Source organism: Stegodyphus dumicola, chromosome 1, assembly GCF_044657685.1.
Source record: "Stegodyphus dumicola isolate Sdum_Otavi_A_Nest chromosome 1, ASM4465768v1".
Taxonomy (NCBI): domain Eukaryota; kingdom Metazoa; phylum Arthropoda; class Arachnida; order Araneae; family Eresidae; genus Stegodyphus; species Stegodyphus dumicola.
The window spans coordinates 177,303,215-177,447,393 of NC_140768.1; the positions used below are offsets into that span (position 1 = coordinate 177,303,215).

Consider the following 144,179-nt stretch of genomic DNA (forward strand, 5'->3'; position numbering starts at 1 on the left):
GTTGCGGAAATCACACTAGTTACTTTACCTGGCTCTATCCAGTTCAGAGCCATTTTGTGTGGTTTAGACGTGGCTAAAACAAGCACGAGATCTCCGACCTTAAACCTTCTCGTAACAGTGTTGCGATCATACCAGAGTTTCCTTTTACTCTGACACCCTTTCATCCTCTCTACAGCCAGCTCCTGACATGACATTTCTTTAATCTGTCTATTAAGTCTAGAACATACTCAACCACAGTGGGGTCTGAACTTCCTTCCTCTAGCCAGTTTTCATACACAATCGTTTGAGGCATTCTCAAATTTTTTCCATGTACTAACTCGCAGGGACTAAAACCTGTGCTCTCATGGCTAACAGTTCTGAGGGCGAACAAAGCACATGGCAAACATTCTTCCCAGTCCTTCCCGCTTTCCAAGCACAAAGACTTCAATACCCTTTTCAAGGTGGAATGAACCTTTCAACAGAATTGCTTTGAGGGTGACACACAGAAGAATGATACACCTTAATTCCGAACTTGCTAAAAAACTCAGATATAAGTTCACTGGTAAACGATCTACCCAAATCACACTGAAATTCCTTAGGGTAACCTGATCTAGAAAAGATTTATATCGAGGCTTAAATCACACATTTAGAGTTTAAATTCTGTACAGGAATGGCATCTGGATATTTGGAAGCAACACAAATAGACGTAATTAAGTATTTATTTTCATGCGAACTAGGGATCAGAGGTCCTACTGCATCAATATTTAATCTGCTAAACACTTCTGATATAACAGGCACAATCTTCATAGGGGCTTTCTTTTTATCCTTATTGTGACCTACACGCTGACAAATATCGCACGTCCTCAAAAATTCTTCAATTTCCTGGTAGCAATTAGGCCAGAAATAGTGTGTCAAAACTCTATCCTTGGTTTTTGTTACCCCTAAATGACCAGAGATTTCCTCGTGGCATAACTTCAAGATCCCTTTCCTAAAAACGAGAAGCACACACAGCTGACGCTTATTTTCCCCTTTTTTAGAATCTGTCACTCTGAATAGTCTTTCCTTGAATATTATAAACTCTTTTTCATTTTCACTTTCCCCTTTCTTCCACAGGGTCGCTAAACTAGCGCAAGTTTTTGTGCTTCCAAGAATTCTGCTGGCGAAACATCCGCAAGGATAGACCTTTCTTCTAAACTGATGTCTGCAATTTTAATTGTCTCCTCCGTATTACTGGTTAAATTCCTTTCTTCCGAATGCTCATTAATGACGGCCCTTTCATTTTCTATCTCTTTCTTTTCTTCCGATCTGGAATCTAAGTCTTTTGCACTCGCTTTCTCTAAACTCCTGCGCGCATGCGCCTGACTACGAGTCTCCACAGCATTCAAGAGAACCGGTCGTTCCCTAATTTCCTCAATCAACTGTGCAGTTTTATTCCCTAACAAATAGTACTCTTTATCTAACTCTACCGGATTGGTTTGTGGTGACCGCAGCCTTTGTGGTGACCACACCAAAATCACCTTCAATGGTGACTTTCGCCAAAGGTAAACATTTACATTCTGTGTCCAAAGGCTGTTTCACCCATACAGTTTACCCTAATAAGTCATTAGTATTAATCCAAGTACTATTACACAGATCTATACCAGCTCCAATATCTCTCAGATATTCTCTCTCTATCCCATTAATTACTGCTTTCTTGAAATACGGCTCAAAACATTTTCCTAAACTCTCCGTTCCTAGATTATTCACCAGATTAGCCTTATTCTTTTCCAGCGATGGACAGTTAGGTCGGATATGTCCGTGCTTTCCACATTGGTAACACCTTATTTTCCGCTGTTTCTCGAAACCTGCTTCATTGAAAACTTGCTTTTTTTTAGAAGCCTCCACTTTTCTATACTCTTCTGATTTAATTCTTTGATGACCACTACTTTTCTGATTATAACTACAGTTAGAATTTATATACCGCTCTCTATCTTTCTCAAATGGTTTCTTTAATTCGCTCTCTGTTCTAACTTCCTCATATCTCTTCGCAAAGCCTCATACTTGTCGCATTTCTCTGCTAAAATGGAAGCTGTTTTAAATTCTTCCCAATTGTCTAAGTAGTGCTCTCTTATTTCTAGAGGGACTCGCCGCTTAATTTGCTCAGTGAGCATAAGTTCCTTAACACTTTCAAAATCTTGAACTTCTACTGAATCCAACCAATTCTCTAAATACACTCTCAATTCATACACTAAATCCACCCATAACATTCCGTTTTTTATAGAATGTTCTTCAATATTTGTTTTTAGTGCTCAAGAACTAAGCTTGAATCTCTGCATGAGTAATTTCTTAACCTGCTGATAATCATTCCCTTTATCCGCTGGTTCTTTCACTATTAACTGGGCTACATCGTAAGGTAATAAAGGAATTAATTGCGAGACCCAATCAATCTCATTAACATTCTCTTTTTGAGCTTGTTTCTCAAATAGCATAAAGAATAATGAAATATCTATATTACTCGGTTCAAAACGCGGTATTAGATCTTTCAAATTAACCTTTTTTTTTCTCTAGATTGTTCAACTTTCGAAACCGTGGATGCTAGGCTTTAGTCTGAACCACATTCATCAGTTTTAACCTTTCCAATTCAAAAACTCGCTCCCGTTCCCGTTCTGCTCTCTCTTGTTCGGCTATTCTTCTGCTTTTCTCTGCTCAGCCGCAGCCCAAATTCTTGCCGCATATTCTTTCGCAGCTTCTTCTTCATAGTCCTCGGCATTTAAAATAGCCTGCCTAATTTCTCTTACTCTATTTGCCTGAGACACATTTGTTTCAAACTTCTCCGCTAACTCCAATAGCAGAGCTTTAGTAAATTTCCTCATAAACTCACCCATTATGGAAAATTAAAGAAAAATAACCTACCCCGGAATACAATAACACAAAAACAACAACAACAGGTCTATCTCTCCAAAACTGAATAATTCCTTAACAATTCTGAGCACAAATTGCCTTACAACACTTAATGATAATACCTATGCCTACAAACAAAGCGTATATTAAAAAAATGCTAATTAAGAGGCAATCTTTTCCTACTCTATATCCAAAATAAGCCTAGTCTCGAATAACTGGCATAACCTCTCCAAAATCACAAAAATGGTACTCACCAATTTTGAAGACGCCTTCGATTGACTCTCCTGGCACTACTTAGATATTCTTTCGGGAAATTTCACTATTTTGCGGCACTAGATCACGCTTCCTCCGGCGTTCCCTTCTGACACACTGTCACTTGTCACTGAAGAGGCTTCACCACGCGAACTGGCCTTGCACGCAAAATTAGATCGTTCTTGAAGAGAAGAAAGTCTTTACTGTTCACATAAAACTCAAGTTCACAGGCGAAAACGTCCGTTCCTAAATTTACTCTCAGGAACAATCCCTAAAAGCTGCCACCAACTTTTAATATTTACTGCTGTGGTGTAGTGGCCGAAACCGCTATGCTAACCCTGGGTTGTGACATCAGTTTGAAAACGAAACACAGCATAATAAAATTTATTGAATGCTAAAAAAAATGGCTACATACAATTCTACAGAGAAAAACCTATCTATTTTAAAAATCAAATTCTATATATTTTACGTGCGAGAGCAATTCGTGGCTCTCGAGCTTGCGTTTTTAACATTGCCAACGATTTAATTATTTTAATAAAGACTATTTTAACAACTATTGAAAACGTGTTTGTAAGTTAAAAAATAATAATTTTCAGCTTATTCTCACGAGACATCCTTGTCCATATTAATCTTCAGTTTCTTCTTCTTTTATGTGACCTTATCACAAGGTCATCGAAAAAGTTGTTAAATGCGAACTAAATATTCTAAGATATAGGCCTTTTTCTCCCAATAGTTAATTATTCAGCTATAGTAAAAGTAAGGCTATAACAATATCTTATAAGGTGTTTCTCCCTCCTTTCTCAGTATGCCTTCGTGGTGTAATGGTCAGCACGCTCAGCGCGTATTCTAGAGGTCCGTGGTTCGATTCCCGGCAAGGGCGTTGCTCGTTTTTCATCACTCCTTCCAAAATACCTAAAGTTTCCACAATCTTATAAGGTATTTTCTCTCTTCTTTCCCTATGCCTTCGTGGCGCAACTGGAAGCACATTCGACGAGTACTCGTCGTCTATGGAGTCCGAATTTCGGCAAGTGCGTTGTTATTGTTTCGTCTGCAGCAACATAAAACCTAATGACTCTACAATGTATATAGTTTTCGTCTATATTTCGGAATGCACGAAAGTTTAAATATTGTTACCAAACGCCCAGCTGCGATAAGCTAGCTTCCCCGCGGGTTTAGAGCTACCAGAATGTGGCAAGGAAAGATAGGGTTGCCATATTTGGTGCGAAATCGCCCGTTTGGCTACAAAATTTGCGATATACCTCTCGGGAATGTTCTCGAACGCAGGTCAAAAGCTATATATAGACCCTGCTTATACGCGGAGTAGAAGAGTCTTAGAATGAGGACACGTTTATTAAGTTTCTAACCGCACGCTGCACAAGGATTTACAGATTGAGTCTGTTGACGATTTCCTTCACAGGATGAATGCTAATTTTTTGGTGCTACTTTGGTAAACGGTTGGACGGATTTTTGGCGATTTACGTTGGCGCAGTTTTTACAATCGTCAGCCATCTTGAAAAACGCTGTTTTTACGTATTTTAAGCATAGCAAAGTATTCGAAACTTTAAAAAAATAAATATTGTTAAAAATAATGGATTAATTTTTTGTTGAAAATGTCGTTTTTTAACATGGCAGGCAAATGCAAATAATAACATTTACTATGAGTATAAAATATTAAAGTTAGGTTAAATTATTACTTTCATATAGCAAAGAAATAGAATAAAAACACCACTATAAAAAATTGCGCCAACGTTTAATTGGATTAGAATATTACTTAAATTGAATATCGAATTAAAAACATCAAAGCAACGTTTAAAAGAATTAAAATATTACTTGAATTCAAATACTTTAAAATACGTTTTATAGGATATAATTATTTAGCATTAAAACATATGTGGCAATAAATATCTCGGCAATTTTTGAAAACAGCGCATTAATTTTTTTAATAAAAATTGAAGTATACAATTATAAAGCAAAAGAAAAATATGTACTAACATTTTTTTGAGTATTTAACCCGTTTTTGTGGTATTAAGTACCACAAAAAAATCATAATCATAAATTAGATATCAATGAAAAAATTTGGAAAATGTAATATAATTTTAAAAATGTAATCTAAGGAAAGACATTAGAAAAATTTGTAAAAAAATTTGAAAAATGTAATCTAAGGGATTCGAAGAGATGAATAATAAAATTTTAAAATGGCGCGGTAATGCACAAATACTTAGTAACCAATCAGGGAGCTGATTACAGCTCGTTAATGCGCACTTCACTTGTGACTCAAATTTCCGTACTTAATTACGATTATGCACTTATGAGTTTGTCTTCAATTAGTATAAACTTTTATTGCTTCTCTCAATTTTATACGTAAACCTTGTATTTTTATTGTATTTTAAGATTTTATTGCATCAATTGTCGCCCACATATGTTGTTATGTTATACTGTTTCATGACTAGTCTCTGTTATTTATGCACAACAAAGACCATGCACCTCAAATTTTTCCTCACTGCTCTGTTAGGTTGTTTTCGCTTCTCAGTTTTCGCTTTCTTCAGCTTTGTGATTCCTGGTCACCCCCGTTTTACCCATATTAGGCCTACTGTTCACTTCGTTGGGGATTTCCCAATGTCATGTACCCACTGGGCTTTGTTTTAAGAGCCGAACACGTTGCGCTGTGCGCGATATTTCGGCCATACTGGTACGGATACAAAGTAGGAGTAGGAGAGTATCTTGAGTAGTGTGTTGAGTTCAGTAGTAGTGTCTTGAGTTCAGCGATTAGCTTGAGAGCTTAACCGAACCGACTCGGGAGCTGTACTTTAGTGCTTTTCTGTGAAGCTGTCTTTACCGTTGTAGTAAAAAGGCTGTGTTGCTGATTATTTCAGTGTTTATAATAGTGGTTCGACGACTGTAAACGTGTCTTTGGAGAACTCTTATGTAATACTGACGAATAAATTGTGTTTTGATTCTTCGTCAAGTGTTGTCATCAATCACTCCAAATCCATGAACCCAAAGAACGCAACAATATTTTTTTTAAAATACATAATTGTAAATTGCGGTAAAATATCTCTTACTCTGTCTTTCTTTGCTTCAATCGGTAATGTGTGTATGAAAAGATATATGTATGGATATCTTTTCATACATACATGTAGAATTTGACTTAATTCACAGCATGAGAGCACGAAGTAATATTTAAATGGTTTATTTAATAGGAAGAAATAAAAGTAATTAAGAAAAGTATATAAAGATGAAGTTAACGGTATGCAGGATTAACATAATGATGTAGTCCTTTTACACCTAAAGGCATAACATCAAAAGCACAATCTAAGTTCATAAACTCTTGAAGACGTGTGAGCCGTCTGCTCACGTCTGCCCTCCGTTCTCGACCAGGTCTCAGCGCTGTCTGGGATGATTCTTACTGCGCTGGGTGATGCTATACTGATGACGTCATAATCCTGGTATTCTAATTCAGCATTGGACTCCCACAGCTTCGGCCAGCCCGAAGAGGCATCATCCTCGATGTCTGTTGAATGGACATCACTATCATGTACCTGCAAAGATAATAAAAAAAAACCAAAAAGGAAAAAAAAGAGTATCAGGTCCTTAGGCTTTGAGCTGATACCAACATCAAATCAATGACCATGGCTTCATATGGTCAGCCGCAGTAGATGTCAAATTTGGTCCTTCATGGCATCCTACTTTCTCGACTTCATATCTGTCATTTGGTCGAACAGCTATGATTTTATACGGTCCATGAAATTTAGGTCGTAGTTTCAAATCAGTCCCATATTGAGTTCTCTGAATGGCTACCAAGTCGCCAATCTTGTATAGTTTCGGTTTCTTACGTTTCTTGTTGAATTGTTTTCGATTCTCTTCTTGAATCTTCAAAATGTTGTTTTTCGCATCTTCTCTCATTTCATTACGTTCTTGTATCAATTGCTTTAGATATTCTTCATTCAATATTTCACTAATTCTCAAATCTTCTTTATTCTTCATTTTCGTGCCTATGAGAAGCTCAAACGGTGAATATTTCGTACTTCTCGTAGTTGTACTGTTGATTATTCTCTGAACATCTGGAACATACTTAAACCATTTCGTTGAATCTTCATGTGATAATTTTGACAAAACAGGAATCAAAATTCTATGAATTCGCTCACTTTGTCCGTTACCTCTTGGAATACCGGTAGTAATTTTGACATGTTCTATACCTTCTTCAGTACAATACGCTGAAAATTCTTTCGATGTAAAGGCACTACCTCGATCTGAAATGATTCTGGCTGGATTTCCAAATACAGTCTGTTGTTGCTTCAATTTTGAAATAACTTCTTGCGTAATTGGTGATTTCACTGGATAGAACCAAGTAAATTTCGTAAAAGCGTCGACAACAGTTAGAATGTGTTGGTATCTCTTGTTCGTTGATGGAAGAGGTCCAATAAAGTCGATATGATACGTACTCAAGGGAACGTTTTCTTTCGGTACAGGATGAAGAAATCCTTCTGCTTTTCCTTGCTTCTTGTTGTACAGTATACATTCTATACAGTTAGCAATTACTTTCTCAACTTTACATTTCAGTCTGGGAATATAGAATTCTTGCTCTACGGCATTCACAGTTTTATCTACAGCAAAGTGATCTTTTTTATGTACCTTCTGTATGATTTCATTCTGTAGGGATTCTGGCACTACTAGAAGATCTTTACCATTTTCAAATTTGTACAAAATATCATTTCTCACGAAGAATCCATTTTCTTCTCCCTTCTCAACTAAATTCTTGATTAATTTCACATGTTCATCTTCATTCTGTTGTTGCGCTAACCGAATCTTCTCAGTTACATCAGATGTGTATGATGTTAAAATTAGAGCGTTTCTACTTAGAGCATCAGCATGTTTCATTTGGCTTTCTGAACGATGTAAAATTTCGTAATCGAATTCTTCAATAAACATTGCCCATCTTGCGATTTTAGGAGTTAAATCTTTCTTATCTAAAGTTTTCTGAAAAGCACTACAATCAGTTACAATTTTGAATTTGGAGCCTAACAAATAGTTTCGAAATTTCTTCAGAGCTTCTATTACTGCAAGGGCTTCTAATTCGTAACTACAGAGTTTCTCTTGCTGCGGTGAAGTCTTCTTACTCATATACTGGATTGGGTGATAATTACCATCATCAGACAATTGGAGTAATACCGCACCAAAACCTTGACTACTAGCATCAGTATGAAGTTCTAATGGATATCCTTGCCTAAATATGTGTAGAACAGGTGCTTGAGAGAGAATTTCTTTTAATCTGCAAAACGCTTCCTGTTGTTTGGGATCGAACTTAAAACCAATACCTTTTCTAAGTAAGTCACTAAGAGGTTTAGCTATTTTAGCATACTGAGGAATGAATTTACGAAAATATCCCGTTAGTCCTAAAAAGCTTTGTAGTTATTTACAGTTACGCGGTTATGGAAAGTTTCGAACAGCAACAGTTTTTGAAGGCGATGGTCGAATAGTTCCGTTTTCAATTACATGTCCCAAAAATCCAATTTTGCGTTTTAAGAATTGGCACTTTTTGAAATTTATTTGTAACCCATACTCCGAAGCAGTTTTGAGTACTCTTTCTAATTTGTCTAAACATTCAACTTCATCATTAGCCGGTATGACTATATCATCCATATAAATAATTAGGACACCTTCATTTAACAAGTCACGGAATACAGAATAAATATACCTTTGAAAAACATTTGTACTAATACATAAACCAAAAGGAGCTTTAAGAAATTCGTAGATACCATTATGTGTTACAAATGCGGTATATTTGGTGCAATTTTCGTCTATGTCTACATGGAAAAAGCTATTTTTCAAATCTAGTGTCGTGAAGACTTTTGATTGTTCTAAGCGATCAAGTACTTCCGGAAATAAAGGCAGTGGAAATTTGTCTTTAATAATCTTCTTATTCAATTTCCGATAGTCCACTCATAAACGTTTCGAATTATCACGCTTGTTACACAAAACAATAGGCGCCGAATAATTAGAATTGCTAGGCTTTATTATGCCCTCTTTTAACCATTCCTTAATTTGATCGTCAACAACTTTTTGTTCCGCAAAAGACATGTATCTTCTATTTTGACAGACAGGAATATCATCACATAAATTTATTTGCATCTTGAAGTCAGATTGTCTATTTTTCCGAGGCTGGTACGAATTAATTAAATTACACAGTCTTTCTTTATGTTCTGCATTCGAAATATGCGATAAATCAATCTCGTTGACAGAAATAGCATTCACCAGATGTGAAAGGTAATTAAACGTCGCGCTACTTCCGCTTTCGGGACTTTTGTTTACATTAACAGAGACGCCAGACGATTGCGAAGGATCATAAACATTCTTCAATGAGATAGCAATATTCAAATTTCCCATAACGCAACAAACGTTAGAATTTCGATATGACTCAGCAGTTATCAAGTTTACATTACTTTTATTCCGATGAGAAATTATTTGAAGGCCATTCTCGGTAAAAGAGAAGTTAAACTGATTCAATACATCCAAACCTAATACAATTTGATTACATAATGACTTAACAACATAAATTTTCGTACGAAGTAAAAAACCATCAATTGAAATATCAGAAACGAAAAAGCCGATGGGGTACGTTTGCTTTGATTCAATTCCGTTTAATGTGATATCGCTACAATTTAAATTAGGAGAACCAATCTGCTTGTGTAACTCTACGCTGCATATCGTTACATCTGAACCAGTGTTAACTAGACTATCAACTAAATCATTATTTATTTCTACAGTCTTCATAATTCTATCCTTGTCACAAATTCGTTGAATTAAAGCTGCTTGTTTCTCGGGGGTCTGCTCTGGACAGTTCGTTGAATAATGCCCGAACTTCTTACATTTTATACATTTTACACCCTTTGATTTGTTTACACAATGCTTTGAATAATGCCCAAATTCCTGGCAATTAAAACATTTGACCTTATTAACGTTAGATTGATTTCGGTTTGATGACGAAAGCTTACTTTTATCTTTAACTTGAGTGTCTACTTTCGGTTTCGGATTTTTAAACTTATCATTGTCCGATCTCATTTTATCATAAATTTTAAGCCTTTGTTTAAATTCAGATATTGTTTCGCAACCATATAGTATAGTTTTCCTCACTACAGAATAGGGAATACCATCAATAACATATTTAATTAATGAAGCATCTTCAATGTTACCTCGCGAACACATTTCTTTCATTTTCAAAAAATACTCATCTAAAGATTCATTAGGCATTAATTTACGTTTACATAACATTTCATGCAACTCAGCAGAATTAAAAGCTTTACCATATTCAGATTTCAAAAGCTTTTTTAACTTACACCAGTCATTAACTTTAGGTTCACTCTGAATAAATAGTTTCGCTTTACCTTTTAATGATCTTTTAGCTGAATTGCTATTTTGAATTTTAGCTATCTTGAATTGGAAGCTGCATACTGTTATTTACTTGAGATTCGTTAAGACCAGGATTGTCTCTTTGATTATCATCAAGCATTACTTCAAAAATTTTATTAATAGTTTCATCTTCAATATCACTATTTTCTTCATGCAAAATATTTTCAAATAATACAGATAAATCACATAGGAAAGAGACAATTCGGGTTACTACTTCCGTTTTTGAACCATCTGAATTTATGCACAATACATTGCAAACTTTAGTTAACTCATTCAAAGTAAAACTATTCTGCACTGTATCTATTTTCTTATTAAATTCTTCAGAATCTGGTTTAAATATAAAGCCAGAAAATTCACGTAATCTTTTCCGGTTATTTCGATCTCCATTAGTATTAAAAATAAGCTTATGCAAACTTTTGATTTCAGAACTTTTACTGTTCTTTAAAGCTGCTTCCAATTCTGGAATTTCTACTAACTTCATATTGGAAAGAAAGTTTTGTACTCACCCGACAGATGATCGTCGTCAATTGGGTAATCCACACTTTATACGAGTAATCCAATAAATCGAATAACTTGTGAGAACAGTTCACTCAGTTCACAGTTCAAAGCACAGTTCTACTACTCGCACATTTTCCAAGTTCGAGCCGCACGGTAGGTCGCCATATTTTTTTGTAGAATTTGACTTAATTCACAGCATGAGAGCACGAAGTAATATTTAAATGGTTTATTTAATAGGAAGAAATAAAAGTAATTAAGAAAAGTATATAAAGATGAAGTTAACGGTATGCAGGATTAACATAATGATGTAGTCCTTTTACACCTAAAGGCATAAAATCAAAAGCACAATCTAAGTTCATAAACTCTTGAAGACGTGTGAGCCGTCTGCTCACGTCTGCCCTCCGTTCTCGACCAGGTCTCAGCGCTGTCTGGGATGATTCTTACTGCGCTCGGTGATGCTATACTGATGACGTCATAATCCTGGTATTCTAATTCAGCATTGGACGTTGATGACTCCCACATACATTACCTTAATTTATTCTTTTCATACACACATTCTTTTATGTTCCATCTTATGTAATGGAAAAGGTATGTGTATTGGAAATAATTATACTGTGTCACGATTTTGACAATCTCCTTCAAATGAAATCGCATTAGCTAATAAAAGATTTATTGAATTTAGTACACTAACAAAAACCGACGTTATGGAAAGAAAACTATAAAAGCAATTATAGTTCCAATCCTTCCTTAAGTTCCTTTCTTAAAAAGCAGCAAGTGTATCGCGGTTTTTATTTGTGTATTTTGTAAAATAAAAATTTTCTGTAGTGTACGGTCAAATGAATCAATAAACCATACATTAATGAAAATCATGTCTTACATCAGATTAAAAAAGGAATATTCTGAATCTAAGTGTTTATGCATATTTAGCACACAATGTGTTTAACTGCATTCTAAATTTAAGTTAAAAAATCCTTAAAACCGAACGTCGCCTTCAAATTGAGTAAAAATGTCAAGTATATGTATTGTTGCGTTTTTCTTTCTTCTGACACCAGTTGTTACGTTATTTTCTTCCTTCACGTTCGTACGGAATTTGTAGATTTGGAGTGAATAACGAAGACACTGGGTGAAGTATCGAAACACACTTTATTAGACCAATATTTAATGAGGACACCTCCAAAGCACTTTTACAGTCGTCGAATATCTACTATAAACACGATGGAATAATCAGGGACACAGTCTTCACACTGTCAGGCAATAACGGTGAAGACAGCTTCCTACAAAGCACCCGACTCTGCTTGGTCGTTCTCGAAACTCCACGTACTCTCGAGACTCTCCACGCTACAACTCGCGATGCACTCGACGACACACAGAGCACGGCTCCCGACTCTTCGGTTCAGTCGTTCCCGGAGCTCAACACGCTCTCTCGACGATGCACTAACCGCGCTACACTAACAGACTCCTGTGGACTCGACGACACACTCGGCACTCGCTGCCCGGCTGTCAACTCGATCGACTCCGCAGGGATTGACTCCCTAGACGAGACACACTCTCGATACTCACTAACTCGCCCTCTAGACGAGGCACTCTCACTCGCCCTCTCGACGAAGCACACTCTGAGACACTAACTGACTGCGGACCAGCAGGGTTTATGTAGCTTTCGGCTTGTGTTCGAGAACATTCTGGGCAAAAGCGGTAAGAATTTGTTCCAGAAGGTTCTCCATCCGTCCGTGGTATATCGCCAATTTTTGTCGCCAAATGGGCGATTTCTCGCCAAATGTCGCAACTCTGCATTCCTTTGCCTTTTTATGGCAACCCTAAAACTGCTTTGCGGGGAAGCTATCTCACCGCGCCTTTACATTTCGTAACAGTATGTACGTTTCTCGCATTGTGATAAAACAACGGTACCTAGAGCCCAAGGTCCGTACAGTGAAAAGGTTCGCGCATAAGAGGAAAACGCGTTGAATGATCAACCACATCGTGACGTCACAGGGAGACCTCTGTTGCTTTCTCTCATACTACGAGGGTAGAAACTACGGTAGGCGCTTGAAACGAATTTGCGCTTATTTGACTGTTCTTATTTGCTAGGTGTTTACATTAAAATGTTAAAGAAGAATATTAACTAAATCATAATTTAACATGTATAAATATCTAATAAACATTTTTTATCGACATGCATACGACTTTTGAAATATATATTTAAAACTAAACGTATCGAATAAATACGCAAATCAATGAATGAACACTAACCTGAAAAATAAATTTTCATTGTACATACCCTTATTTCTTTGACATATTTTATACTTGAGCGTATAATTTTTAAGACAGTATATAAAGATATCTTATAAAAATAAACTTTGAATAATTTAAACCGAGGGCAAATTAAGTTCAGAACCCAAATTATGTGCTGTAAATTGCATAAGTTTAGTGGCTATATTTATTAAATTCTAAACATAATCTAAGCTAATTCAAATATCATACTGAATAAGGAACTGGCACATGAATTCGCAAATGCTATTGTAAAAAAACAAAATAGATTTTTGTAGTTGCAGATTTTTTTATGTCACAATTCGCTTTTTCAGAATCAAAAATATTTTTATTTATTTATTTTACATTATGAAGATGTATTATATATATACATATAATATTTTACACTAAGATATATGCATTTATATATATATATAATATATACAAATATTATGAGATGAATGTTTAAAAAATATATATATATCAGATAATACGTAATACAAAATATATTTTTCTTTCCAAAAGTAACCAGGTATTTGCATCTAAAATTTAGTCTAGTTACGTAATTTGGATCAGTTCTGTTTAATAAAAAATATTTCTTTCAACAGATATGCTGGATACACCATTTTTTCCACAGCTAAGCTTTGCTTGAAGAAAAATTTTAAGTATTCCTTACAATGGTTAGGCTAAAAAAATAGCGCACCTAAGATAACAAAACAAAAGATAGCTCGATTTATATTCAGTTAAAGAAATAATTTTTTGATATTACGAAATTATTTTCTTCAATTTATTTTTTCTTTTCCGCGTTATGTCACAGTTTTCGTCGACTGAATTTAGTCTTCTTTTTTGTGCTTTCGAATATTTTTTATTAACTAATTTTTGATTTAAAGTCCTTAATCGTATGAAAGTTCGAATTCTAGCAAAGGACTTAAGTAAGTTTTCATCTGTGTCGGAAAACTGCTGTTTAAGGGTTTTGACAAAGTCCTTTATAATATTTTCTCCCTTTCTTAAAGTGGAACCGTTGAAAATTAAAAATTGTTCTTCCATTTTATGGACCTGCATTTTCCACTCTTCAGAGGGTTGAATTAGTCCTCCATGAGACAGATGTTGTATCCACGACGAAATACAATTTGGATCTTCTTTCAGTTTATACGCAGTAAAATGGGCAGAACATATCCTACAAGAATTTGCATTCCATTTATCTTCTCGACGGCAAAGATTTATCCACTTCCTTCTTAATGTAGGATCACTTGGAAATTTATGATAAACTATGCGCTCAGATAAATTTTTAGTTTTTTCTAAACTGTTGTTGCAAAGAGCAACGGCACATCGCATTCCAGGCATCTAGTAAAATTGAACAAAAGAAAGAATTTCAGAATCGTTTTTCTGCACTGTAAGCATTCCATAATATAATATAAAAATATTCAGTAAATATTTTAACCTTTTGATATAGAAAACTATGTTATATTACATTAATATGTATATATGTAACTTTTTAAACATTTTTTAAATACTTTTTTATAAACTTTTTAAAATTCTTTTTTGCATTTAAAGAATTATTTGAAATTTATTAATTACGAATTTCACCTTTTGGTCTTTGTGAAAAGTAAATTTCTTACTTTATGTCTTTACTGATAATTTTTTAACAACTAATGCGCAGAAATACTAGACATGTTTATATTTTGTTTTAAAAAAAAAAAATTGTAATTTCACATATATACACATTTTTGTAATCTTTATTCTGTAATTTAAGCTGTTTTGGCACAAATAGATATACAAAATTCGTCTATAAACAAGCTCTGAACTTAAGCTTGTTATTTTACAATTAGTATTGAAGATAAAATATTTGATAGTATAAAACAGAAGTGAATATTACGTAACATTAAAATAAAACAAAAGTACTGAAATTTTACTAACCTTGAAGAAAATATTCTCACTGACAGAGGACTTCACAGGAGTTCAGCATTCGAAAGCAATGACTTGGCGTTTCGTATATCACGTAGGCCTCGTCTGGTCGCCCTGTGACGTCATACGTTGAGACTTGACGCATGCGCTCTATGCCTCAGTTTCCGAATGCGCGAACCTTTTCACTGTACGGACCTTGCCTAGAGCCATCTTATTTTGAATATTGAACGTTTCCACCCGAATATGAGCATCTGGAAGCCAAAATTTGGAATTTGTTTTATTATCTATTTCATATTTTGTAACACTTTAACGAATATTTGATTAACAATCTCAACGATTTCAAAGTGAGCACAGTACCAAAAAAATTTTTTTTTTTAATCTTCAGCGCGAGAGACTGTATCAAAAATTCTAAAGCTTTGCTCATTTTAAAATTATTTTGCGATATTGCTTTGAATTGAAATTTATGGTTAAAATGCAAAGAACATGATATTTAATAAATAAAGGTAACACACAAAACGTCAAAGAAACGCCCCCTTTGGGCATAATGTAAAATCTGAAAGCTTTCATTTTTTTTAAATTTTATTTTATTTATTTATTTATTTAAATTAAGGAAAATTGTTGTATTATAAAATAGAATGGAACTGAAATACATTATGGCTGGATAGTGAATTAAGTACTGTATGAAATTTGATTAAACAGGTAAAATTTATTCTTAAAATTAAAAGAAAAAGCAATTCAAAAAAGGCATGTTAGAATTAAAAGTAAGGTGTTAAAATAAAATTTAAAGATATGCAACTGAATAAAATCACTAAACACTGGTAATCTGCATTTGAAAAACGGTAATTTGAGTACTGTACCGAAAAGTTGGTTTTAAGAATATCTTTGTACATTTGATGTAAATAATTGCTAATTCCCCTTAAAAATTTTCCATGAGTGTAGACACACACGTAACTAGCGCAGGAAAAAGGTGAAAATTAATACATTCAGTCCATCTAAAATCTGAAAAAAAAAAAAAAAAAAAAAAATGGTATAAAAGGTGTAAATTAATCTGAAATATTGAAATGTGATGTATATTAAATATCAGAAGTTGTAAAAAAGATTTCGGTATGAGTGGATAAAACCATAAATATAGTTATAAAATTAGAAATGAAAATTGTAATACACTTAAAGTTAATCGGGATTTAAAACTAAGCATAATGTTAGAAAATTTCGAAGACCTTAAAAATATATGAGAAATAAATACTCACATTCAGATGTAAGTGATATATTAAACTGTATCGTTAAAGCTGTGAAAGAAAATTTTTGAGTAAAACTATTATGTAGTTATGTAAAAGTATTATATAAAAGTGGATTAGAAATTTTCACATAAAAAAAAAGGAAAGGAAAAATAAAATCTGAAAGTTTCAGATTTTATATTACGCCCAAAGGGGCGTTTTCTAACGTTCTTTGTGTGTTACCTTTATTTATTAAATGTCATGTTCTTTGCACTTAAGCCATAAAACTCAAATCAACAATATCGCAAAATAATTTTAAAATGAGCATTTCTTTAGGATTTCCAGTACACAGTCTCGCGTGCTGGAGACAAAAATGTTTTTTTCATACACTGTTGCCAATGTGTATGAAAAAAACATTTTTATCTCCAGCACGCGAAATCGTTGAGTTTTTAATCAAAAATTCGTTAAGGTTTTACAAAATATGAATAATAAGACAAATTCAAAATTCGGGCTTCCAGATGCCCATATTCCAGTGGAGGACTGCTTTATTCAAAATTTAATGTCTCTAGGTACCGCTGTTTTTTCACAGTATGAGAATCATACATATATTCATGCAGATTTCTTCATTACTTAATTTCTTTCTATATAATGCAGGACTCTAATATTTGATGGCAACAATTTGAAAAGTTAAACGTCATTTATAATGAACCAATGAAAAATGCCAAAACGATATTCATAGCCCTTCTGTGCAAATTGTTCCTTTCGGCTAAAAAATTAATAAATAAAATATTAGGAAAAATCTGAAAGCTTTCATATTTTCTATTACGCCCAAGGGGTCTTTTTTTTAACGTTTTGTGTGCTATCTTTATTTATTAAATACCATGTTCTTCACACTTAGGCCATAAAATTCAATTCAACAGCAATATTGTAAAACAATTTAAAAAGAGCATATCTTTAGAATTTCCGATCACAGTCTCGTGCGACGGAGACAATTTTTTTTTTCGTATAATGTTACCATTGCTCGATTTGAAATTTTTTTAGTTTCTTTTTTTCTTTTTTTTTTTTTTTTTTCTTTTTTTTTTTTTTTTTTTTGTAAAATTAAATTTAATTTTAATTTTGTAAAACTTTAGCGAATCAAAAATTCGCTAAAGTTTTACAAAATTTTGTTTTATTAAATAGTTAATAAAACAAATTCCATTTTCGAGCTTCCAGATGACAACATTCTAGTGGAGGACTACGTTATTCAAAATTTACTGCCTCTAGGTACCGTTGTTTTTCACAGTGCGAGAAACATACATACATTTATGCAGATTCTTCATTATTTAATTTCTTTATATATAAGACAAGATGATAATATTTGGTGGCAACTTGAAAAGTGATTCACTTTTTAAAGTTTTCAACACAAAAATGCGTGAAACCTCTTTCGACAGCCTGATTTTTTAAACTTAAATTATGTAGTAAGTACATTGTTATTCACTTAATTAGGGTACTCTTACGGTGGCTTTTATTAAAAACGCCTTCAATCTGATCAACGTACGTTCGCTGAGGTCTACCCTCTTCCAACTCTCCCGTCCACACTTGTCTTCTATCTTCATTCCATTTATATGTCCATACCATCTTAACATACCTCTCACGTGATGTAGGTACAGCTAATGTAAACAAACAAGGTTGTTTTGCTGCGGTTGAAAGTTCGAAAATTTATTTTTAATTATTTATGAAATTTGCATTTCATCTTTAATCATTATTTCACCCTGTTTATTTACTTGGTTAATATAATTTTGGTAACTTAGATTTTAGTGTTGTTACTCTTTATTGATGCTTTACATGTGTTAGCAATCAATGTGTGAATTCTTTTCTTGATTTAACAGTTACTTCCATTATGATTTTTCTATCATAGTTTTATTATTTTTAGTTTGATTTCTAAATTGCTGTTTATATTTCCAGTTTCTGAGTGTTGACAATGCCTACTGCATGTAGTGTGTACGGTTTTTCAAATAACAATATCAAGAACGAATGTAAAGAAAATAGGATTTCCTTTCATTTGTTTCCTTAGAATGAAAATGTACGTAGAGAGTGGATTGCAAGAATTAAAAGGGAAAACTAAGCCAACTCCAATACTCGAATTCAACTCGCAGTGCTCGAAGTTACTTTTTAAAGTTACATAATTTGTCTGTAGAATTTTTTACTTTTAAAATTATATAGCTCAAAAAGATTTTCATGTGAGCTGATCTATCTTCTCTGGGACCTGTAGATGAAATAAATCGTACAAAAAGTGAAACTTGCGCTATGCCATTTATGTCATTATACTCATCAAGTGCTAGTGATAAAGCTGAAAAATTTAAGATCTTCGACTTGCTGGTTGGTTATATCAGGAGACATTTTGACTGTTCTAACTTTCACTGTTTTAGCACAAATTGGTAACTCTTTAATTTTTTTTTAGAATATCTGCTTTATTCTTAAAATCTTGAAATAGCTCTTCAGATGCATTTATAAAACATCATTTTGTGTATCTGCCGTTTGAATATGGATTCCCTCTTTTAGCAGTCTCTTGACTAATCACAAAACTTCCAACATTAACCTTATTGGAAGATTGCATCCATTAAATAAATACAGAACTTGATTTTTCTTTGACTCTTCTGAAGTTCCTCAACTGCTTTCTTCTTTGTATCACTGACAGGATATTTAGAACTAAATGACACGTGTTTAGTTGTGAAGTGTCTCTCTACATTTGATTTCTTGTTATTAACCAATTTTTCCTGACAAATAAGACATATCGGAAGGGCATTTTAGTTTTGAATAAACGCTTATTCTTTATAGCCATGTTGTTACGAGAAGGAATAATAGGGCCAGAAAGAGTGAAATGATTGAGAACCAACCAACAGCAGTTAAACAAGAAAACAATGCTATCCCAGGACACAAGGAAACAGTAAATGCGCATTTACATCCACGAATTCATTCTCCCCTTTTAATGCTTATTAAATAAAATGGGCAATCTCTTTCAAGGTGTTCTTGCTTTTCTGTACGCACACCCACATGTGCTATTTTGCGGAAAAGCCACACTCGAGGAACCAAACAGCCACAGTTTGCCAACCTCTAGCTGAGAACATTTTTAATCAGCCAGTCCAGGAACAAACTGTTAGAATAAATTACTGCCGCTTTTGCATAATGAAACTCGGCAACATCAAAAACAAATGATCGCCAAACGATATATTGAAATTAAATATTAAAAATAGGATTCTACCTATTTTTGATACGGAAATCTTAAAAAGATTTTGTACTTGTGCTTCATTTTTTTTTTTTTTCAGCATGTTACCTTCATTTTTTGGAATATACTCCTGATATTAATGCATAATAGGTAAGCCTGAAGTTATTTAAAACTTATGAGTCTTTTGCAAATCCTTTTTTTTTTTTTTTTTTTTTTTCGACACTTCAATTTAAATTTTTGTAAGGACTGTTAATTTTGATGTGTGTTCTATTTGAGTTAAGCAAACACTCTAACTTGTTAAATAAAGATTTCATAGTTTTTCTAACTTAGGATTCTTTAATAAAACTGTGCTAAATAGAGGATAGTGTACTTAAACGCCTTAAATGTGCTAAATGCAGGATACATCAAAGATTATGAGATTGAGTAATTTAACAAGCTTGAGAAGCTGCCTTTTTGGAAATGTTCTAAAAGTTGAAAATATAAAACTGAAATGATATATTGCTGTAGGATTCCAGGGGCATAAAATATTAACCCTCCCCCTTTTTTTCTGAAAATGTCAATTACAAAGTTTAAAATTATAACTGTAACAAATGTCTATTCTAAAAGAATCATACTACATAGGAAAGTTAACAGATGATAATTATTCAGTTTGGAAATTTAAAATAGTACAACTTCTACTAAAAAAAGGCTTAGCTAAAGTTGTGTTTGAAGAAAAACCAAGCATTTATTTAGATATATGTTAAAAAACAACCATAAATAACAGCTTTAATATGCCTAAACATTTTATATTCACAAATTATGCACATTTTACACAGTAAATGGGCTAAAGAAGTATGGGAGAAGTTAAAATTTGTTCACGGATCTGTAAATTTACTAATTAAATTGTTTCTTAGAAAATTATATTCTATTAAACATAATGAAAGTTCTAAAATGCAAGAACACATCAAGAGAGTATTAGAATTGGTTGAAAAGCTATGTAGTATAAGCAAAGAAATAAAAGAAAATAATCTAATAGCAATTTTACTATGGTATTTACTAACAACTCGTTAATAACCACAATAGAGGGTAAATCACAAACCGAATTGTCGCTAAAATATGTTAAAAATTAATTAATCGATGAGTACTGTAGAAGTGTGGAAACTAAGCAAATTCGAAAATGCGATTCACTTGTTTTAAAAGGAAAAAGCGAAGAGAAATCAAAATATAATGTTACCCGATATTGTACTTACTGTAAAAGAAATAATCCTACAAGAAACGATTGCTTGCATTTTAAATACAATGCAAGGACTTTCCCAAAAACAGATGTAGTGACAAAAACATCGGAGTGAGAAAATATTCTAAAAATTATCAAAGTAATGCATGTCAAATGGCAAACACTCAAAATGCAAAAAATATAAAAATCAATGTCTTAAGAAAAGTATGAAATGAACTAGTTTAATAAAGTTCTAAAGATGAAATATGAACACAAGAATGGGTTGTCGACTCAGGAGCCTAAACTCATACGACAAGTGTTAAGAGCTTTTCTTCTCAGTAATAACAAATCGTAACTATAGCAAATGGTACTAAATTGAATCTGTGTGGTGTTGGTAAAGGCTAATTTAAAATTTAAATGGTCAAATAACAAATAAAATTATAAAATGTATTGTATGTACCAGATTTAGATAGTAGCTTACCTTCTGTTTAATCGTGTGCGAACAAAGGTTGTATTGTTACATTTGATAGTAATAAGTGTACCCTTAAACCAAATAATCTGTTTATAGCCCATGGCAATGCACAACAAGCTCACTTATTTATAAACACTACTTATATAAATCGACCGCAAGCTCAATTGATGAGAAAACGTATTTAGCTAACGGTAATGCATGTTCTAATACAAAATGAATCAAAGGTTAGGGCCACAGAAATACAGATGCGATAAAAACACTTGAGAAAAATAATCTAGCAGAGGGTATTAAACTTAGCAAATGCACTCATAGTGTTGAACGTTTGACATGTATAAAAGCAATACTAACAAAAAAACCTCATCCAAAAGTTAGTTTTAGATGTAAGAATCTATTAAATTTAGTGCATACAGATATATATGGGTCAATGCAAGTTAACACGCAAGGAGGGAAAAGATAAACTTTCATTGGTGACTATTCTCATTATACTCAAATTTATTTTATTGCTTCAAAGATGAATGTTATAATAGATGGTATGTTGAATTAAAGGATTAACAAATGTAAATCAAATGAATTGCTTACTTAGTAAATCGCGTTGTGTAGCAATAACCCATAAATATTTACTCACGTGCAGATCAAAATGTGTGATCTAGAAGGAAATATGAAATCAAAGTACTTACCCCAAAGTATGACAACTGTATGTTACCAAATCAATTATATTTTATTCTTCATCTCTGATATTGTAATAAGCATTAATATAAATAAAATTATCAGCCAGTCAGATGAATAAATTTGAACATCAAGCACGAGTGATGCGCTTCACACAACATCGAAGGAACAGCAAAAAGAAGCAGGAAATTGGCACATCGCATCGGCCAGGGAGAGGACAGACAGAAGCCCGTTGTTCTTAAAATTTAACAACAAATTAAACGAATTTTTGTTCAAAATCCACTTACCTCACAAAGTGGAGTAATGTTTTACCTTCCATATGCATATTTGCGTTGTTAGAATACACTTAGAACAGTCACTATCTTCACTAGCTCTCCGGCTCGACGGACCAACAATAAATGGTCTTAAACTTAATATGTTTCACAAACAATAATCAATCAACAAATGGATTGTATTCCTACACTTTTATTTCATTACACTAATTATAAATAATATGTTAGCGATGCGAAATAATTGATACAAAATAAGTGAGCCATTCTACATGGCTGTCACAAACACAATTCTATCAATCAATTAACTTGTTGCCACACATAAAGTTCAAAACTAAAGGAAGAAAAATAAAAGGAATTTACGCTGTTTGCAACAATAAAATGAAGCAAACGATACTCACATAAACACCCGTCCTACACCCTCGAACGGCAGCAGCAGAAGAGCGAGAAACCGGTTGTTGCAATCTCTTTCGTTGTTGTCCTTGAGCGATTGCGATAGCACACCTGACGCTGAATAATGTGGAGGCTTGCCTGCATAATGAAGTATTAGATAAACAGTACGTTGCATTGGCAACAAATAAATTTAGAAAGAAAATAAAGGTTCTCAGATCTGACAATGGTATGGAATATTGTAATGAAACGATTGAAAATTACTTAAAGAAACTTAGTATTTTTCAAACTTCGGTTCCTTATTGCCCAGCAGCCAGCGTCGCCGAAAGAAACCTGTTCTGTTCTTTAACAGAAATGACAAAAGCTGGATTATTAAATTTAAAATTACCAAAAGGTTTCTGGGCTTAAGCAGCAGCTGCTGTCGCATATCTACAAAATAGGTTACCAACTAAAGGCACGGATAAAACGCTGTATGAATTATTGAATCGTAAAAAATCTAATTCAAGTCATTTCCAAGTATTTGGCTGTAAAGCATATTATTTCTGTAAGCAAACAAAAGCGGTGAAAATTACACAACAAAATGCAAGAACGCATATTTGTAGCATACGATTTACGAAGCAAAGAATACAGGATATATGCAGGTAAAGGGAAAATAATAGTCAACAGAACTGTTAAAAAAAATAGGCCTATATCTGACAAAAATAATAACAAAAATTAGAATTAATTCATTTTGATATCTCACAAAGTGCTGAAGAAACCAATGAAGAAACACTTCTTGCTGATGATTTTATAGAAGATTCAAAGGGATCTGAAGAATTAATTAAATGTGAAGAAGAAATTGTCGAAAGAAATGTTTCTAGTAGAACTAAGAGACCAGACAGATTCTCCTATGAAGCAGAACACGAAGAATCAACATTCACATTACCTCGAAATAAAGAACCAGAAAGTTTTTAAGAAATTTTAAGGTCACCAAAATGAAAACAAGAAGCTTGGATCAAGGTGATGGAAGAAGAAAAAAATCCTCTAAAAGAAAACAAAACACATCAACTCGCAGGCTTACTACCAGGAAAACATGCAGTAGGCAGTAAATAGGTGTTTAAAACAAAATATAATGAAACTGGTAAGATGATAAAACACAAAGCAAGATTAGTAGCCAAAGGATTTACTAAAAAATATGACAATGATTATGATGAAACATTTTCACCAGTAGTGAAACACACTACAATTAAAAGGGTTTTTTTTTTTTTTTTTTTTAGCATGGGCAACATATAGTAATGCAAAAGTTCATCAACTAGATGTAAAACATGGGTTTCTGCATGGCCCGTTAAATGAAGAAATATACATGGAACCATCAGACAGATTCGTAATTTCGAAAGAAAGAAATAAAGTTGTTAATTAAAAAAGCCAATTTATGGTCTCAAACAAGCAGCTAGGTGCTGGAATATATGTTCACCAAGCCGTCAGAAGTCTTTTGTACACTGCTCAAAAAAAAAAAAAAAAAAAAAAGAGGGGGGGGGACAGTTCTATATCTCCCGTTCTACTGGGCCGATTGACAAAATTCAAACTGCGTTCTTCATGTCTCGAAAGCGCGACTTAGGATATATATTAGATTTATATATAGCACTATTCTAGCATAGGTATTTTGACACAAAATCGGACTTTTTCTGAAATAACATACCAATTTTTTTACACTCAAATTACGCCTAAATATGAAATTTTGTAAAATTTGGAGCCAAATTTACGGAGAAATTCACAAATTTATGTTGGCACTTTTTTTTTTTTCAGTTTGGACAAGAATATTCACTTGGCGAACTTCTTAATATATGGCAACCTAGTTTCCTTTTCCGTAAGAGGAAAAAAAGTCACGATCCTTCCTTTTTTCCAAATAATATTCTTTATATTATATTTTTAATTATAACTTATTACTTTAACTAATTTTTTCTTTTTCGAATTTCATTTTAATTGTTTAAGTTGCATGTTTTTTTCTTCGAATAACTGTTTTAAAAATTTCTATTTACCTATTCGAACTGCGTAAATAAAGGTGCAACGTTTGTTTTTTTTCAAATAGTTTTCTTTATATATATATATTTTTTCATAGTTATTATTTTAGGTAATTTTTAAATTTTTATACTTTTATTTTAATTGTTTGTGTTGCATTGTTTCTTCAGATAATTGTTTTAAAATTTTCTATTTATTCCTTCGAACTGAGCATTTTAAATATATTTATTAATATAAATTTTCCAGAATTTGATTTATTTATTTGAATTGCGTTTCTTTCGGAAGAATACTTTGTAACCCAGACTACGATGCGTTTGAAAACTGCATATATTAAAAGAAAAAATACAGTAAAGCACAGTTAACACGCCTTTCAATGTTCCGTTCAGAAAAGATATATATAAATAAGAGAGATGTATAACCGACATTTTAACTTAGGATGACTTGCATACACTGCTTTAAACAGTTTTATCATTGTGCCCATTGCTTTACACAACTTTATCCTACATTTGGTTTCTTAAAATGTTATTCATATTTTAGTCAAATATTTTATTTTTGAAATCGCAAGAATTAAATATCATAAGATTAAAAAGTTTTAAATTAAAAAAAAAAAAAGTAGAAATACTAAATTTTACTCAAAAATTTATTTTTTCTTCTCTTTTTCTTCAAGCACTCTGCTTCATTCTTGCTCTTTTTCGTTAGGCATTCTGCAATTATATTAAAAAGCGTCCAACTTTTCGAAACATCTTGGTATTTCGAACAATCATTTTAAATAAAGTTAGCGCCTTCCATTTCATAAAGGCCCGGTAAACGGGCTGGTTGCGTGGGCGTTTTCGTGGATTTTCTCATGTGTAACGTGTATGCCAGCTGGTTTCCCTTAGAAAGTTCTTTACGAAGGCATACTTCCTTTTAGGCAGAAAGACCTGCTTTGCCGTAACTTAATAATCCAATTCAATCCATTTCATCAGTATTTGGTCAGAGCCTTTATCAATGTTTAGAGGCTAAACATTTTGAAGGTATGAGATGAAATGAAAGACTGGTTTATCAAGAGGTTTTAGTTTATATAATTATGACAAAGCACACTAGGGCTATCTGCCTAAGGGGAGGGTGCCTTCGTGGAGGACTTTCTAAGGAAAACTGGCTTGCAAACACGTTACACATGGGGAAAACCACGAAAACGCCCATGCAGCCAGCCCGTTCGCGGGATTCGAACCTCGGACCGAACTACCAGTGTTCAGCGACTGTACCGCTCGGCCGCTGTTTCATCAGGAGGGGGAAAAAACGCCTTTAGGTGACATCCATATACAATACTGGATAAACTCCTGAATCTTCAAATAATTCGACTGAGAAAATCATGGGATTCTCCATTTATGATACGATATGATGCTCTATAACGTAATTTAAATTTATACAACCATATAGTCTAAAACTAGTCGCTCTTCACTTTAATCTGCAATGATATCGTTTTTGTCTTTTCTGCTAACACAAGCTCAATTGACGGTATTTGCTGGTATACACGTCCAAGTGTTTTCTCTTTGAACGCCTAAATTCTTTGAAGTATCCTGAAAGTATATTCAAAAGCGTCCAACTTTTTGAAACATCTTGGTATGTCTGACGGCCAAATTTCCCTGCAAATGTTTGCTTACTTTTCTCCCTAATTTTCTTCTTTCCTTCTACAGTTATTTTCAGTGCTCACACAAGAAAATTAAGATTTTTCGATTGCTAGACTTCCATAAATTTTGCATTCTTGTCAATTTTTTAAAATATCAATTACATGAATTGCGTTTCAGCTGAAGACAGATTTTCATTTTCTAGTCATTTTAACTATAAATAAAGTTTAAAGCGAAGTCCAAAGGATAAATATTTTAATTAAAAGATTTTTGCTAAATGACAAAGAAATAAAACAGTCCAGCAGGGTTTATTCTGTACCACCGAGTGACCCGATTCTTATATCGGCTGAAACAATCTAAATCATATTAAAGATCATGTTTTTTATACAATCTATAACGCGTGAGAAAAATTAGCTTCTTAAAATATTCTTTCTAAGAGGATTAATATAAAAGATTATATTTTTATATATATTTTTAAAGCTGGGACTTGAACCAAACTGTCAAACTTTTAAAGTTTAATTTACATGATGGTTATAATTAAAGTTTCAATTTGAAATGGTCATAAAAGGAAAACTACCAGACCAAATGTTATCAAACTTGGGAACCGTGTAAAGGAGGCTATTGAAATTTATTTTCCGCGGGAAAAAAAAAAAAAAAAAAAAAAAAAAAAAAAAAAAAAAATTTCAAAAACTCACCACCAGGGGAAAAATGGCGCTGTATACAATACTGTTAAATGAAATAAGATACGAAAACATCTGTTTAAAATGTGTTTAATATTTTCCGAAACGTGTTACAAAGCATGTTCAATGTAGTGTCCAGCATTTTCCGAAAGCAAGTTAAATCCTGCTACTGCATTCTCAACAGCAGCTCTTAGCATATCAGGAGGAATGTTGCGGACATGTCAGTGTATCACATTTTTCATTTCTGCCAAATTGTTTAGATTATCACCATAAACAGTGCTTTTGAGATAACCCCATAGCCAAAAGTCACAGAGGTTGAGGTCTGGTGGGAAGAGGGGAAGTGTTGGCCTATAAGACGTTCATTCGTGAAATGTTGCCTAAGTAAATGTGTGACACACATGAGATGGGGCCCAGCCCTGCATAAAAATCGTAGTGTCTAAAATGCCACGTTACTGCAGTTCATGTATCACGAAACATTTTAACATTGACTCTAAGTGAGCTGCAATCACAGTGGTCCAGCTGTCGACTGCTCTTCAGAGAAAAATGGTTCAGTAATAAAACTAGCTGTCATTCCACACTAAACGGTGCGGAATGACTGCTATGCAATCGAATGCAATAGGAGAATGCAATGGAACTAAATAGATACCATGAGGGATTTCTTTGGCCCAAATCGATTAAAAGCGTTTTGAATCAGTATCTTCATGTTTTAGTGCCGAATTCAGGCTTCAAAAATTACAAATTAGCGATCTGTAAGAAAACGATTTCCAGATTGTACGCACTTGTGCGAGTGATTTGCGATCTCACATTTTCTAATCGCTAATTCGTGGTTTTCACGGACGAATTTCTCACTTACACGGATGGTGCACTCGACTTTTATCGAATTTAACGCTTTTAAACGGTAATTTGCCTACTTCAAAGTTTCTTAAGGATATACAACATATTAAACTCGTGTAACAAAAGGTTAAGTTAGATTCCGACCCATATTTCGTTTAACAATATTGCATACAGCGCCATTCCCCCCCTGGTGGTGAGGTTTCGAACTTCCTTTTTTTCGCGGAAAGTAAATTCCCATGACCTCCTTTACACGATTACCAAGTTTGATAACATTTGATCCAGTAGTTTTCCTTTTATGACCGTTTCAATGTGGAACTTTAATTATAACCACTCTGCATATTATTAAATCTTAATTTGAAGCTATGCGTTGTATGTATACCATGCGTAAATTTTTCGCTTTTATGGAAAAATAAAGAATCGAAGCAAATATACTTAGTATAATGGACCAAAACTGAGAACATTTCCCTTCCCTCCGAAAATAAAATATTGGAACTTCGACCTTGAATTTATTGGGTTATCGAAATATTTAATTTGACTTATCTTCCAAGTCCTAGTTCCGACAACAATTCGAATTACTTAAGCTGAAGTAAAAGATTTAGTGTATATTCACTGTATGTTAGTAAAGTAATCAGAGAGTAATAAAAATAGATTATAGAATTTACGCTGATGCAACTTTTTGTCTGACTGCACAACATGCAATGGAAGAGAAGGCTAGTAGAGATCTGTTTTTGACATGCCTCTAAAAGTAGATGTCATACTCCTTTTGTCTCTTCAATGTCAAAAAACTTTCCTTTCAGAGGCAACTTTAGTTTTTGGGTAAGAAAAAAATCACAAGAAGACAAATTTGAAGAACATGTAGGACGATTGAATATACATACTTATTTTCCGAACACAAGCGGTTCTCCGACTGGTTATTGAATAATGAAAAGATGCATTGTCATGCAATACAAAACATTTGGAATACATTTTCTGACTGAAAACGTAAGATTAAAAGTCATCTGCTTAATTCACAGCCATTTACAAGTCAACTACTCAGGCAATTGCAGAATCATTTTGATCCTGAGCTTGTAAGACAAACCTAATATCACTGGATTTAAACACTTCTTTAATCTTCCGAGAACGTTCCTTCTTTAGCTCATATTCCAAGAATATTAAGTGAATACAATTATTGCAAAAGGAATTGAATATTCATTTGCACTACGGCTTGGTAGTTTACTAACGAGTTAACAAAACTTAAATTCTGCTTTTTGTGACTAAGAATACAATATTTTAAATATTTACAAATAAAATACTAAATTGGAGCCTCATCAGTTGCCTAGCATTTGAAGATTGTTAAATACTAATTGTTTGTTGCGAAGTCTAACCCAGGCTTGCATGGTTGGTTTTCGTAGTTTTCTAGGTTCTCTTTACAAAGGTTCTCTATGAAAGCATCTTAATCAAATAGCTCCCATGTTCTTTCTATGTTCAAATAACCAACTAATCTAGTTTAAGTGCGATTTTCAAGTGAAGTTACTAGCAAAACCCGAATACTCATTAAAAATCATGTAGCTTGCCAATCGGGAGTAACATGAAAGATACGGCGCCAATAATTGAATTGCTGTTACGGTACACTGTTTCTAAACTTAGATGGTCATTCCTTAATTAAATAGCCCACCAGCGGCCGAGCGGTAAAGACGCTGAACACTGGTAGTTCGGTCCGAGGTTCGATTCTCGCGAACGGACTGGCCGCATAGGTGTTTTCGTGTTTTTTCCCATAAGTTATATGTATACGAGCCAGTTTGCCTTAGAAAATCCTCCACGAAGTCATCCCTCCATTTAGGCAGATAGCCCTCGTGTGCTTTGCCATAATTAAATAATTCAATCCAATCCAATCCTTAATTAAATATAATTGATTTGTAACTTCTACTAGAACTGACGGTAAGAATTGAAGTGCAAATAAATAATATCGTGTGCAATCTTGATTAATATAAAATTAAAAATACAGTCAAAAGTCGTTAATCCGGACTCGTCGGGACTTCGGCGATTCCGGATTATCGATTTTTCCGGATTATAGATCATCAGTTTAAATCTCGTAAGATGGCATGCAGAAATTCTAAAATTAAAAATATGAAACCGTAATTTATGAAATAAAGAACAATTATGATCTAAAGGGTATCAAAATTTGCGAAAAGAAAAAGCTTAATATTTATTTGTTTACTTTATTAAACATTTCTTTCAATGTAAGTTGTTTAAGTTTTGCTTCGTTTCATGTGATAATACTTTCTCTTTAATTCTATTAAACAGACATAATTTCTTGTTCAGTTACAGAGTTCCGCTGTTCAAGTCCTATAATTGCTGTGTCGAGAACATCGACTAATTTGTCAATCGAAATTTTTTCGTTTTCAATAACCTCTGTTACTCTCTTCGCTATCGGAAGCGAATTATAATGACGAGGAACTTGTTTTAAATCATATCAAAGACGGAGCATATCGAGATGAAATACTACATTTGGTAAGGAATTATAAGCCAAATAAAATAAAAACATCTGCGCTGAAGATAAGGATAGTGCTGACAGATCAACTTCCAATTCATTACGCGCCCGCCGCTGCGTTCCCCCCGCCGAGCAGCGTGAAATTGATAAACAGATTTCGGATTTCAAAACATACTTTCGCTTTAGATCCTTACATATTAACAAATATATATCGGAAATTCTATTTGATATAATCAAAAGTTTAAGCTTACTTTTATAAAATTGCTCTTACAGTCTGCAAAAAATAATAAGCCGGATCCAATTCGAAAATTAAGGTACAACGCAATCATCAACATTAACTGAAATAGATAATTAGATAATTTTAGCTTATACGTCCATTATACATAAAACGCGCACGTGAAAACGTATTCTGCACTTGCGCACACTCATATTCGCAGTCGTAAAAGGTCTTACGCGCACGCGTAAACGCCTATGCGCATGTGTCAACGCGGCGCATGCGCAGAAAGTTTTTAATTTTGAGGTCCGGATTATAGATCATTCCGAATTACGGGTGTCCGAATTAACGACTTTTGACTGTATTTGCATTCAGACAGAAAGGTTTTTGCAATATTTGCAATTACTTTATAAGAAGGATTTATTAATAACCGTAATAATTACTTATTATATTACTGATGATTAGGATTCAGTTCTTGACAATTACATTCTAAGTTAGAATTTTAAGGATATAATGAAACTACGCTACGCACAAAAATACATTTTAGGATAAAAAATGAGTTGATTTTTTATGTTTTAAAACTTCTTAAGTTCATTTAATAAACATCGTATCCTCATCGTTAATTGAATCCAGAATGTTGGGTGTCATTTATATAATTATTCTTACTTGTCCACAGAATCTGCTGATTTATCCAGCCATTAAATAGCTGCAGCTCATTTCTACATAACAATTGAACTTCCATTAATTCAGTCTTTAGAGGGCTGTATGTTTATATCATAATTTGACTTTTATAAAAATGATTATTCTAAATCTTATATTTCTATAAAAATATGGATGATAGTATCAGCCGCTCTTTCAGCCACTTCAAAAGCAACAGTTTGTTTAGAAATAAATTATGCAGTTAATGTCATAAAATTCAAATAAACATCAAACGAAAATTCTCAGTTTTAGACAATTCAATTTAAACAAAGTAAAGTAGCAGACGATAAAACGCCGAAGGTAAAAATTTATTCTTACAAAAATTTACTCTTATTTAAAAAAAAAAAAAAAAAAAAAAAAAAAAGATAGAGAGAAATTTAAAAAATAGTTAAAAATTTGAATAATATCATCTACAATTTAAAAAAAATAGCTTTTCATATAGTATTAATAAATATTTATTACGTATCATTGAGGGAAAAAATGTCATGTAATTAATTCGCCGTAAAATTTTACTTGAAATTTAAGATTAAAAATAGCTGTGGCAATTCACTGTAACAAAATTCCATAGACCACATTTGGCATTATTATCGCTTAAACAAAAGATGCCAAATTTCAAAACGCGAAAGTACGTAAATTCGTGTATATCTTAGAAAATTTTGAATAAAAAAGTCTAATTTTTTGCAGATATGCTTAAAAATACACCTACTTTAAGATGATGGTAAAAATTTCATAGGTTATAATACAAAATTTTTTTCGAAAAATTTATAAAAATTATTTAAAAATAGAAATTTAAAAAATAAAACACAAAAAATGGGTAAATTTTATTTGAAATGAACCTAAATTTCGAAATGTGAGAGAAAAAATCAAAAAAGTTTAATAAAAAAAGAGATATTAATAAATATTTGCCAAATTCAATTAACATTGAGGAGCTAAAATTTTGAGAGCTAATATTTTAAAAACTACTCGTATGATTTTTACAAAACTTGGCATTCTGGCATAATTTGAGTCGTAGAATCGAAACGTGGAAAAAATTGGTATGTTAGTTCAGAAAAAGTCCAATTTTGTGTCAAAATACCTATGTTAGAATAGTGTTGTATATAAATCGAATATATATCCTAAGTCGCGCTTTCGAGACATGAAAAACGCAGTTTGAATTTTGTCAATCGGCCCAGTAGAATGAGAGATATAGCACTGTCCCCCCTTTTTTTTTTTTTACATAGTGTTTATCACAAGACCAAATATCACAACTTCAACTCGCATACTTTAGATTTAATAATAATACTTCTGCTATTATCCCATACTTTAGATATTAGCAGAAGATTTAATAATCAATCTCAAAAAGACTGGAATGCTATAAAAAGAGTCATTAGATGTTTGAATACAACAAAACATCTATCTCTAAATATTTTGTAGAGTAAAGAACCTAGTCTTACAGTTTATTCAGATGCTGAATGGGGACAAGATATTGAATACAGAAAATCCACATCAGGAAGTGTAATTTTATTAGACAGAAATTGTATTTCATGGTTTTTGAGATAACAAATGTGTGTCTCTTTACCCTCAGCAGAAGCTGAATAAATTGCTCTCTCACAAACCACACAAGAATCATTGTGGCTGTTAAAATTAACAGAAGATTTAAATCTACCTCAAATTTTACTGATAAACATTTTTTTAAGATAATCAATCAACAAAACAAAACCTGTGGAATCTAAAAAGTATAGTTCACATGCAAAACACATAGACACAAAATTTCATTATATATGCGGCTTGCATAACAAAAGAATCATAAAACTGACTTAGCTTTCAACAGAGCAAATGGTTGCTGATATTATGACTACCTATTCTTAAAGCTAAACTTCAATTTTGCAGGAATCAATTACAATTGGTATGAGTTTCATTGGCAATATCAGAATAAATTAGTGTCACTTTTGCATAATAAAACTTGACAACGTCAAAAACAAGTGCCAAAAGATATATCAGTAAGAGAGTATTCTATTTATTTCTTGACTGCAGAAGTTAAAAGATTTTATACTTGTGCATTCTTTTTCAGCATATTAACTTCATTTTTTGAATATATTCCTGTTTATTGTTAATTTTATAATTAACAATAAACAGTTAAAGAAGGCAATTAAAACTTATTTATAAGTTTTAATTGTAATCTCAAGTTCTTTTTTCAATACTTCAATTTAAATATTTTGTAAAGACTGCTAATTTTGATTTGTGTTCTATTTGAGCTAAGCCAACTCTCTAACTTGTTAAATAAAGATTTCATAGTTATTCTAACTTATGATTCTTTAATAAATCTGTGCTAAATAGACGATAGTGTATTTAAATGCTTTAACTATGCTAAACACATGACATAAAAAAAATCCTCTAATTCAAAGTGGCTGGAACAAACTGTATAAAATATAATTATAAAAATAAGAATGAAAAAATAAAAGCAGCAATAATGGTTAGAAGCTTGCAATTATATGGAAAATTGTTTGTAACCAAAAACATATGCATTTCTTCGAACCTTATTTAAAATTGACCAATGGAATTAAAATTAAAAAAATGTATAAGTAAATAATTACTTATACATTTTTTTTTCAAATCCAAAAATAAAATAATGTCAACATAAAAGCAGCTGAGGAAGAAATGGCATCTTGCTAAGCCAAATAAATCTAGTATTGCAATAAAAAAAAAAAAAAAAAAAAAAAAAAAAAAAAAAAAAAGAAAAAGAAAAACAGCACTATATATATATATATATATATATATATTAATTACAACCTTTGATTTGTTGTTTCAATGTCCTTTTTCTCCACTGTTTTGATAACAGTAGTCTCACTATAGCAATTGGATTTCACTTTACTGCCTAATAATTCATTGAAAATGAAGTATTTAAGATGCAGATGAATGAAATGCAGAATTACAAATCATTTTTGTCAAAGCCTCTGAATTCTGTGATGACACATTTAGAATTCTATTGCAGCAGAAGATGCAGGGAATATCGAATTTTCTTTACGAGAACAGTGCATTTATCACTAGGAGTATACATATTTAAAAGTGAAGTAACATGTTAATTTCAAAACTATAATTATAAGTTAATTACTAAATATTAGCTATTAAATTAGCATAATTATTTTACGTGAAATTACTTGAATTTATCAGACAATTTTTCACCAGATCTATTAACAGAAAATGCAACACAATTCTGAGATATATGCATTTTATTTACGAAACGAAAAATACAGCTAAATAGATCCAGACATCACTTTTCGCATTACAAGTGATAGGATTGTCTGAAAAGGATCTTTTACATAGCATTGATTTTGTAAGATTACATGGTATGTCTTCATATCTCGCATCCTATAAAAGACAAGAGCAGGTCATTTTTAATTATGTAATTTTCAAAATTTTATAATTTGAAAATGAATACTTATATAATAACCAACTGAACAAAAAAGACACAGAATCAAAATGAAAAAAAAAAAAAAAAAAAAAAAACTTGCAACTAAATATTTACAAAATACACTACAAATTTATGTTAAATCCCTGCCCACACCATAATGCTTCCACCACGAAATGCGTGATCTTCAGTGATGTTTTGTAATTGATTGCATGTTCGTTGTTCACGTCATATCCTTATACGCTTCTCATCTGGCTCCAGAGCAAATCTTGACTCATCAGTAAACATGACATTGCCCCAGTCAGACTCATTCCAATTGACATGTTCCCAGCACCACTGTATTTGTGCCCCTCTTGATTGGATGGATAAAGGAACACAAACTTGAGATACCCGGGCGTACAGTTCACTCATATGTAAACTTCGGCGTAAAGTAGCTGCAGATATCGCCTTACCAATGGACGCTGTGACCACAGATGTCACACATGCGGAGGTCGCTCTGCGATTCCGCTTGGCTACAATAGCAATATATCAATCTTCCGTGGGGTTGTAACCCTTGGGCAGCTACGGGCCTTCGGACAACTGTCTGTGTGGTTTGGAATTGTTTCCATAAACGTGAAATTACAGAATGATGAACGCCAAAGAAAAGACCAACATCTGTGATCGACTGTACTGCTTCAATGCACCCCACAGCATGCCAGAATCTTCCATTTGTCTTCTGGAAGTCATAGAAACATGCATGTCTTGAAAACAATTGTATGAAAGTTTTAAACACCTTCTATCAGCACTTACAATCAACTTCTGTAACCCTTCATAAAGCTGGCTTCTTATAAGACTGCCTTTTTTGCATATTTCTTGACATGAAAGCATGATTGGCTGTTACCTAACATATTTGCATACTTCCATCTACCTCTGCAGTCAATTGCATCCTCTTCAATTCCGATTGGCTTCCGGAAATTAGCATTTTCTTCTCCGTGCTTAACTTTTGGAAGTGAGTGTATTTGGTAACTAAGTAGATTCACATATCATGATGGGTGCAATAAGATTCACATATCATGATGGATGCAATATGCTCCCGCACAATTCTGAAGACTTACATTCTCTTAAAATAGAGACCAAGCAGAGTAGCAAAGCAACGTGTATAAGCAGCAGCAAGTGACGTAGTGAAAAAAGGGTATACAGTTAGCAGCACTAGGCATTTAAAGTAAAAATTTTGTTAATCTGATTGGAAAAGAGCTGTCACACTGCAACATAATTGCATAAGACATGAAATGTATTAATTTGGCACACTTTAGATTCATATATTGATATTTTTAAGACAGGATGAGGACACAGCCAAATTACAGTATTAAAGTTTCATATTATCAGAATATACCATGAAACATGGCAGAACCTGTTCACTTTAATGAAGAAGGAATCGAGGAATCCTTTATCTACAAGCACTTTTTTTTCTTTTATTAACAATTTAATTTCATACTAATGCTTTTAAAGCTGCTCCTGCGAACAATTTTTTTTGGGGGGGGCGGGGTTTCATAGTTGACTTTGCTACACTCTTGAATTGACGAACGTTTTCATAGTCATCAACGATTTTTTTATTTATTAGTCCAAAGGGGCTTTGTCCCTGAAGAACTATTGCTTTCATTTTGCAATTTGCATCAATTCACTATAAACGCTGAATCACTTTTCAAACTGTTACCACAAAGTATTATCGCCCCGTGTTTCGAATTTTAAATGACGTAATCCTCCTATGAATATGGGCATGTGGAAGATCAAATTTGGAATTTGTTTTATTATTGATTTCATATTTTGTCAAACTTTAACAAATTTTTGAGTAACATACTCAACAATTTAAAAGCGAGCAATGGCAACACTCTGCGGGGAAGGGAAAACCTTTTTATCTCCAGCATGCGGAACTGTGTATCAGAAATTCTAAAGATATGCTCATTTTAAAATTATTTTGCGACATTGCTATTGAACTGAATTTTATAGTTTAAGTGTAAAAAACATATTTAATAAAAAAAAGGTAACACACAAAATACTAAAAAAATGCCTCTTTGGACGTAATTTAAAATCTGAATCCTTTTGGATTTTTTTTTTTTTTTTTCTTTTTGTATTATTTTGGCTTATTTCTAAATCCATATAAGTCTAAATTACAATAATCAACAATCATTTCATGGTTAACATTATTTAAGACAATGGGATGTAATTTAATGGGAAAAACTGATTAAATAATTCTATTTATATGCACGCCTAAAGATAGTGATAACGATTTTTAGAATACAATTTAATAGATTTCTTTATTTAGGAAACCAAGCTTTTATATTAAATGATATAAAACTGTACATAAATTCTGTTAAGAAAATTAATTCAAGCTATTGTTCTGATTAAACTATATGATAAATTATTTTTTCCTTTTAGTTCATTAATTATTTTACGAGTTAAAACTTTTTTAATATTTTTTTATTTATATCTTTTTAGTTTCAAGGACACATTATCAATCAAATTATTCAAACAAGATATTATTTCTCAACAGTGACTAATCACTCTTACTTCCACAATTCTGTTACATGATATCGTTTTATAACAATTTTACCAAAAAAAATCTAAAAATTATTTTAAAATTTCATATGATCTTCATTTAAAAGATCCACCCCCCCTCTCAAATGCTACAAACATTAAAATTATGGGAATTTTAGTTGTTCATTAAACAAAGATATGTGCAAAAAAATCATTTCAACATTAAATCCTAAAACATCAAAATTAAATTTTGAAAATATCACTGTATTGTCATCGACAATTAATGTGTGTGCAAACTTTGAACTCTACAACTTGTCACAAAGCAGGATCATGGGATAAGACAGTGAACCTCCTTTAGTAAGACTGAGAGGAGATAGCACTACCCCCCCCCAAAAAAAATAATAATGTTTTGTGTATGGTGAGACAAAGAATGTATTGTGAATTGTTGCCACCATATCAAAAAGTAAACTATTTCGAAGCAGAAGTTTTAAAGACAGAAATCAAACCAAAGCACCCCAGAACTGACCAAATCCTCTTTCAGTACAATAATGCTCAGCCCCACATTCCAATAAATGTCAAAGACTTAAATGAGTATGGCTAGCATATTTTATGTTATCCCTCTTTTATTCACTACACTATTCGCTCTCAGATTTTTATCTCTTCAGTTTGCTTCAATTTACCATGAATGGCCTTTACTTCTTGGAGAATGCCAAATAACACCTATACAATTTTTTTACAAATAAACTTAACAACCCTTTTAACACCTTCTTGATCGGCATCGCATCTCCCACACCCAGGATTTTTGTGTCCGTAAGGTCGGTGTCGCATGCCATGTGACGAAGTGAAAAATTCCATCTTTGAAACTGAATTCATCGCTTTAAATTCCACAATCATTTTTTGTATTTCTGAATATTGCTAAAAGATAACATGACTAGTCTTAGTTCCTTCACAAGTTTCTCAGTGAGGTTTCCCACCTCGAATATCTGTTATTGAATATCCACACAATATCTGTTAGAAATTTCAAATAAAAAAACATTCAAACTATTTTATATTTATAGCCAATTTTTTTTGATACAGTTAAGCAAAAAAAAATTTTTTTAATTAAATAAATGAGTGTGACTAAATAAAGTTTTGTGATAAATGTGGTTTTTATGCTTTCAGGTCCAAGGCAGGCTGTAAAGCTGTTCTAAAACACTTTTTTACGTAATTTTAATAATTATTTTTATGTAAATATTTATATTAAATGCATTAAAACAATGGCATTAATAAATATAGTATCACATTGTATTTAAAAAAATTTTTTAATTTGGGTGCATTGCAGGGACAACAGGTAATCAGTGAACGGGATATCATACATTTGACCACCCATAGGTCCATCAAAAACTGCTTACTCTAAAAAATATTTTGCATTGCAAATTTAGGATAGAGCATATATTAATTTTCAGCAATTAAAAAATGCTTTCTTTGGGTCAAAAAAATTTTAAAAAAAAAAGTTCTGCAGCTTTTAGATGCTAAATACAAGTAAAGCAGTTCAAAAACATCACAAAATTTCATTGAATCACAAAAGAATCATTTTATTTCATGACTTCCATTCCTTTGGTTGCTGGAAAATTCCTTCTTTTACCTTTTTCTTACAAAAAAAAAAAAAAAAAAGAGAGAGAGAGAAATTTTTTTTTTTACAACAACTAGACCCCTAAGTCAATAGATCTTATAATAATGCAGTTTTAACAACTACAACAAATGAACTGATTTAGTTTCTAACAACTTGACTCCTAAGTCAATACATCTTATAATCACTTTCCTTGCATGTATACTCAAGGCATTTTATTTCTTTGCTTAAACAATCCACAAGCCTACATGAAACTCAAAATCACACTTGTCAATAAAGAGGTTAAACAAAGTAGCAAAACATATGATAAGAATATGATGTTTAGGTAGTTTAAAGATGGTACATAAAACATTTATACATAAAATTTGGGAAATTTTCCTTTCATTCATCGATTAGTTATTCCTCTGTAAGTTTTAGAAAGAAAAATTAGAAACTGATTAAGCATGCTGAATAACCCTTCATATTAGCACTTATAAAATATGTATGTTATAAGAAGGAATTTAGCAGGGAATTCTGGGATGCACTATAATGTAAACAGCATTAAAACATGAGTCAGTTATCACAAACTTTACTATTTATAATGCACCAATTTCAACTACGTAAAAGAATCATGTATTGCCATTTAATTTGTTATCATGCAGTAAGATTATTTCTTCCCTAGCTTGCTTTTTTGTTGTTCTATTTGCAATATTATTACACATGCTTAGAAAACATGTGCAATAATATTGTAAAATGTAGGGATGCTTACAAAGCAATCCCACATTCTGACAGTTTATGAAACATTCACATGCTAACTGGTAATGCTTAAGTTTTGAACACTAGTAGAATTCTACTGAACAATTTAGGAGACTAATTTGCAGTCATAATTTGAATATCCAAGAATAATTATTGCATTATTTGACATCATGGAAAAAATAGCATATTATAACTTAAAGAAATGTAATTGTACTTGTGCATATAAAATATATTCTATAAAGAAGAATACATACATTTCAACCTGTTGTACTTGAAATGGTTTAGAAGTTCGTGGTTTCTTTTGCTCTACTTCAAGCCTAAAAACAAAAATAAGCATATAACATTAATCAGGGATATTCAACAGATCAATATTTTCCCTTAAACTATAAGATATAATTGGTCTTTTAAATGTTAAGTTACCTCTCCTTTTCACGGCTCTCTAGGGAACACAGAGCATCTTTCATTGCATCATAATTTTCAAGAATAGTCTGTTTTTGCTTCAGATTATCATATTTTTCCTGTAGTAATCTTCTAGTGACAAGCGGTAAAGCTATAAATACAAAATGCACCATGGTACTTCAGCATGAACATAAATTAAAATATTTATCTTTAAATAATACAGATAAGCAATACGGAATACATATTCAATACTCTTTATAATGGTGGCCTATTATAGCAGTAGCTCCATTAAGGTTTGTACATTGTGCAAGGTTACTCACAGACCTTCACAAACTGTTACCAAATAGCCAGCAGTCCTAACCACAGCACTAACAGTCTTCCCATCATATTAACTCAGAGTACAGCTGCCACTTTGAAGCAGTCTATTAACAAGAGAGCTTTTGCTTGCATTGAAATAACACTGGCTATAATAATAAATAAATATCTGGGGTTCTTTCTCATCAGCTTGCAAAGTAATTGTAACAGGAGTCAACTGTGATCAATAAATTATCTATCAACTTACTTTAATTAAATATAAAATATCTTTTCACCAAAAATCATCTCTGAAATTAATTCATGGTAATTTTAATATTACTTTTTTCTATATGTTACAATTTTGTTTATATTATTTGCTCTTTATTTACTGAAAATGAGATAAAAAAATAGGTACTTCTGTCTTAGCTGAAATCATCAGATTTTCAAAATGCATCAAATTTGGGCACATAATTCGTCCAACAACCATGCAATAACATTTCTTAGTTTTAACACGCAATGTTTCCATTTTCAGATCCATTCTTTTCGTTTTATTACAAGCTCCAATGGTTTTTACTGAAAAATCATGGTATCTTTTGTCTTAAATTCAATTTCAAAATATGCACTGGCAAGACTTGTTTACAATGGAAGGAACTGCAGCAAAATTTCTACAAGACTACAGTATTTTGTCCTAAAATCTCTCAAAGGAACCTTTGACTTATTCTTAACCCCCCGAATAACATAACTGCCTTTATTCATCATGAGATCTTTTATCATTTCTGCTACATTAGATTATAATTTAAAATATTTTGCTTTCTTACTTTAAGAATTTGAATATCATCTTAATGAATGGAAGTTTATGAAAATAGAGACAAAAAAAAGCAATTAAAAAATTTAGCTAAAGCAATCATCACAAAACTTCACCAGAATAATATATATATAAATCAATTATATGTAATATTTATTACTTGATTTTTAAAATGACTACTTGGATACATGGAGTAATTTTTTTTTTTTTTTTCTTTTGTAAAGAACCATCATTTTGCAAAGAACTTAAGTGTGGCAAATCAATTGTACTAATATGGAAGTATTGAAAATTTTTTTTAAAAATTGAAGAAATTTTTCAAACATATCAATACAGTAACCTTAATATTTAGTTTGCGAGAATATCAATTTATGTAAAAAATTTACCTTATCTATCAAGCTATCTGCTTTTTTATACTGACTATTTAAAGCCTCTTCCTCTCTCTGAAAATTATTCAGACAGCAAAGCATTATGTCACCAAAATAGGAAATACATGATGCCACCAAAATGTATTTATGCTGTAACCCACATACACACACGTATGCACAGTAGACAAGGGCTGATTTCCATCTTTGATGGTCATTTTTCAGATTAGTCTTTATTTTTATTGCATTCGAGTACATATTTTTTTTCTCTTAAGGAATGAATCATAATGGGACTATGAGTTTTCTGGATGATAAAAAAGGTTTTCCCATCATCCATTTCATCAGAAATATGACATTTTGTTCAATAGTCTCTACTATTGAACAAATGCAAAACATTCTCATTCCACGAAACTGCAAGATCAAAATTTGTATGCTGATTTTGAATTTGAGCAAATCTCTGGTGTTTTTAAGTGAAAACAGATTGCTGTATACATGGGGAGAATCAACTTGTGCATGATGCTGAATTTCTGCAGTTTCTTCATGTTTCTTGAAAGTGAAACAGATCACTGTGTACATGGGAAAAAAAGTGCCCCAATCAAAAAAAAAGATAAGTGTTTTATTATGGATGTCTCTTGCATTTTAAAATTTTGTTAATTGGCTGTTGTTTTATGTAACTGTTGGACTGCAGGTACTTTTTAAATGGCTATTTTCTTTTGCAACCTAGTTTCGAGAAAAATTGATAGCAACTTTAAGGCAACTTTTCAGGAAGACGGTGAAGATATATGAAAACTGCTATTTTTTTAAGAATATAGAACTGAAACAAAATATGTTAAATGATGGTCAAAAATGCTTTCAATAGCATTAACTATCAGCATTACATTATGCTGACAATTATGTGAAGTAATGATAATAGACAACAAAATCTATAATTGAGTGATTAAAACAAAATATCATCATGGTATCCAAGAATATTAGTTTAGCATAACAATTAATGTTATTGTAGTCATTTCCTACATTCCCGTAACACTGCATTAAATATGCCTCAGAATTTAATACCATGTTTATTTGCCTCTTGTAAAAATAGGAAAATGACACAATGTTCTCTTGTAATAAAATTTTCTGCAAACTATGCTTAATAGTTTATCAGAGAAGAAATTAAAAAATAAACATTTATTAAATCTCCTTTTAGAATTCACTTAAACAGTATAAAAATTTACTAAATACTTGCATTCTTTCTGCATTTTCCTCCTAAGATTTTTTAAAGTTTTTTTTGAAGGACTTTTCTTTTCAGGTTCTACATCTAGTAACTTCTGATTAAAAATATTTGAGGAAATAGGAACATTTCGAAAAATATTGCTATTTACAGCATCAGCCTAAAAAATAGATAAATGATCACATTAGTAAACATACGAGTAATTTAATAATATTAAAAAAAAACTACTTCATTAAACATACATATAAATTAACATAATAATATAGTGATTATAAACAACCAGATTTACTATAGGTCACAATTAGGTATTTTTTTAGGAATTGTTCTAAATAGATATATAAATAGAAAAAACAGATACTTTTCAGTTAACAAACCACCATTTGTTATAAAACATAGATGTTGGTGCACAATCTAACTAGAAATAGGAATGGCAACCTTAACAATAAATACAGCTTCATGAAAAAAGTGGCTATTTTATTACATCCAAATTAACCCCCCCCCGGAAAAAAAAGACAAGCATAAAAATTTACATTGACAGTTGAAGGTCAATTCTATTAATATAAATTCTTGACACCAGAAGTAAATAAGCTAAATAGCTATCAAGATAAAGAATGCATGAACCTCTGAAACAGCAACCACTTTGTAAACCATTCTTTTCCAAGGTCATATTGGTGCTCCAGTGATAAGAAAATATAATTTCATTTTTCAGTTTTTCAAACAAAGGCCTTTCAGCATGGATGATACATTTGCCTCAGAATTTAATTACGACATTTTATCATTTAGTAAGTGCCAAATCACATAAATTTACGGGATCAATGTTCATAATTTCCACTTGCCCGATATCACTGCATAGTTACTCAACAAATGAAATAAAAAGGGTATCACATTTGACATATTAGTGTACAGTTATGATTGGTGCCCCATCAACCAAATAGTACCATAAGAAATATAGCCAAATTTTAAGACCACTACAATATTTCTGCTATTATGCAAATTTAATTTATTCAATTTAATTAAATTTACCATCCTATTTTTATCTTATTTAAAATATTATTATGCAAATTAAAAATATTTCATCCTTTTTAATTGCGAGATTTCAAACTGCATAACATTCAGCATATAAAACGAAGTTTAATAGGTTTTTTTTATTTTACCACTTTGGTGACCTTCTCAAGGCATCTCATAAAAATATCCATAATCATCCACGTTGTTTTACTTTCTTCTTAACGCAATGACAAGATTTTAACACTACTAAAACATCCTGCTCTTTGTGACTGTCCTAGGACTATCCTTTTCCATCAATATTTGCACGGAATAAAATAGAAAAATGATCTTTGCCTTTTTTGGCATATATACTGAATAGAATTAAAGGCCTAGCTTCTCAAAGACATGGATGAAGGACACATATTTAATCAATATTAAAAACATTTTTCAACTGATACCTATTGATTTCTTTTTATAAATTCTCAAAACAGCTTATAAAACAAACAAACAGGGATAGAAAATAAGTGAATGCTTCGGTTTGAGATGTATGCCAAGTAGATACTCAGCTACGGAGCCAAATTATTAATCTCACAAATTTATACTTACATGATTGTTTTCCATAACGAGGTACTTTATTTAGTGCCTAATTGAAATTAAGAATCCGAATTTTTAAGAACAAATCTTCACATGTTTTATTATAGAAGGTAAAATAAAATGCGCATGCGTAAAGCATTAATAAAAAAAATGTTTGTGGCTTTGAGGTCCAGATTTTAGATCATTAAGGATAATGGACATCCGGATTTTGGACTTTGTACTGTATAATCTTTCTTCTTTCTTCCCTATTGCTACTAATGAACTATTGACATCATAAATTTTACAGAACTTTTCTTTTGAAACTATTTTATGATTATCCGTAATCTTCGAATAATTTAATAAATTTGCTTTCATTTTTTTTTACATAAAAAATTCAATGTTAAGATTGATTCAGAGTTATATACAGGAAAAGAAACTACAGTCAAAAGTCTTTAATCCGGACGTCCATAATCCAGAATGATCTATAATCTGGACCTCAAAAATACAAACTTTCTGCGCAAGCGTTAACGCGTAACGGACGGTATAAGCTAAGCTAAACTTATCTAATTATCTATTTCAGTTAATGTTGCAGATTGCGTTGTTTCTTAATCTTCTAATTGGATCCGGCTTATTATTTTTTGCAGACTGTTAAAGCAATTTTATAAAAGTAAGCTTGAACTTTCGATTATGTCAAAAAGAATTTCCGATTCTGGAGCTACCAAAGGATCTACAAAGCGAAACCATGTTTTGATGTCCATCAAACAAAAAGTAGAATTGCTGCAAAAAATGGATAAAGGTATATCCTTTGTTTCTCTTACCATTCTGAAATCTGTTTATCAATTTCACGCTGCTCTGTGGGGTGGGGGGAAATGTCATGGCGCACAATGAACTGGAAGTTGATCTGTCAGCCAGTGACGTAAATAAGGGTATGCAAGGAATGCCGTCGCATAGGGGCCTGAAAGCTTAGGAGGCCCTTAAATGTCCTGCTGAACTGAAGCTTGATGTATTCCATTACATATATATAGAAGCTTTAATTCATTTTCCCTTGATGAGTTTGAAATTAGAATTTCAATAAAAGAAGATTAATTTTTTTTTTCTCTTTTGCTTTTTATTTTTATTTTTAGAATTTGTACTACTATAAATTCTTATTTTAATTTTGATATGTTTTGATTGTGTTAAACCCCTTTTACACAATTGTTAATATTAAAATAGTTGAGGAATAGCCTTGATTTGACTCCAATTTACTTTTAACTGCTTTAAGTATATGTAGATAATAGAATTCGTTTTCTTTAAGTTTTTAAGGGCCGCCTACCTATATGGTGCAGTAATGCAATTCTCTGTATGACGCAGATAGGAGGCCCTTGGAAGCCCCTGAAACAGCTAAATTCAAGTGTTTGCAAAAGTTAAAATTTCAGCATTTGACTATGAAATAATAACTTCATGACCTACCCCAGTTTAGGGATAGCAGTGAGCGGAAAATAGGAAAAGTTTCTTTGTATTCCTTAGTCTCAAACCTGAAACTTATTAAAGGCGACCCCTAAAGGAAAGGTTTCTCCTTCTGCAATCCCAAATCAAAAAGCGGTGGAAGTGGAAATGAATTGTAACTATTTATTTATAAAGTACTTATTTTACATATTAATTTGTTTCTGTATAATTCACATTATGATCGATTAATCAGTAGATATATTTTCTAAGTATAAATCAAAGAAGTAACTAGGCAGGATTCTGGTACTTTGGAATGAACTTTGCAAGTTAAGAGAAATCGTGGTATATTATTTGAAGTTCGTAATTTTCATAATATGTCATTCCAGTAGCGTTTAATTTTGTTCATATATTGAATCTCTTACTAGCTTTTCCATTAAACGCAAATCCAAAAATCAGTCCTAATATTCAATTTGAAATTGAATTTATCAATGTGAATGATTCTTAGAATTTAATATGACATGTATTTCGTTGGTTCGCTATAAACGGCATATAACTTTTCAAATTGTTGCCACCAAATAACCTCACCCTATATTAAATAAGGAAGGATCTGCATGTTTGAATGTATAGTTCTCACAATGTAAAAAACAATGGTACTCGCAACCTGTGCAGTCGCACCAAGGGGCAAGGTAAGCGACAGAAACATTTTGGATTTTAGAAGCACGATTGACATTACAAAATGGCAAAGTTAAAGGCAGATCGATTTTTTTCTCTCTTTTTTTACACTAATAAGCTGGAGGGAGGGAATCATTCGTAAGTATTAAATGCTAACTCCAGAATACATGCTTTTCTTTCTTAAAGATACAAAATCATTGACGTAAGTTGAGCAGTTGTGGCATAAAAGGACTTTGCCCCACCCCATGTCGAAATGCAGTTCTAGTCCAGAAAACGCAAAGAATTTATGGCACCACATTTGGAAAGGAGAGATTTCCCGTTCGACTTAGGGATCTTTGAATGAATTCAAGGTCCGAAAAAAAGCGGGGGACAGGCTACGAACACAGATGCTCAAACATTAAGCGACTAAACATTTCAGTTAATTTCCGGCATATATTTAATGAAATTTGTTTCATTAAATTTATCGAAATTCATTACTTTTTCACTCATGGGGGTAGGAAATGGAATGGATGAATATTTTTACTTGAAATAATGAGTAAATAAATATTTATCCAATTTTTCATATCAAAATTTTCAAAATATTTTCACATTGCAGATAAAATGCAGGTCAAGGATTCTTTAAAATCCCAAATCGAGAATTAAATCTGAAAGCACAGAACTCGTTTGAGGATTTACTTGATTTGCTTTAGAAAAGAGAAGAGCTGTAGTGTTTCTTAACTTGTAAATTACCCATCTACCAAAAATTCACACTTATCTGCAAAGATAATTCTGAAGACATTACATTTGTTTTGAAAGTAATATATTAATCTCTCTTCGTTTGAAAAAAATATAATAAATTACAATTTTTTTTAACGTGAAACATTTAAGCGTATAATTGAGTAGTGCGCAATAATCTATACGTTATTTAAACGGAATTGAATTGAATTATTATATAATAATAAAGCACTCGAGGACTATTTGCCTAAGGGGAAGAACGCCTTCATTGTCGTTATTTGAAAAGAAATTTTACATTTACTTTACTTTTGCTTTTAATTTACTTTCCACAGCATTTAGTACATGAAATCATCTATAATAGTATATTAATGATAATAAAAATGGCATCACACAACTAAAAGTATATACTACTTCATAAATTTCGATAAATTAATTACTGAAAATATTAAACATATCAATGGCAGTGCTGCCCTAATAGTTTTCAGTTGCATTTCAACATCTGAAAACGCAAATTACATTGCTATTTTTACTACACAAACAAATGGAATATTTCAGAAAAGAATTCTCCCCCGTTAATGCAATATTTCAATAATTTTTGCAAATTAAAAAATTTAATTAATATGTTTTAATAGTAAATGATGCGATTTTCACTCATAAAATCCCTTTGTACATTATTCTCTTTCATTTCGGCATCACTGCATAACTTTTCTAAGGCATAATAATAGCTTCCGTTAATATATGTTCCCATACATTATATTTTATTTTTTATATTTTCGTCATTAATAAATTAATGATTAAGATAAAAAAATTGATACTGCTTAATTTATAAGCAATGTAAAGACTGGAAATCTGAGGTCGTTAATTTCTGAGACATAAATAGCTTTCTAAGACACAAATAAAACATAACAATAATCATAAATATTAATGCTCCAAAAATATATCTGCTTTTCCTAACTGATTTTTGCTTTCTGATCCATCTGCGGTACAACAAACCCATTTTCATAAATGAAGTTTTGCGCATTTCTCTACGAAGTACGCAAAACTTGTTTCATACAATTTTATTTTTACTAATTATGAAGAAACTTTATACCTGTTTCCTAAACAAGAAGTATTTATGTGTACTACTTTTAGAATCTATGCGACAAGAGCGTGAGTACTCATCTTCAAATATATGTTAGTATCAATAAGCTTAACTCTAAATTATTAAACATTTCTGGGACCTTGAAACTTGGAAGGGAATCGTCATATTTTGCTACAGTGGCTATTTAAATTTAGATAAATCCTCTTACCATTATTTTTTGTTTAATTTTAAAATTTCCATTTCATATTACACAATCATTTTCAAAGCTCTTTGGATATATATCAATAAAATTTGTTTCTACCTGTTTATGATTTCATCGTAAACTTGTGAAGAATTTCCTAAAAATATTCGAATATCCATAATTTTTACTGTTAAATATTTAATAATTATACATTAACTGAAATGCATTTATAGTAGAGAGGAAATGTAGAAAGATATTGCAGGTGATTTATTATGTATCATTGAAATATGACAATAATAATAGTACAATTTGACTGAAGAGAAAAAGATAAGGAAAAAAAAAAACAAAAAAAAAAACAGATGTTTTAGTATTTTAAAAGGGAAATGGACAATGGGCATCTTTACAGTAAGTAAAGTCTTGGATGAAAGTTTTACTGTGACTCAACTTGGGGAGACACTGAAAATTTATATAGTGGAGGCAGGGTCCCTTTCTTCGTTACAAAGCTGCATAGAAGTGTGAAACCACTACCCCTCAAGTACACTTGTAAACTGGTTGATGATTCAGAACAGTAAACTGAACTTGCTCTTATTCTAATGCCATTTCTCTAGTCTATGGCAAGAACAAATAGAAGTTTTTCTTTAAAATTAAATTTCAAAGTGATCTTAAATATAATTCTTCATTATAAAGGTAAGTTATTGATTTGTAATATCTAAATTAATCATAAACTAAATTCTTATAATTTAAAACTTGCTAAAAATTCAATTCAGCTAAACTTTTAATCCATTTATCTGAAAAATCCAAAATTATCACCATTAACAATGCAAATGTCTACTAATATTAATAATGTATTGTTATATTAACATGAAATATTTTTATGATAAATATGAAATATAATCTATGTTTCCATACATTAAGAAACATCATAACAGGCCAAAATTAAAAACAAAATTTTTTAAACACGCCCTGCGCTATAGTGCAAGATCGACGGCTAGACAATCGAAAATCAATCGACTTGAATGGAGCATTCAACATCTAAAAAGCGTTTCTAGTAATATGCCATATATGAGAAACAAATCTGAAGACATTATGAAAGAAGCTGAGTTTATTGCAAATAAATGGAGCATAGAAACTAAATTTGAAAAATAAAAGAGAAATAAAGAACCTAAAACACTGTCATTGTTAACAAATATGCAAATTATTAATAATGTTTCAAAAATAAAGAAAACATACAAAGAAGACTTGCACTGGAAGTACAACTTTTATTATTTATAAATACTTTCAGAACAGAAATCCAAAATTTGAAATCCTTTAAGGATTTAGCTAAATTAGCAATGGTAAAATATTATGACATGACAAGCAGTTATTCGGGAGTGTGCAATTCACTTATATTGTATTTATCATTAACTGTAACCACAGCCACAAGTGAGAGGTCATTTCCACAACTGAAACTAATAAAAACATATTTAAGACACAGTATGATACAAGATTGGTTGTCAAACCTTTCACTATTGAGCGTTGAAGCTGAGATGGCTAAAAAAATTGACGTCCAAGTATTGATAAATAATTTTGTGGAAATGAAGGTTAGGAGGCGCAAATTTTAAAAGAAGGATTTTTTTTTTCTTTGTGATGAATTTTGGCCACCAATGTTATCATTACACTTATTGAGGGAGGAAAAATTAAAGAAGAGCAGTACGGACTGAGGAAAATTAATAGGAAACAGTTATGACAATAATAAGCATTCATATTTTTCATAAAAATCATGTATTCAAGTAGTTTAGTGTACCAAAAGGTTTTTTAAAAAGACAGAAAAAACTTTACCATACATATTTTCTACAAAAATTGTATGTTCAAATAGTTTTCTGTATGAAGTTTATGATAAATATGTTTTATATTTAACAAATGTATCATTTACATTATAAAAGTTCTTATTTATTACTTGTATAGTATTGCATAAATCATGTTCGTAAGCTGAGTAAATCACAGAGTACTATACATTAATGTAATAGCTTTTCTGTACATTTATCAATTATCTTGTCTGTCAGTTTATAATATAACTAATTATTTATAAGTTTGCTAACTTAAGCGAAAAAACTTAGGCGCAGATTTTATATAAAAATTTAAAACATTAGTATGTAAAACTTCTTGGATTTTATATAAAAATCTCTGCAGATCTAGGCTTTCTTCCTTTTCTTAATGCTATACGTTGACATGTTTCTTTTTTTATATAGACTTATTCATTTAGTATCAGTATGCAACTCAGTGAAAGGAGAGAAAAATCTGTCTCTCGCACTCACACAAAGAGTCTTAAGTAACTGAATTAAAATCACCTGACATCAAATACCCAGACTAAAGCAAATTTTCATTTCACCAGTTGGTCAAGAGAAATTATTTTCCTTTTTATTCTTTCTTCATGTTACGTACCTTTCAACTGGTTCCCTAAGAATGTGGTTTTATTTTTATTAATCCGAATGTGATAAAAATCATCATGAAAACATTGGCTCCTGGAATCCTTGACTTTTTTTATTATTATTATTTTTTTAATTTTTTATTTTTAAGCACATTAAATTTATTAGAAAAGGGTCGAAGTGTCGCAGAAAAATTTTTTGCATAAGAGCTCATAAGTTCTAGTTACGCCACTGCTGTCAGCACTATCCTTATGTTCAGAACAGATGTTTTTATTTTATTCGGCTTATACGAGGGTTGAAACTTTAATAGTGGCAACACAGCTGAAAAAACGCTACGCAACAAAACCAAAGAATATCGCGTATACCACACGTGAACTACATACCTACCTTACCTCTCAACGAAAAGACTTGTCCTGCCTACGTCACGCGCATGCGGAGTGACGCGAAGAACGGATCCTTGTATTAGCTCACGGTCTAAAGTAAGTGTTGTCAGGATGTTTTCAAAACAAGAACAACGATGTTGGATAAAAATTGAATGTGCCAGAGGTCGTACAGCACGACAGTGTCATCAAGGGCTTCAAGAGGCTTGCAGGGAATCTGCATTACCTTACAGAACCGTAGCAAGATGGGTGAAAGCATTCAATGAAGGACGCCAAAACGTGGCAGACATGCTGCGGCCAGGTCGTCTGAGTGTCAGCGATGCAGACGTGCAAGCTGTTGCCGCACTAATGGACAGTGATCGCCGTCAAACAATTCGTCAGCTGGCCGGACAAACAGGATTAGCGCATACGACTGTGCTGCACATTCTGAAGGAACGCCTGTCAGTGAGAAAAACTGCTTCACGATGGGTTCCACATCAACTGACAGAAATTCAGAAAATGGCTACGATACGATGCTGACCCAAACCCACCTGGAGCGCTATGAGCGCGAAGGAGATGCTTTTTTACACCGTATCATTACGCTGGATGAGAGTTGGGCCCGATCATACCAGCTAGAACTCCTCTCATTTTGCATGACAATGCTCGGCCACATGCAGCACAAGCTGTGACTGATTTGTTCAAGCAATGGGGCTGAGAAGTGCTTTACCATCCACCATACTCCCCAGATCTAAGCCCTTGTGACTATGACGTAATTCCTAAGATGAAGGAACCACTTCATGGCACTCGCTTCCAAACTGTTCCTGAGATTCTTGCGGCAGTAGACCGGTCCATTCAAACTATCAACAAAACAGTTGCTGCTAGAGGTATTCTGCGACTTTCACATTGTTGGAAACGGGTTGTGCACAATGCTGGTGACTATATTGAAGGACTGTAAAACATAGTGACATGAATCACTTTTGTATTCCTTGTAAATAAATAGTTGCCACTATTAAAGTTCCAACCCTCGTAATTCCTTACTAAATGTAGTATTCCATCTCGATGTACTCCGTTTTTGATATGATTTAAATCAAATTCCTCATCATTATAAATATCACGAATACACATCAAATAGCTTTCTGGTTGCAATTTTCTAATTTCGACTATGCGTAATGTATGCTTTAATAAAGTAAACAAATGAATATTAAGTTTTTTTTTTTTTTTTTTTTTGTAAATTTTGATACCCTTTAGATCATAAATTATGGTTTCATATTTTTAATTTTATAATTTCTGCATGCCATCTTACCAGATTTAAACTGATGATCTATAATCCGGAAAAACCGATAATCTGGAATCGCCGAAGTCCCGACGAGTCTGGATTAAAGACTTTTGACTGTATTATATTGCCAACCTTTGTAGCTTTCAAAATCCTTCCGTCACTGACTTTCACTTGAATAGGATCCTTCAAAGTGACTTTCTCTTTGAAATATTCATCACTGTTTATAATTTGGTCTGTGCATCTGCTATCCAGTAACCAATTGATTTCATTTTTATTCGTCACAGTATTCGCACTGGACCTTGACATGTTACTTCTCATAACAGTGGTGTGAAAACTATTTCCTTGATGACTGTTTATTCTGTGGTTAGAGTACGCTCCGCGTCCACAATGTCTACTAAAACCATGACTACATTCTTGATTGTTTGAAGCACTTCGACCACGATAATTAGTGGAACCATTACCCTGATAGTTCCCTTGATGGACATGCCAACAATTATTTTTAATGTGAACAGGTTTTCCACTATTATAACAGACATTCCCTTGCGGACCCGATTTGCTTGTTTCAATTTTGAACACAATTTGATTTTTCTGCTGGTGCACAATGATGAGCCAATTTTTCAATCATCGAAAAATATATTTACATCAAGATAATTCTTCAGTTTTACACATTCTAAGTTGTTTTGACAAACAATTTGTAGAGATGAAGTTTTTAAATACATTGCATGAAATTTCATAATTATATCAAATGCAGTCTCACACTTATAAATATATTCCAATTGCTTGTTTGTTATGGCGCCATAAATGTAATTTGTAGCTTGGATATCCTTTTCTTCTCATTTTTCCACGTCATCATTTTCACTGACTTTTCGCTTAACCACATCTTTACATTTTTTAAATTGGAGAAATTTCATCATACGCACTTTCCAATAAAAATAGTTTGAGCCATCAAATAGCAGTATACTGATATCACTGCATCTTGCACATGCCATTTTTACGCTAGTACCGGTAACTTTTAAAACAAATTATAAAAACTAAATTCTTCATTCATATTCACAAACCACGAGAACTCCTACTATGTTAAATAAACCGATATCATATCAAGAAGTAAATCGAAAATTAACAAACGTATCTTTTCACATTTTTTATTGAAACTTAACAACATGTGCACAACATTACACTAACCTCAAAAGCTTGCACGCAGTGAAGAAACTTAGTGTTGCCAACATGCAGGGCTTAATTTCTCAGATTAGAATTGCTGGAGCCCTATGAAAGACCGACAGCAAAGAGGAACAAGAGTAAATAAATAAATTAAATGACTATTAAACTCATTAATAATTTTATAATTAATAGCTATTTAATGTTTAAAAATTGTTATTTAATCAATAATTATTATATATTTAATTGATAATTTAGATAATTAATTTTTATTTATTGAAATAATTAAAGATTGAAGTAATTAAATAATTAAAATTAAATAAAATGTAAAGAGATAAATTGAAATTTAATAATTGATTTTTAATATAATTTTATTGTTAAAATAAAATTTGTGAGATAAAATTTCTACTGATATTGTTATTCAATTATATTAAAAAAGTGCCGCAGCCTTCTTATTCAGGGCTCCAGTGCGTTCCGGTTTGAATTATGATTTATTACAAAAATAAAGAAGCACCGGCGCAGAGATCCGGTGGGCCCAATTTAAACTCTGATCGTAGGGGGGTGGGAATTCTTTTATCATTACAAAAATTAAATGTTCTTAAAGTATACCGGCGAAACAGAATGGGGGTATGAGTGGATGGAAACAAAAAATGAGGGGAATCTTGGTGAGAAAGAACGTTCTCTTTGACCGCGGCTCTCTGCTGATATAATTATAGCAGCAAATGTATGTAAGGAGTAAAATGAGTGCTGAATATGACTCCTAAGGATGAATGTAAAGGTGTTGGTTACGCTCCCCCCTTCCCCCAATTAGTGGATACTGTGGGAAGGTGATGTATAGGACGTGCTTGAGCAGTTTATCTTAATACAGTCAAAAGTCGTTAATCCGGACTCGTCGGGACTTCGATTCTAGATTATCGATTTTTCCGGATTATAGATCATCAGTTTAAATCTCGTAAGATGGCATGCACAAATTCTAAAATTAAAAATATGAAACCGTATTTTAGGAAATAAAGAACAATTATGATCTAAAGGGTATCAAAATTTACAAAAAAAAAGAAGCTTAATATTTATTTGTTTACTTTATTAAACATTTCTTTCAATGAAAGTTGTTTCGTTTTATGTGATAATACTTTCTCTTTAATTCTATAAACAGACATAATTTCTTGTTCAGTTAAAAAACTCCACTGTTAAAGTCCCGTAATTGCTGTGCCACAAATACCGACTAACTTGTCAATCGAAATTTTTTCGTTTTCACTAACCTCTCTGTCACCTTCTTCATGTCTTTATCCATTTTTTGCAGCAATTCCACTTTTTGTTTGACGGACATCGAGACATACTTTCGTTTTGTAGATCCTTTGGGAGCTCCAGAATCGGAAATTGACATAATCGAAAGTTCAAGTTTACTTTTATAAAATTGCTCTTACAGTCTGCAAAAAATAATAAGCTGCATCCAATTCGAAGATTAAGGAATAACGCAAGCATCAACATTAACTGAAATAGATAATTGTATAATTTTAGCATATACCGTCCGTTACACGTTAAACGCGCACGCGAAAACGTATTCTGCACTTGTGCACACGCATATGCGTGTGCGCGTAAAGGTGTTACGCGCGCGCGTAAACGCCAATGCGCATGTGTCAACGCGGCGCGTGCACAGAAAGTTTTAGCAAGTTTGAGGTCCGGATTATGGGTGTCCGAATTAACGACTTTTGACTGTATTTCACTCTTATTGTACTCGCTGTCACTTAAAGCACATTTAAGAACACAAATTTTCCTTTTTGCGAGGATAACTAACTGTAAGCATCGATAACAATACACTAGATATGATGGCATAGTGAGAAATTTACGTGTTCCTAAACAAACAAATTTGGGTGCACAAAGTACACCCGAATTTATTGCCCTTCTTCAAGGGAAAGGTTTCCGCATGTGAGTGAGGGGACTTTACTTGAAGCACTGAAAACATGGTAAAGATAAATGTACCAACAATTATAATAGTTCCACATACTGTAAAGAATATTACTGACATTTTATTTATGTTTCACTAACAAGTAGCTTTATATTGATTCTTCTTTTCTATGTTTCATTTTGTCATGCACTCACTCAGTCCAGAGTTTTTAGTATCAGGTGACTTAGGTTAAAATGAGAACCGAAATCATAATCATAAGCAGCTGCTTACCACTCAGTCCAGAATAATTGATTAGACCACACCTCAATACCTGACATTTGCATGGTTAGTAAGAGTGAAAAGTTAGTTATGCTTTGTCTATCCGACCCAGTTAGCGTCGTAGCTTCATGTAAAGAAGCTGGAATTGTAACCCTGTTATTATACTGTAAGGTTTCAATATGCCCCTGAAGCATCAGAAATGATAAGTTGTTTTGTATTACAGTAAAAGCCTGACTATCTGGTATTCTACTAACCGGAAAGCTCAATCAACTGGAATATTTAAGAATTTCAGAAAAAAAAAAAAAAATTTCCCAGGAAAATTTAGTAAATGAGAGATTTGTAATGACATTATAAAGATAATAATATTTTAACACATATATATTGTTGCCAAACAGTGTGATTTAGTACCAATAATGGGTAAGCATGACACCACAACACAACCATAAGTAGTTAGGCTTGGTTTAATGTAAATTCGATAAATTCGCGGTCAGTGCGTTTAATTTTTGTAAAGAAGTTCAACATTTTCCTTGCATTTTGAAAGAATGGTTTATACGGTATTTCTCTCGCATTCTTACCATGCCTTTGTGGTGTAGTGGTTAGCACGCTCGACCCGAATTCGAGAGGTCCATGTTCCAAGTCCCAGCGAGCGCATTGCTTGTTTTTCACATCTCCTCCTTTGGAATGACCTAATGACTCTACAGAGGCACCCGACCACCAGGATTTGGCGATTGGGTCCCTAGTCACCCTTTAAAAGGGGGAATACATAAGATATTTCTCCCACCTTCTCAGCATACCTTTGTGGTATAGTAGTCAGCATGCTCGACACAAATTCGAGAGGTCTGTGGTTCAAGTCCCAATGAGGCAATTGCTTATTTTTCACTTCATCAGCTTTCAAAAAATACCTAATGTCTCTACAGACTAATATTTGGGACTGCATGGAATAAAGTATTTTCATATTTAAGTTACAAGATATGGGCATCAGCAAAAGGCCACAATATACCACTTTTTAAATGAATAAATACTAGCAATATAGCATGAAGAATTACAATAAGCAATTTAAGTTCTTTATACGCTATATCTACAATTTGTATCTCTTTATTATCTAACTAACTAAAGACTGATCTGTTTGTTTAAACTTCTATATGGGTGACTGGTGACATCCCCGAACTTTCATACATGGCAAGGTTTCACAATAATCGAAATACATTGGCTTTTATGACTGAAATGCATCCCCTTTAAATCTTAAACAATTTTAAATGAAGGTTTTTGATATTCAGATAGGTTACAAATAAAATGATTGTTTTTATAATTTTAGAGCCAAAATTTTTCAAACGTATTTGGCCTTTCGAACATGAATTCCATTTTTTATACTCAACTATCCACCCTTTAAAAGGTATTTCCCAAGCCTTCTGGATAGGCATGTTTTTACTGTATTTAAAGTCTCACTAGCTGAGAGGAATAAAGTTTAACATTATTTTTTTTTTTTTTTTTTTTTTTTTTTTTTTTGCCCCTTGTGTCCACAGTAAGGATTAAGAAAAGGCAAAACTCACCCTACTATGCAGAGACATTTATCATTCTTCTTAGAATCTTCTAAAGGAGAATGAAGCAAAGCTTGGGTAGTAACTGCCTTAGACAAAAATTGTCAATAAAACTTCAACATTGCCAAAAATCACTTTAATTCACAGATTATTACAGATTTAGGAAAGTTAAAAATCACTGCAATGTTTTCAGGAAAAGGCCGAACACATGAAAGGGTCATTAAACAGCCAAGAAATGATACTGATGACTTTCTCAGAACACACTTAGAAGGATGCCAGTTTTAACGCATATTTCTGTAATTTATCAAAAATCAAACTAAAGTGGCTCTTGCGCTCATCTTCATTTGCTGAAGCCACAAGCAAATCATCAGAGTAAGGAATACAAGTATCTTAGCCAGAAAATAAATCTTTGGAATGTTTGGCCTGTATTTTGCAAACCAAACGGTGTTTTAAGGAACTCGGATAATCAAAATGGGATAGTCACAGCTGTTTTAGGCATGTCCTCTAGGTTAACAGAGATTTGATGGTATGCCATAGGCAAATCAAGTGTTGAAAAATATCTTTAAAAAAAAAAATCCTTTTACAATACCGAGTTGCCACCAGCAGACTTTTTGCGGTTCCCCAAAGTGAAATCCTCCCTCAAAAGACACCATCATGCCACCCTATGTGCCATCAAAGAAGCTTTTATGCCTGCGCTCAAGAAGGTTCTGGAATCCGCCAACCAGACAGCTTTTGAGTTGTGGTAAAGCCACCAGCAAAAGTGTGTCATCATTCAAAAGATGAACTTTGAAGACTTTTGAGGTATTATAGTAATAATAATAAAATCTCAAATAAATATATTTTTCCCAACCTTTTCCCGATACTTTTTATACAAACCCTGTATGCAAAAGGTAACAGCCATTTTGGAAATGGCAGCACGATTCCAAGAAAGAGCAACAAATCAAAATAATTTAGAAAGCAACAAATATCCATAATAAAACACTGTTTTCAAGAAATCCTTAGACAATTTTTTCACTAGTCTTCTTTTCATGTACGTATCAATCTGTTTTTACTTAAAAAACATCAGAGAAATACACAAAGTCTACATCGTACATGCTGCTGTTCTTTTCATGTACACACTAATATGTTTGAACTTTAAATTCAGAGAATTGCACATATTTAAATTCTTTAAGAAGTATAACTTCATACAATGCAAATTTTTGCATTCTCCGCCATAAGGCAAAATTTTATATTTCTGAAGAAATGCAATGTTTTCTTTTTCATCAACTGGCAAACCCCATAGTCGCAATGCAATTCTTTGCAAGGAACAAAAATTACCCAATACGACAAAACCACACATAAAAATATACCATAGGATTTTTGAAAGTGGAATTCCACACTCATCTGCTGCACGTGTGCAAATACCAGAGCGGCCATATAAACACATTCTGGCATTGCTTATTTTACCAATATAGTGCACTGCCTCATAAATACCTTTCAGGGGCTAGATAATCAGAAAGACTAAATTAAAAATTCTTTAAAAAAAAAGTCTGAAAGGTTTCTGATTTTAAATTATGTCCAAAGGGGAGTTCTTTTAGCATTTCGTGTGTTACCTTTATTTATTAAATATCATGTTCTTTGCACTTAAGCCAAAAAAATCAGTTCAATAGCAATATCACAAAATAATTTTAAAATGAACATATCTATAGAATTTTCAATACACAGTTCCGCGCACTGGAGATAAAAAGTTTTTATTTTCCCCCGTAGGGTGTTGCCATTGCTCGCTTTTAAATCATCAAGTTTGTTAATCAAAAATTCGTTAAAGTTTTACAAAATATGAAATCGATAAGAAAACTAATTCCAAATTTTAAATTTGGGCTTTCAGATGCCCATATTCACAGCAGGATTACATCATTCAATATTGGATGACTCTACGTACCGTTGTTTTATCCCAATGCAAGACACAAGCATACATTTATGCAGATTAGTCATTTTTTAATTTTTTCAAATATAATACACGGCGATAGTATTTGGTGGCAACAATTTGAAAAGTGATATAGCCTTTTAACGTTTCCAACGCAAAACGAAAGCAATAGTCCATTGATACCAATACAGTATAAAGTCCGAGATCTGGACGTTAAATATCTGGAATGACCTAAAATCCAGACCTCACTTTTTTTAACATTTATTTATTTTTTTGTGTGTGTGCTCTATGCATGCACATTCGATTCCCCCCTTCCCGCATGTGGATTATTAATTTCACAACGGAAATAAATAAAATACAGTACAAAGTCCAAAATCTGGAATCGTCGGGACTCTGGGGATTCCAGATTTAGGATCTTTCCGAATAATAGATCATCAGTTTAAATCTAGTAAGATGGTATGTAAAGATTATAAAATTAAAAATATGAAATCGTGATTTACGAAATAATGAAGTATTTATGATCTAAAGAGTATCAAAATTTACAAAAGAAAAGCTTAATATTTATTTATTTACCTTATTAAACATTTCTTTCAACACAAGTTACTTCGCTTTTTGTGCTAATACTTTCTCTTTAATTCCGTAAACAGACATAATCTCTTGTTTAGTTACACTATTGAAGTCCTGTAACTGCTATTCCGAGAATTCCGACTAACCTGTCAATCGAAATTTTCTCTTTTTCAATAACTTCTCTGTCACTTTCTTAACTACTGGTAGTGGTTATTTCTGAATCGAGAACCATACTACAGATTTCGCCATCCATTAATTGATTGATGATTGAGAAGAATTGTCATCACAATGAAAAACTTCTTTTATATAATCTTCATTTATTAACACTTCTCCACATTTCTTTACAAAATCCGTTAATTGGAAAATTTCACCTTTGTTTTGCGATATCCGAAAACCTTTAAAATTAGTGGCTATCATCATCAAATTTAGCTATCCTTCACTATACATATTTGGCTATGCATCATGAGCTTGGCGACTATCGACAAGTTGTTCCGTTAAATTTTATCTTGCTTCTATCCGTACTGAGACAATTCAGCCCGAATTGTATTAGTTTAGTTATTTATTATATTTATGTCTATTTCTTGCCTAAGACTTATCAGAGTTCTGAATAAATAAATTACCTTATTGAGAGCTGGCACTAGATATCTTACTGCCTGATGCAGTCTCTGTGGGTCCTAAATTGACTCGATGCGACCACATGAGCTCTGGTGCTGGTTCTGGGTTTATGTGAATATAAAATCAGTTATTCTTAATTCAAACAGCCCTGAATGTAATCTTTGGGTCTATGAGTATCATCAACAGAAACTATTTTTAGCGGTTCTAGGAAAAAAGCACACAGGAATAATGCTCATAGGTATAAATGCTCACAGGAAAAAAGCCCACACAGAAGTATGCTCACATGGAAATAAGCCCACTGATAAATAATTCACATAGAAATATCCTTACATTAATGAATCAATAATTAATTTATTTGAACGTGGTACACCTACTTGAATTTTCTAAAGAAAAATTATTTAAATTACCAAAACATCTTTGGTATATATTTCAAAAACTTAATAACTTATGTTTAGATTCAGTTTCTATATAAGATTAACAAATGGGCCATTTTGAATTAAGAAAAGGAGAGGAGAAAGGAAATAAAAATGAAACAGAATTATATACAGTGAAAAATTATTACAATTTTAATTGTTAAAAAAATAATAAATATAAGTTACACACTTTATAATATAAACATTTAGAAGAATAATGAATGAGAATTTAGTGTGTCTGTGTGAGTGATTACGGCAAAGCCTCGAGGGCTATCTGCCTAAGTGGAAGGATGCCTTCGTGCAGGACTTTCTAAGGAAAACTGGCTCGTATACAAATTACACATGGGGAAAACCATGAAAACTCCCATGCAGCCAGCCCGTTCATGGGATTTGAACCTCGGATCGAACTACCAGTGTTCAGTGACTTTACTGCTCTGCCGCTGGTGGGCTGAATGAGAATTTAGAATGATTATTTTATTTAAATTACGAAAAATATTTAATTTTATCATTGATTTCATCATAGTTTCTTACATGACTCACGATTACCAAATGTAAGTTTTCATGTTTTCTTTTTTTTTACTTCAGTACATCCTGTATTTACATTAGCTAATAACAAATGTTGAGAAGCTAAATCTTTTTTCAGCCCGTAAATAAAATCCACAAACTGGGATGGCTAATTATCTTATTCTATAAGTATATTAAATAATGAATTTAGTGCGTTATGAGAGCCTTTGCAACAATTTGTGGTTTTAGATTTCTCGAAGGCTGCTTCATTATGTTTAACTGAGAGGTATCACCAAAGTGCCTAAAAATGTTAATTTTATTTCTAAAATTTTAAATTTCTGCAGAAATTTTACAACTTTTTTTTGCTGCAAATTTGAATAACTATATTTAAACATCAATTTCTATTGATACACATCAAAAGTATGCAAAAATAGAGTGAAGAAAGAAAAATTTATTATTGGCAGTTATGGGGAAAAAATGTCGTACTGGGGTAGTGGTATCAAATATTACAGTACATGCACAATTTTACTACAGTTTTCATGCTTTTATTTACAGCCCTTTCGCCCTATAAAAGGTTAATGTGAGCATTTGCTCATGTGAACATATTTCATGTGAGCACGTTTCTAAGAGAGCATTTTTCTGTGTGGGCATATTTCCTTGTGAGCTTTTATACCTGTAAGCATTATTCTGTGAACATATTTCCTTGGGCATTTTTCCAGTCACCATTTTTAGCATATGGAAAGAAAGTTTTGGTAAATTTTCCCTCATCAACATTTTTAACGCATTTAACTTAAATTTGTAATCATCGCCCGGCGTAATGTCAACATAAAAGGTTACCATACTCCTTTATTATTAATTACTAACATTAAAAAATTGTTTAGACATCGCTACACGAGTCATTACTCAGTTCATCATGTTTTGATACACATGCAGTGATGAAAGGAAAGTAAAATGAATAATGATTCGCCATGTTGGCATCAGATCAACGATGAATCTATGTGGAATGTTTGGGTTTGAGATGTACACCAAGCACATACATAGCAACGGAGCCAAATTACTAATCGTACAAATTTATGCTAAAATAATTGTTTCTTCAATAACAAGGTACTTTACTTAGTGTTGAAGTGAAATTAAGAATCGGAACTTTCCAGATGTTTTATTATGCACGGAGGGGGGAATCGAATGCACATGGGTAAAGCCTACGAGAAAATGTTGGTGGTTTTGAGGTCCGGATTTTAAATCATTTCGGATAAAGGACATCTGGATTTCGGGCTTTGTACTGTACCTCGTTACTAAAGAAACAATCATTTTAGCATAAATTCGTATGACAATAATTTGCTTTTGTAGCTGAGTATCAGCTTGGCATACATCTCAAATTGAAACATTCTACATAGATACATCGTTGATTTTACACCTACTAATATTTTATATCCCTGACGCCAACCTGGCGAATCATTATTTATGATATTTTGCTTTCATCAACGCATGTTTATAAACACATGACAACTCAAGTAGCGAAGCCTAAAGATTTTTTGGTACTTTTCTGTTTCGCCGGTGCAAATCTCGCCAAGCAGACTTTATTGGCGACAACACACACACACATAAAAAGTGTTAACAAATGTTAGTTCTAAGAAGTTTTTATTTTGAAGGTATGAACATTTTAATATGGCTTAAAATTTTGTAAAAAGACATTAATTTAAGAATTTGCTACGCTTTCACGGTACAACAAAAATCTAATTCTCTCAGTAATTATCTACATTAATTTCAAGTTATATCTTAATTTGGAATACAAGTTTAAATGCAAGAATTATTTCAATTTGTACGAATAGCTTACTCCGAAATTATGTAAAACCACAGTGCTTTACTTCGCTAGTGCATTCTCATTAGAATTGATGAATTTAACCCTTGACTTTGCCTTTTCTATATTTTCGCCTTCGGGTGAGTGGTGCGATTACATCCTAATTGACTTAATTGCCGCGAATAACCTTAGGGTATAAATTTGAACTATCTGGGTCAAAATTCTATGTAATTGTATACCAGTATTGAAAGAAACAATCAATCGATAAGAAATGGCTGCGAATTGTTTTGAAAATGAGGCGTAAAAGATTACCAGCGAGGATATTTCGTTTGGTATCGGTTGTATCATTTTTGGCGACTTCATCGCTTGCGCCAGCAAAATGGAAAAGTACCGATTTTTTTTATGTTAGTAATTGAATAGCAAAGAGTAACCTTTTATGCTGACATTATGCTTGGCAATGATTACAGATTCAAGTTTAATGCACTAAGAAATGTTGAGAGGGAAAATTTTAAAATTTCTTTCCAAATGCTACAAATAAATTTTGTTAATGATACTATTCATAGGCCAAAAGATTATATTTAGTGCTATTTAAATTAAGAATAACTGACTTGTTATTCACATAAACCCAGAACCAGTGCCAAAGCTCATATAACCCAGAGAGACTGTATCAGGCAGTACGATTTCTAGTACCGGCTCTCAATAAGCCTTAAGTATATGTGGAAATTTATTTATTCAAGACTCAGATAAGCCTTAAGCATGTGCAAGGAATAGGCGAAAGTATAATAAATAACTAAACTAATAGAATTTAGGCTTAATTGTCTCAGTGCGCGATAGAAGTAAGCTAAAATTCAGCAGAACAACTTGTCTTTAGTCGCCAATCTCATGATATATAGCCAAGTATGTATAGTAAACAATAGCTACATTTTATGATGATAGCCCCGAATCTGAAGATTTTTGAATATTGCAAACCAAAGATGAAATTTTCTAATTAATGGATTTTGTAAAGAAATGTGGAGAAGTGGTAATATAAATGAAGATGATATAAAAGAAGTTTTTATTGTAATAACAATGCTCCTCGATCATCAATCAATTAATGGATGGTGAAATCTTTAGTATGGTTCTAGATCTAGAAAATACTGCTACCAATAGTGAAGAAAGTTACAGAGAGGTTACTGTATGTTAAAAAATTTCGATTAACAAGTCAGTCAGAATTCTAGACACAGCAATTACAGGACTTCAACAATGGAACTTTGTAACTAAACAAGAAATTATGTCTGTCAATAGAATTAAAGAGAAAGTATTAGCACAAAAAAAAAAAAAAAAAAGAAAGAAAGAACCTTATACAACTTTGAAAGAAATGTTTAATAAAGTAAACAAATAAAGTAAATAAGTTTAATAAAGAAAACTTTTTTTCCTAAATTTTGATACCCTTTAGATCATAACTGCTTCATTATTTCATAAATCCCAATTTCATATTTTTAATTTTATTACTTCTACATGCCATCTTATTAGATTTAAACTGATGATCTAATAACTTCCAAATTTAGACTTAAAAAAAACTTCTTAAAATATTTTATTCCAAATAAATACCTTAAATTGCAAATTTTCAGATAATTTATTACTTGCATCTTCATTTCCAGACATAGGACATTTAATCATTAGTTTGGAATTACTAGAACGAAGATATCTTTTATGCTTGATTTTACCCATAATTTAAATATACAGTAGTAGCTAATGTTAGACTCCTGCAATAAAAAAAGAAAAAAATTAGTCATATTTCCAAGAATCTAATACAAATAAAAATGTCATGATAAACCAATATATAAAAGGGAAAAACTAATCTAGCTGAGACACAATGGTAAGAATTTTCATTTTTATAATCAGTGCTTAATTTAGTATCAAAGCCCTTTGGAATGACATTAGGAAAAGTAAAAATAACTAATTAACTTATTAAAATTAAATAAAATGCAAAGAGATAATTAAAAATTCATTAATTAACAGTAAATACATGGTGTTTCATATTAAATGGGACAAAAAGAATAACATAGTACAAATTCTGTAAATGATTTATTAAGCTGAAACAAATTAATTCTGAAACTACAATTACAGAAGTTTTTTCTAGAAAAAGTGAAAAACCTTCCAGTTATAAAGTTGCCACTACAGGCACTGTTAATCAAAAGGCACCATTCATGCAGAAAGCACACTGTGGTTTGAAATTGGAGAAACCGTACAGTGTTTTGGAATACACCTAAACATCATTTATGATTGTTCAAAGACATTTCCGCATAAAATTTGGCAGAGAACCACCGCATTGTCACAGCAGATGAAGCAGTTTCAGAACATTGGCTGCTTGTATAAGAAAACCGCCCAGGATGAACAGCAGCCAAAATTAAAGTGGTTGAAATAAGTCCTAAAACATTTTTATAAAGTCCCACAAAATCAATGCATCATACAAGTTCTGAACTCAATGCGCCTCATGTAAGGATTTGTTGTGTGTTATGGAAACATCTACAATTCCAATCATATCCCTTTTAAATGGTGCAGGCATTAAAAGCCTTCTGAGTAAGGCTTTCTGTGAGAATTTGCAAGATACACTAGAAGCAGATAGTTTTGCAAACAGGCTTGCATTTACTGATAAAGCCACTTCTCGCCTTTCTAGCAAAAAATAATTGTCATAACTTACAATTTGGATGCATGAAAAACCCACATGGTATAATACATGAGCAGGATTCTCCAAAGATGAACGCTTTCTGCACCATTTCCAGCAGTTGTGCTTTTTATCCTGTTTTTTTCATGATAAAATCAATTAGCATGTGCATTTACAAAGATATCTTAAGGTAGTCTGTAGTTAGGGGTACCCCTTGGATTATTGCCAAGAAGTTGTTTCATGGTAACCCGAGTATTTTATGGTGTATGTTTCGGAAGCTCTATCATGATGTGATTGCTTGTGTGATCCTGCTCATTTTGATTGGTGGAAGAATATTTCTTAGGGCTTATTCACAGTTCAGAAAATTTTTCATGTAATGAATTTAATATGGAGAATTAAAGTGAAACTTTTATGTCAACAAAAGAGTTAAAAGCACGCTATTCCATTATGATAAGGAAAACAACTGTGTACATTATAAGAAATATTGTTTTAACAGTGAATTAAAAGCATGATTTCAAATAATTTAGTTAAATTTTGACTATTTCGATTTTACATAAATTAACATCATTCCCATTTGAAATTTTGTATTTAATCATAATAATTATTATTTGTAAAATTTTTCAGGGAGTTGTAACATTTTGGACTTCCTGAAAATGTGTGCTCTTTAAGTGGACATTTGTCTTGTAGGCTTTTGTCATGTAGTTTTCTAACTGGCTGCTGGCTATTCAAGAAGGAACTATTTGTGTTACTTTTCTTTACTTTACTTTTACCTCAGCTGAGTCTTATGCAAGATCACCAATAATGAAAATCTGTATTCCAGGAAACCATTCTCAAATTTCACAATGGCATTTGTTGGTTGATCTTTACAATATGGTAACTGATAGTTTAGCGACATTTTGGAGGCGATAAAGGTTACTACCTGGGACTTTGGTAATAATGTGAGCAGTACTCAGTTCCGATTACGCATTATTTTGCGTGAGGGAAATGAGAGATCATGGGATACGTCATGTGATATTAATGGACGAATTACGATTCTTTAATCGGAAAAGGGGGGAAATCGGGAAAAAAATGTGGAAATTTTGTATTTAGCTTTATTCTGTGTTGTGTGAAACAGTGTTGTTTAATTTTTGGATCCCATGGCCCTAACTAAAGTGAATTCGAAATGGGTATTTAGGCATTGTGATAAAGAGAAGTTTGCTTTTTATTTAGCGGAGGAAGTATGGAGGAAAAATCCGCAGAAAAAATTTTTCAATAATTTTATTGAATGAATTAGAAAAGTGTGTCCGCCACGTAATCAAGATTCTGAAGAAGATTAGGTAAGTTAGTACTTTTAATTATTTAAGGATATTATTTTCATGCATTGTTCTAAATGTAAGGTGGAAAGGAATTTGGTATTATTGGGAAAATTGTTATTAGCAATGATTTGGTTTAAAGTAATTAGGATTGTAAGGTAATTTTTATGAATTTAATGTATGTGCTCATTTATATTTTAAGTAGTGTTTTTGAATTTAATTATATTTTAATGAAATGATAGTTATTTTGTGAATTTTATGTTTGTAGGAATTTGGTATACGTTCAAGTTGAAATAAACGTGCATGGAAATAATTTAAATATTTGATACTAAGTATTTGTAATGCTTGCGGTATGAATTCGTTGGTGACGTGTATAATGTAATAGATGATTTAGAGGTAAAAATTTTTGGATATTTTATTTATTTTATATGTGGAAATGTTCATATTTGTAAAGGGTAAATACTTTTTCGCGATCAGGTAATTTCATATATGTTCTTTTTACCGGGTTTAAAGATTGAGAAAATTGTCATGTATTTTCGTGAAATTTTTCTAATTTATGAGAAAAAAGCAGTGTACATGGATATAGTGAAGAGTGTGCGCAATGCCATTTTTGTGCAATTCTGGGATGTTTTTTTAAGTAAAAATAAGTCGGCGTGTACATGGTTTATGTGTATGTGTTATTTTGAAAAACGCGTAAGGAGTATGGTATTGTGCACTTTTTCCCAATTTTGCAGTGAATATTTGTCATGATTAAGCAGTTTTGCTTGATAAAATTTTTAGCATAAGTGTAATTCGGCTACTAGATTGTTGGAAGAAGTGTTCAGTAGATAAAAAGAAAAGAAACATGTCTTTATTTCATGAAGACAAAATGGCGGCGGGGAAAAAAATAGAGGGTTGCTGTAGGAGAGTTGGTTGCCAAATTTTCGATAAAAATCGCCAAGTTACCATAATGTAAAGATCAACCCATTTGTTTATACCCAATAAGAAAAAATTAACTATCCATTTCAATGCTGATATGCAGATATCATAATACAGACCATTAAATGTTCTTTGCAATGCACTGTAAGTAAAAAATTTAGTCAAATGCCCTTGTGAACACTAATCAATCAATCATCTATAAATAAAGGATGCAATCACTAGATATCTGCAAACTGGTGCAATTTTATCCAGTCTAGTTATAATTTTACAAATGCCAGTTACAGAAATATCGCCAAGTTTAAATACACTAGTAACGAATGTGATACGCACTTATGCAAATAAAGGAACATTGAAAATGGATAGTTTACTCACCTGATGTTCTTGAAACCTTATGTTTACAGAATTTCTTTACTGATGTGAAACCTGAGCAGTGAGCTCAGATCAACTATAATCCAGTACCTGATGGCTCAGCATTGGCTGAAGCCCAATTTAAAATCTTACGGTAGTTCTAAAATTCTAGATATAAAACTAGTTAAGCATCTGCTAAACTTAATAGAGCACACTATTTGTGAGTGAAAATTGGTACTACCAATCCAGTGAAATTGTAGACTGCTCTAACTAATGGATTGAAATGCTATACGTATAATCCCTGTGAAAGGTGTGCCTATGAGCTATTAAACAGGTGTGTGGAAATCAGAGCTATCATTATGCAAAATAAACATAAGAAAACGGCGCGGCACAAATATTTTCCGCTGCCGGTCTTGCCATGGAACAAATGGTGCAGCTTCACCAAGACCTGGAAGACAGGCAAAGATGCATGTCGGGGCACCGAAATCTTTGCTTAAGGCCTCTAAAAGTCTTAATCTGGCTTTGATGGTAATAAATAAATGGATTTTAAGCTTTGAATATAAACTACACATTATAAAATAATCTTCAAATTTTATATTTAAATGCGAAAACATAAACATCAAAAAAGTTTTACTAACCTAAAATGCTTGTTTTAAATAAAGAGAAAATAACCAAAGAAGGAAGCACTTCCGAGAGAACCCGGTAAACGTATTTTTCTTCTTTCAAATAACTACAATCAAAAGAAACACCACCAAAATGTTTACTCAATGAACATACATAGACGCTTTTTGGTTTAAATTAACTTCAAGACTTCATTCACAGGAAGTATCATGTCATTTCTTTTCCGGAGCATCTGTATGCGATTCAATTCACCTATAGGTGGCGCTTTCACGTATTAACGGGGCGGATAAAAACGGTATTTAGGGAGTCTAGCCTGGACACCAGTCGAGATCGATATCGGAAAACCTAAGGCTCCTATATACCAGGCTGAATCATCAGGCATTCGCGCTCCCAAGTGGGAGATTTAATGGCGGTTGTGTAGTTACGGTGCAACAATTTTTTGTGTTTTTTTTTGTGTAAAATGGGCGGATGTACAGCTATTAATTGTTCAAATCATTCACGGAAAGGTCATACATTGGTAAAATTTCCTAAAAATGAAGAAAGAAGAAAAATATGGCTAAATAATTGCCGAAGAGACAATTGGAAACCTGGTTCAGGCGCTGAACTTTGCTTAGTAAGTATAATGTTAATTATGCCTTCATTTAGAGTTTATATCTTCTCTGATGTTTATAATGTGCAAGTAAAGTGAAATTCTTGTGTACAATAACCTGAGTATCTGCTAATTTCTGTAATAATAGCTATAATTAAATTAGTCTAGGGTTAATATACCCGTCGCCAAACATCGCCAATGTAGATGTTTTGAATGTGGAAAAGAAATTTCTCTTCTAATATAAAGCGCAAATTTTGTTTTCCTGTGCTAATTGTGGAATTTATACTAATGTAACATGAAAATCATTAGCATATTGAAATTTATTAAAAGATAAATAATAATTTGGAAAGTCAAGATAAAATCTGAATGTTTGCTAAAGATATATGTAACATTATACTATAGTTGCAGTATCGTTGGAATGATATATAATTTTTTTCTTTATTTTATAATCACTATTGTTAAAAAGTTAGATGAGTTGTTTATGCACGGTGCCCACTACTGTTTCTTGGTTAAAATAACTTCCAGAATTTTGACATTGACATCTGAAGTCAATAGAATAAATTGAATAGTGTGAGACAAAATATATATAATCTGACTTCAATAATTGCAAGGATTGTGCAAGTTTATTTATAATCACAGTATTATACAATTTGGCAATGGAGTAAAGATTTAGAAATGAATGCAGAACATTCAAATTAGTATTTTCTTGTTTCTAATATATAGAAATATAGTCTATTTTCCAGTATAAAAGTTTTACTTAAAAGTATGGGAAAGCAGATTTGTTTCATGCATGATCTTTATAATACTGGTATGAAATGAATGAATTTTAATCTGTAAACAATTTTTTGTTAATATTGAAATGCGTTTCTTTGGGTACATTTTTAGGGACTTGTGGATCATGTCAGACAACATGCAATAGAAAAAAGATGTACGTGTGCATAAATTTTCCCATTATGTTACTTCATTTTATCTAAATTTCAAGGATAATTCTTTTCATTTTTATATGGCATGTTATCAGTATAAAGGCTAGTGAAAATAAATTGGTATGTGTATCTGTTTTTGAAGTGTAATGATTAAATAAAAAGATGGTGTGTGTTTCTTTATTTAAACAAAATTTCAAGGATAGTATTTTTCAGTGTTGAACTGTTTGTTATTTCTCAATGTAAAGGGTAACAAGGGGAAAAAAACTGGTATGGTATATCTGTTTTTTAAGCATGATAATTTTATTTATTTCTTTAGTGATGCATATATATAGAGAGAAGGTGTTTGGTCCAACTGAAGTTATAATAAATCTAATTTTACTAGATCTCTCCCTCCCCTCAGGTGTAGAAAATTTTCAAGTGCAGAAAGTTTATTTGCAGAATTAATTCATTTCTGATAAACTTATTATCATTAATTTTTTATATAACATGTTATTAAGTTACACATTTGACTACTGTGTAATAAAATTGTATTTAGGGCAAAAAATTAACTATAATTTTGCATCTGGTGACTAATATCATATGCTTCTAAGAATATTACTTTAACATTTTCCATAATTTTTGTATTTCAGGAACATGAAACTGTTATTTTGTATACTTAAATAATAAAAGTGTGTATCTGAATCAATTAATGGATACAAATATTTTACAGTTCTTTTTAGAAGATATTTGCCACATCGCTTCTAATAATTCATAAAGTATGTTAAAATATAGGTAAATAATTTGGTGCAGAATTCAAATTTAGGGTTTAAAATATAGTGAATCATAAGACTAAATGATTTTTATTGTCATGATTTGCCTGGGCTTAAGAATGTACTTTTCGCCCAGTGGAAATTGTCATCAAACTGTCTTGAACAGGCTTTTTGTTGATAATAACTTCCAGGCTTATCAGTACCTCCTTTTGAGTGGAGGGTATGCAAATATAGTACCCAATTTAAATTACTTTGTGATTGTAATAATATTGTGGTATTAAATAAGTGATTATAATTACGATTTAGGTAATTGCATTGTAATTATATTACATTGTATCTGTGAACTCTTAATTTCATTACTTTATGCAATTATGTTGTAAGTGCATAATCTAATTGCAATAATATAATCTATTCGCAATTACAAAATAATTATAAATGCAGTTACATCTTAAATAGAGGCCATTTTAATACTTTTAAATTTTCGCAAGATAACTTCCCATTAAGGTTCATTTGGAGGAAACTATGCAAATACTAAAAAAGAAGTTATGCTAAATTTACATATTTTGTACAGTACTTTCTTGTTATAATGCTGTTCAATATATTTTCAATACTTTTGTAAATTTAACGACATTCTTTGCAATCACTGTGGTGCTTTAAAAAGAAGTTTCTTAGTTATGCTTTCTAATAAGAATGGGTTTAAAATTAAGTATTATGTATAATAACTAGCAGTTAAAAAAACTTGACTGCATGAAAATGCTGTTGCTGTGTAAAATAAAAAATAAGCTTTCTTTTATGCTTTGAAATGAATTACATGTGGTTAAGTCGTCCTTTGGACAGGTTTTATCTAAATTATTAGTATAAAATATATAAACTATGAATTATTTTGTAACATAACTCAAATTACAAAATTCATTCTATATACGTTCAAAGTTATTATCTTTTATGGAATAACTGTTTTTTAATTTAGGTAAAAATTGGATTTTTAGAAGTATTACAAATACAATGCAACACAAAGGTGATCTGATTGAAGAGGAAGGACTTTTTATTACGGTTTCTAGTTCGTATTTATATTACATTTGATGAAAAGCATCCAAAACACAGAATGCTGTACTTTCTTCTTCCATATATGTTATGAAATATTTCACACATTTAAAAGAAAGTGTTTCTTCAGAATCTTGCACAATTATTTCCATATACCTCAGACTTAAATGACAACATATTCTTAAGTTATTTTTTTAGTATGAATTTACAGTGTTTTTATGCAAATTTTTGTTAAAATGTCATTAAGATAAATTTATTTGCACACTCTACTCTTTAACTATTTTCCCATTTGACACTATTGAAAGTTTTTATTCATATCTTATTTATTTTAGTCTGCTAACGAAACCGAAACATCTAAAGAATAAGTTATTTTGAATATGTTTACAAAATATACGCGAAATTTTTATTTAAGTGAAAACGTCTATATACTATTCGAGAATTAATAAATTATCCGAAAAGTTTATATGCTGAATGCCGCGCGTCTATAAAATAAATCTTTAAAAAAACAGCAGACATTCAGCTAGCGTGTGCGATAAACGCGCCAAAATTGGCAGCGCGTTCACTCCCTCGTCAAGAGAGAAAAGTTGGTGATTCAGCCTGGTTTAGAGGAGCCTTAGGAAAACCAGTTGAGATTCTCTTTCCACTCGACAGCAGAAGGCAGAGCGAGTCTGGCCCCTTCAAATTGCCAATGCCAATGATTGGCAATTTTCGGAGTGCCTATGGTTCAAAACCATGTACCTCCACATCAGAATTACTAAAAGTGAGCAGAAATAGGAAAAATTTGGCATAAGTGATTTACTTGATGCTCAATAGAGGGAGCCACAGGCTCGAGAAAGTTTAGGGATAGGGATAAGAAAATAAAAACTTAAGTATCATAATTTTTTTATAAGTTTTTAGGTTTTTATAATTTTTTTGTATTTTATATTTTATACTTTTTTTGGTTTTTATAATTTTTTAATACACAATACAAACACTAAAGCAAAAAGCGGATAGGAAAGAGTTTACGATTAATAGGCTCATTGGCATGTGGCTTGTGTAGGAGAGTGCAAATAATAAATGGGAACGCGATGAAAATATTCTTAGGCAGATTTAGAATCTGCGGGAGATGTGATTCTTAAGTAAACAGATTGATAACTTTGCTTGAAGATCTTAGATTGCAGTTGTAAAGGATGAATAAGCAATTATATGGCAGCTCGCTGAAGAGACGTCCTTCCTTCATGGCGCGGGGGCTGGAACTGATGTTGAGAGGGCGTGTCTTGCCCTTTCAGACGGCGGATAAATGCCGAACTCTCGGTCTCTTCTGTGAGCTGCGAATAGCAGGATCGTATGCTGGTATCTGCTGGAGTGCTCGGTTATCAATCTGTTCAATTTTGAGGAATAAATTTTGACTAAGTTTTTTAATATAGTAATCAACAGGTTTAATATTAAGGTCCGAATGAATCACATCAGTACGGACGTACCAGGCTGCATTCAGGGCCATACGTAAGGTCTTACTTTGAAAAGATTGAAGTTTTTTCACATGAGTTTTTGCAGCAGTACCCCAGATTGTACATGCATACATGAAGACAGGTCTTATAATTGATGTATAGAGAAGAATTTTGTTTTTAATTGACAGATGGCTCTTTCGAGCTAAGAGAGGGTAATGTTGGGCTCTAGCACCTTTTGCTTTACTGAGAACATTTTCAATGTGAAGGTGCCAGCGTAATTTTGAGTCAAGTACAACTCCTAGGTACTTGTGAGAATTTGACCAGGGAACATAATCGTCGAAAAACTTTAAATTAATGGGAGGGGGCTACGTTTGAATATCATAGCAGCACATTTAGCAACATTAATTTTAATTTTCCAAGTGATGAGCCAGTGCTCAAGGCTGGAGAGATATCTCTGAATGATGTGAACCAAGTTTTCAAAGCGTTTGTGCTGAGCTAGGATGGCCGTATCATCTGCATAAACTGCAAGAGTGATACTAGGTGATTTTGGTATGTCATTTATGAAAATGTTGAACAAAATCTAAAAGTGACCCTTGGGGGACGCCACTTAGTATAGGACGGGGTGCCGAAATGAAAGAATTAACTCGTACAGAAAAAGATCTATTAGTGAGGTACGAGTTAATTATATGAATTAAATGGGCCGAAACGTCAAGTCGTATGAGCTTGATAATGATTCCTATATGCCAAGTCCTATCAAATGCTTTGGCTATGTCAAGAAATAAAGCGCCAGTAAGCATATTGTTACGAAACCCTTCGTGAATGAACTCCACTACTGGTGCGTAGTGCAGTGTTTTGCTCGAAATCCAAATTGTTCATCAATCAGAACGTTGTGATTTCGGAGAAAATCATTCAGGCGTTTAAGTAACACAAATTCGTATATCTTTGATAACGATGATAGGAGGCTGATAGGTCTATAATTTTGAGGATTTGAAAGGCTTTGGCCTGGTTTGGGAATAGGCACAATGAGTGCTTGTTTCCAGCTTTGAGGAAAATAGCAATTCTGTATCATAAAATTTATAAGCATTACTAAGAAAAATAGATAAGTGGTGGGTAAATTTTTAATCATACGATTAGAGATAGAGTCCATACCAGGGGCTTTTTTGGGTTTGAGCTTGGTAATGTATTCACTTACCTCGCTCATGGATGTGTATTGTATTTCTCTCGCAAAAGGCGAGGAGAGAAACGTTCAACATCTTGTGGGAAAGAACTTGCGTTGTTCGCAAAAATTCCTTCATTATGTGGTGTAAATTGAGTTTGAAGAGAATCCGCAATTAATTCGGATTTCTCAGCGTCTGTGTGAGCCACCACTGCGTCCATAGCTAAGGACGGAATGTGAGATTTGTGTTTGCGTAGGCGGGCTGATGCGCGCCAAAGACTGTTATCATTGGTCGTTAGGGACTGAATGTAATTCGTGTATTGTGATTGGAAGAACTGGTCACATGATGCCTTGATCTCATTTTGGAGAGTACGGAGTTGAATTTTTAAGCCAGGATTTCTATTTCTTTGCCAAAGTCTCCGTACTTTATTCTTTTCTTTAATTTTGAGTTTAATTTCTTGAGGAAATTTACGAAAATTGGGTCTGAGGGTGGGTTTTGATACTTCCTTATAAGTATCAGTTAAGGTGTTCGTTAATTGATCTACTGCCGTGTCTATATCATGGCTGGATTTAATTTCGAGGGAGGGTAAGCTTTTGGAATTAAGTTTAAAACGAAAATTGTCCCAATTTGTTGAGACGAGTGCCGGAAAATTTTGAGTAAAAATAGTACAGCTAAGGTCGATGATCACGGAATTGTGATCTGATGATAGACAATATTCAACAGTCACTTTGTATCCAAAAGGGATGTTTCTAAAAAGTGCCAAGTCAATGAAAGAGGGGGCACCCCGTGTACCATATCTAGTGGGGGAATCCGGCGCAATAATTTTAATTTGGGCGCACTGAGCCCATTTTAGGAGGCCACCACCAGCAGGGTTTGATCTGCGACAACGCCAATGCTGATGGTGACAATTTAAATCACCAGCTATGATTAGATTATTTGAAAAATTGAGCAGTTTGTTGAAATCTACCACAGGAAAATTTCCACCTGGTGGGAGATAGGCAGAGATCATAACTAGGGAGGGCGAATTTTGAATAAAAATTTCGATAATTGTTGCTTCAAGTTTGCTCATATTCGGTGTGTCAATTCTTCGATGAGGTATTGAATTTTTTATGTAGATACAAGTGCCACCATGACAAACATCACATGAATCTGAAGCTTGTCTGTCATTTTTATATAGTGCATAATTTACAAGCTTGGGAGCTCTCCCTGGCTGGAGTTTGGTCTCTTGGACAAAAATGATATCAAAATCCTTCTCTTCTACATAGTCTCTAAACTCATGAAATTTGGAAAGAATGCCATTTGCATTCCAGGTGCATAGTTTAAGATTTTTCAACCCTTTCAAAGTATTGAATTTTAATGATTGTGGGAATCAGAAAATTGGAGAGTGACATAACTCTCAAAGATGTAGTAAGCCGCGTCAGCACCAGATGGAGCCACTCTGAGCTGCCGTAAGGCGTTTTTGAATGCCAAAAGTAATTTTCTCTGGTCAATACCAGGCTGGTTAGAAATTTGAATTATAGCCAAAAGGATTTCGGTGCAATTTAGATTCGAATTTACTCCAATGGGGACCGATAAATTTGGAATGAGTGGGGGTGCAGTCTGTTGCATACCCGTAAGGGCAGCAGAGTAGGAAACTCCAGGGCGAATATTATTTGCACTGGGTGTGTGTGCAGCCGGCAGTGTTGGAAATGTATTGTGTTGTAAATTTAATTTGTTCGTGTTGTCAACGGTCTGACTGGGCTTGGTACTTGGTTTCGATGGCTGTCTAGTTTTCGATCCCGGGAATCTCGGGCATGATCTCCAGTTGGTTGCATGACTTCCGGAGCAGTTGGCACATTTGTTTGGTTCTTCGAAGGGCTTTGTGCAATCTTTAGCCTGATGCGGACCAGCGCATCTGACACATCGTTGTGGTAGCGTACAGACCTCCGAAGAATGAAAGAATCCCTGGCAACGCCAGCATTGAGAGGGACCTTTCTGCCCTTTGAAGTGCTCCATTACAACTTCTGTGCCAAGGAGTTCGGTGACTGAGTATATTTCCGTTGCTTTGAGGCTATTGTGAATTTGAAGATAGAAGAGAGGCATTGGCATTTTGGTCTTGAATTTCTTGAGTTGGGAGATTTTGTGGATTTTAAAACCAAGTACTTCGACCGCAGTCTGCACAACGTTGATCGGTGTGTTGGAGGGTAATCCCTTAATGACCACTTTGAGTGGTCTGTGCGATTTTAATGTGTGTGACTTGTAATTTATTGTATGTTTAATGTGTGTGACTTGCGATTTTATTGTATGTTGTTTTCTGTGAGAAATCTGACAACTGTCCTGTAATCTGTTTCATTAGTGGTGGTGAGGCGTAGAAATTCAATGTCTTGTTTGGATTGGACAGTTGGTGCGTGTCTGCGTAACTGATTTAGTAGAAAGAACCAATCAGCACGCGGTTTAATGAAGATGGGTGGTGGTGTTTGAATTTTAGGTGTTGGAGTGTCAGCCGGTTGCTGCGTTAAATTTTCAGTGTTTTCTGAGACGTTTTGTATGTTTGTGTATGAATTTGATGTTGGAATGTTGTTGGTATTTTCGTTAGTGTTGGGTAATTTCTTTGCAATCAAGTGTTTGGGGGGACTGCAAAGCCGTCACTGTCGACTGGTCTGGTGCGTTTTTTAGTATCAGGTTTAGAAGTGCCTTTAGATGGGTCTAAGGATGAGGGTGATTTAGATTTTGAAGTTTTAGTTTCAGGATCAGAGGCTATTGTGGATTTTTGAAATTCTCTAATAAATTCTTCTTCTGTGGCCGGTAAGGTGAATAGGTTGATGTTGAGTTTTGTACATAGAGTGTGTAAAGAAAATAAAATTTTCTCACCCTCGTCCTGTAGTTGCTTCATCATCAGATCCTTGTTTGGAGTTTCCGATCTCTGCAAACGTTGGATATCGAACAGCAGATCTGTATGTCTAGTCTTCAGGGCGTAAATTTGAAGTGCACTTTTCGATAGTTCATTAACAGTAGGAGAAGCAGGAGGAGTTGAGTGTGTAGTATCCATATCCGTTAGTACTTGTAATGGTTGAGGAGAAGTAGAGTTGTTGCCTGCTCGCGGCGCCGTATTCGAGGTTTCCATATTCGCATTGCGGAACTCAGAGCTCGCACGTCTGTCGCTCTTGGCGTCCATGACGCGAATGTGTCTGTCAAAATGTCCCCCTTCAAATTCCGTCGGCGGAAAGTGAAGTGGAAATTCCGTGCGGAAGTGACGTTTATTGCATAGCAACCAGTCTATCACACCTCTACATTGCTCCAGGCTCAGGGGAAGGGGATAGTTTGTTGTCAAAGGGACTGTTTCGCACGGCCGATGCTATTCGCACCACCTATGCGATTAGCCGCTTAAGCTATTCGCACCAACATTAACCACGCATGCCTATTGAGTTGTCAAAGGCGGGTTTCTACCTTGGCGTAGTTTACCATTTTTTAAGCGTTGGCGACTTTCAAAAGTTTAGAAAAAAAATGGGTTTCTTTTCTTATAAAAAGAAGGAACACATTTCCTTTCATTAAAATATATATAAAAAAGGGAAGATTTTTATGTTCGCAATGTTAATCCTTTTCCTGAACGGTTTGAATAGTTTAAATGACTGATTTGAAGGGGGGGGCAAAATCGTGTTGACATTTTTTGTACTTCTTAGAATACATTTAGCTTTATAGATGTGTTTTACTCAATCAAACCATTTATTCATTCCTCTTTGAAAAATTTCGTCCGATAAAAGATACTAAAAGTTAGACAGCGGATTTCTGTGTAGAAAATTTAGATATGAAATAAGTTAAAAGCGATTATATGAACTATTAAATGAATTATTCTGTATGCCTGCTTATTTTTTATGGAAATACTTGACATTTTCAGGACACAAAATATGCTTCAAAGAACTTTGAAATATTAGTACAAACACATTAATCAATTAAATTGAAATAAATAATGGGATGTAATTTAAAAGATAGAAATAATTTAATGTGAGAGATTTAGATTTAAAAATTTGCACACACAAATGATTTATCAGATTTTATAAGGTTTTTATTTCATAAATAACTTTGATATTGAATATGGCATTTTAACCTATAAACATGAGTGGATACTGAAAACGTGATGAATATATAAGAATATTATAAATTTCACTAAGTTTTCTTATTGAATAATAAATTCTGACAGTCCAATGCTATAAGACTAGGGTCTAAGTTTACATAAAAGTTCCTCTGCTAAATAAAAGAATTTAAGTAATTTCTGTAGCCTTTTTGTCAATACACTAAAGATTTTTAACTAATTACTCGTCCTCGCTTGCAATTAGAACCATCATTAAATCCCTATTTTATCTAACCATTTCCTGAACACTATCATTTATATAGATTGACTTCGTCTTTGTAAGAGATAATTATTACTTGAAAATTGTTCTTTTGCTGTTGAACTATTAACAACCCTTTCCATTGCTGAGTTAGGGTTAACAACCTTCGCTCTCACTACCGCCTGCCTAGTACCTGGGCTGCTTGTGCGCATGCGCGAACGTAGGTGGTGTGAATAGCGTGTTAGCTATTCGCACCGTCTGTGCGACTAGCCACTGCGGTTTCGCACGTGCTTATTACTGAGGATGGCGGCAGCAAAAAAAATCGAGTTCGAGTAAATGGTGAAATTTTTCGAAAAAATGCGCTGCTGGATTTAGTAAAGAGTATGGAAAAAAGAAATGGGGAACGTTAATGGATATTTTAAACGCAGAAAGAAATGGCCTTTTCGAAACATCAGGTATGTGAAGAAACGTAAACATAATTTTGGGTATGATTTTTTGCAAAATGGAAATTTTCTAAAAGGTTACATGTTTGTAAACTATTTGTTAACAGGAATTTTATGATTAAAATACATTATTTTGTCTGAAAAGGTTATGCAACAACGTCATAAGTCAAATCATTGAAATATAGCACCGCGTACGCGTGTTTAATATTCCTAATGAATTTGAATCAAAAAAATTTTAATTTTTAGCAACCAATGATTATATCAATAATTTTATTTATTCAAGAATTATACATATCACGTAGCTACAAATATACTGTGTATCGTAGATATCAATAAGCAGTGAGTAAAAATGTAACAAACGTTTAACAAAAGTAATAGAAAGAAAATAAAAAAGAATTATTTAACTATAGGTTAAATCATAAAACATATTATCTTGCACACATATATATATATATTTTAACATATGCAGTGAAAGGAAGTTGCAATACATATTTCTATTTATACCCTTTTTAAATCGATCCCACTAGTGATCGGGTGGTAAAATCGCTGAACACTGGTAGTTCGGTCCGAGGTCCAAATACTGCGAACGGGTTTGTTGCATTACCAACATATCTCTGATAGCCAATGTATCTATCATTACCAACATATTTCTCGTAATTTCCAAAAGCATAAAAAATTACGGCATACAAAACCTGTTTAAAATGAATAACTGTATGTATATATAAATGTTTTATTGTTTTGTTTTGTTTTGTTTTATACGGGCGCAGCCCTTCCGCCTGGTTTGTTGAACCTTATGAAGAAAAGCGGGCGCAACCCTTCCAACAACAAACGACACGAGCCGGCGAGCCGGCCGTGTCGTATATATAAATGTATTATAAATATATTAATATTTGCAGTGAAAGGAAATTGCAGTACATATTCCTATTTACGCCCTTTTTAAGTCGATCCCACTAGTGGCTGAGCGGTAAAATCTCCGAACACTGGTAGTGTGGTCCGAGGTTCGAATCCCGCGAACGGGCTGGACACATGGGCGTCATTACCATTGTATCTGTCATTACCAATGATATGACAGATATATCATTGGTAACTTCCAAAAGCATCGAAGTTTAAGGCACAGAAAATCTGTTTTAAATATATATATATATATAACTGTATAAATATATTAACAAATGCAGTGAAAGAAATTGCAGTACATATATATTTATACCCTTTTTAAACCGATCCCACCAGCGGACGGTAAAATCGCTGAACACTAGAAGTTCGGTCCAAGGTTGCAATCCAGCGAACGGGCTGGTTGCATGGACGTTTTCGTGGTTTTCCCCATGTGTTACATGTATACCAGCTTGTTTTCCTTAGAATGTCCTCCACGAAGGAAACCCTCACTTTAGGCAGATAGCCCTCGAGGCTGTGCCGTAATTACATAAAACCAAAACTAAGCCCTTTTTAGATCTGAATAAATATACGCAAAACTGATGTAATATCTAAAAGTAGACCACATTAAAAAATCTGATAACTAATTATAAATCTTGCATTATAATATTGACAAGAATTTAACCGAAAATTATACAGGAATTTAACTTGTTTTATACAGGAGATTCTAGAAACTATTGGAAATTGACATCGATAACGGTACAGTTAAAACTAGTTATATAATTTTATTAACTCAAAGCAACTTAATGTAAATGATGAATTTAGGATGTGCATAGTTTGAATTATATACTGCATAGTCTTTAATGCATGTCTAATGTATTACATTTTTATATACTACAAATTCAAATAAATGTAGAGGGAAATACATTTTAATTTAAAACATAAAATTTCAAAATTTATAAATTACTCATCAAAACATGAAATTAAGTACATTGATATATACATTAGTTTAAAAATTACAATTTTAAATTAAAAGTATGCACCCCTTCTTTATATGTGAAATAGGAAAACACCAAATATATTATTTTCACTAAAATTTAATTAAGGCATTGGTAATGTAGAATAAATAAATAATGTAGAATCGTCAGCATCAAATGCATTATTTCTATAGCGAAATACTCGAGTTTTTCACAAATCTTAAGAAATTAAAATATCTATTACGTACACTTTCAAAAAAATCTGTGACCTCCGCCGTCCTCAGTTTAGCTCTAAAACGACAAGCAGAAACTTAAACGGCAGCTGTCCAGCTGACGGAAAAATTTCCGACGCGTCGATCTCTGTAATGATCGAGACGATGACACCAGACTCGCTCTCTGTCGAGTTGATCGCAAAAAAGCGACCTGTTCTTCTATCTCGACGGTGTCCAGACTAGGGCCCTTGATTAGTGATCTGACTCTGTACATACGAAAGTGGAGGAACTAAGCTTTTCAGATTTGATTTTGTTCAAGGAGGCGTAAATTCTCGCTGTGTTAATGAAGCAGAAAAAAATGTAAAACCATTTAGTAATGCACGGGATTTTACTTGAAGAATCGGATGTACAAATTTTGGCTTCTTGTTTATGGACAAGTTCTATAGCGTCTTCACCACATGACATCGAAGCACATTTCAATGTTGAAAAAGGAGAAATAAAAATAAAAAATGTTTCTGTTCATGTAAAGGAGGAGCTGTTGGCTGTTGCAAGGATTGTGAATTATTGTATTGCAACAGGTAGCTGATTTTAACATTTAGTGTTTACATAACATTTTAACACTTCTTGTTTTTTTAATGTTTAGAACATATTTTCATATAATTTCCAATTTCTTTTCTTATTTGCGAATCCACGCTTTTCTTCACTTCACTATATCACCATCTTGCTTCATATTTTCGAACCAGGAATACAATCGAAGCATGACTTAGGGTCCTTGCAAGCGCGTAAATTACACTATGGGAAAACAACAAAACGCGTAGTTTGTACTTCTTTTTAAGTTATGCATAATGCCCACAACAATAAAAAAAAATTAATTATGTTTCGATCACAACAAGCTTCACACATAGTGTTGTCAAACAGAATACCGTTTTTATGTTTCCAGATTTTAGCCACTAGATGGCGAATCAGAACGCTGAAATCTCGGGTAAGTCAAGACTTGAATAAAATTATCCAAAATCAATTATTAGATTAAGTTTACATGAACATTACGTACTTTCTTTCACACAACTGTCTAGTTCTTGTTCTAGTTGAGTTCTATTTATATTTTTATATTTTTCTTAAGATTATTCTAGAATTTAGATGTAATGGCGCTGATATTCCAGATCAAGGAGGTTAGAGCAAAGAGGCAAGTGTGCACACATATTTTTAGATAACGCAACCAATTTTATTGGTAGTAACGAAGAATTAAAGAAATTGAATAGGCTAGTCAGCAAACCAGTTGACGAATTAGGTAATTGTTTATCGAATGAGAGTATTGATTGGTCTTTCATTCCTCCTAGAGCTCCCAATCATGGAGGTCTTTGGGAGGCAGGTGTCAAATCTCTTAAGAAACGCGTAGTAGACAATTTGAAACTAACATATGAGGTGTTTTTTACAGTAATTGCTCAAATTGAAGGCATTTTGTATTCTAGGCCATTTGCATCCTTTATCATCTGAACCAGAGGATTTTGATATCTTGACACCAGGCCACTTTCTGATAGGATGACCTATCACGGCTATTGCAGAACCTAATATTTTAAACGTTAACGATAATAGATTAAAGAGCTGGCAAAAATTGACTAAAATAGTGCAAACAATTTGGAAGTATTGGAGAAATAACTATTTGAGTGCAATGCAAGGAAAAACTAAATGGTTCTTTGAAAAAGACAATGTCAAGGTTGGAACTATAGTAATTTTAAAGACTGATAATGTTCTTGTATTGTATGTAACTGGCCTCTTGGAAAAATCTTAGAGATATTCTTAGGTAAAGACAATTAGATTAGAGTAGTTTCAGTGAAAACGAAAAGCGGTATTTTTAAGAGATCAATTAATAAAGTTTGTGGGATATTGTTCGGAGAACAGCCTTAACGCCAAAAAGATCATGTTAGGAATATGCGCTACGTAGAAAAAGAAAATATATGTGCCTTAACGCCTCATATATTTTCTTTTTCTCCCTAGCGCATATTCCTCACGTGATATTTACTTCCGTTGGCATAATGAAATATCGCCCATATCCTTAAAGGAGCCAAGTTGGTGCAACCAAGACTGTTCTCCGAACAATATCCGGAAAGTCTAAAGATATGCTCATTTAAAAATTATTTTGCGACATTGCTATTGAACTGAATTTTATGGTTTAAGTGCAAAGAACGTGATAATTAATAAATAACGGTAACACACGAAACGTTAAAAAAAAAAAGCTCGGGGTCTAGTCTGGACACCGGTCGAGATCGATATCGGAAAACCAGTCGGGATTCTCTTTCCACTCGACAGCAGAAAGGAGAGCGAGTCTGGCCCCTTCAAATTCCGTCGGCGGAAAGTGAAGTGGAAATTCCGTGCGGAAGTGACGTTTATTGCATAGCAACCAGTCTATCCAACGAGATAGTATACTGGTAGAGAGCGTATTGCAACCTTCAACCGGTTTGAACATTAGTGTCACGTGACTGCTGCGCGAATTCGAAAGTCCGGAAATACTTTACATTCCTTTCTATGGAACGAAAGACTGCTGCTCTGCTTGGTCACATAAAATTTAAGTAAAAATGGTTATTCGCTGCAGCGCCTACGGATGTAAAGAAAGTTTCGTGAAAGGAGGACTCGTAACCTTTCATAGGTAAGTTAAAACTGCATGATTTATTATTTTATTTTCAGTATTTTTGTCATTTTACTATCTCTGTTGAATTGGTTGGAAAGTTTCAGCCATATTGTATAAGAAAATTGCCGCTCTATATGACATTTTCAGCATGTATTATTAGCATCAAAATGTATTAAATACTGTGACACTATTTACTGGAATCACCCTTTACAAATAATTGAATTTTATATGTTTTTTCCGTGTATTCCGTTGAAATAGAAAGCTGCGCCAATTGGCGTTAACCTTTTTTCGCCAAGTCGTACGCGTTTTGATTTCATAAACAATTACTGCCTGCGATAAAAAAAGAAAAATGCTATTATTAGCATTAAATTATTGAGAAAAGATTGTGCGATATGTTTACTTTGTTAAAAAAAAAGCTGAAGATCTTGATTCATGCAACATTGAACATAAACAGTTAAACAGCATTATTTTAAAAATCAGATTACTTTTATAAAGCTCAATGCTTTATCATTATTTTCTATAAAATCAATTAAAATAAAAATAATCTGGATTATAATTCTGTCTCATCTACGATGCTGTTAGAAATTTATTATAATTGAAAAAATGTGATGTGAAAAACTTACCATATTTTAAATAGTATTAAAAAAAAAGGAGAGTGAGAGAATTTTTAACTGTAATATCGTTTTGATCCTAATAATAAATACTGAGTTGAAGTTTGTTACCGTTTGATACATATTCAATATAAAATATTTGTTATAGTTAATAAGATGTATTGATCCCCGCCATGACATACACATGAGTGTGGAAATCAGTAATTAAGATTGCATTATTTTGTCCCAGTAATATAATCTCAAGAAAAGAGAGTGCATTATTTTGTTCCAGTAATATAATCTCAAGAAAAGAGAGGCAATCAATGGCATAAATACATATAATACAATGTGATTTTCTTTTTCTCTTTAGGATGCAATGCATTAAAATTAAACGAGATTTTTTTTTACCTTCTCAAATATTATAACAGTAGTGCAATTAATTTTTTAACGTTATTCAAAATTAAAGTTTCCATCTCAATTTTTTATTATTTATTTTAGATTTTCTTCCTAAAATTATTTAACCTAAACATCTTAAACAATGGTGCAAATAATTTAAATCGATTATTAAAAATATAGATAAAATATTCAGGAAAAAAGGGGTTAAGTTATATCTAAATATAATTGTAAAAAATCGAACAACCTAATTCGAGGCCGTTGTCTGCTGACTGCAAGCAGACGGAAATAAAAAGCACTACCTGCCATATCAAAAGCGGGCCAAACTGGCGATGAACAGCCTAAGCTATCACTCCCCAAGAGCACCTAGAGCATTAGTCACGTGGTATATGTTGGAGACACCCTAGCAGACGAATTCTCTGTGGGTGAGCCGTCTACCAGTTATATGAAGTCCTTGAGTCTATCTCACCTCTACATTGCCCCAGGCTCAAGGAAAGGGGTAGTTTGTTGTCAAAGGGGCTGTTTCGCGCGTGCTTATTACTGAGGATGGCGGTAGAAAAAAAATCGAGTTCGAGTAAATGGTGAAATTTTTCGAAAAAGTACGCTGCTGGATTTAGTAAAGAGTATTGAAAAAAGAAATGGGGAACGTTAAGGGATATTTTAAACACAGAAAGAAATGGCCTTTTGAAAACTTCAGGTATGTGAAGAAACGTAAACATAATTTTAGGTATGATCTTTTGCAAAATGGAAATTTTCTAAAAGGTTACATGTTTGTAAACTATTTGTTAACAGGAATTTTATGATTAAAATACATTATTTTGTCTGAAAAGGTTATGCAACAACGTCATAAGTCAAATCATTGAAATATAGCACCGCGTACGCGAGTTTAATATTCCTAATGAATTTGAATCAAAAAAATTTTAATTTTTAGCAACCCATGATTATATCAATAATTTTATTTATTCACCTATCATCAGGACTTATACCTATCACCTAGCTACAAATATACTATGTATCGTAGATACCAATAAGCAGTGAGTAAAAATATAACAAACTGTTAACAAAAGTAATAGGAAGAAAATAAAAAAAAAAATTAAATAACTATAGGTTAAATCATGAAACATTATCTTGCACACACACATATATATATATATATAAATTTTAACAAAAATTTATATACGTAAAAAAGCAAATTTAAAGTTAAAATAATGTGCAAACATATAAAAGAATTAATTTTCGAACTAATTTGCAATATCATTTAAATTCAGATTGCATAAGTAAATCAAGTGTAAAACCAAAACATGAAAATAAATTCACTAATTTAGCAAATTAAAATCAATCTAAAATTTTTTTTTTAAAATGCATCAGTGAATGACTGTTGAGCAGGCAGGAGACAGACTTATCAACGGAAAGTTGCCTCCTAACCTAACTCTTCAATCATTCAATTCGTGTTTCGTCATTCATGCAAGCAAGGGTAAAAGTCAAAACCAAAAGTAGTGAAGATACAGTGAAAGGAAATTGCAATACATATTCCTATTTATACCCTTTTTAAATCGATCCCACCAGTGACCGTGTGGTAAAATCGCTGAATACTGGTAGTTCGGTCCGAGGTCCAAATACTGCGAACGGGTTTGTTGCATTACCAACATATCTCTGATAACCAATATATCTGTCATTACCAACATATTTCCCGTAATTTCCAAAAGCATAAAAAATTAAGGCATACAAAACCTGTTTTAAATAAATAACTATATGAATATATAAATCTATTATGAATATATTAATTTATGCAGTGAAAGGAAATTGCAGTACATATTCCTATTTAGGCTGTTTTTAAGTCGATCCCACTAGTGGCCGAGCGGTAAAATCTCCGAACACTGGTAGTGCGGTCCGAGGTTCGAATTTCTCGAACGGGCTGGACGCTTGGGCGTCATTACCAATGTATCTGTCATTACCAATATATCATTGGTAATGACAGATATATCATTGGTAACTTCCAGAAGCATAGAAGTTTAAGGCACAGAAAATCTGTTTTAAATATATATATATAATTAAAAAGCTAGGTAGTGAGTACTATGTAAAAAGACCTATTTGATATATATATATATATATATATATATATATATATAACTGTATAAATATATTAATAGATGCAGTGAAAGAAATTGCAGTACATATATATTTATATCCCTTTTAAATCGATTTTACCAGCGGCCGGTAAAATCGCTGAACACTAGAAGTTCGGTCCAAGGTTGCAATCCAGCGAACGGGCTGGTTGCAGGGACGTTTTCGTGGTTTTCCCCATGTGTTACGTGTATACGAGCCAGTTTTCCTTAGAATGTCTTCCACGAAGGCAACCCTCACTTTAGGCAGATAGCACACGAGGCTTTGCCGTAGTTACATAAAACCAAAACTAAGCACTTTTTGGATCTGAATAAATATACACAAAACTGATGTAATATCTAAAAGTAGACCACATTAAAAAATCTGATAACTAATTATAAATCTTGCATTATAATATTGCCAAGAATTTAACCGAAAATTATACAGGAATTTAACTTGTTTTATACAGGAGATTCTAGAAACTATTGGAAATTGACATTGATATCGGTACAGTTAAAACTACTTAAATAATTTTTTTAACTCAAAGCAATTTAATATAAATGTTGAATTTAGTATGTGCATAGTTTGAATTATATACTGCATATTCTTTAATTTATGTCTAATGAATTACATTTTTATACACTACAAATTCAAATAAAAGTAGAGGGAAATACATTATAATTTAAAACATAAAATTTCAAAATTTATAAATTACTCATCAAAACATGAAAATAAGTACATTGATATATGCATTAGTTTAAAAATTACAATTTTAAATTAAAAGTATGCACCCCTTCTTTATATGTGAAATAGGAAAACACCAAATATATTATTTTCACTAAAATTTAATTAAGGCATTGGTAATGTAGAATAAATAAATAATGTAGAAGCGTCAGCATCAAATGCGTTATTTCTATAGCGAAATACTCGAGTTTTTCATAAATCTTAAGAAATTAAAATATCTATTACGTACACTTTCAAAAACAATCCGTGACCTCCGCCATCCTCAGTTTAGCTCTAAAACGACAGTCAGAACCTTAAACGGCAGCTGTCCAGCTGACGGAAAAATACCCGACGCGTCGATTTCTGTAATGATCGAGACGATGACACCAGACTCGCTCTCTGTCGAGTAGATCGCAAAAAGCGACCCGTTCTTCTATCTCGACGGTGTCCAGACTAGGGCCCCTCCTTTGGACGTAATGTAAAATCTAAAACCTTTCCGATTTTTTTTAATTGGTTTGTTTTCTACAGTATGCAGTTAATACATACAACGAACCTTCTCCTACTCCTTAGAAGGAGGTTTCTGTACTTTCAATATATTTTTGAATTTTGTCAACAGAAATAAAACAACTCAACTGTAGTGGTTTTTTTTTTTTTTTTTTTTTTTTTGCGTAAACATATTAAGAGCGCTTCGTATGAGTGTTAAGTGTGTCGGTAGTCATTTGGAGCTGAGAAGCATGGCTTTACGAGTGCAGTTTGAAAACAAAAATGAAGTTGGAGTGTTTTCGAAATTAACTAATACATATTGTCTTGTTCCAATCGGTGGTTCAGAAAATTTCTATAGTGTTTTTGAAGGTGAATTAGCTGGTACTATACCGGTCATTCACGTGTTAATTGGCGGTTTACGCATAATTGATCGGCTTTGTGTGAGTAATAGGCACGGTCTTTTAGTGCCTAATATCACTACAGATCAAGAACTTCAACATTTACGTAATTCTCTTCCAGACAGTCTCAAAATCCAAAGAGTCAAAGAACGCCTTTCAGCTCTTGGGAATGTTATTGCTTGTAATGATCATGTTGCTCTAGCGCATCCTGATTTAGATAGAGAAACCGAAGAAATCTTAAACGACACTCTAAATGTAGAAGTCTATCGGCAGTCCATCGCTGAGAATATGCTTGTTGGTAGTTGCTGTGCTCTGAGTAACCAAGGAGGTCTTGTTCATCCGAAAACATCAATTGAAGATCAACACGAGTTATCATCGCTATTGCAAGTCCCATTAGTTGCAGGTTCTGTAAATCGTGGAAGCGACGTTATTGGAGCTGATATGGTGGTAAATGATTGGTGTGCATTTTGTGGAATGGATACCACGAGTACAGAGATTTCAGTTATTGAAAGTATTTTTAAACTTGGCAATACAATACCTTCTGCTATAAGATCTGAGATGAGAGCTTCTCATCTCAGATCTTTCATAAATCTGTAATCTCATATCAAGGAGGTTAGAACCTCCTTGACCTATTCTAACCTCCTTGGCTCATATTGAAGGTCATGTGACCATTTTTCTTCGCTTCTGCTGCGTGGTTAGAAGTTGAGAAGTTTGTCTCCTACTTGATCGGAGCGTAGGTAAATAAATAATAATGTTAAATGCGAATTAAAACCGATAATTATAAATAAATAATAATGTTAAATGGGACTTAAAACCGATAATGATAAATAAATAGTAATGCTAAATGCGAATTAAAACCGATAATTATAAATAAATAATAATGTAATTAATTATTATTTTTATATGTTTTTTTCTCTTTTGCTTTTCATTTCTTACATATATACGGATAATTAAATATAATAAGAAGATTAATTATTATTTTTATGTTTTTCCCTTTTGCTTTTCATTTTTTACATATATTGGTCGTAATTGGAGTTTCAATAAAAAAAAATTAAAATTCCCTTTTGCTTTTCATTTTTATTGTTAGAATTAAAACGGATAATTAAATAAATGATAAATTATTAATGTAAATAATAAATTAATGTATGTAAATTCGGTGTCTCCTACTTGATCGGAGCGTAAGTAAATAAAAAGGCGACACCCCCGTAAGGAAATGTTCCTATTTTTGCAATCACAACTCAAAAATTATAAATCAGAGAAGTAACTAAGTAGGATTCTGATACTTAATTTGGAATGAACTTTGCAAGTTAAGAGTAATCGTGCCATATTAGTTGCAGTTCGCAATTTTCATAATATGTCATTCCGTAGCGTTTAATTTTTTTCATATCTTGAATCTCTTACTATCATTAAATAAGGAATTAAATAAGGAAGAAATTGCAGGTTTAAATGTATAGTTCTCACAATGTAATAAACGACAGTACTTGCAACCTGTGCAGTCGCACCAAGAGGCATGGTTAGGGACAGAAAAAGTTTGGATTTAGAAGTACGATTGACATTACAAAATGGCAAAGTTAAAGGCAGATAGATTTTTTTCTCTGTTATTTACACTAATAAGCCGGAGGGCAAGAACGCCTTTCTAATTGTTATTTGAAATTAAATTTTACAATTTACTTTACTTTTGCTTTTAATTTACTTTCTACAGCATTCAGTACGTGAAACCGTCAATAATAATATAATAATGATAATAAAAATGGTATCACACAACTAAAAGTAGATACTACTTCGTAAATGTCGATAACTTAAATACCGAAAATATTAAACAGTTCGCCCTAATAGTTTTAAGTTGCATTTCAACATTTGAAAGAACGCGAATTACATTGCTATTTTCACCACACAAACGAATGGAATATTTCAGAAAAGAATTTTCCCCCGTTAAATCAATATTTCAATAATTTTCGCAAATTAAAAAATTTATTTAATACTTTTTAATAATAAATGAAGCGATTTTCACTCATAAAATCCCTTTGTACATTATTACCTTTCATTTCAGAACCACTGCATAACTTTTCTAAGACATAAATAGCTTCCGTTAATATATGTTTCCATACATTATATTTATTTTTTATATTTTTGTCTTTAATAAATTAATGATAGATAGATAAAAAAAATTGATACTGCTTAATTTATAAGCAGCGTAAAAACTGGAAATCTGAGGTCATTAATTTCCGAGACATTAAAAGTTTTTCAAGATGCAAATAAAGCAGATAACAATAATCATAAATATTAATGCTCCTAAAATACATCCGCATTTCCTAACTGATTTTTGCTTTTTGATCCACCACAAACCTATTTTCATTAAATGAAGTTTTGCGCATTTCTCTACAAAGTACGCAAAACTTGTTTCATACAACTTTATTTTAACTAATTATGAAGAAACGTTATACTTGTTTAGGAAAGTATAAAACAAGTATTTATGTGTACTACTTTTAAAATCCATGCGACAGAGTGTGAGTTCTCATCTTGAAATATACGTTGTGTCGATAAGCTTAACTACAAATTATTAAACATTTCTGGCAAAATGCCAAAAATTAAAAACAAAATTTTTTAAACACGTCCTGCGCTATATCTGCAGGATCTATCAATCAATCAATCGACTCGACAATCGAAAATCAATCGACTTGAATGGAGCTCACCAACATGTAAAAAGCGTTTCTATTAATATGCAAGATATGAGAAAGAAGTTTGAAGACATTATGAAAGAAGCAGAGTTTTGAATATACAATTTTTGTATATTCACAAAAATACAAATACATTTATATACAAATTTTTGTATATAAAATAAATCGGACATAGAAACTAAATTTGAAAAATAGAAGAAAATAAAGACAAAAAAATATTGATGAGTTATGTGAGGATAACAGGCTTGAAAATTCCGAAATGTCTTTTAAAGTAACAGTTTTTTATGCTGTTCTCGACATTTTAAATACTCAGTTAAAATACAGAATGACTGGAATAACAAAAATCGCAATGATGTTTTCATTTTTGGAACCTAAATTTCCGTATTTGTCATTGCTAACAAATATGGAATTTATTAATAATATTTCAAAAATACAGAAAAAATATAAAGATGACTTTGCTAATGTACTGGAAGTACAACTTTTATTATTTATAAATACTTTCAGAACAGATATCCAAAATTTGAAATCCGTTAAGGATTTAGCTAAATTAGCAATGGTAAAATACTGTGACATGACAAGCAGTTAATCGGGAGTGCAATTAACTTATATTGTATTTATCATTCATTATCTGTAACCAAAGCCACGAGCGAGAGGTCATTTTCAATAATAGAAACATATTTAAGAAACACTATGATACAAGATCGGTTGTTAAACCTATCACTATTGAGCGTTGAAGTTGACATGGCTGTGAAAATGGACGTCCAGGTATTGATAAATAATTTTGCGGAAATGAAGGTTAGGAGACGCAAATTTTAATAAAAAAGATTTTTGTCTTTTTGATGAATTTCGGTCACCAGTGTTATAATTACACTTATTGAGAAGGGGGGGGATTAGAGAAGAACAGCAGTACGGGCTGAGGGAAAATTAAAAAGAAACAGGAAAAATCTTTAGCATTCATGTTTTTTTATAAAAATGATGTATTCAAGTAGTTTAGTGTACCAAAAGGATTTTAAAAAGGACAGCAAAAATATTACATATTTTCTACTAAAATTGTATATTCAAATAGTTTTCTTTATGAAGTTTATGATAAATATGTTTTATATTTAACAAATGTATCATTTACATTATAATAGTTCTTATTTATTACTTGTATATTATTGCATAAATCATGTTCGTAAGTTGAGTAAATCACAGAGTACTATCTATTGATGCAATATTTTTTCTGTACGTTTATCAGTTATCTTGTCTGTCAGTATCAATTATCTATCACTCACACGCACGCACACAAAAAGTCTTAAATTACAGAATTAAAATCATCTGACGTCAAATACCCAGACTAAAGCAAATTTGCATTTCACCAGTTAGCAAAGGGGAAATATTTTCCTTTTTATTCTTTCTTCATATTACATAAATTTCAAATGGTTCCCTAAGAACGTGCTTTTATTTTTTAACAATTAATCCAGATGTGATAAAAATCATGAAAACATTGGCTCCAGGAATCCTTGATTTTTTTTTTTTTTTTTTACTTTTCACGTTTTTTTCTTTAGTTTAATTTTTATTTTTAAGCACATTAAATTTATTGGTTTAGGGACCCAGGAAATTATTTTGCATACTGGACCAAGAATTCTAGTTACACCACTGTCTATAATGTATATATGCGTAGCTAGTATATGTGCAATGAGATGAACTACCAGTGATCACACACTTTACCGCCAGGCCGCTGCTGAACCCTTCATTAGCAAGCCACGCATTTACACACAACTCGTGAACATAACAACCAACCGGCGCATTAGCGGGATTCGAACTTCGGACAGAACTACCAGTGCTCACACACTTTACCGCCAGGCCGCTGTTGAAATCTTCATTAATTAATTACATAATCACACAAAGCCACGCATTTACACACAACTCGTGAACATAACAACCAACCCAATTATTCTACACTTATATAATAATTCTATATTTATTCCCATTATTTAAGTGATATGATTCATTAGTGTAATTGTACTGGCTCTACACGAGGAAAACCACGAAATTTCCAATGCAGCCAGGGCAATATGAAAGACAAAAAAAAAAAAAAAAAAAAAAAATGTAACAAATAACCAACAATTAAAGGTTACCAATAATAGTGTACAACAGAGATGTATACCTCTCGCCAACTGAAAACAATTGTTAAATTCAATGGAAATGAATTTTCAAAATCAACAGACATGCGGTCTTTAAGTTTTGTACATCCGAACTGTCTGTTCTCTCTTAAGCAGCAATATGACAAAACATTTAAAAGAAGAGCATATCTTTAGAATTTCCGATAGACAGTCTTGCGCCGAACAGTGTTGCCATTGCTCGCTTAGAAATCGTCGAGTTTCTTAATCAAAAACACATAAATGCTTTACAAAATGTTAAATAGTTAATAAAACAAATTACAAATTTGAGCTTTCAGATGCCCATATTCGGGTGGTGACGTACATATTCAAAATTTCATAGCTGTAGGTACCGTTGTTTTATCACAGTATCTGCATAAATGTTATGTATGTTAAACATACGTATATTTTTGCTGATTCTTTAAATATCTTTAAATATAACACACAGCGATAATATTCAGTAGAAACAGTTCAACGCAAAATGCGAAAACGAAATTAATAGCCCTTTGGACTAACGCGCTTTGGGATAAAAATGCAAAAATCGAACATAACAGCTTTCATTGTCAGTGCTTAAAAAAAAAAAAAAAAAAAAAAAAAAAAAATCGATAGGCTTTATTTAATTTAATAAAATCGAAAAGTTGAGCAAGTTGCATATTTTTGAGAGGATAAATATGCCACGAAACCTTCAAAATCATTTTTTAGTTCATCAAGCACGCATATCTGCACACAAAAATAACAATACCTATTATTCTTCTGCATCTCTATTTAAAAATGTTTTAAAAAAACATATGTACCGAAAAACATTTATTTGTAAAGTAAAATATTTTTTTTTTCCGAAAATATTTTAAATAAATTTAAAAAAGAAGATTTTTCGCGATCATATTTTGCCGCGGTTAAGCCCGCGCAGCTGTCTATCTGTCAGGTACTGAAAAAAATCAGTACCTCGGTACTTACGTGAAAACGTGGTTTGGACTTTGCCAAAGCTAAGTTTACTTTTAATCTATTTTCATCCATTACATTTTTTAATATTATTTTTCACTTGAAATTTGTTTTAATACTTTGTTTTCATAGATACATATCATTACTATTATTTTTATTTTCCTTATTTTTGTAACAGTACTTTCTAGTTTGAACTTTTCACTTCTCTATCTTCCTATAATGAACTAATATTGTTTAATTAAACTTATAATTACTTTTCATCTTTATTAAACTTTTTTATTTCTGATAATTTTGACTTTTGCATAATTGCCAAGTTTCTGAAATTTCTAACAATAAATTTCATTAAACTATTTCTGTCACTGTACTGACTTTTTTGGATATGGCTTCTTTGCATGAAAAACTGAAATATTTCTGTTTAATTACTGACATGCATTTAATTAATACAGAGGCAGCTGCACTCGAGTTTGCCACAGATGCTGGACTTCTTCCCAGAGAGGATGAGGCACCATCTTGCCCCAAGTGCCAGGCACCGATGAGAAGCAACAAGAGAAAGGAATCGAAGCTGGGATGGCGTTGTGTCTGCAGCCTGAGAAATCGCAACAACTGCTCTGGCATGATTAACCCCATTGAAAACACTTTTTTTAAAGGTACAAAAATCCCAATAAGAGAAGCTTTAGTCATAACTGTGTACTTTGTTCTAGATCACAGTTTCAGCTACATAAATCAGCAGCTAAAGCTATGGAGGGAAAAGCAAAAATTACCAGTAATTGCAAATGAGACTATTGTTGACTTTTTATCATATTGTCGTGAGGTATGCGAAATTTTTGCCTCTCATCATAGCAGAATGTTCGGTGGTAAAGGAAAATCTATATTAATTGATGAAACGTTTTTGACCCGCCGCAAGTGCAATCGCGGCAGGGTAACCAAAAATATGACAATCGTAGTTTTAGGCATCTACTGTCGAGAAGACAAAGAAGGATTATTTTTCAAGGTTAAAGGAAAAAGCAAAAGGCATTTGTGGCCTTACATTAAACGTCATGTTCACCCAGAAACCACCTTCATATACACTGACTCTGCTCCACAATATAAAAGGATAGAAAATTTATTTCCGGCAGCAACACATAAAACTACCAATCACAAGAAAGGTAAATATGTGTCTTTTTTTTAATGAGTGACATTTTTTTTCATCCTTAACACTCATTAATCCTTTATTTACAGGCGTATTCGTAGATCCCGATGATAAACAGAATACTATCAATGATCTTGAGGGTGAAAACAAACTTTTTAAGAGGTCTATAAAGAGCAAGAGAACAGATGATATTTGCACGCAGTACATGGCTGTACATTATTACAGGCGGTTCCGCTTGAAGCCCTTTACTTATGATGGAGAAAGACTTGCTCAGTTTCTACAGGACATTAAAGCTGTGTATCCAGGCCACGGAAAAGTCGGCCTTGAACTTAAAATGTTGGACGAACCAACATCAGAAAGCGAAGGAATTGAGGACCTGATGCCTCCAAAGAAATCTGCCCGACAAGATGATGATATACCATTCATTCAGGAAGATGATGATAAATGGGGTAAAACCAACAAATATAACTTTATTTTTGACATAATTTATTTACATATATATACATACAAAAATTGCATTTAAATATTAAATTACATACCATTATAATCTATGTGCTTATTTTTCAGAGTAAGGGAACACAGACCAAGTTCTAAAACTGGAATAAATGATAAGAAAAGCATACAAGTAAATTGTTTACTATAATTTGTGTAAATGTTTAGATGGTCCACAAATTTTGATTTAATACCTTTTTGTTTTTCAATACATGAGAATTGTTATTTTTTATTTCCTTTTAGAATTCAACCAAAAAACAGAGCCCAGAAAACAAAAGGATGGAAATGTTGCGAAAATGTTGCATATCTTTTACAGAAAGGGGTAAATGTGTATTTCAGTTATTCTCAGCTTTTATTTTGACGTGAGAGCTATTCTTTATATATTTTGTTATTCCTTCATTAAAATAAACTTTCTTTCACAGCTGCAGATCCAAAATATCATGAAATACTATGACAGAGGTAAGACGAAATTTTAACCATTCACAGCTTATGTTTCAAATTAGTGCTTCACTTTATTTTAATTCTACTCCTTCAGTAAAAGCAACTGTAAAATTTATTTAGTTATTATTAGTATAAGTTTACCTACTTATTTTTCAGTAAAAAAAAACTTTATTGCAAATTAGGTAATCCAAAAAATAAATAAAAGAAAGAAGAAAACTAATTTTGACAGATAAATTGACAAACATAGAGGTGAGTTGATTAATTTAAAGGTTTCCAGCCTACTTCTTACCAGAAAACATTTTATTGTTAAGGATAATTTATCACCCTTTTCAGGTAAAGAATATTGCAGAAATGAGGCTACCATGGAAAGAAATGAATCTTCAATCAAAAAATATACAGGTGAATTCATTACTTTTAATGTTTCCAGCCTGTTTATTTTAATTATGTATTTTCATACTACGTTTATTATTTTAATTTTACTGTTTATTTATTATTTTAAATATAAGGATTCAATCTTACATTATTAACTTCTTAAACTTGCCACCCTTTTGTGGTAATTGTGTATTTTTGTACTATGTTCAATTATTATTTTCTAGTTAAAAAGAGTATGTAGTTAACAAAAGATTAAAACTAAACAACAGAAAGAACACTTTTAGAAAAAATATTAAAACATTTAATAAAAGTATTTATATATACGCTAACTTATGTTTTCATTAGTGTAACCTTGTTTACTTATCTTGTATTATGAATATGCATAATATGGATATTTTGTTTAGGGACTTCAAAAATAACATTTTGCTGCCACTTAGACGAGGGAAGAAGCAGATGGAGAAATCAACTCGGATGACAAACCCAGTGCCTGGGGGTATAGCCAGGTTTTTCTTTCAAGAAACACATTCGAGTTTAAACGACTGATGCGGGCCACACCTGAAAGCGAAGGAACTGAGCAACTGCTGCCACCACAGGAAATCTCGACGATCATGAAATTTAAAATCTTGTTTACTTATCTCGTATTCTGAACATATATAACATGGATATTTTCTCTACAAAAAACTCCAAATAGTGAACTGCCAAGTAATACTGCTGAAAAATGCAAAATATGGTGCTGAATGGTAAGTAATATAAAATACTATATGTGTACACATTAAAATTAGAGGATTATGGCTCCTGGCGAAACCTCGTAAAAAAGAAAACGCATCAGGATTCCTACCTCCTAGTCTTACACGTACTAGCTTAAAAATTGGGATTATTTGTAACTATTTTGTTTCACTAATATCATTATCACATTTCTTACCGTTTCTATTTTTTTTTTTATCAAATTTAGATTTAATTAAAAATCACTTTAACCTGCATGTAACGTCAAGTAATGTGAAAATAGATAGTGCCTATTTTTTAAAGGAAATTATATGATAATATCCGCATAAATATTTTTTATAAGTAATTGATTTAAATATAATTATAAAACCTCTAATTTACAAAATTTGGCAATGCTTCAATTAAAATGAATAGTAAAAAAGCAGAAGAAAAGATTTTTCTTTTTTTTAAGTACGTGTAAGTCTTAAGGTGATGTGGAAATGAAATCATTTCTAATTTCAAAATGCAAAATGCTTGTAAAAATTGTTCTTTTTCAGATCTGATGAACAGGCTTCGATCTATAAGAGTGGAGTTCAGTGAAACGAAGTATTGAATTTTAACAAGGAATGAATCTATAACAGTTTTTCTTGTTTTTCTTGTGAAAAAATGAAATTTTATAAGTTATCGGCAGAGTCATAGTTACTGTTTTCAGCGCCCAGGGATAACTGAAGATTTTGTGCCCCCTCCCGACTACTGGCCAAAAATGGAAAACATTCAACTCTAAAAATTCGTAACATCATTTTGGCTTCCCTTGGATGATGTGCCCACGGACATATGCCCCCTTTCTAGCCCTGGTTACAGATACACAGTTTCTTGTGAACTTGTTGACTGTGAGAACCTGGATACATATTTTTTTGCAAAACTGTGAGAAACTGGATAAAAATTTTCTTGTGAAAAGATGAAACTGTGAGAACCTGGATAAAAATCTTCTTGTGAAAAGGTGAAACTGTGAGAACCTGGATAAAAATTTTCTTGTGAAAAAGTGAAATTTTTATATAAATATAAATAACATAATTTAAGAAGACAAAGATTGTACAAGCAATGTCATCTAGGGGTAAGTACCTTCATTTTGCAATATATGTTTACATTGATAAGTTAAAAAATATGAAATTCTAGCATATTGAAACATAAGTTAAGAAATATTTGGGGATGTTTCCGTAACCGGCACTTGACGAAATTTAATAATTGTAAGAGAATAGTTTTTCAAAGATAATATACATTTTAGAGTGGATAACGAAATCAAATATAAAGTTATATACACAAGTAACATAAAAGTATCTTTATTTAGATAAAACTTCACTAAGCTGTAAATTATTTGCTATGGGAGTATTGATAATTATGTAGCTATTCTCTTTTAGTATTTCACTTAATTTTAAAATGTACTTTTGTTTATATACATTATTTAGAAACTGAGGTAAAACGTATATAATATCCATGTTAGATGGGAGTTAGCTTCATAGTATTATTAGTGCATTTTGAGGCTGGCAAGCCACATGTTTCTTTTCTTCAAGGTACAGAAATACTCGTTTGATCTTTGGATTATGGTAACTTGGCGATTTTTTGGCAAAAATTTGGCGACCAACTCTGCTACAGCAACCCTCCAATTTTTTTTTTCGCCGCCATTTTGTCTTCACGAAGTAAAGACATGTTTCTTTTCTTTTATTTACTCAACACTTTTTCCAACAATCTACTAGCCGAATTACACTTATGTTAGAAATTTTATGTAACAAAACTGCTTAAGCTTAATCATGACAAATATTAACTGCAAAATTGGGAAAAAGTGCACAATCGCAAACTCCTTGCGCGTTTTTCAGAATAGAACATACACATAAACCATTTATTTACACGTCGACTTATTTTTACTTAAAAAAACATCCCAGAATTGCACAAAACTGGCATTGCACACACTCTTAACTTTATCCATCTACACTGCTATTTTCTCATAAATTACAAAAATTTGCACGAAAATGCAAAAAAAATCTGTGAATCTTTAAACTTGAGCACATACATGAAATTACCTGATCGCGAAAAAGTATATACCCTTTCCAAGGATGAACATTTCCACGTATAAAATAAATAAAATATCCAAAAACTTTTACCTCTAAATTATCTATTATATTATAAACATCACCAACGAATTCATACCGCAAACATTACGGTTAATCTTTGGATTATGGTAACTTGGCGATTTTAAGGCGACCAACCGTGCTACAACAATCTGCTAGTTTTGTTTTGGACGCCATTTTGTTTTCACAAAGTAAAATCGTGTATTTTTTTTTTTTTTTTTTTTTTTTAACTCAGCATTTTTTGCAACAATCTGCTAGCCGAATTACTCTTATACTAGAACTTTTATGGGTAAAATCCTAGTATACGGTGCAGCTTTGGCGCGAATTTGAAAATTATCGCCAACACCAAAAATGACTTGAAGAACGTCTATGTATATACTATACACTATATAGTATCACTATATACATGGTATATACTATGTTTAACGATATATATTCTTTGAATGACCTCTTACTACTCATCGTATATGTCCCGTTTTTACAGCTTACTATCATAAAGTCGCCAAAAGTAGCCAAATCCCGTGTGCACCGGATACTAGGATTAAACCCTTTTATGGAACAAAAATGCTTAATCATGACGAAGATTAGGTGCGAAATTGGGAGAAAGTGCAGAATCGCAAACTGCTTGCCGCATTTTTAACAATTGCACATTCACGGTACCATCCATGTACACGTCAACCTATTTTCACTTAAAAAAACATCCCAGAATTGCACAAAAATGGCATTGCGCACACTCTTGACTTTATCCATGTACACTGCTAAAGTCCTAGCTAGTAACCTTTATCGCCTTACCAAAATGTTGCCAAACTACCTGTTACCATATTCCAAAGATTAGCCAATAAGTTAAAGAAATATCAAAACTGCTACAATTTTTGGCGACCCCCGCTGCAGTCCCGTGAAACCCAAGGGGTAGGAACCCACAGTTTAAGAAACTACTGCAGAGGATTGTATGTGAAGAGAAAGTATGCATGTCTCAGAAATAAATACTAAAAAGAAAAGAAAAAAAAAAAAAAAAAAAAAAAAAAAAAAAAAAAAAACAAAACAAAGGCTGATCTTTGGAATATGGTAACTGGTAGTTTGGCGACATTTTGGAGGCGATAAAGGTTACTACCTAGGCCATTGGTAATAATGTGAGAAGCACTCAGTTCCGATTACGCATTATTTTGTGTGAGGGAAATGAGAGATCATGAAATATGTCACGTGACATTAATGAACGAATTACAGTTGTTTAATCGGAAAAGGGGAAAAATCTGGAAATTTCGTATTTAGCTATATTCTGTGTTGTGTGAAACGTGACATTAATGGACGAATTACAGTTCTTTAATCGGAAAAGGGGGTTAATTTGGAAAAGCTTCATTGTGTGTTGTGCGAAATAGTTTTGATTAATTTTCGGATTGCATGACGCTATGTAAAGTGAATTCTAAATTTTTAATGCGTTTATCTAATAATAATAATAAGTTGAGATTGTGTGAAAGGAAGGATATTACAAGTTTAAATGGCGGTGCAAGAAATATGGTGAAAACGGACATTTTGTGAAAAGGAGTGTAAGGAAGGGTACGTGGTTTGCTGAAAGTAGTTTGAGTATAGGTGAAATTTTATTCATTTCTTATTACTTGGTGAATAGACTTCCAGTTGACTACTGGATTTAGGATTTAGAAATTAGCAGTAGGACTGCAGCGACGTAATGAAGATTCTGAAGAAGATTAGGTAAGTTAGTATTTTTAATCATTTGAGGATATTATATTTATGCATTGTTCTAAATGTAAGGAGTAAATAAATTAAAATGGTATTATTTGAAAATTGTTATTAGCAATGATATACTTTAAAGTAATTAGGATTGTAATCTAATTTTTATTAATTTAATGTATGTGCTTATTTATATTTTAAGTAGTGTTTTTTTAATTTAATTATATTTTAATTTAATGATCGTGAATTTGTCAGTTATATGTTTGTAGTATTTTGGAATACGTTTGAGTAGTATACGTTGAGTATTTTCATGCATTTTCGTGAAGTTTTTCTAATTTATGAGAAAAAAGCAGTGTACATGGATATAGTAAAGAGTGTGCGCAATGCCATTTTTGTGCAATTCTGGGATGTTTTTTTAAGTAAAAATAAGTCGACGTGTACATGGTTTAGTTATATTTTAATTAAATGATAGTTATTTTGTGAATTTTATGTTTGTAGGAATTTGGTATACGTTTCAGTTGAAGTAAACGTGTATGGAAACAATTTAAATATTTGACACTAAGTATTTGTAACTATTTTTAATGTTTGCGTATAAATTCGTTGCTGACGTTTATAATATAATAGATAATTTAGAGGTAAAAGTTTTTGGATATTTTATTTACTTTATACTTGGAAATGTTCATCCTTGGAAAGGGTATGTACTTTTTCGCGATCAGGTAATTTCATATATGTGCTTTTTACCGAGTTTAAAGATTAAGAAAATTTTCCTGCATTTTCGTGCAAATTTTTGTAATTTATGAGAAAATAGCAGTGTAGATGGATAAAGTTAAGAGTGTGTGCAATGCCATTTTTGTGCAATTCTGGGATGTTTTTTTAAGTAAAAATAAGTCGACGTGTAAATGGTTTATGTGTATGTGCTATTCTGAAAAACGCGCAAGGAGTTTGCGATTGTGCACTTTTTCCCAATTTTGCAGTTAATATTTGTAATGATTAAGCAGTTTTGTTACATAAAATTTCTAGCATCAGTGTAATTCGGCTAGTAGATTGTTGGAAAAAGTGTTGAGTAAATAAAAAGAAAAGAAACATGTCTTTACTTCGTGAAGACAAAATGGCGGCGGAAAAAAAGGGTTACTGTATCAGAGTTGGTCGCCACATTTTCGCCAAAAAATCGCCAAGTTACCATAATCCAAAGATCATCAAAAAAAACTATGAAGTAAATATATTATTTAAATTATGTCCATGAGTGCTGATAACCAGAAGTATTGCATAGAGCTACAAATAAGCGAGTCCAGCTGTCACCTGCATATCTTTTATTGATGCTATTAATTTTTTTAATCATGTTACACTCTGAAAGGAAATTGGCTGATCTTTGGAATATGGTAACAGGTAGTTTGGCGACATTTTGGTGGCGATAAATGTTACTACCTAGGACTTTGGTAATAAGTTGAGAAGTACTCAGTTTCGATTACGCATTATTTTGTGTGAGGGAAATGAGAGATCATGAGATATGTCATGTGACATTAATGGACGAATTACAGTTCTTTAATCGGAAAAGGGGGTAAATTCGGAAAAATTATTTTGTATTAAGCTTCATTGTGTGTTGTGTGAAATAGTGTTGATTAATTTTCGGATTGCATGGCGCTATGTAAAGTGAATTCTAAATTTTTAATGCGTTTATCTGATAATAATAATAAGTTGAGATTGTGTGAAAGGAAGGATATTACAGATAAGTTTGAATGGCGGTGCAAGAAATCTGGTGAAAATGGACATTTTGTGAAACGGAGTGTAAGGAAGGGTACGTGGTTTGCTGAAAGTAGTTTCAGTATGGGTCAAATTTTATTAATTTCTTATTACTTGGTGAATAGACTGCCAGTTGACTACTGGATTTCGGATTTAGAAATTAGCAGTAGTACTGCAGCCGATTGGAACTCTTTCTGTAGGTAAGTGTGTGTGCCACGTAATGAAGATTCTGAAGAAAATTAGGTAAGTTAGTATTTTTAATCATTTGAGGATATTATTTTTATGCATGTAAGGAGTAAATAAATTAATATGGTATTATTGGAAAATTGTTATTAGCAATGATTTAGTTTAAAGTAATTAGGATTGTAATCTAATATTTATTAATTTAATGTATGTGCTTATTTATATTTTAAGTAGTGTTTTTTTAATTTAATTATATTTTAATTTAATGATCGTGATTTTGTGAGTTATATGTTTGTAATATTTTGCAATACGTTTGAGTAGTATACGTTGGGTATTTTCATGCATTTTCGTGAAATTTTTCTAATTTATGAGAAAAAAGCAGTGTACATGTATATAGTGAAGAGTGTGCGCAATGCCATTTTTGTGCAATTCTGGGATGTTTTTTTAAGTAAAAATAAGTCGACGTGTACATGGTTTAGTTATATTTTAATTAAATGATAGCTATTTTGTGAATTTTATGTTTGTAGGAATTTGGTATACGTTTCAGTTGAAGTAAACGTGTATGGAAATAATTTAAATATTTGACACTAAGTATTTGTAACTATTTTTAATGTTTGCGGTAGAAATTCGTTGCTGACATTTATAATATAATAGATAATTTAGAGGTAAAAGTTTTTGGATATTTTATTTATTTTATACTTGGAAATGTTCATCCTTGGAAAGGGTATATACTTTTTCGCGTTCAGGTAATTTCATATATGTTCTTTTCATCGGATTTAAAGATTCACAAAATTTTCATGCATTTTCGTGAAATTTTTCTAATTTATGACAAAAAAGCAGCGCACATGGATATAGTGAAGAGTGTGCGCAATGCCATTTTTGTGCAATTCTGGGATGTTTTTTCAAGTAAAAATAAGTCGACGTTGTACATGGTTTAGTTATATTTTAATTAAATGATAGCTATTTTGTGAATTTTATGTTTGTAGGAATTTGGTATACGTTTCAGTTGAAGTAAACGTGTATGGAAATAATTTAAATATTTGACACTAAGTATTTGTAACTATTTTTAATGTTTGCGGTAGAAATTCGTTGCTGACATTTATAATATAATAGATAATTTAGAGGTAAAAGTTTTTGGATATTTTATTTATTTTATACTTGGAAATGTTCATCCTTGGAAAGGGTATATACTTTTTCGCGTTCAGGTAATTTCATATATGTTCTTTTCATCGGATTTAAAGATTCACAAAATTTTCATGCATTTTCGTGAAATTTTTCTAATTTATGACAAAAAAGCAGCGCACATGGATATAGTGAAGAGTGTGCGCAATGCCATTTTTGTGCAATTCTGGGATGTTTTTTCAAGTAAAAATAAGTCGACGTTGTACATGGTTTAGTGATATTTTAATTAAATGATAGTTATTTTGTGAATTTTATGTTTGTAGGAATTTGGGGCTGATCTTTGGAATATGGTAACTGGTAGTTAGGCGACATTTTGGAGGCAATAAAGGTTACTACCTAGGACTTTGGTAATAATATGAGCAGTACTCTGTTCCGATTACGCATTATTTTGTGTGAGGGAAATGAGAGATCATGAGATATGTCATGTGATATTAATGGACGAATTATAGTTCTTTAATCGGAAAAGGGGGGAAATTTGGAAAAATATCTGTGGCAGTATATTATTTTGTATTAAGCTTCATTGTGTGTTGTGTGAAGTAGTGTTGAATAATTTTCGGATTGTATGGCTCTGTCTAATATTATTTTTAAGATCCGGAAACAGGTGCACATACCAATACAATAGAAGGCACGTGGAGTGCTATAAAAAGCGCCATTCCGAGGCATTGTGATAAAGAGAATTTTGCTTTTTATTTAGCGGAGGAAGTGTGGAGGAAAAATTCGCAGAAAAAAATCGTTCAATAATTTTATTGAATCAATAATAAAAGTGTATCCCCCATGTAAGCAAGATTCTGAAGAAGATTAGGTAAGTTAGTATTTTAAATTATTTGAGGATTTTATTTTTATTCTTTGTTCTAAATGTAAGGTGGAAGTAAAGTAATTTGGTATTATTGGAAAATTGTTACTAGCAATGATTTAGTTTAAAGTAATTAGGATTGTAAGCTAATTTTTATTAATTTAATGTATGTGCTTATTTATATTTTAAGTAGTGTTTTTGAATTTAATTATATTTTAATTAAATGATAGTTATTTTGTGAATTATATGTTTGTAGAATTTGGTATGCGTTAGAATGGAAGTAAACGTGCATGGAAATAATTTAAATATTTGACACTAAGTATTTGTAACCATTTGCAATGTTTACGGTATGAATTAGTTGGTGACGTTTGTAATATAATAGATAATGTAGAGGTAAAAGTTTTTGGATATTTTATTTATTTTATACGTGGAAATGTTCATATTTGGAAAGGGTATATACTTTTTCGCGATCAGGTAATTTCATATATGTTCCTTTTACCGGCTTTAAAGATTCAGAAAATTGTCATGTATTTTCGTGAAATTTTTCTACTTTATGAGGAAAAGCAGTGTACATGGATATAGTGAAGAGTGTGCGCAATGCCATTTTTGTGCAATTCTAGGATGTTTTTTTAAGTAAAAATAAGTCGACGTGTACATGTTATTCTGATGAACGCGCAAGGAGTTTGCTATTGTGCACTTTTTCCCAATTTTGCAGTTAATATTTGTCATGATTAAGCAGTTTTGTTACATACAATTTCTAGCATAAGTGTAATTCGGCTAGTAGATTGTTGAAAAAAGTGTTGAGTAAATAAAAAGAAAAGAAACATGTCTTTACTTCGTGAAGACAAAATGGCGGCGAAAAAAAAAAATAGAGGGTAGCTGTAGCAGAGTTGGTCGCCAAATTTTCGCCAAAAAATCGCCAAGTTACCATAATCCAAAGATCAACCGAATTTGGTATACGTTTCAGTTGAAGTAAACGTGTATGGATATAATTTAAATATTTGACACTAAGTATTTGTAACTATTTTTAATGTTTGCGTATAACTTCATTGCTGACGTTTATAATATAATAGATAATTTAGAGGTAAAAGTTTTTGGATATTTTATTTACTTTATACTTGGAAATGTTCATCCTTGGAAAGGGTATGTACTTTTTCGCGATCAGGTAATTTCATATATGTGCTTTTTACCGAGTTTAAAGATTAAGAAAATTTTCCTGCATTTTCGTGCAAATTTTTGTAATTTATGAGAAAATAGCAGTGTAGATGGATAAAGTTAAGAGTGTGTGCAATGCCATTTTTGTGCAATTCTGGGATGTTTTTTTAAGTAAAAATAAGTCGACGTGTAAATGGTTTATGTGTATGTGCTATTCTGAAAAACGCGCAAGGAGTTTGCGATTGTGCACTTTTTCCCAATTTTGCAGTTAATATTTGTCATGATTAAGCAGTTTTGTTACATAAAATTTCTAGCATAAGTGTAATTCGGCTAGTAGATTGTTGGAAAAAGTGTTGAGTAAATAAAAGAATGGCGGCGGAAAAAAAAAATAGAGGGTTGCTGTAGCAGAGTTGTGTGGAGCAATTCATAACGACAGCGATGAGGCTGTGCAACTCCCCCCTCACACCCGCTAACTGTGATTGGACTTGATCCAAAACACAAGGAGAAACATTCTCTCCTTGTATGACTCACTTCTCGCGTTATGCAATGGACAGTAAACAACGCTTGTAATCATCTCTAGATATTTTTTTTCTTCATATACCTAATAAATATGTTATTTTGTGTTTGCTAATATAATGATCGTGTTCCTTACCTCTGCAGCTTGGATTACACTTTATTAAGGTAAGAACTTTAATTCTGTTTTATTCATCTGCTCGTCTCGATTTAGCGAAGTTGTAACAGTAAACAGAAATGAACCACGAATACCTTTAACAAAAGATTATGAGACTGAAAATATGTTTACTTCAACTAAACGCATAAAATATATCGATATAAGCCATTAAGAATAAAAAACAGAAAAGATACTTTACCATAAATTATCGCTGGATAATCCGAAAAAGGAAAAGCCAAGCCTGTCTTCAAAAGCGAAACAAAACTGCATAGTTGCGTACTGCGCATTCGAAATACAGAAGCAGAAATGGCTACTAGCTGCGAAAATAAATATTCGATCATGAAACTAAACAATAACAACTATCAAGTATGGAAATAAAAACTTGAAATGATCCTGAGAAAGGAAAATTTATGGGATTTAATAGCAGATGATACACCAAAAGAAATAAACGTCGAATGGAGAAAACGAGATGAACAAGCACAAGCTACCATTAGTTTACTCGTAGAAGACAACCAAATCGTACACATAAGAAATAAAACGACAGCCAAAGAAATATGGAATGAATTAAAGAAAATACATGAAAAAAAGAATCTTTCCAGTAAACTTTACCTTCTGAGAAAGCTCTATACGTTAAAAGCAGAAAACGAATACAAACTCGAAGAACACGTCAACAAAATGCTCGAAATCGTAGACGAACTGCGAGGAATCGGTGAAGAAATAAAGGACAGTCACATTGCAGCGCTCTTACTAAGCGGCTTACCAAAGAGCTACGAAAATCTCATTACAGCTTTAGAAGCACGCCCAGAAGAAGAACTAACGCTGGAATACGTAAAAACGAAACTCATCGACGAATGCCTGAGAAGAAAAGAAGTAACGCGAGCAGAAGAAACGACTGCCTTCAAAACGAATTTTAACACAAAATTCAAGCATTTAAATCAACGAAGATGCAATTATTGCAAAAAAATAGGACACTTGGAAAAAGAGTGCAGATTCTTAAATAACCACAAAGAAAAAGATAAAAACGAAAGTAACTCATTTTTCAAGAATGAAAAGCAAACGAATAAAGGAAATTATGGAAATAAACAGAAAACGAAAGTTGCTGTAAACGAGGATACACATGAAGATGAAAACGAAAATAAGAATCATGAGAAGACTGAGAATTATAAGTTCGAAGTCACCAGAGAAAGAATATCTCAAAACTCAAACTGGTTAGTTGACTCAGGTGCTACTTGTCATATGACCGATAACATAAACTTTTTCACCAAATTGGATAGAAGCAAAACTGAGCAGATAACAATTGCTAACGACACGCAGATGAAGTCCGAAGGTATAGGAGACGGATACTTATACTGTACAGACGACGAGGATAACGAAATAGAAGTGAGACTCGTAGATGTTCTGTACGTTCCTGACCTAGAAGAAGGATTGATATCCGTACGAAAAATTACAAAGAAAGGATTTACAGTTGAATTTGAAGAAGATATTTGCAGAATAAAGAAGAAAAATAAAACTATAGGAATTGCTAAAGCAGAAGGAAATTTATATACAGTAGTTAAATCGCAAAGAAGAAAAGCCAAAATTGCAACTGCAGAAAGAAGAGAAAATAGTATAGATCTTTGGCATAGAAGGCTAGGACATAGAAATTATGAAGCAATCAAGAGGCTAAAGAATGATGACCAGGCAACCGGAATAAGAATTGACGGAGAAGCCAAAAAGGAAAAAGAATGCGAATGCTGTATCAGAGGAAAATGACTGAATTGCCGTATCCCAAGCTAAACAACTATAGAGCGAAATCAGTTCTAGACTTAATACATTCAGATACCTGTGGACCAATCGGTAAAACATCACTAGGAGGAAAGAAATACTTCATAACATTTATCGACGATCATTCGAGATACACAACGATCTATCTGCTAGCTACAAAAGATGAAGCTATCTCCAAGTTAAAACAGTTTGTAACCATGACGAAGAACAAATTTGGAAAGAAGCCAAAAGTCTTAAGAACAGACAATGGAGGAGAATATACAAGCAAAGAGATTGAAGACTATCTAAAGGAAGAGGGAATCGAACATCAAACCTCCGTAGCATATTCACCGCAACAGAACGGTAGAGCAGAAAGAAAAAATCGATACTTAATGGAAATGACAAGATGCCTGCTACTCGATTCAGGACTCAAAAGAGAATTTTGGGGAGAAGCCGTAATGACAGCCACCTATCTACAAAACAGGCTACCATCAAGATCAGTTGAAAAAACACCGTATGAACTATGGAATAATAAGAAGCCGAACCTAAGCCATATCAGAGTTTTCGGCAGCACAGCTTATTGTCGAGTTCCAAAGCAGAAAAGAAGCAAACTAGACGAAAGAGCAGAAAAAGGAATTCTTGTTGGATATAGTGACCGTACTAAAGGATATGGAATTTACATGCCACATGCAAACAACGTCGTGATCAGAAGAAGCGTAATATTCGATGAAAACAAAAAAGAAGAAATGCCTTGCCAATTAAATGATCAGCATGAGGAAATAGAATGGTCTTTTAAAGAAAATAAATTGACAGAACCACGTCCAAATGCTATTACAGAGGAAGTAACTGAAACAGAAGAAATTCCCCCATTACCGAGAAGATCCCACAGAACGACTAAAGGAATCCCACCAAACAGATTCTCATACATGGCTAAGAATGAAGAAATCAAAGTTCCTAAAGACTGGGAAAAACTTCAAACTTTTCCTACCAAAGAAAAGGAACTGTGGTTAAAAGCTACGAAAGAAGAAATGGAAGCACTAAAGAGGAACAAAACATGGGAACTAGTCGATCTTCCAAAAAGAAAGAAAGCAATTGGAAACAAATGGACATTTAAAACAAAATCCGACGCTTCAGGAAATATTATCAGATATAAAGCTCGTTTAGTAGCTAAAGGATATTGCCAAAAATTTGGGCACGACTACGACGAAACGTTCGCTCCAGTCGTAAAGTATACAACAATAAGGACTATTTTGCCAATAGCAGCTCAAAGGAAAATGCACGTAAATCACTTCGATGTAAAAACAGCGTTTCTATATGGAGATCTGAAAGAAGATATATATATGAAGCAACCGGAAGGCTACGTCTCTGCTTCAGAAGCAAATAAAGTCTGTAAACTGAATAAAAGTATCTACGGACTAAAACAAGCAGCCAGAAACTGGAATCACAAGATAGCTGAAATCCTGCGCAAACAAGGATACGTTCAAGGAAAGGCTGATCCATGTTCCTTCACACTAATCGAGAAAAACGCAAGAACTTACATAATCGTTTACGTTGATGACATATTAGTCGCGAGCGACAAGTGTGAATCAATTCAAGAAATAGAAAGAATTCTCAAAGAATATTTCGACATTCGAAATCTTGGAGAAGTGTCTACATATCTAGGAATTGAAATCGAAAGAGAAAAAGACGGAAGCTTTAAACTTCATCAAGCTAACAAGATTAATAGTATGATCGAAAAATTCTACGGAGAGTCACCAAAGAAACTAAGCTATACACCCATGACTACGAATTTTACCAAGAACCAAAACAACCAGGATGACATTTTTCCCGATAATCGGAAGTATAGGGAAGCAGTGGGAGCACTTTTATATTTAGCAACAGTATCAAGACCTGACATAGCAAATTCTGTTGGAATACTTAGCAGAAAAGTAGAAAATCCATCAACATCGGACTGGAACGGTATCATTAAAATCTTACGATATTTGAGAGCGACAATTAATTACAAATTACATCTAAAATCCAATGGTGCACCAGTCATCAAAGCTTATAGTGACGCTGATTGGGCAGGAGATACCTCTGACAGAAAATCCACATCCGGATATATATTTCAAATAGGAAACAGTACGGTATCATGGGGAAGCAAGAAACAAAATTGTGTCGCCCTATCTTCGACAGAAGCCGAATACATCGCTCTAGCCTTAACATTGCAGGAGCTACAATGGATTAGACAACTGATAGGAGATTTAGGTTTCGCTCAACAGGAAGCTAACATCGTATTCGAGGATAATATATCATGCATAAATCTTTCCCGAAAAGAGAAAGGAAGCAGCTACACCAAACACATCGATGTGAAATATCATTACGTATGTGATCTACAAAATCAAGGGATTGTTAAATTAATACACTGCAACAGTAAAATGATGTATACAGACATGTTCACGAAACCTTTGCCCAGACAACAGCTGGAGTTTTTAGGAATCGGGCTTACTGTGGACAGAACAGCTCATCGAGTGGGAGATTGTGGAGCAATTCGTAACGACAGCGATGAGGCTGTGCAACTCCCCCCTCACACCCGCTAACTGTGATTGGACTTGATCCAAAACACAAGTAGAAACATTCTCTCCTTGTATGACTCACTTCTCGCGTTATGCAATGGACAGTAAACAACGCTTGTAATCATCTCTAGATATTTTTTTTCTTCATATACCTAATAAATATGTTATTTTGTGTTTGCTAATATAATGATCGTGTTCCTTACCTCTGCAGCTTGGATTACACTTTATTAAGGTAAGAACTTTAATTCTGCTTTATTCATCTGCTCGTCTCGATTTAGCGAAGTTGTAACAGTAAACAGAAATGAACCACGAATACCTTCAACAAGTTGGTCGCTAAATTTTCGCCAAAAAATCGCCAAGTTACCATAATCCAAAGATCAACCAGGAAATTTATTCATAAAAATATTCCTAAAAAATGAAAGTAATAAATAAAGCACCAAGAAATTCATACAGAAAGAAGTTTTCTATTTTATTCTTTCTAATTTATTGTATTTTCTACAAACAGGTATGTGATTGATTGTTTATCATGAAAATTTGGAAAAAATACTTGCACTTTTCTCCAAATGTTATACAGGTTCAAGATTGCCAAAAAATTTTGAGTTCAAGCCAGAACTGTGGAGTTGGAGTCAGGCAGATTTTGGGGTAAAAGGAGTCGGAGCTGGAGTCGCTAAAAACAGGTTGACTCCGACTCTAGTTTTTGTTGGACAGTTTGAATCTGAAATGAAATTTAAATGATTTGAAAAAAATTAATGACAAGCTGAATTATTATTTTTATTAATGAACTATATACGTTAATAATTAGTTATTTTCTATTTTATTGACATATTAATAAATAAATATAAGGGAGAAGGATGGATGTGATATTTGCCATTAGTAATTGAACTGATTCATTTAGTTACAAATCTCATTGGTAAATTTAGGTAAGTAACAACAGCAGCAAGAACTCCCAAAATTCATGCCATTCTTAGGAAGTAAGCAGGAAAAGGAGCAATTATTGATCAAGCAACACAATAAGGAAGTATATATTTGATGATAAAGAAGTTTTTAGAATTAAGAACTTTTTTTAAAGATATAGATAACCCTAATAATGTTTCACTAACATGATGGGAAATGATCTTGCAGAATTGGAAACTCTTCTTTCTACACTGTATATAGCCACAAAAGAAGCTGCAATCTGAAGAATTGACAGGAGGCAAGAATGGAAGAATATGATGTTTGTTCTTTCTGAAATAAAGGGTTTATTGCAGAAGGAATCATTTCTTCAATGAAGAAAAGAGAAACTAGTTTGCTAGACAATGAGATCATGCTGGTTCAATATATGTAGATCCGAAGCACCGAATTTTCTTGGATGACAAACAAATTAAAAAAGCAAAGAAAGCCATCTATGAACTTTCATTAAGAATGAAATTATTCTCAGAACAATTGGAGAATTTGAATCAGGAGAGTCAAACAGCAAACATTGCATTTGAGTCTCTATCATCCTCATCCAGTGATGAATTAGATTTTGAGAAATATTTTTAGATAATATTGAAAAGACTAAGGCAAAGCAAATGAAAATAAAGAACCAAGAGCCTTTAGATATAAAAATGAAAAAATACAAACAAGATTTCTACATGGCCTTTGAAGAAATAGTGTGTGTGTGATTATGGCAAAGCCTCGAGGGCAGTTTAAATCTCGTAAGACGGCATGCAGAAATTCTAAAATTAAAAATATGAAACCGTAATTTATGAAATAAAGAACAATTATGATCTAAAGGGTATCAAAATTTGCGAAAAGAAAAAGCTTAATATTTATTTGTTTACTTTATTAAACATTTCTTTCAATGTAAGTTGTTTAAGTTTCTTCGTTTTATGTGATAATACTTTCTCTTTAATTCTATAAACCGACATAATTTCTTGTTCAGTTACAAAGTTCCGCTGTTCAAGTCCCGTTAATTTCTGTGCCGAGAATACCGACTAACTTGCCAATCGAAATTTTTTCGTTTTCACTAACCTCTCTGTCACATTCTTCATGTCTTTATCCATTTTTTGCAGCAATTCCACTTTTTGTTTGTTGGAGATCGAAACATACTTTCGTTTTGTAGATCCTTTGGAAGTTCCAGCATCGGAAATTCTATTTGACATAATCCGAAAGTTCAAGTTTACTTTTATAAAATTGCTCTTACAGTCTGCAAAAAATAATAAGCGGGATCCAATTCGAAGATTAAGGAACAACGCAATCATTAACATTAACTGAACTAGATAATTAGATAATTTTAGCTTACACCGTACGTTATACATTAAACGCGCAGGCGAAAACGTATTCTGCACTTGCGTACACGCATATGCGCAGTAGTCAAGGTCTTACGCGCACGCGTAAAACGCCTGTGCGCATGCGCAGAAAGTTTTTATCTTTGAGGTCCGGATTATAGATCATTCCGGATTATGGGTGTCCGAATTAACGACTTTTGACTGTATATTATATTTTTGGCCGTTTCTTTTAATTCTACTAAAATATGTTCAAATATTTTTTCTATTTAAACATGCATTATTTAAATATTGTATAGCTTCATCTGAACAAATATTAGATTTTTGTGATGTTTTTGAAACATAATTTATATTACTTAATAAGTTACGCCTAAATATACAAATAACAAATTCAAATTTTGCTGTTTCTTATTTATCTGCAGCGCTTTTTCTTTTTTTAATTCCTCTTTCCACCCCCTTTTTAAAATGGAGTTGAGAAATTTTCAGAATATCACCATGGCATAATTTTACTGCATTTAGCAAGGTAATCCTACCCGATGAACGAGCCGAGTTTATTTTATTTATTTTTTTTTAAGAAGGTATTTTTGATCCAGCTGTAAAATGTGTTAACTAACAAATCCTATCGGTTTATACTTTTACCAAAAAATAAATATGCATTTTGTAATATATCAAAAAAGGCCTAAATTATTTATAACCACTTACTGCACCATTAATGATGTCTGCATTTAGCTGAATATTCTTTATCTTCTGCTGGTGGCCATTATAGACACCATAAGTGAAATTATATCCCTGTCCATAATACTTTTTAATTCAACTTTCTTTTCCATTCAAGATACTGAGAATGAGTTCTTTTGATCCTTCGGAAGAATGTTTTTTATAGCATGAAACCCAAAAAATGTTTCTTTAAATATAAAATTTGTGGGTTCTGAGTTATCTCTTGCAATATGGGCATATGCTAAAATGACACTCATCAGATCTGTCATCAGTATATCCTGATATGTGTCTAATAATACAGAATAAAAAGGAAATTCATTTAGGTTGTTCAACAAACAAATTGGTTCTAAATTATGGCCAAGTTATAGAATTAATTTTATATAGTAGGTATTAAATAACAGACATGTCCTACTAGCATTTTAAAAACGTATTTCATAATAGTTATATTTACTTAATAATTAACCTGCAATAAAAATTGTCATTATAATTAGTAGAATTAATTATATATATATGGGTGTAATATCACTAAGTGCACAGTCATGAATCTGGTACTATGAACTTCTGGATGTAGGCATGGCTGGGTGGAAAACAGGAATAAGACAAAACTAATTTTGGCGAATCACCATTATTATTTCTAGGCACATCAAAGATTACTTCTTTGGCAGACAAATTACTTTTTTTGAATACACATAATTTTTATATAGACAGATAAAAAGCTATGACGCCATTTTAAGCAGTGAAGCATAAGCGGCACAGAACTGTTTGCATGGCAGAAGTCAGGAAAAAACGGAAGTGTTCTTGTGACTCGACATTTATACCTTGTATATGCACAGAGCTATGATTGGTCAGTATTAGTTTTAGTTACCTTTTTCGGGTAGTGTTATGTAATTTGGAATGATCTCGAATTTGGGAGAACAGATGAATTTAGGGGGGGAGAGCACCAAATCTAGAATGTTAATTTTGAGGTTGACAATTCTTTTTTAAAGCCGCTATTGTATTTTATTATATTTTACATATATATACAGTCAAAAGTCTTTAATCCGGACTCGTCGGGACTTCGTCTATTCCGGATTATCGATTTTTCCGGATTATAGATCATCAATTTAAATCTGGTAAGATGGCATGCAGAAATTATAAAATTTAAAATATGAAACCGTAATTTATGAAATAAAGAACACTTATGATCTAAAGGTTATCAAAATTTACAAAAAAAAAGCTTAATATTTATTTGTTTACTTTATTAAACATTTCTTTCAACGCGCACATGCGTAAATCATGCATTACGCATAGACGAAATTAGAAAATTGCAACCAGAAAACTATTTGATGTGTATTCGGGATATTTATAATGAATTTGATTTAAATCATATCAGAGTACATCGAGATGAAATACTACATTTAGTAAGGAATTATAAGCCGAATAAAATAAAAACGTGTGCCCTGAAGGTAAAGATAGTGCTGACAGATCAACTTCCAGTTCATTGCGTTTCGCAACGTTCCCCTCCCCGCAGAGCAGCGTGAAATTGATAAACAGATTTCGGAATGGTTAGAGAAACAAAGGATATGCCTTTATCCATTTTTTGCAGCAATTCCACTTTTTGTTTGATGGACATCGAAACATGCTTTCGCTTTGTACATCCTTTGGCAGCTCCAGAATCGGAAATTCTTTTTTACATAATCGAAAGTTCAAGCTTACTTTTAAAAAATTGCTCTAAAATAATTAAGCCGGATCCAATTCGAAGATTAAGGAACAACGCAATCTGCAACATTAACTGAAATAGATAATTTTAGCTCAGCTTATACCGTCCGTTATACATTAAACGCGCATGCGTAAACGTATTTTGCGCATGGGTAAAGGTAATGCGCGCATGCGTGAACGCATTATGCGTTGACGCATGTGCAGAAAGTTTGTAGCTTTGAGGTCCGGATTAACGACTTTTGACTGTATTAGTTTTAGTTACATTTTTTCAAGCTGTGTTGTATAACGGAAGGATTTCGAATGTGGGAGAATAGATGAATTCAGTGGGAGAGCACCAAATCTGGAATAGTTAATTTTGAGGTCGCCAATTATTCTTAAAGCACCTATTGTATTTTGTTATATCTTACACACACATACACAAACATCTATGTGATGGAAAAGATGTAGCAATGTTGATGGCATAGAACATATAATGTTGATTCTGTAATAAACAACAAATTTGGCAGTCACAGATTAATATTCATCTTCATTTCAATTGACATTTGGAGGTTCGAATCCCGCGAACGGGCTGGCTGCAGGGTGTTTTCGTGGTTTTCCCCATGCGTAACGTGTATACGAACAAGTTTCCCTTAGAAAGTCCTCCACGAAGGCATCCCTCCCTTAAGGCAGATAGCCTTCGAGTGCTTTGCCGTAGTTTAATAAAACCAAACCAATTGACGTTTGCAGCCACAATATACTTAGCACTTTAATTATGCCTATTTCAACAACATTGACCTTTCTGATATGCTGTGATAGGAAGAAAGCAGAGTGAAACTGTGTGTTAACGGGAAGAGAGGTAGAAGGTAAACTGCACAGTTATTTAACATGGAAAGCTCACCAAGAGAATGTTTAAGTTGCTTATTAATACAGAAGATACTTATTTATAATATTAGATGATATTAACAGGAAGTTTCAGTTTTCAAAAAGTTCCAAATTAGCTACTTCATCAGTGTTATGTAGGGCAGAAAAAGACATTATTATTTTTAGTATAAAGAGGGGGGAGAATGAAGAGGCTGTTGCTACTTTATAATTTTGATTTAAATATATTTTATCTTACACACACACATGCATGTGTATATGTATGTGTATATATAAATATTGTTGCGTACGTACGGGTTCGTTATGAAATGAATGCACAAATCCGATGAAAAATGAACAAAAATTTATTATTATCACAACAAAAATGCTTAAATTTTCTCAAATTATCATGCAGTATTACAATATCTCACAGTAGTTATCTTTTAACTACTCAAATGTACAATAGAACGTAATTCATAACAGCTAAAGAACGCTAATCCGCGAATTCGCTATAATCAACAACAGCAGTTTTCTAAACAACAACAAACTAAGCAACTACTACAAACTGAGATGTTTTCCTCCTTTTATAAGATTTTAAAATCACGCGCTAGAATTTTCCAGTACTTTCTCGAAATCAAAAAGAGATATTTATTTATTTAATGCACGCGCTCTTGTATTTTCAATTTTCCGGCTTAGCTTTTTTTTAATATTCGTCACGCGCTGCACTGCGCGAGAAATAAAACCATTTAATTTGTAATTGAACTAACATTAGCTTTTTAAATACCAAATTCGTAACACTGCCCCCTTCCCAAGGACTGCACGTCCCGGGCAGTACAATCCCTGGACAGGAAGCTAAACTTACAACAGCGGCATAAATGCAACTGAGGCATAAACATTACATCACAATATCAAACAACATGAACAATAAATGCAATAACTAACTTAAACAAATCAAATGCTATCAAATACTAAATACAAAACAAATACTAAATACAAATCAAATCAAATACACATTTAAAAACATAAAGGACCATGGTCTGATACTATTTACAATTATTTACATTACGTACTATGGCCATAGTAATGAGCTAACCTGTCGTAATGAACGACTTGAGGTTTAGAGTTCGAAGACTTACGAATCCGAACCACGACGTCATTCAGCCTGTTTAGAACTGTGTGCTGGCCATCCCAAGGTGACTGTAATTTCGGACAAAGTCCTTTCCGTCGAGTCGGATTCCACAACCACACCTTGTCTCCTTCGTGGAATTGATGTTCAGTAGCTCTTGTGTCGTATCGGGTCTTCATCTTCTCCGTCGCTAAGTTGACTCGCTCTCGTGCAAAGTTGTGCATCACTTCAAACCGGGCCTGGAGATCTTGAATATATTCCTCAGACGATGAAGGAGCATCTGGAGGGCGGCCAAACAATAGATCACAAGGCAGACGAAGGTCACGACCAAATAGCATCTGTGATGGAGAATAGCCGGTAGTCTCGTGGACAGCACTGCGGTAAGCCAGTAAAAACAGCGATAATTTCTTGTCCCAGTCCTGCTGGTTTCTGGAAACCACTAATGAGAGGTTATTAAGGATGGTTCGATTGAACCTCTCTACCATGCCGTCCGACTGGGGATGTAATGGCGTCGTTTGGGTCTTGTCAATGCCGAGTAGTTTGCATAGTTCTTTGATTACTACCGAGGTAAAATTCCTTCCCTGATCGGAATGTAACTGAAGAGGCACTCCGAACCTGGAAATCCAGTGCTGTATCATTACCTCAGCTACTGTGACAGCCTCTTGATCAGGAATAGGATAAGCTTCAGGCCACTTGGTGAAGTAATCAACGACAACGAGTATGTATTTGTTGCCATCAGCAGTTCGTGGCAGAGGTCCCAGGATGTCAAAGGCGATTCGTTCAAAAGGCGCCCCTACGTTGTAACGTTGCAGCTTGCCTCGGCTGCGTCTCTTAGGTCCTTTCCGACCTGCACAGGCATCGCAAGATCGGCACCACTTTTGCACGTCATCCTTTGCATTATTCCAGTAAAAGCGCTCACGAACTCTCTGTAAGGTCTTCATTATTCCAAAGTGACCTCCCGTAGGGCTGTTATGTAGTTCTTTAAGGACATCAGGAATGCGGGATTTTGGAAGTATGAGCTGCCATCGGAACGTCTTCCCATCATCCGATTCGAATTTCCGGTATAAGACGCCGTTTCGAATGTGAAGTGAATCCCAGAGTGCCCAATATTGTTTGGTTGTAGGACTACAGATAGAAATATCCTGCCAGGTAGGTTTTCTGTTTGACGACTCCATTAGATCAATTATGGGTTTAATGTCGCGGTCTTCCAGCTGGTCTTTCCTGACTTCATCATCACTCCACGGTTCTCGATCAGCCGATGTTGATGTTGTAATTTGTCTTGCGACCGGAGTCAGCAGCTCGTATTTCGCTTCCACCCTGGAACAATATCGACAGTTTTCTTGGCAAGGTCTTCTAGACAGGGCGTCGGCGTTTCCGTGTGATGATCCCTTACGATGACGGATAGTGATGTCATATTCTTGGAGTCTCTGTATCCACCTGGCTATTTGACCCTCAGGATTCTTGAAATTTAAAAGCCAGGTCAATGATGCATGATCGGTGCGGAGCAGTAATTTTCTGCCGTATAGATAGTGATGGAACTGTTCTACAGCTTTGACTATGGCGAGCAACTCTTTCCTGGTGACACAATAATTCCTCTCCGGTTTAGACAGGCACTTGCTCCAGTACGCCACTACACGTTCTTGGCCGTCTATTTCTTGGGACAAAACAGCACCGACACTTTCATTGCTCGCGTCGGTGTCGAGTATAAATGGTCGATCGTGCTGAGGATACGTCAGGATTGGAGCAGATGTTAAAGCCTCCTTTAAGTTGTTAAATGCATCGTCGCATTCTTTTGTCCACAAGAACTTTTGGTTGCTCTCTGTCAGCTTGTGAAGGGGTCTTGCGATGAAAGAAAAGTCCTTCACGAATCTTCTATAGTAGGTGCAAAGCCCTAGGAAGCTTCTCAGCTGATGGACATTTTCGGGACGTTTCCAGGATTTAACCGCTGATACCTTTTCAGGATCCGTGCGCACACCTTCTGCAGAGATGACATGTCCCAGGTAAGTCACTTCCTTTCGGAACAATTTGCATTTAGCGGGACTCAGCTTTAGATTGGCTTCTTTCAGTTTCTGAAGCACCTTTCTAAGATTTTCTAGATGCTCTTCAAAACTCTTTCCGACGATGATGATATCGTCCAGGTATATCAGACAGGCTTCATAGGAAAGTCCTTTCAAAACAGTCTCCATGAGGCGTTCGAATGTTGCCGGCGCATTACACAGTCCAAACGGCATCACCTTGAATTGCCAAAGCCCTTGTCCCGTAGTAAATGCCGTCTTTTCTCGGTCATGAGGGTGTATTTCTACCTGCCAATACCCACTCTTTAAATCAAGCGTTGAGAACCACTTGCTTCCAGAAAGAGTGTCTAGAATGTCGTCAATTCTAGGAAGAGGGTAACTGTCTTTCTTCGTAACCTCATTCAACCGGCGATAGTCAACGCAAAATCTTGTTGAGCCGTCTTTCTTTCTGACGAGAACGATGGGAGATGCCCATGGACTTGTTGAAGGCTCAATGACATCGCCTTCTTCCATATCTTTTAACAGTGTTCGCACCTCTTCCTGTTTAGCAAACGGCAGACGCCTTGGATGTTGCTTGATCGGGGGATGATCGCCGGTATCTATTCTATGTTATGTCAAACTAGTTCGACCCACGTCAGAAGACGAGCGGTAAAAAACAACTTGAAGATCTTTAATAACACGATCGGCAGCATTCTTCTCTTCATCGTTTAATTTCGCATTCTGAAGTAACTCTGATGTAATGCTTTCTGAAGACACGGATTCTTGGATGTTACTCTTTTCTATCAACGGTGGTTACTGGAGTACATGTTGCAACCACTTCGCCTTTCTTAATAACTCTCGCCTTCTCAATTGGCGACTCTCTTTCAACCGTTCTGGATAGGTCGACGAGTGTTGAGGCTACTAGTACTCCTTTTGGGCTATTACAGTTATCGGGATATTCTATGATGCCGTAGCGGAAATTTCTATTTTCGGCTATGGATCCAGGAAGTAAAAACTCGGTTCTTGCGGGAATTGTGATATCATCTTGAGCTATAATTTTGTGGATATATTTCACTCCATCATGAATTCCGAATAGGGCTATGTCCTCAGATGTAGAACGCAATTCGTTATTTTTAAAGTCCAAGGAAAAATTGTATTTCCTTAGAAAGTCCAATCCGAGTATGCAAGAATCAGTGATCTCTGCTACATATGCCGTGTGATGGTAAGCGGCACTTCCAAACGTGATGTTAACGTTTATTTTTCCATCGATGTCGATCTTCTCACCGGACACAGTCTGGAGGGTAACGCAGGGCGGCGTCCAGATACGTTTGTTTCTCAGTTGTTGAGCCAAATCTTTTCGGATGATGGTAACGTTAGCTCCTGTATCTATCGTCATATTGCAAGGAACTCCATTAAGATGTCCTATTATAAAAAGTCCATTACTGCCGCCCTTCACTGCAGAAATCTGAAACGCTTTAAACTGGGGCTTTTCATTATCTGGCAACCTCCGCCCCACGAGATGGCCACTAATTAGTTTCCCTGCTGTTTGTTAGGAGCGGTCTTAACATCCGTACCCTGGGGTATTCTGCAGTTTCGTCGTATGTGTCCTTCAGCACCGCAGTTCCAGCACTTAACGGTCGGTTTCTTCTCACCAATATTCCGTCTCAAGGCGTTCAGTTGTCTAGTTAAATCGTCTAGACGAGCGGTGACTTTATTCCCTGGCTCCTGGACTTGAGCAGCTCTGACTGGGTGGCGGTCTCGACGAGTGGCTTGCTGGGCTGCCTCGAATTTCATGGCGTACACTAAAGCGCTTTTCAAATCTTTAACATCCGCCATTCGCAGTGCTTTCTGTATTTCAGTGTCCCGGATGCCATCGACGAAATATTGCAGCGACAGGATTTCCCTCGTTTCTCTCAGGCACTCCGTAAAGGCGAGGTGGGACAGCCTTTCAACATCCGTGGCGAGTTCCTGGAGTGATTCGGTGGGCTTCTGTTGACGGGATTTTAATTGAAGCCTGCTGTAGTCTTTTAAACATTTCTCGCCAAAGCGCAGCTCCAATGCGCCGGATAGAGCTTCGAAGTCAAGTCTTTGGTTTTCAGGAAGCGTCTGCAGGATATCCGCTGCGTCTGCTCTCAGCGAAGCGGCGAGATGACAGGCCTTAGTTTGGGAATCCCATCCATTCGCATCCGCCACTATAGAAAATTGTGTTTTATACACTTGCCAGGAGGTCTTCCCATCATAAGTGGATAACTTCAGAGACGGACGAGCAGGCATGGGTAAAAATTTAAAACCATCACTATTGTTCCCTGCCGTCGCTACGAATTTCTTTAAAATATCCACTTCTTTGGCTACTGCAGAAACCCTATCATCAATTTGTTGTTCGATTTGGTGTTGGACGGCACAAACTCTTCCTTCTATATGTTCTTTTACAGAAGAAACTCTTTCTTCTATTTCTTCTTTCACCGAAGAAACTCTTTTTTCAATTTGATCTTTTACAGAAGAAACTTTTTCTTCAATTTGTCCAACTTTATTTTCAACTGTGTCAGTTCTGCCTTCCATAGCTTCAAATTTATTTTCTATTATGCAGGTAATTTCTCTTTTCATTTCTTCTTGACCAGCTTGAACGGCTTTCATTTCGTCCTTAACGGATTCCTGGCCCAATTTCATTTCTTCCTTAACGGATTCCTGGCCCAATTTCATTTCTTCTTTAAATGAGGAAAAGGCTGATATTAAATGCCTTAATTGCTCTTCCATCGCTCTTGTTATTGGCATTCAAATCCCACTTCTGACACCAAAAATTGTTGCGTACGTACGGGTTCGTTATGAAATGAATGCACAAATCCGATGAAAAATGAACAAAAATTTATTATTATCACAACAAAAATGCTTAAATTTTCTCAAATTATCATGCAGTATTACAATATCTCACAGTAGTTATCTTTTAACTACTCAAATGTACAATAGAACGTAATTCATAACAGCTAAAGAACGCTAATCCGCGAATTCGCTATAATCAACAACAGCAGTTTTCTAAACAACAACAAACTAAGCAACTACTACAAACTGAGATGTTTTCCTCCTTTTATAAGATTTTAAAATCACGCGCTAGAATTTTCCAGTACTTTCTCGAAATCAAAAAGAGATATTTATTTATTTAATGCACGCGCTCTTGTATTTTCAATTTTCCGGCTTAGCTTTCTTTTAATATTCGTCACGCGCTGCACTGCGCGAGAAATAAAACCATTTAATTTGTAATTGAACTAACATTAGCTTTTTAAATACCAAATTCGTAACACTGCCCCCTTCCCAAGGACTGCACGTCCCGGGCAGTACAATCCCTGGACAGGAAGCTAAACTTACAACAGCGGCATAAATGCAACTGAGGCATAAACATTACATCACAATATCAAACAACATGAACAATAAATGCAATAACTAACTTAAACAAATCAAATGCTATCAAATACTAAATACAAAACAAATACTAAATACAAATCAAATCAAATACACATTTAAAAACATAAAGGACCATGGTCTGATACTATTTACAATTATTTACATTACGTACTATGGCCATAGTAATGAGCTAACCTGTCGTAATGAACGACTTGAGGTTTAGAGTTCGAAGACTTACGAATCCGAACCACGACGTCATTCAGCCTGTTTAGAACTGTGTGCTGGCCATCCCAAGGTGACTGTAATTTCGGACAAAGTCCTTTCCGTCGAGTCGGATTCCACAACCACACCTTGTCTCCTTCGTGGAATTGATGTTCAGTAGCTCTTGTGTCGTATCGGGTCTTCATCTTCTCCGTCGCTAAGTTGACTCGCTCTCGTGCAAAGTTGTGCATCACTTCAAACCAGGCCTGGAGATCTTGAATATATTCCTCAGACGATGAAGGAGCATCTGGAGGGCGGCCAAACAATAGATCACAAGGCAGACGAAGGTCACGACCAAATAGCATCTGTGATGGAGAATAGCCGGTAGTCTCGTGGACAGCACTGCGGTAAGCCAGTAAAAACAGCGATAATTTCTTGTCCCAGTCCTGCTGGTTTCTGGAAACCACTAATGAGAGGTTATTAAGGATGGTTCGATTGAACCTCTCTACCATGCCGTCCGACTGGGGATGTAATGGCGTCGTTTGGGTCTTGTCAATGCCGAGTAGTTTGCATAGTTCTTTGATTACTACCGAGGTAAAATTCCTTCCCTGATCGGAATGTAACTGAAGAGGCACTCCGAACCTGGAAATCCAGTGCTGTATCATTACCTCAGCTACTGTGACAGCCTCTTGATCAGGAATAGGATAAGCTTCAGGCCACTTGGTGAAGTAATCAACGACAACGAGTATGTATTTGTTGCCATCAGCAGTTCGTGGCAGAGGTCCCAGGATGTCAAAGGCGATTCGTTCAAAAGGCGCCCCTACGTTGTAACGTTGCAGCTTGCCTCGGCTGCGTCTCTTAGGTCCTTTCCGACCTGCACAGGCATCGCAAGATCGGCACCACTTTTGCACGTCATCCTTTGCATTATTCCAGTAAAAGCGCTCACGAACTCTCTGTAAGGTCTTCATTATTCCAAAGTGACCTCCCGTAGGGCTGTTATGTAGTTCTTTAAGGACATCAGGAATGCGGGATTTTGGAAGTATGAGCTGCCATCGGAACGTCTTCCCATCATCCGATTCGAATTTCCGGTATAAGACGCCGTTTCGAATGTGAAGTGAATCCCAGAGTGCCCAATATTGTTTGGTTGTAGGACTACAGATAGAAATATCCTGCCAGGTAGGTTTTCTGTTTGACGACTCCATTAGATCAATTATGGGTTTAATGTCGCGGTCTTCCAGCTGGTCTTTCCTGACTTCATCATCACTCCACGGTTCTCGATCAGCCGATGTTGATGTTGTAATTTGTCTTGCGACCGAAGTCAGCAGCTCGTATTTCGCTTCCACCCTGGAACAATATCGACAGTTTTCTTGGCAAGGTCTTCTAGACAGGGCGTCGGCGTTTCCGTGTGATGATCCCTTACGATGACGGATAGTGATGTCATATTCTTGGAGTCTCTGTATCCACCTGGCTATTTGACCCTCAGGATTCTTGAAATTTAAAAGCCAGGTCAATGATGCATGATCGGCGCGGAGCAGGAATTTTCTGCCGTATAGATAGTGATGGAACTGTTCTACAGCTTTGACTATGGCGAGCAACTCTTTCCTGGTGACACAATAATTCCTCTCCGGTTTAGACAGGCACTTGCTCCAGTACGCCACTACACGTTCTTGGCCGTCTATTTCTTGGGACAAAACAGCACCGACACTTTCATTGCTCGCGTCGGTGTCGAGTATAAATGGTCGGTCGTGCTGAGGATACGTCAGGATTGGAGCAGATGTTAAAGCCTCCTTTAAGTTGTTAAATGCATCGTCGCATTCTTTTGTCCACAAGAACTTTTGGTTGCTCTCTGTCAGCTTGTGAAGGGGTCTTGCGATGAAAGAAAAGTCCTTCACGAATCTCCTATAGTAGGTGCAAAGCCCTAGGAAGCTTCTCAGCTGATGGACATTTTCGGGACGTTTCCAGGATTTAACCGCTGATACCTTTTCAGGATCCGTGCGCACACCTTCTGCAGAGATGACATGTCCCAGGTAAGTCACTTCCTTTCGGAACAATTTGCATTTAGCGGGACTCAGCTTTAGATTGGCTTCTTTCAGTTTCTGAAGCACCTTTCTAAGATTTTCTAGATGCTCTTCAAAACTCTTTCCGACGATGATGATATCGTCCAGGTATATCAGACAGGCTTCATAGGAAAGTCCTTTCAAAACAGTCTCCATGAGGCGTTCGAATGTTGCCGGCGCATTACACAGTCCAAACGGCATCACCTTGAATTGCCAAAGCCCTTGTCCCGTAGTAAATGCCGTCTTTTCTCGGTCATGAGGGTGTATTTCTACCTGCCAATGCCCACTCTTTAAATCAAGCGTTGAGAACCACTTGCTTCCAGAAAGAGTGTCTAGAATGTCGTCAATTCTAGGAAGAGGGTAATTGTCTTTCTTCGTAACCTCATTCAACCGGCGATAGTCAACGCAAAATCTTGTTGAGCCGTCTTTCTTTCTGACGAGAACGATGGGAGATGCCCATGGACTTGTTGAAGGCTCAATGACATCGCCTTCTTCCATATCTTTTAACAGTGTTCGCACCTCTTCCTGTTTAGCAAACGGCAGACGCCTTGGATGTTGCTTGATCGGGGGATGATCGCCGGTATCTATTCTATGTTATGTCAAACTAGTTCGACCCACGTCAGAAGACGAGCGGTAAAAAACAACTTGAAGATCTTTAATAACACGATCGGCAGCATTCTTCTCTTCATCGTTTAATTTCGCATTCTGAAGTAACTCTGATGTAATGCTTTCTGAAGACACGGATTCTTGGATGTTACTCTTTCTATCAACGGTGGTTACTGGAGTACATGTTGCAACCACTTCGCCTTTCTTAATAACTCTCGCCTTCTCAGTTACATTGGCGACTCTCTTTCAACCGTTCTGGATAGGTCGACGAGTGTTGAGGCTACTAGTACTCCTTTTGGGCTATTACAGTTATCGGGATATTCTATGATGCCGTAGCGGAAATTTCTATTTTCGGCTATGGATCCAGGAAGTAAAAACTCGGTTCTTGCGGGAATTGTGATATCATCTTGAGCTATAATTTTGTGGATATATTTCACTCCATCATGAATTCCGAATAGGGCTATGTCCTCAGATGTAGAACGCAATTCGTTATTTTTAAAGTCCAAGGAAAAATTGTATTTCCTTAGAAAGTCCAATCCGAGTATGCAAGAATCAGTGATCTCTGCTACATATGCCGTGTGATGGTAAGCGGCACTTCCAAACGTGATGTTAACGTTTATTTTTCCATCGATGTCGATCTTCTCACCGGACACAGTCTGGAGGGTAACGCAGGGCGGCGTCCAGATACGTTTGTTTCTCAGTTGTTGAGCCAAATCTTTTCGGATGATGGTAACGTTAGCTCCTGTATCTATCGTCATATTGCAAGGAACTCCATTAAGATGTCCTATTATAAAAAGTCCATTACTGCCGCCCTTCACTGCAGAAATCTGAAACGCTTTAAACTGGGGCTTTTCATTATCTGGCAACCTCCGCCCCACGAGATGGCCACTAATTAGTTTCCCTGCTGTTTGTTAGGAGCGGTCTTAACATCCGTACCCTGGGGTATTCTGCAGTTTCGTCGTATGTGTCCTTCAGCACCGCAGTTCCAGCACTTAACGGTCGGTTTCTTCTCACCAATATTCCGTCTCAAGGCGTTCAGTTGTCTAGTTAAATCGTCTAGACGAGCGGTGACTTTATTCCCTGGCTCCTGGACTTGAGCAGCTCTGACTGGGTGGCGGTCTCGACGAGTGGCTTGCTGGGCTGCCTCGAATTTCATGGCGTACACTAAAGCGCTTTTCAAATCTTTAACATCCGCCATTCGCAGTGCTTTCTGTATTTCAGTGTCCCGGATGCCATCGACGAAATATTGCAGCGACAGGATTTCCCTCGTTTCTCTCAGGCACTCCGTAAAGGCGAGGTGGGACAGCCTTTCAACATCCGTGGCGAGTTCCTGGAGTGATTCGGTGGGCTTCTGTTGACGGGATTTTAATTGAAGCCTGCTGTAGTCTTTTAAACATTTCTCGCCAAAGCGCAGCTCCAATGCGCCGGATAGAGCTTCGAAGTCAAGTCTTTGGTTTTCAGGAAGCGTCTGCAGGATATCCGCTGCGTCTGCTCTCAGCGAAGCGGCGAGATGACAGGCCTTAGTTTGGGAATCCCATCCATTCGCATCCGCCACTATAGAAAATTGTGTTTTATACACTTGCCAGGAGGTCTTCCCATCATAAGTGGATAACTTCAGAGACGGACGAGCAGGCATGGGTAAAAATTTAAAACCATCACTATTGTTCCCTGCCGTCGCTACGAATTTCTTTAAAATATCCACTTCTTTGGCTACTGCAGAAACCCTATCATCAATTTGTTGTTCGATTTGGTGTTGGACGGCACAAACTCTTCCTTCTATATGTTCTTTTACAGAAGAAACTCTTTCTTCTATTTCTTCTTTCACCGAAGAAACTCTTTTTTCAATTTGATCTTTTACAGAAGAAACTTTTTCTTCAATTTGTCCAACTTTATTTTCAACTGTGTCAGTTCTGCCTTCCATAGCTTCAAATTTATTTTCTATTATGCAGGTAATTTCTCTTTTCATTTCTTCTTGACCAGCTTGAACGGCTTTCATTTCGTCCTTAACGGATTCCTGGCCCAATTTCATTTCTTCCTTAACGGATTCCTGGCCCAATTTCATTTCTTCTTTAAATGAGGAAAAGGCTGATATTAAATGCCTTAATTGCTCTTCCATCGCTCTTGTTATTGGCATTCAAATCCCACTTCTGACACCAAAAATTGTTGCGTACGTACGGGTTCGTTATGAAATGAATGCACAAATCCGATGAAAAATGAACAAAAATTTATTATTATCACAACAAAAATGCTTAAATTTTCTCAAATTATCATGCAGTATTACAATATCTCACAGTAGTTATCTTTTAACTACTCAAATGTACAATAGAACGTAATTCATAACAGCTAAAGAACGCTAATCCGCGAATTCGCTATAATCAACAACAGCAGTTTTCTAAACAACAACAAACTAAGCAACTACTACAAACTGAGATGTTTTCCTCCTTTTATAAGATTTTAAAATCACGCGCTAGAATTTTCCAGTACTTTCTCGAAATCAAAAAGAGATATTTATTTATTTAATGCACGCGCTCTTGTATTTTCAATTTTCCGGCTTAGCTTTCTTTTAATATTCGTCACGCGCTGCACTGCGCGAGAAATAAAACCATTTAATTTGTAATTGAACTAACATTAGCTTTTTAAATACCAAATTCGTAACACTGCCCCCTTCCCAAGGACTGCACGTCCCGGGCAGTACAATCCCTGGACAGGAAGCTAAACTTACAACAGCGGCATAAATGCAACTGAGGCATAAACATTACATCACAATATCAAACAACATGAACAATAAATGCAATAACTAACTTAAACAAATCAAATGCTATCAAATACTAAATACAAAACAAATACTAAATACAAATCAAATCAAATACACATTTAAAAACATAAAGGACCATGGTCTGATACTATTTACAATTATTTACATTACGTACTATGGCCATAGTAATGAGCTAACCTGTCGTAATGAACGACTTTAGGTTTAGAGTTCGAAGACTTACGAATCCGAACCACGACGTCATTCAGCCTGTTTAGAACTGTGTGCTGGCCATCCCAAGGTGACTGTAATTTCGGACAAAGTCCTTTCCGTCGAGTCGGATTCCACAACCACACCTTGTCTCCTTCGTGGAATTGATGTTCAGTAGCTCTTGTGTCGTATCGGGTCTTCATCTTCTCCGTCGCTAAGTTGACTCGCTCTCGTGCAAAGTTGTGCATCACTTCAAACCGGGCCTGGAGATCTTGAATATATTCCTCAGACGATGAAGGAGCATCTGGAGGGCGGCCAAACAATAGATCACAAGGCAGACGAAGGTCACGACCAAATAGCATCTGTGATGGAGAATAGCCGGTAGTCTCGTGGACAGTACTGCGGTAAGCCAGTAAAAACAGCGATAATTTCTTGTCCCAGTCCTGCTGGTTTCTGGAAACCACTAATGAGAGGTTATTAAGGATGGTTCGATTGAACCTCTCTACCATGCCGTCCGACTGGGGATGTAATGGCGTCGTTTGGGTCTTGTCAATGCCGAGTAGTTTGCATAGTTCTTTGATTACTACCGAGGTAAAATTCCTTCCCTGATCGGAATGTAACTGAAGAGGCACTCCGAACCTGGAAATCCAGTGCTGTATCATTACCTCAGCTACTGTGACAGCCTCTTGATCAGGAATAGGATAAGCTTCAGGCCACTTGGTGAAGTAATCAACGACAACGAGTATGTATTTGTTGCCATCAGCAGTTCGTGGCAGAGGTCCCAGGATGTCAAAGGCGATTCGTTCAAAAGGCGCCCCTACGTTGTAACGTTGCAGCTTGCCTCGGCTGCGTCTCTTAGGTCCTTTCCGACCTGCACAGGCATCGCAAGATCGGCACCACTTTTGCACGTCATCCTTTGCATTATTCCAGTAAAAGCGCTCACGAACTCTCTGTAAGGTCTTCATTATTCCAAAGTGACCTCCCGTAGGGCTGTTATGTAGTTCTTTAAGGACATCAGGAATGCGGGATTTTGGAAGTATGAGCTGCCATCGGAACGTCTTCCCATCATCCGATTCGAATTTCCGGTATAAGACGCCGTTTCGAATGTGAAGTGAATCCCAGAGTGCCCAATATTGTTTGGTTGTAGGACTACAGATAGAAATATCCTGCCAGGTAGGTTTTCTGTTTGACGACTCCATTAGATCAATTATGGGTTTAATGTCGCGGTCTTCCAGCTGGTCTTTCCTGACTTCATCATCACTCCACGGTTCTCGATCAGCCGATGTTGATGTTGTAATTTGTCTTGCGACCGAAGTCAGCAGCTCGTATTTCGCTTCCACCCTGGAACAATATCGACAGTTTTCTTGGCAAGGTCTTCTAGACAGGGCGTCGGCGTTTCCGTGTGATGATCCCTTACGATGACGGATAGTGATGTCATATTCTTGGAGTCTCTGTATCCACCTGGCTATTTGACCCTCAGGATTCTTGAAATTTAAAAGCCAGGTCAATGATGCATGATCGGCGCGGAGCAGGAATTTTCTGCCGTATAGATAGTGATGGAACTGTTCTACAGCTTTGACTATGGCGAGCAACTCTTTCCTGGTGACACAATAATTCCTCTCCGGTTTAGACAGGCACTTGCTCCAGTACGCCACTACACGTTCTTGGCCGTCTATTTCTTGGGACAAAACAGCACCGACACTTTCATTGCTCGCGTCGGTGTCGAGTATAAATGGTCGGTCGTGCTGAGGATACGTCAGGATTGGAGCAGATGTTAAAGCCTCCTTTAAGTTGTTAAATGCATCGTCGCATTCTTTTGTCCACAAGAACTTTTGGTTGCTCTCTGTCAGCTTGTGAAGGGGTCTTGCGATGAAAGAAAAGTCCTTCACGAATCTCCTATAGTAGGTGCAAAGCCCTAGGAAGCTTCTCAGCTGATGGACATTTTCGGGACGTTTCCAGGATTTAACCGCTGATACCTTTTCAGGATCCGTGCGCACACCTTCTGCAGAGATGACATGTCCCAGGTAAGTCACTTCCTTTCGGAACAATTTGCATTTAGCGGGACTCAGCTTTAGATTGGCTTCTTTCAGTTTCTGAAGCACCTTTCTAAGATTTTCTAGATGCTCTTCAAAACTCTTTCCGACGATGATGATATCGTCCAGGTATATCAGACAGGCTTCATAGGAAAGTCCTTTCAAAACAGTCTCCATGAGGCGTTCGAATGTTGCCGGCGCATTACACAGTCCAAACGGCATCACCTTGAATTGCCAAAGCCCTTGTCCCGTAGTAAATGCCGTCTTTTCTCGGTCATGAGGGTGTATTTCTACCTGCCAATACCCACTCTTTAAATCAAGCGTTGAGAACCACTTGCTTCCAGAAAGAGTGTCTAGAATGTCGTCAATTCTAGGAAGAGGGTAATTGTCTTTCTTCGTAACCTCATTCAACCGGCGATAGTCAACGCAAAATCTTGTTGAGCCGTCTTTCTTTCTGACGAGAACGATGGGAGATGCCCATGGACTTGTTGAAGGCTCAATGACATCGCCTTCTTCCATATCTTTTAACAGTGTTCGCACCTCTTCCTGTTTAGCAAACGGCAGACGCCTTGGATGTTGCTTGATCGGGGGATGATCGCCGGTATCTATTCTATGTTATGTCAAACTAGTTCGACCCACGTCAGAAGACGAGCGGGAAAAAACAACTTGAAGATCTTTAATAACACGATCGGCAGCATTCTTCTCTTCATCGTTTAATTTCGCATTCTGAAGTAACTCTGATGTAATGCTTTCTGAAGACACGGATTCTTGGATGTTACTCTTTCTATCAACGGTGGTTACTGGAGTACATGTTGCAACCACTTCGCCTTTCTTAATAACTCTCGCCTTCTCAGTTACATTGGCGACTCTCTTTCAACCGTTCTGGATAGGTCGACGAGTGTTGAGGCTACTAGTACTCCTTTTGGGCTATTACAGTTATCGGGATATTCTATGATGCCGTAGCGGAAATTTCTATTTTCGGCTATGGATCCAGGAAGTAAAAACTCGGTTCTTGCGGGAATTGTGATATCATCTTGAGCTATAATTTTGTGGATATATTTCACTCCATCATGAATTCCGAATAGGGCTATGTCCTCAGATGTAGAACGCAATTCGTTATTTTTAAAGTCCAAGGAAAAATTGTATTTCCTTAGAAAGTCCAATCCGAGTATGCAAGAATCAGTGATCTCTGCTACATATGCCGTGTGATGGTAAGCGGCACTTCCAAACGTGATGTTAACGTTTATTTTTCCATCGATGTCGATCTTCTCACCGGACACAGTCTGGAGGGTAACGCAGGGCGGCGTCCAGATACGTTTGTTTCTCAGTTGTTGAGCCAAATCTTTTCGGATGATGGTAACGTTAGCTCCTGTATCTATCGTCATATTGCAAGGAACTCCATTAAGATGTCCTATTATAAAAAGTCCATTACTGCCGCCCTTCACTGCAGAAATCTGAAACGCTTTAAACTGGGGCTTTTCATTATCTGGCAACCTCCGCCCCACGAGATGGCCACTAATTAGTTTCCCTGCTGTTTGTTAGGAGCGGTCTTAACATCCGTACCCTGGGGTATTCTGCAGTTTCGTCGTATGTGTCCTTCAGCACCGCAGTTCCAGCACTTAACGGTCGGTTTCTTCTCACCAATATTCCGTCTCAAGGCGTTCAGTTGTCTAGTTAAATCGTCTAGACGAGCGGTGACTTTATTCCCTGGCTCCTGGACTTGAGCAGCTCTGACTGGGTGGCGGTCTCGACGAGTGGCTTGCTGGGCTGCCTCGAATTTCATGGCGTACACTAAAGCGCTTTTCAAATCTTTAACATCCGCCATTCGCAGTGCTTTCTGTATTTCAGTGTCCCGGATGCCATCGACGAAATATTGCAGCGACAGGATTTCCCTCGTTTCTCTCAGGCACTCCGTAAAGGCGAGGTGGGACAGCCTTTCAACATCCGTGGCGAGTTCCTGGAGTGATTCGGTGGGCTTCTGTTGACGGGATTTTAATTGAAGCCTGCTGTAGTCTTTTAAACATTTCTCGCCAAAGCGCAGCTCCAATGCGCCGGATAGAGCTTCGAAGTCAAGTCTTTGGTTTTCAGGAAGCGTCTGCAGGATATCCGCTGCGTCTGCTCTCAGCGAAGCGGCGAGATGACAGGCCTTAGTTTGGGAATCCCATCCATTCGCATCCGCCACTATAGAAAATTGTGTTTTATACACTTGCCAGGAGGTCTTCCCATCATAAGTGGATAACTTCAGAGACGGACGAGCAGGCATGGGTAAAAATTTAAAACCATCACTATTGTTCCCTGCCGTCGCTACGAATTTCTTTAAAATATCCACTTCTTTGGCTACTGCAGAAACCCTATCATCAATTTGTTGTTCGATTTGGTGTTGGACGGCACAAACTCTTCCTTCTATATGTTCTTTTACAGAAGAAACTCTTTCTTCTATTTCTTCTTTCACCGAAGAAACTCTTTTTTCAATTTGATCTTTTACAGAAGAAACTTTTTCTTCAATTTGTCCAACTTTATTTTCAACTGTGTCAGTTCTGCCTTCCATAGCTTCAAATTTATTTTCTATTATGCAGGTAATTTCTCTTTTCATTTCTTCTTGACCAGCTTGAACGGCTTTCATTTCGTCCTTAACGGATTCCTGGCCCAATTTCATTTCTTCCTTAACGGATTCCTGGCCCAATTTCATTTCTTCTTTAAATGAGGAAAAGGCTGATATTAAATGCCTTAATTGCTCTTCCATCGCTCTTGTTATTGGCATTCAAATCCCACTTCTGACACCAAAAATTGTTGCGTACGTACGGGTTCGTTATGAAATGAATGCACAAATCCGATGAAAAATGAACAAAAATTTATTATTATCACAACTAAAATGCTTAAATTTTCTCAAATTATCATGCAGTATTACAATATCTCACAGTAGTTATCTTTTAACTACTCAAATGTACAATAGAATGTAATTCATAACAGCTAAAGAACGCTAATCCGCGAATTCGCTATAATCAACAACAGCAGTTTTCTAAACAACAACAAACTAAGCAACTACTACAAACTGAGATGTTTTCCTCCTTTTATAAGATTTTAAAATCACGCGCTAGAATTTTCCAGTACTTTCTCGAAATCAAAAAGAGATATTTATTTATTTAATGCACGCGCTCTTGTATTTTCAATTTTCCGGCTTAGCTTTCTTTTAATATTCGTCACGCGCTGCACTGCGCGAGAAATAAAACCATTTAATTTGTAATTGAACTAACATTAGCTTTTTAAATACCAAATTCGTAACACTGCCCCCTTCCCAAGGACTGCACGTCCCGGGCAGTACAATCCCTGGACAGGAAGCTAAACTTACAACAGCGGCATAAATGCAACTGAGGCATAAACATTACATCACAATATCAAACAACATGAACAATAAATGCAATAACTAACTTAAACAAGTCAAATGCTATCAAATACTAAATACAAAACAAATACTAAATACAAATCAAATCAAATACACATTTAAAAACATAAAGGACCATGGTCTGATACTATTTACAATTATTTACATTACGTACTATGGCCATAGTAATGAGCTAACCTGTCGTAATGAACGACTTTAGGTTTAGAGTTCGAAGACTTACGAATCCGAACCACGACGTCATTCAGCCTGTTTAGAACTGTGTGCTGGCCATCCCAAGGTGACTGTAATTTCGGACAAAGTCCTTTCCGTCGAGTCGGATTCCACAACCACACCTTGTCTCCTTCGTGGAATTGATGTTCAGTAGCTCTTGTGTCGTATCGGGTCTTCATCTTCTCCGTCGCTAAGTTGACTCGCTCTCGTGCAAAGTTGTGCATCACTTCAAACCGGGCCTGGAGATCTTGAATATATTCCTCAGACGATGAAGGAGCATCTGGAGGGCGGCCAAACAATAGATCACAAGGCAGACGAAGGTCACGACCAAATAGCATCTGTGATGGAGAATAGCCGGTAGTCTCGTGGACAGCACTGCGGTAAGCCAGTAAAAACAGCGATAATTTCTTGTCCCAGTCCTGCTGGTTTCTGGAAACCACTAATGAGAGGTTATTAAGGATGGTTCGATTGAACCTCTCTACCATGCCGTCCGACTGGGGATGTAATGGCGTCGTTTGGGTCTTGTCAATGCCGAGTAGTTTGCATAGTTCTTTGATTACTACCGAGGTAAAATTCCTTCCCTGATCGGAATGTAACTGAAGAGGCACTCCGAACCTGGAAATCCAGTGCTGTATCATTACCTCAGCTACTGTGACAGCCTCTTGATCAGGAATAGGATAAGCTTCAGGCCACTTGGTGAAGTAATCAACGACAACGAGTATGTATTTGTTGCCATCAGCAGTTCGTGGCAGAGGTCCCAGGATGTCAAAGGCGATTCGTTCAAAAGGCGCCCCTACGTTGTAACGTTGCAGCTTGCCTCGGCTGCGTCTCTTAGGTCCTTTCCGACCTGCACAGGCATCGCAAGATCGGCACCACTTTTGCACGTCATCCTTTGCATTATTCCAGTAAAAGCGCTCACGAACTCTCTGTAAGGTCTTCATTATTCCAAAGTGACCTCCCGTAGGGCTGTTATGTAGTTCTTTAAGGACATCAGGAATGCGGGATTTTGGAAGTATGAGCTGCCATCGGAACGTCTTCCCATCATCCGATTCGAATTTCCGGTATAAGACGCCGTTTCGAATGTGAAGTGAATCCCAGAGTGCCCAATATTGTTTGGTTGTAGGACTACAGATAGAAATATCCTGCCAGGTAGGTTTTCTGTTTGACGACTCCATTAGATCAATTATGGGTTTAATGTCGCGGTCTTCCAGCTGGTCTTTCCTGACTTCATCATCACTCCACGGTTCTCGATCAGCCGATGTTGATGTTGTAATTTGTCTTGCGACCGGAGTCAGCAACTCGTATTTCGCTTCCACCCTGGAACAATATCGACAGTTTTCTTGGCAAGGTCTTCTAGACAGGGCGTCGGCGTTTCCGTGTGATGATCCCTTACGATGACGGATAGTGATGTCATATTCTTGGAGTCTCTGTATCCACCTGGCTATTTGACCCTCAGGATTCTTGAAATTTAAAAGCCAGGTCAATGATGCATGATCGGTGCGGAGCAGGAATTTTCTGCCGTATAGATAGTGATGGAACTGTTCTACAGCTTTGACTATGGCGAGCAACTCTTTCCTGGTGACACAATAATTCCTCTCCGGTTTAGACAGGCACTTGCTCCAGTACGCCACTACACGTTCTTGGCCGTCTATTTCTTGGGACAAAACAGCACCGACACTTTCATTGCTCGCGTCGGTGTCGAGTATAAATGGTCGGTCGTGCTGAGGATACGTCAGGATTGGAGCAGATGTTAAAGCCTCCTTTAAGTTGTTAAATGCATCGTCGCATTCTTTTGTCCACAAGAACTTTTGGTTGCTCTCTGTCAGCTTGTGAAGGGGTCTTGCGATGAAAGAAAAGTCCTTCACGAATCTTCTATAGTAGGTGCAAAGCCCTAGGAAGCTTCTCAGCTGATGGACATTTTCGGGACGTTTCCAGGATTTAACCGCTGATACCTTTTCAGGATCCGTGCGCACACCTTCTGCAGAGATGACATGTCCCAGGTAAGTCACTTCCTTTCGGAACAATTTGCATTTAGCGGGACTCAGCTTTAGATTGGCTTCTTTCAGTTTCTGAAGCACCTTTCTAAGATTTTCTAGATGCTCTTCAAAACTCTTTCCGACGATGATGATATCGTCCAGGTATATCAGACAGGCTTCATAGGAAAGTCCTTTCAAAACAGTCTCCATGAGGCGTTCGAATGTTGCCGGCGCATTACACAGTCCAAACGGCATCACCTTGAATTGCCAAAGCCCTTGTCCCGTAGTAAATGCCGTCTTTTCTCGGTCATGAGGGTGTATTTCTACCTGCCAATACCCACTCTTTAAATCAAGCGTTGAGAACCACTTGCTTCCAGAAAGAGTGTCTAGAATGTCGTCAATTCTAGGAAGAGGGTAACTGTCTTTCTTCGTAACCTCATTCAACCGGCGATAGTCAACGCAAAATCTTGTTGAGCCGTCTTTCTTTCTGACGAGAACGATGGGAGATGCCCATGGACTTGTTGAAGGCTCAATGACATCGCCTTCTTCCATATCTTTTAACAGTGTTCGCACCTCTTCCTGTTTAGCAAACGGCAGACGCCTTGGATGTTGCTTGATCGGGGGATGATCGCCGGTATCTATTCTATGTTATGTCAAACTAGTTCGACCCACGTCAGAAGACGAGCGGGAAAAAACAACTTGAAGATCTTTAATAACACGATCGGCAGCATTCTTCTCTTCATCGTTTAATTTCGCATTCTGAAGTAACTCTGATGTAATGCTTTCTGAAGACACGGATTCTTGGATGTTACTCTTTCTATCAACGGTGGTTACTGGAGTACATGTTGCAACCACTTCGCCTTTCTTAATAACTCTCGCCTTCTCAGTTACATTGGCGACTCTCTTTCAACCGTTCTGGATAGGTCGAGGAGTGTTGAGGCTACTAGTACTCCTTTTGGGCTATTACAGTTATCGGGATATTCTATGATGCCGTAGCGGAAATTTCTATTTTCGGCTATGGATCCAGGAAGTAAAAACTCGGTTCTTGCGGGAATTGTGATATCATCTTGAGCTATAATTTTGTGGATATATTTCACTCCATCATGAATTCCGAATAGGGCTATGTCCTCAGATGTAGAACGCAATTCGTTATTTTTAAAGTCCAAGGAAAAATTGTATTTCCTTAGAAAGTCCAATCCGAGTATGCAAGAATCAGTGATCTCTGCTACATATGCCGTGTGATGGTAAGCGGCACTTCCAAACGTGATGTTAACGTTTATTTTTCCATCGATGTCGATCTTCTCACCGGACACAGTCTGGAGGGTAACGCAGGGCGGCGTCCAGATACGTTTGTTTCTCAGTTGTTGAGCCAAATCTTTTCGGATGATGGTAACGTTAGCTCCTGTATCTATCGTCATATTGCAAGGAACTCCATTAAGATGTCCTATTATAAAAAGTCCATTACTGCCGCCCTTCACTGCAGAAATCTGAAACGCTTTAAACTGGGGCTTTTCATTATCTGGCAACCTCCGCCCCACGAGATGGCCACTAATTAGTTTCCCTGCTGTTTGTTAGGAGCGGTCTTAACATCCGTACCCTGGGGTATTCTGCAGTTTCGTCGTATGTGTCCTTCAGCACCGCAGTTCCAGCACTTAACGGTCGGTTTCTTCTCACCAATATTCCGTCTCAAGGCGTTCAGTTGTCTAGTTAAATCGTCTAGACGAGCGGTGACTTTATTCCCTGGCTCCTGGACTTGAGCAGCTCTGACTGGGTGGCGGTCTCGACGAGTGGCTTGCTGGGCTGCGTCGAATTTCATGGCGTACACTAAAGCGCTTTTCAAATCTTTAACATCCGCCATTCGCAGTGCTTTCTGTATTTCAGTGTCCCGGATGCCATCGACGAAATATTGCAGCGACAGGATTTCCCTCGTTTCTCTCAGGCACTCCGTAAAGGCGAGGTGGGACAGCCTTTCCACATCCGTGGCGAGTTCCTGGAGTGATTCGGTGGGCTTCTGTTGACGGGATTTTAATTGAAGCCTGTTGTAGTCTTTTAAACATTTCTCGCCAAAGCGCAGCTCCAATGCGCCGGATAGAGCTTCGAAGTCAAGTCTTTGGTTTTCAGCAAGCGTCTGCAGGATATCCGCTTCGTCTGCTCTCAGCGAAGCGGCGAGATGACAGGCCTTAGTTTGGGAATCCCATCCATTCGCATCCGCCACTATAGAAAATTGTGTTTTATACACTTGCCAGGAGGTCTTCCCATCATAAGTGGATAACTTCAGAGACGGACGAGCAGGCATGGGTAAAAATTTAAAACCATCACTATTGTTCCCTGCCGTCGCTACGAATTTCTTTAAAATATCCACTTCTTTGGCTACTGCAGAAACCCTATCATCAATTTGTTGTTCGATTTGGTGTTGGACGGCACAAACTCTTCCTTCTATATGTTCTTTTACAGAAGAAACTCTTTCTTCTATTTCTTCTTTCACCGAAGAAACTCTTTTTTCAATTTGATCTTTTACAGAAGAAACTTTTTCTTCAATTTGTCCAACTTTATTTTCAACTGTGTCAGTTCTGCCTTCCATAGCTTCAAATTTATTTTCTATTATGCAGGTAATTTCTCTTTTCATTTCTTCTTGACCAGCTTGAACGGCTTTCATTTCGTCCTTAACGGATTCCTGGCCCAATTTCATTTCTTCCTTAACGGATTCCTGGCCCAATTTCATTTCTTCTTTAAATGAGGAAAAGGCTGATATTAAATGCCTTAATTGCTCTTCCATCGCTCTTGTTATTGGCATTCAAATCCCACTTCTGACACCAAAAATTGTTGCGTACGTACGGGTTCGTTATGAAATGAATGCACAAATCCGATGAAAAATGAACAAAAATTTATTATTATCACAACTAAAATGCTTAAATTTTCTCAAATTATCATGCAGTATTACAATATCTCACAGTAGTTATCTTTTAACTACTCAAATGTACAATAGAACGTAATTCATAACAGCTAAAGAACGCTAATCCGCGAATTCGCTATAATCAACAACAGCAGTTTTCTAAACAACAACAAACTAAGCAACTACTACAAACTGAGATGTTTTCCTCCTTTTATAAGATTTTAAAATCACGCGCTAGAATTTTCCAGTACTTTCTCGAAATCAAAAAGAGATATTTATTTATTTAATGCACGCGCTCTTGTATTTTCAATTTTCCGGCTTAGCTTTCTTTTAATATTCGTCACGCGCTGCACTGCGCGAGAAATAAAACCATTTAATTTGTAATTGAACTAACATTAGCTTTTTAAATACCAAATTCGTAACACTGCCCCCTTCCCAAGGACTGCACGTCCCGGGCAGTACAATCCCTGGACAGGAAGCTAAACTTACAACAGCGGCATAAATGCAACTGAGGCATAAACATTACATCACAATATCAAACAACATGAACAATAAATGCAATAACTAACTTAAACAAATCAAATGCTATCAAATACTAAATACAAAACAAATACTAAATACAAATCAAATCAAATACACATTTAAAAACATAAAGGACCATGGTCTGATACTATTTACAATTATTTACATTACGTACTATGGCCATAGTAATGAGCTAACCTGTCGTAATGAACGACTTTAGGTTTAGAGTTCGAAGACTTACGAATCCGAACCACGACGTCATTCAGCCTGTTTAGAACTGTGTGCTGGCCATCCCAAGGTGACTGTAATTTCGGACAAAGTCCTTTCCGTCGAGTCGGATTCCACAACCACACCTTGTCTCCTTCGTGGAATTGATGTTCAGTAGCTCTTGTGTCGTATCGGGTCTTCATCTTCTCCGTCGCTAAGTTGACTCGCTCTCGTGCAAAGTTGTGCATCACTTCAAACCGGGCCTGGAGATCTTGAATATATTCCTCAGACGATGAAGGAGCATCTGGAGGGCGGCCAAACAATAGATCACAAGGCAGACGAAGGTCACGACCAAATAGCATCTGTGATGGAGAATAGCCGGTAGTCTCGTGGACAGCACTGCGGTAAGCCAGTAAAAACAGCGATAATTTCTTGTCCCAGTCCTGCTGGTTTCTGGAAACCACTAATGAGAGGTTATTAAGGATGGTTCGATTGAACCTCTCTACCATGCCGTCCGACTGGGGATGTAATGGCGTCGTTTGGGTCTTGTCAATGCCGAGTAGTTTGCATAGTTCTTTGATTACTACCGAGGTAAAATTCCTTCCCTGATCGGAATGTAACTGAAGAGGCACTCCGAACCTGGAAATCCAGTGCTGTATCATTACCTCAGCTACTGTGACAGCCTCTTGATCAGGAATAGGATAAGCTTCAGGCCACTTGGTGAAGTAATCAACGACAACGAGTATGTATTTGTTGCCATCAGCAGTTCGTGGCAGAGATCCCAGGATGTCAAAGGCGATTCGTTCAAAAGGCGCCCCTACGTTGTAACGTTGCAGCTTGCCTCGGCTGCGTCTCTTAGGTCCTTTCCGACCTGCACAGGCATCGCAAGATCGGCACCACTTTTGCACGTCATCCTTTGCATTATTCCAGTAAAAGCGCTCACGAACTCTCTGTAAGGTCTTCATTATTCCAAAGTGACCTCCCGTAGGGCTGTTATGTAGTTCTTTAAGGACATCAGGAATGCGGGATTTTGGAAGTATGAGCTGCCATCGGAACGTCTTCCCATCATCCGATTCGAATTTCCGGTATAAGACGCCGTTTCGAATGTGAAGTGAATCCCAGAGTGCCCAATATTGTTTGGTTGTAGGACTACAGATAGAAATATCCTGCCAGGTAGGTTTTCTGTTTGACGACTCCATTAGATCAATTATGGGTTTAATGTCGCGGTCTTCCAGCTGGTCTTTCCTGACTTCATCATCACTCCACGGTTCTCGATCAGCCGATGTTGATGTTGTAATTTGTCTTGCGACCGGAGTCAGCAGCTCGTATTTCGCTTCCACCCTGGAACAATATCGACAGTTTTCTTGGCAAGGTCTTCTAGACAGGGCGTCGGCGTTTCCGTGTGATGATCCCTTACGATGACGGATAGTGATGTCATATTCTTGGAGTCTCTGTATCCACCTGGCTATTTGACCCTCAGGATTCTTGAAATTTAAAAGCCAGGTCAATGATGCATGATCGGTGCGGAGCAGGAATTTTCTGCCGTATAGATAGTGATGGAACTGTTCTACAGCTTTGACTATGGCGAGCAACTCTTTCCTGGTGACACAATAATTCCTCTCCGGTTTAGACAGGCACTTGCTCCAGTACGCCACTACACGTTCTTGGCCGTCTATTTCTTGGGACAAAACAGCACCGACACTTTCATTGCTCGCGTCGGTGTCGAGTATAAATGGTCGGTCGTGCTGAGGATACGTCAGGATTGGAGCAGATGTTAAAGCCTCCTTTAAGTTGTTAAATGCATCGTCGCATTCTTTTGTCCACAAGAACTTTTGGTTGCTCTCTGTCAGCTTGTGAAGGGGTCTTGCGATGAAAGAAAAGTCCTTCACGAATCTTCTATAGTAGGTGCAAAGCCCTAGGAAGCTTCTCAGCTGATGGACATTTTCGGGACGTTTCCAGGATTTAACCGCTGATACCTTTTCAGGATCCGTGCGCACACCTTCTGCAGAGATGACATGTCCCAGGTAAGTCACTTCCTTTCGGAACAATTTGCATTTAGCGGGACTCAGCTTTAGATTGGCTTCTTTCAGTTTCTGAAGCACCTTTCTAAGATTTTCTAGATGCTCTTCAAAACTCTTTCCGACGATGATGATATCGTCCAGGTATATCAGACAGGCTTCATAGGAAAGTCCTTTCAAAACAGTCTCCATGAGGCGTTCGAATGTTGCCGGCGCATTACACAGTCCAAACGGCATCACCTTGAATTGCCAAAGCCCTTGTCCCGTAGTAAATGCCGTCTTTTCTCGGTCATGAGGGTGTATTTCTACCTGCCAATACCCACTCTTTAAATCAAGCGTTGAGAACCACTTGCTTCCAGAAAGAGTGTCTAGAATGTCGTCAATTCTAGGAAGAGGGTAACTGTCTTTCTTCGTAACCTCATTCAACCGGCGATAGTCAACGCAAAATCTTGTTGAGCCGTCTTTCTTTCTGACGAGAACGATGGGAGATGCCCATGGACTTGTTGAAGGCTCAATGACATCGCCTTCTTCCATATCTTTTAACAGTGTTCGCACCTCTTCCTGTTTAGCAAACGGCAGACGCCTTGGATGTTGCTTGATCGGGGGATGATCGCCGGTATCTATTCTATGTTATGTCAAACTAGTTCGACCCACGTCAGAAGACGAGCGGGAAAAAACAACTTGAAGATCTTTAATAACACGATCGGCAGCATTCTTCTCTTCATCGTTTAATTTCGCATTCTGAAGTAACTCTGATGTAATGCTTTCTGAAGACACGGATTCTTGGATGTTACTCTTTCTATCAACGGTGGTTACTGGAGTACATGTTGCAACCACTTCGCCTTTCTTAATAACTCTCGCCTTCTCAGTTACATTGGCGACTCTCTTTCAACCGTTCTGGATAGGTCGACGAGTGTTGAGGCTACTAGTACTCCTTTTGGGCTATTACAGTTATCGGGATATTCTATGATGCCGTAGCGGAAATTTCTATTTTCGGCTATGGATCCAGGAAGTAAAAACTCGGTTCTTGCGGGAATTGTGATATCATCTTGAGCTATAATTTTGTGGATATATTTCACTCCATCATGAATTCCGAATAGGGCTATGTCCTCAGATGTAGAACGCAATTCGTTATTTTTAAAGTCCAAGGAAAAATTGTATTTCCTTAGAAAGTCCAATCCGAGTATGCAAGAATCAGTGATCTCTGCTACATATGCCGTGTGATGGTAAGCGGCACTTCCAAACGTGATGTTAACGTTTATTTTTCCATCGATGTCGATCTTCTCACCGGACACAGTCTGGAGGGTAACGCAGGGCGGCGTCCAGATACGTTTGTTTCTCAGTTGTTGAGCCAAATCTTTTCGGATGATGGTAACGTTAGCTCCTGTATCTATCGTCATATTGCAAGGAACTCCATTAAGATGTCCTATTATAAAAAGTCCATTACTGCCGCCCTTCACTGCAGAAATCTGAAACGCTTTAAACTGGGGCTTTTCATTATCTGGCAACCTCCGCCCCACGAGATGGCCACTAATTAGTTTCCCTGCTGTTTGTTAGCAGCGGTCTTAACATCCGTACCCTGGGGTATTCTGCAGTTTCGTCGTATGTGTCCTTCAGCACCGCAGTTCCAGCACTTAACGGTCGGTTTCTTCTCACCAATATTCCGTCTCAAGGCGTTCAGTTGTCTAGTTAAATCGTCTAGACGAGCGGTGACTTTATTCCCTGGCTCCTGGACTTGAGCAGCTCTGACTGGGTGGCGGTCTCGACGAGTGGCTTGCTGGGCTGCCTCGAATTT

The 144,179-nt window shown here is 34.5% G+C and overlaps 1 protein-coding gene, 3 long non-coding RNA genes and 1 pseudogene across 4 annotated transcripts; 4 read left to right on the forward strand and 1 right to left on the reverse strand.

The window, feature by feature from the left end:
* Positions 1-34,266: 34,266 nt before the first annotated feature.
* Positions 34,267-68,779, reverse strand: LOC118202624 (uncharacterized). Its single transcript, XM_085823193.1, has 6 exons — positions 68,565-68,779; positions 64,312-64,466; positions 42,410-42,554; positions 39,742-39,871; positions 39,576-39,638; positions 34,267-34,423 (listed from the first exon to the last, which is right to left on the reverse strand). The coding sequence occupies exons 2-6, from the start codon at positions 64,429-64,431 to the stop codon at positions 34,309-34,311; spliced, it is 573 nt and encodes a 190-aa protein (XP_085679319.1). The 5' UTR covers positions 64,432-64,466; positions 68,565-68,779; the 3' UTR covers positions 34,267-34,308.
* A 27-nt stretch (positions 68,780-68,806) lies between these two features.
* Positions 68,807-70,198, forward strand: LOC146999395 (uncharacterized). The gene is made up of 2 exons (XR_015042926.1): positions 68,807-69,160; positions 70,022-70,198. It is a non-coding gene; the product is annotated as an uncharacterized LOC146999395 (long non-coding RNA).
* An 18,180-nt stretch (positions 70,199-88,378) lies between these two features.
* On the forward strand, positions 88,379-89,155 carry LOC146999396 (eukaryotic translation initiation factor 6 pseudogene; annotated as a pseudogene).
* Positions 89,156-92,498: 3,343 nt separating this feature from the next.
* LOC146999397 (uncharacterized) lies at positions 92,499-96,070 on the forward strand. The gene is made up of 2 exons (XR_015039656.1): positions 92,499-95,894; positions 96,013-96,070. It is a non-coding gene; the product is annotated as an uncharacterized LOC146999397 (long non-coding RNA).
* A 110-nt stretch (positions 96,071-96,180) lies between these two features.
* Positions 96,181-97,484, forward strand: LOC118196787 (uncharacterized). Its single transcript, XR_015039658.1, has 5 exons — positions 96,181-96,259; positions 96,360-96,396; positions 96,561-96,627; positions 96,712-96,777; positions 97,155-97,484. It is a non-coding gene; the product is annotated as an uncharacterized LOC118196787 (long non-coding RNA).
* Positions 97,485-144,179: the final 46,695 nt, after the last annotated feature.

What these genes read in the sequence shown, in the direction of transcription:
- LOC118202624 (XM_085823193.1), bottom strand. Translation starts at nt 64,431, where the DNA reads ATGGGTAAAATCAAGCATAAAAGATATCTTCGTTCTAGTAATTCCAAA. An exon ending in CTGAAAATTTGCAATTTAAG is followed by an intron (nt 42,555 to 64,311) that starts GTATTTATTTGG and finishes TCTATTTTTTAG; the next exon opens with GCTGATGCTGTAAATAGCAA. An exon ending in CAAGTACAACAGGTTGAAAT is followed by an intron (nt 34,424 to 39,575) that starts GTATGTATTCTT and finishes TGTCTTTTATAG; the next exon opens with GATGCGAGATATGAAGACAT.